Source organism: Lotus japonicus, chromosome 1, assembly GCF_012489685.1.
Source record: "Lotus japonicus ecotype B-129 chromosome 1, LjGifu_v1.2".
In the NCBI taxonomy this organism is placed as follows: Eukaryota; Viridiplantae; Streptophyta; class Magnoliopsida; order Fabales; family Fabaceae; genus Lotus; species Lotus japonicus.
In genome coordinates, this window is record NC_080041.1 from 96635502 (window position 1) to 96777160 (window position 141659).

At 36.4% G+C, this 141659-nt stretch overlaps 12 protein-coding genes, 2 long non-coding RNA genes, 1 other non-coding gene and 2 pseudogenes across 20 annotated transcripts; 11 read left to right on the top strand and 6 right to left on the bottom strand.

The window, feature by feature from the left end:
- Nucleotides 1-2882: 2882 nt before the first annotated feature.
- LOC130728131 (vestitone reductase-like) lies at nucleotides 2883-5493 on the top strand. The gene is made up of 4 exons (XM_057579488.1): nucleotides 2883-3092; nucleotides 3518-4048; nucleotides 4741-4933; nucleotides 5179-5493. The coding sequence occupies exons 1-4, from the start codon at nucleotides 2972-2974 to the stop codon at nucleotides 5318-5320; spliced, it is 987 nt and encodes a 328-aa protein (XP_057435471.1). The 5' UTR covers nucleotides 2883-2971; the 3' UTR covers nucleotides 5321-5493.
- A 3252-nt stretch (nucleotides 5494-8745) lies between these two features.
- LOC130728133 (vestitone reductase-like) lies at nucleotides 8746-11198 on the top strand. The gene is made up of 4 exons (XM_057579489.1): nucleotides 8746-9088; nucleotides 9516-10046; nucleotides 10505-10697; nucleotides 10800-11198. Exons 1-4 carry the CDS (start codon nucleotides 8968-8970, stop codon nucleotides 10939-10941), a joined length of 987 nt encoding a protein of 328 aa, XP_057435472.1. The 5' UTR covers nucleotides 8746-8967; the 3' UTR covers nucleotides 10942-11198.
- Nucleotides 11199-17279: 6081 nt separating this feature from the next.
- LOC130713554 (vestitone reductase-like) lies at nucleotides 17280-20199 on the top strand (annotated as a pseudogene).
- A 970-nt stretch (nucleotides 20200-21169) lies between these two features.
- LOC130728134 (uncharacterized) lies at nucleotides 21170-31569 on the top strand. Its single transcript, XM_057579490.1, has 10 exons — nucleotides 21170-21516; nucleotides 22461-22566; nucleotides 23583-23643; nucleotides 23723-24015; nucleotides 24473-24612; nucleotides 27612-27686; nucleotides 29528-29618; nucleotides 30023-30226; nucleotides 30332-30376; nucleotides 31022-31569. Exons 1-10 carry the CDS (start codon nucleotides 21328-21330, stop codon nucleotides 31105-31107), a joined length of 1290 nt encoding a protein of 429 aa, XP_057435473.1. The 5' UTR covers nucleotides 21170-21327; the 3' UTR covers nucleotides 31108-31569.
- A 576-nt stretch (nucleotides 31570-32145) lies between these two features.
- On the bottom strand, nucleotides 32146-32218 carry TRNAK-CUU (transfer RNA lysine (anticodon CUU)). Its single transcript has one exon. It is a non-coding gene; the product is annotated as a tRNA-Lys (tRNA).
- A 3061-nt stretch (nucleotides 32219-35279) lies between these two features.
- LOC130728135 (methylsterol monooxygenase 1-1-like) lies at nucleotides 35280-42785 on the bottom strand (annotated as a pseudogene).
- Nucleotides 42786-50050: 7265 nt separating this feature from the next.
- On the top strand, nucleotides 50051-53765 carry LOC130713563 (serine/threonine-protein phosphatase 7 long form homolog). Its single transcript, XM_057563338.1, has 4 exons — nucleotides 50051-51404; nucleotides 51487-52286; nucleotides 52338-52629; nucleotides 53572-53765. Exons 1-4 carry the CDS (start codon nucleotides 50366-50368, stop codon nucleotides 53763-53765), a joined length of 2325 nt encoding a protein of 774 aa, XP_057419321.1. The 5' UTR covers nucleotides 50051-50365.
- LOC130728136 (uncharacterized) lies at nucleotides 53695-54691 on the top strand. Its single transcript, XM_057579492.1, has 2 exons — nucleotides 53695-54298; nucleotides 54374-54691. Exons 1-2 carry the CDS (start codon nucleotides 53936-53938, stop codon nucleotides 54485-54487), a joined length of 477 nt encoding a protein of 158 aa, XP_057435475.1. The 5' UTR covers nucleotides 53695-53935; the 3' UTR covers nucleotides 54488-54691.
- A 49-nt stretch (nucleotides 54692-54740) lies between these two features.
- Nucleotides 54741-56565, top strand: LOC130728138 (uncharacterized). Its single transcript, XR_009015580.1, has 2 exons — nucleotides 54741-55529; nucleotides 56195-56565. It is a non-coding gene; the product is annotated as an uncharacterized LOC130728138 (long non-coding RNA).
- Nucleotides 56566-57773: 1208 nt separating this feature from the next.
- LOC130728137 (uncharacterized) lies at nucleotides 57774-58773 on the top strand. The gene is made up of 4 exons (XM_057579493.1): nucleotides 57774-57909; nucleotides 58030-58125; nucleotides 58284-58397; nucleotides 58493-58773. Exons 1-4 carry the CDS (start codon nucleotides 57889-57891, stop codon nucleotides 58580-58582), a joined length of 321 nt encoding a protein of 106 aa, XP_057435476.1. The 5' UTR covers nucleotides 57774-57888; the 3' UTR covers nucleotides 58583-58773.
- Nucleotides 58774-60522: 1749 nt separating this feature from the next.
- Nucleotides 60523-62143, bottom strand: LOC130732290 (uncharacterized). Its single transcript, XM_057584371.1, has 2 exons — nucleotides 61444-62143; nucleotides 60523-61281 (listed from the first exon to the last, which is right to left on the bottom strand). The coding sequence occupies exons 1-2, from the start codon at nucleotides 62012-62014 to the stop codon at nucleotides 60710-60712; spliced, it is 1143 nt and encodes a 380-aa protein (XP_057440354.1). The 5' UTR covers nucleotides 62015-62143; the 3' UTR covers nucleotides 60523-60709.
- A 5835-nt stretch (nucleotides 62144-67978) lies between these two features.
- LOC130728139 (protein cornichon homolog 4-like) lies at nucleotides 67979-71700 on the top strand. 2 transcript variants are annotated; one of them, XM_057579495.1, is made up of 5 exons: nucleotides 67979-68205; nucleotides 69367-69548; nucleotides 70650-70772; nucleotides 70866-70925; nucleotides 71325-71700. In XM_057579495.1, the coding sequence occupies exons 1-4, from the start codon at nucleotides 68134-68136 to the stop codon at nucleotides 70897-70899; spliced, it is 411 nt and encodes a 136-aa protein (XP_057435478.1). In that variant the 5' UTR covers nucleotides 67979-68133; the 3' UTR covers nucleotides 70900-70925; nucleotides 71325-71700. The 2 variants fall into 2 exon arrangements, with proteins under 2 accessions (XP_057435478.1, XP_057435477.1); XM_057579494.1 differs by having other exon boundaries at nucleotides 67982-68205; nucleotides 71316-71700.
- A 1034-nt stretch (nucleotides 71701-72734) lies between these two features.
- LOC130728140 (AT-hook motif nuclear-localized protein 7-like) lies at nucleotides 72735-77479 on the bottom strand. 3 transcript variants are annotated; one of them, XM_057579497.1, is made up of 7 exons: nucleotides 77322-77479; nucleotides 77108-77174; nucleotides 75645-76060; nucleotides 75055-75110; nucleotides 74732-74863; nucleotides 74253-74414; nucleotides 72735-73346 (listed from the first exon to the last, which is right to left on the bottom strand). In XM_057579497.1, exons 3-7 carry the CDS (start codon nucleotides 76009-76011, stop codon nucleotides 73038-73040), a joined length of 1026 nt encoding a protein of 341 aa, XP_057435480.1. In that variant the 5' UTR covers nucleotides 76012-76060; nucleotides 77108-77174; nucleotides 77322-77479; the 3' UTR covers nucleotides 72735-73037. The 3 variants fall into 3 exon arrangements, with proteins under 3 accessions (XP_057435480.1, XP_057435481.1, XP_057435479.1); XM_057579498.1 differs by having other exon boundaries at nucleotides 77108-77215; nucleotides 77322-77477; XM_057579496.1 differs by lacking the exon at nucleotides 77108-77174 and having other exon boundaries at nucleotides 77322-77472.
- A 12980-nt stretch (nucleotides 77480-90459) lies between these two features.
- On the top strand, nucleotides 90460-91347 carry LOC130713572 (uncharacterized). Its single transcript, XM_057563348.1, has one exon. The coding sequence runs from the start codon at nucleotides 90460-90462 to the stop codon at nucleotides 91345-91347; it is 888 nt and encodes a 295-aa protein (XP_057419331.1).
- A 2488-nt stretch (nucleotides 91348-93835) lies between these two features.
- Nucleotides 93836-99373, bottom strand: LOC130713582 (65-kDa microtubule-associated protein 4-like). The gene is made up of 14 exons (XM_057563359.1): nucleotides 99369-99373; nucleotides 98895-99148; nucleotides 98569-98654; nucleotides 98267-98464; nucleotides 97936-98181; nucleotides 97509-97718; nucleotides 97261-97416; nucleotides 97026-97185; nucleotides 96544-96695; nucleotides 96366-96453; nucleotides 95605-95678; nucleotides 95351-95425; nucleotides 94978-95245; nucleotides 93836-94705 (listed from the first exon to the last, which is right to left on the bottom strand). Exons 1-14 carry the CDS (start codon nucleotides 99371-99373, stop codon nucleotides 94251-94253), a joined length of 2427 nt encoding a protein of 808 aa, XP_057419342.1. The 3' UTR covers nucleotides 93836-94250.
- A 15463-nt stretch (nucleotides 99374-114836) lies between these two features.
- On the bottom strand, nucleotides 114837-117044 carry LOC130713591 (LOB domain-containing protein 31-like). Its single transcript, XM_057563367.1, has 2 exons — nucleotides 116751-117044; nucleotides 114837-115112 (listed from the first exon to the last, which is right to left on the bottom strand). The coding sequence occupies exons 1-2, from the start codon at nucleotides 117042-117044 to the stop codon at nucleotides 114837-114839; spliced, it is 570 nt and encodes a 189-aa protein (XP_057419350.1).
- A 3617-nt stretch (nucleotides 117045-120661) lies between these two features.
- Nucleotides 120662-122440, top strand: LOC130732291 (uncharacterized). Of its 3 annotated transcripts, XR_009016997.1 has the most exons (4): nucleotides 120662-120902; nucleotides 121015-121191; nucleotides 121417-121462; nucleotides 121840-122437. It is a non-coding gene; the product is annotated as an uncharacterized LOC130732291 (long non-coding RNA). The 3 variants fall into 3 exon arrangements; XR_009016999.1 differs by having other exon boundaries at nucleotides 120662-121191; nucleotides 121849-122440; XR_009016998.1 differs by having other exon boundaries at nucleotides 120662-121191; nucleotides 121840-122438.
- Nucleotides 122441-141659: the final 19219 nt, after the last annotated feature.

Genomic DNA, 141659 nt, shown 5'->3' on the forward strand with positions numbered 1-141659 from the left:
TTGCGTCGCTTGCCCCTCGAAGCATATCCGATACATCTGTGTTCATCACCATATCAGTTTCCTCCCGCTGGCGATGAGACTTAGATTGCCAAGGCCGACGTTGTTCATAATCATCGCGCCGTGGATAGAACTGTTCCTTGGTCGGTTTGAATACCGACTTCCCCTTACCTGGCCTCTGCTGTTTGCCATCCCCCTTATCTTCGCCGCTCCTATCTTTTTTCACGCGCTTGGGCGACGTGTCGCCCTTTTCCAACTTCGCGCGCTTTCTTTTGAAAGCGTCGTCCTCCTCGTCGAGAATATAAGTGCTGGCACGAGCACGCATCTCTCCCATCGAGCGCGCCGGCTTACGTGTCAATTTGTTGTTCAACCCTCCCGGCAGCAAACCGTTTTTAAATGCTAAAGCACAAGCTCGAGGCTCCTCGTCCTCTACCTTTACCGACGCCGCGCTATACCTTGCCATGTACTCTTTCAGTGACTCCCCTTCCTGCTGGCGAATATTGTATAGGTCATTGATCGTCACCGGCTGATTCTTATTTGCCGAGAATTGCACTAGAAACTTGGATGAGAAGTCTCTGAAATTTGAAATCGATCCACGCGGCAAAGTTGTGAACCACGCCATCGCCGTCGATTTGAACGTCGATGGAAACATCCTGCACTTCACCGCATCTGACGCCGCAATTATCACCATTTTCGTATTAAAATACAGTAGATGATCTTTCGGATCGGAATCTCCGCTGTAAGAATCCAGAACTAACGTTTTCATGTTATCCGGAATCGCCACACTCTCGACATCTTCCGAGAATGGACGGAACTCAGCCACGGAATCTGCTTCTCTGCTTCCATCATCTCGCTGCTCGCGACGGTAGAAATCTAACTGAGCCTGTAGATGCTCATTCCGCTGCTGGATGTTGCCAATGCTGCGCATCAAATGGCGCCATTGCTCCTGCGTCACCGCCGGTTGTTGTTCCGGAGCAGGTGAATTCCCTGGTGAGTGCTCCCGAGATCCCACCTGTGAAGGCGATGGAGGAGGTGGTGGTGATGGAGGAGGAGAGGGCGACTGTACTCCTGCCGTTCGCACCGGAGAATCCAGGTCCACACGATGAGGCCGCCGAGGCGGCGAAATCCGCTGTCGCATTGGTGAGTGATGTTGCCTCCTGCGTCGAGTCTCCATCCAAACCAGAAACGATGCAAACTCGATCGGAAAACCAACACTAGTCACAGAATCAAAATCGGAAAACTAGAGAGTTGCCTAATCACAATCAGAGGTAACTTCATGCACAATCAATCCACGTGAATGGGAGTAGAAAGTTTACAGTCCCCACAGACGGTAAATAGATTAATTTCTATGCACTGACAGTGTAAGCAATTAATCATAACTTTCTGTTTTATATTTTAAATATTATTAAATTTAAAATTGATTATGAGGTAGTAAAATTGAGAGATGTGAATTAATGATTGTGTAAAACTTATTTAATGTCAATGCATAAAAATTAATCTCATAAATAAAAGAACAAATAAAAAATAAAGCAAAATACCGAAAAGAATGGGAAATTATTTTTTTTCCAAAAAAAAAACAAAACAAAGCTATATTTTGGTGTTTGCTGAAGAGTCAAACATGACGGATTAAAATATGATAAACACAACATATTTTTATTTTATTACTATTCAAACATCTGTATGATGACACCGGAAAAGAAAACAAAGAGTAAGATGTCTTCGTAATATTTGACTCTAGAATTATCTTTTTTTTTTTTTTCTTTTGAAACATAGAATTATCAAATATTATAAAAATGGATTTGTGAAATTTGTCTATAAAAATATCGATATTTAAGCTAGTTTTTTACATTACCAAATTGAGAATCTTCTGTATATTTACAAACTACACTTCGTCACTTCCTTTTTAATATAATAATAAATAACAATCTAGATTTTTAAACACCTCAAGTCCTCAATAGCATATATCCACTTCATATATCTCAATTTTTTTCCTATTTTAATTTAGAGAATAGTCTTAGTGCCGGTTTGGCATCCCGTTAGAAACTGATATTTGAATTAACGTGATTTTGTTAAAATGATTTTAAGTAAAATTGTGTTTGAGCAAACGTGATTTATGTTTGAATGATTTGTAACAAACGTGATTTTAAAATAATGAATACCGTTTGGATGATATTAATTGAGGTGAGTATTTTCACCCATCAACGCTGAACGCTGAACGCTCAACGCCAACGCTCGAATTTTTAGATTCCAAAAAAGCGTGATTTTGATGCAAAACAGCGTTAACGCGTTAAGGAAAACGCAGATCCAAACGGCTTGGCGAAACTGCAAAACGGCGTTTATGGCAACGCAACGCACGTTTGGCCTCTCCAACGCCAATCCAAACAGGCCCTTACTACCCGACAAAAATTGCTTCTAACATATGAAACTTCTTACTTAGTAGTACTACCAACAATATGGCAAGAAAACAGAGTAGGTTGCAAAGCTTGAATTCTATTTTTCAACATTTGTGACACTTGGTCAAATTTGTCATTTTTGTTTTTTATTCAAAGTGAACTCAATAAATTTGAGAGGCCGCAGTCCAAAAAGTCATTTGTTGGGAGAAATCGTGTTATGTACAAGTTACGCCTGCAAGAAATAAAAAAATGAGCTCAATAGCTCAGTGAAGTTAGCATAATGTCTTGTTCTGATCAGTATTGGAAAAACACTTATCTTCTAGACACTTTTTTTGACAGTTCTTCTCACTCTCTCAATAAACATCTCTGAAGTTTATTCAATTCAACAACAATGTTTGACTCAAAGACTAGTCCAACATGGTGACTTCAGTGATAGCAAAAGCCACCAACCTACCGATATTATGGCCAAAGCCACCAACCAATATGTGTCTATATCAAGCAGAACAAATGAGCAAATGTAATACAAGTTGAAACCAGCACAAACAAAAAAGAAAACACTGCCAGAGGAAGAGTGTGTCCAAATGGCAGAGGGAAAAGGAAGAGTCTGTGTCACTGGAGGTACAGGGTTTCTTGCTTCATGGATTATCAAGAGACTCCTTGAAGATGGATATTCTGTCAATACCACTATTAGATCCAATTCAGGTAAATAACCCTTTTTATTTCAAAGTTTTTCTAATAACCCTTTTGATTAAATGTTTATGTTAATAAACACTTATAAGTAATCCTCTATTAATAAGCTTACTTGAGAAATTCATTGAAATAGACTTAAAAGAGTTTATGGCAATAAGCTTTTATCGCATAAGTGTTTATTCATAAGCTAATTAATAGGTTATGGATAAACATAACCTGTTATTTATAAGCTAATCTTGACAGTTTTTGAAAATAAACTTAAAACAGCTTATAAGTAGGTCATAAGTCATTTGCATAAACTCTTCCAATTTAAAGTTCATAGGTATCTCATTAGCTTAACTAAACGTCTATTCAAGTGCTTATACTGTAAAATAAACTCTTCTAAACCAATTCAATTTATACAATCTCATAGTTTTGCTCAATTTTGACATTAACAGGTGGTAAGAGAGATGTTAGCTTCCTCACAAATCTACCTGGTGCAACATCTGAGAAGCTACAAATCTTCAATGCTGATCTCTGCATCCCTGAAAGTTTTGGTCCTGCAGTTGAAGGGTGTGTTGGGATATTCCACACTGCTACCCCAGTTGATTTTGCAGTGAATGAACCTGAAGAGGTGGTGACCAAAAGAACCGTTGATGGAGCTCTAGGCATCTTGAAAGCGTGCGTGAATTCAAAGACCGTGAAGCGGGTTGTGTACACTTCGAGTGGCTCTGCAGCTTCCTTCAGCGGCAAAGATGGCGGAGATGCGTTGGATGAGAGTTACTGGAGTGATGTTGACTTGCTTAGGAAGGTGAAACCTTTTGGCTGGTCCTATGCAGTTTCTAAGACATTGGCAGAGAAGGCTGTGCTTGAATTTGGGGAAAAACATGGGTTGGAAGTTGTGACTCTGATTCCTACTTTTGTTGTTGGACCTTGGGTTTGTCCTAAGCTTCCTGACTCAGTTGAGAGAGCACTGGTTTTGGTTTTAGGTATGAATCCAACAACTTATTCAACTCTTGTTTCTTAACTTTATGTTCATAAATTGAGTTCTATTTGAACTATTTGGAGATCAACTAGGCCACTGGTAATATTACATAAGGAGATTACCCATATCAGTATCATAGTTGAAGTGGATTATGAGCCAAGTCAGAAGTTCAAATCCTGGAGTCATCACTTTGGGTTCTGATAGTAAAATCTAACAAGTGTTTGATAATTCATCTGATTTCTAGTTAAAGACCTACAAATTATAGTTTGTTCATCATATTTATAATAATATGTTTGGATCAACTTTCTTTTTACTCAGAATTAATTCCAGCACTCAAATGCTACTCACAAAAGCTTCTCTCCAAAATTAATTTTGTCTTTAGAAGTTGTAGAAGGATTTCCAAACATGCACTTTTTGAGTTTAAACACTTTTGCAGTAAACTAGTATCTAATAAGTGTTGATAATTCACCCCTGTTACAGGGTTTTGTGGGTACTTTAGCAAACTCCTACATGGTAATTGTGATATCATGTGATTTTGCCACTCATATATACCCATATTTTGAAGATAAAAAAACCTTAATGTAACTATTGAATTGAGACAATTTGTTTAATTGATCAATGATTGATCACTATAGCTGTTTTATCAAGACCTCAACTTCCTTGTATGTTCTAAGCAAAATGAAATTGATGCTGCAGGGAAAAAGGAACAAATCGGTGTCATTCGTTTCCATATGGTTCATGTGGATGATGTGGCTAGAGCACATATATTCCTTCTTGAGCATCCTAATCCCAAAGGAAGATACAACTGCTCCCCATTCATTGTCCCAATTGAAGAGATGTCTAAACTTCTTTCAGCCAAATACCCTGAATATCAAATACCATCAGTAGAGTGAGTATATTGTCCTTTGCCATGTAGAATGTTTTATGATATCAAAAATGTATCATATGAGAAAAGTCTTTTCCTGTGAGAATTGGTGGAATAAATCATGCCCGTTCGATCTTGATAATTCATGATCAGATCTAACGCATGATTTATTCCTTACATTCTTCCATAACAAGACATTTCTCATGCGATCTCTCTTTGATCTCATAACTTATTGTACAATTGATATTTATCGATTTTTCTTCTTGTAGGGAGCTGAAGGGAATCGAAGGTTTCAAGCAGCCAGATTTAATCTCAAACAAAATCAGGGATGCTGGATTCGAGTTCAAGTATAGCCTTGAGGACTTGTTTGATGATGCAATTCAATGCTGCAAGGAAAAGGGTTATCTGTAATCCATTTTAGTCCTGAAGTTGAGGAAACAATAAATTCCGAAAGAGGATCGATTGTTTTTACTTTTTCATACCGCTGGAAATGATGGCTCTCAAGACATGTACACCACTTTATGTATGATGTTGTGTTATGTTATTGCAATAAATCAATTAATGAAATGAAATAATGCTTTTTATTTTTCTGCCCCTAACTGCACCTTGCAACCTATATAAATTGATGAACTTGTACTTGTAATTTACCTTTGCTTTTTCTTTAACCAATTCAAACCATTGAATGGAGGCGGTAGGGAGTGCGGTAGGAGAGAATTTGATGAGCTCACTAAACCATGAAATATTAAGGTTTCTTGCAAAAATTAAAATAAAGTTAATTTTAAAATGCTATTGTTGTCTATTGGACAACGGAATGTGATTGTGAGTGCGCGGAATATGGTAGAAAAGAGTGAATCACCATTTTGGTCCCTAAGAAAGTAGGCGCCGGTCATAGTAGTCCCTAAAAATCATTAATGGTGAAAAAAATCCCTGAAAGTGTTGACGTCGGTCATAGTAGTCCCTATCTATGTTTGGCCGTTAGTCCATGGGACGGAAAAGTGACCTGGTCACTTAAATTGGCACATGGCTGATCCACGTGGCAGCCATGTAATAATAATAATAATAATAATAATAATAATAATAATAATAATAATAATAATAATAAATATTAAAAAAAAACTCTAACCCTAAATTACTCTTCATCATCTCACCGTCTTCATCATCTCATCAACACCACACCAGAACCAACATGAATCAGCACCACCATCTCCCTTCGCCGTCAAGCCCGATCATTCCACCATCGCTTCCCCTCCATCCAGATCACACCACCACCGTATCTCCCCTCCTCCTGGATCACGCCGCGCAGCCACTACCTTTCCCTGGCCTAACAACGAGTCATCCTCCTCCCTCCACCACGTCTACCTCGCCAAGTTACTCCACCTCTACAGCTTTTCCTCCGGCGACAATGCAATGGCGGAGACCCATCGGCGTTGAACCCACGAATCTGGCTGCTGAACCGGGTCGGGAAGTGGGGTTGGGCGAAGGTGTTGCTGGGTTTGGTGAATTTGCATGGAGGAGGAGGAGGATAATGAAGTGGGGTTGGGTTCCAGATCTGGGAGTGGGGGTCGATTTGAGGTTGTGGGTTGCGGTGGGGAGAGGGTGAGGTTCGGTGGGGGGTGGCTCATTTGTGTATTGCATCAATCATCCCTTTACTCACAACCTTTTCTAACAAAAATAATTTCTGGGCAGAACGATGTCTCCTCTGTGCTAGGTTTCATGGGCAGAGGTGAACATCGTCGGTGAATGCTCCTCTCCCTTTTATCTTCTCGGTTGACTGTGATGGTCCTTCCGTTTGTCTTTCCCATTGAAAAGTCTGCAAGATGGGCGTGGGTGAGTGGTGGTGGTGCTGTGGTGGAAGGGTTGTGGCTTGGGCGGTGGGGTGGTGGCAGTGGTGGTTGGGTGGGGGGCAGTGCTGAGATTGTGAAAGGTTGAAGATGTTGAAGGTCTGCTCCTCCTTTCTTTGGATCTAGTTGAAGGTTCATGTTGCTGGGAAGAAAGAAAGAAAGAGGATATATTCAGGTTAATTGCTTGATATTTTTTTATAGTTTTTTTTTAGATTTTTTTAATATTTTTTAATTGATTTTTTTCAACTTAGGGACTAAATTGATAATGTCGGGGACCAAATTGAAACCCACGTGGCACATAACTTGACACATGGACATTTTCCGTCCCAGGGACTAACAACCAAACATAGATAGGGACTACTATGACCGACGTCAACACTTTCAGAGATTTTTTTCACCATTAATGATTTCTAGGGACTACTATGACCGGCACATCTTTCTTAGGGACCAAAATGGTGATTCACTCGGTAGAAAATGTGGGTGGTAATGGTACATACAGAAAACACTTTAATATACAAGTTAATAATTGGAGAAGTGGAGTAATAAGAAGAAGTGAAGTAAGGATACGAATGAGAGTTGTATAAGAAAATTAAAATGATAAAATCTAGTGGATTTTTTTTTGCTACACGGCTTCATTATTTTGATATAATATTTCTACTAATTGGTAGGTTAATGTTTCTAAATTGTAAAAGCATAATAAATCTGAAATAGAGAGGAACGTTCCCTTTCATTTTGAACCACCACTCTTTTGTTGTCTAATTTCTCTTATGTTTTCTTTTCTAAGCTATAGCGACTGAAAGTATCAACATCTAGAGTAGGTTTGAGTTTCTCAAAAAAGGACTGCATGACTTAGGAGAAGATGAGCACTTACTTGCTTGCTTGACAAATTTTGAGACCTGACCATGATCAAGGTTAAATAACCAATTCTAGGCTATCAATTTCTTCTGTTGGGCTTAGCATATCTTCTTTTGCCGTGCAAATCAAGAGAGTAGTTAGCTTGTCAATATATTTCTTGAATTCCAAGAAATAATCAATTAACATGCGTTTATTTTGTTTCGAGCAAAAAATCTGCTGCAACATAACATATATGCGATTCAAATTATCATCTTTTCCAAAAATAAATTGTAAAACTCCCACAACACCATAATGTTTTTATTATTCGTCGACTATTTCGTTGCTCCCACATCCCACGATGGCTAACTTGCACTAAATACTTCCTCTCCACATAGTTCTCACCATCAAACTTGATGTCGGTGAGTTTGGATGAAGTAGTCATAAACCCAGCGACTGGGTCTTCCCTTCACCCTTAGTCCTAAAGTTGCCTTCACCCATAAAATAACGCGTAATCACCAACCAAATATAAAATAAGTCTCAATAAAAGTTCATGCGAACAATATGAACATTGGTTACCAGGAAAAAATGCGCGTACCCACTTTTAGAGCACTACCAAAGCACTTCAAAACGTCGTGAAGTTGATACAGACGGTTGTGAAAACTACTAGGCTTTTCTTAAACATCAAACACACATCTGTGGCTCGAGGTGTCTGCACAGCAATAAATGTGTTAGATAATATGATGTGGCGGGAAAAAGAGATAGAGAGAAAAAAATGTGTCTCGAGGTGTTTGCACTATTTAGTGGTTTATGAATCAAAGTTGAGTTGCTAAAACCAATAAAAATGTTGTGTTAATTATTTTTAAAAACTTCAAAATGATAAAAAATATATTTAACAAATTTCAACAAATTGTTGGTAGTCCCCGAAGGATAACTCAAGTGGTAAGAGATAGGAACATAAGTGTTGGGTGGGATGAAGGGTGAAGGGTCTCGGGTTCGAACCCGGAGAAGAGATTAATTTACTAACATTTCTAACAACTAACATTTGCCAATAAAAAAACAAAATGTTGGATATGGACTAACGAGGTCCACTAATGTTAGGAGCTCAAAACTGTGGAAAAATGCTCACCTTCTACATGCTGCTTTTTCTTGGATTCTCTCACTCCCTCTCAGTCAAATTTTGAATGAAGAAGAAACCAAATCTACAATGATGAGGTTTATTCAACACTTGTGTCTGACCGAAAGAAGAGTCCAATAATCTGTCCCCAGTGAACAGATATGATACATTGTATTGTGTGTATAACTGTGTATATCAAGAAAAGTAACGTGGTAGAATTTAAAAGTTGAGGTCAGCACAAAGAGAAGAAAACATTACCACAGAACCAAATGGCAGAGAGGAAAGGGAAGGTTTGTGTCACTGGAGGAACAGGGTTTCTTGGTTCATGGATCATCAAGAGACTCCTTGAGGATGGATATGCTGTTAACACCACTATTAGATCTAATCCAGGTAAATTAATAAGCCTTTTTTGTAAGTTTTACAGAAACTCTTATGTCTTTGAGCATGTTAGTGCATGTTTGGAAACCTTTCTAATAATCAATTATGTAGAGAAGTTTGGAAGAGTAATTTCTAGGCTTCAGAATTAAGGTGCATGTGGGAAAATAATTTAATTAAGTGTTCAAGGTCATAAGCCCTCATTGCATAAGTGTTTAATAAGCTATTTTAAAAAATTTATTGACGTTGAGTTGAAAACAGGTGATAAATAGGCATAAACTCTTTTTTATAAGCTATTTTGAACAACTTATGAAAATAAGCTTAAAATAAGTTATAGGTCGGTCATGAGTTATTTAAATAAGTTCTCTCAAATACTTCCATAAACGCCTATGGTATAAACCTTAAACAAGCTTGTCCTTATGCTCTATTTTGACATTAACAGGGGCTAAGAGAGATGTTAGCTTCCTCACAAATCTACCTGGTGCATCTCAGAAGCTAAAAATCTTCAAAGCTGATCTCAACATCCCCGAAAGTTTTGGTCCAGCAATTGAAGGTTGTGTTGGTGTATTCCACACTGCTACACCAATTGATTTTGCATTAGATGAACCAGAGGAAATAGTGACCAAAAGAACCATTGAAGGAGCATTAGGAATTCTCAAAGCATGCCTAAATTCAAAGACTGTGAAGAGGGTTGTTTACACTTCTAGTGGCTCTGCTGTTAATTCCTTTAGCGGCAAAGAGGATGAAGAAGGATTGGATGAGAGTTATTGGAGTGATGTAGAGTTGCTTAGAAGTGTGAAACCTTTTGGTTGGTCATATATAGTTTCTAAGACATTGGCAGAGAAGGCAGTGCTTGAATTTGGGGAACAACATGGGTTGAATGTTGTGACTCTCACACCTACTTTTATTGTTGGAAGATGGATTTGTCCTCAGCTTCCTGGCTCAATTGAGAAAGCACTTGTTTTGATATTAGGTATGAATGCTATGCTACAACTTATTCAATTCATGTTTCTTCCATTTTTATCTTTCTGGATTTCAAATTGAGTTTGATTTGAATCATTTAAAGGTGATAAGCTCGGCGACCATGAATTTTTGAAAAAGAGATTTCCGGTGCTCTAATTTGTACCTAGGTTGATTTGTTTCTTGAACACTTATCATTGTTTGTTAATTGAATATAAAGAATTTAAAAACATTCATAGTAAATTAGCTTCTTATAAGCGTTTGATAATTCACTAAAGTACAAAATTTTATTGTACCTAGTGCTCTGTTATTAAATAACCAAACCTTAATAAAAGTGATAATGCGCATCAGAGTTGGGTACATTCTAACACTCAACTCATTAAGGTGTGAATAATTACATGTCAAGTACTATATATCAATAATTCTTCAAGTTCCTTGTATTTTCTAAGTAAAAGAAACTTTGATTGGCAGGTAAAAAGGATCAAATTGGTGTCACTCTTTTCCATATGGTACATGTGGATGATGTAGCTAGAGCACATATATTCCTTCTTGAACATCTTAATCCAAAAGGGAGATATAATTGCTCACCATTCACTTTACCTATTGAAGAGATGTCTGAGCTTCTTTCAGCTAAATACCCAGAATTTCAAATACCGACAGTAGAGTGAGTTTTCTTGCTCTTCTTCCTGTATAATGCTTTTTGTTAAATGTATATGATCTCTTTTGATAGCAATGTATAACTAATATTTACTTTGATTTCTTCTAGCGAGTTGAAGGAAATTAAAGGTGCCAAGTTGCCAAGTTTAATCTCGAAGAAACTTGTGGATGCGGGTTTTGAGTTTAAGCATAGCCTTGAGGAAATGTTCGAAGATGCAATTCAATGCTGCAAGGAAAGGGGTCATCTTTAATCTCATATAGTCCTGAAGTTGAAGAAACAAGAAATAGTTTGGTGACGGAACGGAGCAGGACAGAACAGAACGGAACGGGACAGAACATGATGGAACAGGACAATAATGTTATGTGTGTTGTGTTTGGTAACTCCAAGTCAATAGAACAGAACCATGATTTTAATTACATATATAACTCTGCATGTTTAATATTTGATTGATGAAAATAAATTGAACTCAAATGAACATTTTACATAGAAATTGTTTGTTATTGCTTACTTCATGAAATAATCACTTATTTCTTTAAAATAATCAATTATATATTGTTTAAGTTGTTTCAGTATGCTATTGTAAAAAGCAGAAACCTAATTATTTATTTAAACTATTTTAAGTGCGTTTGTTTAGATTAAAAAAATATTTATTTTTAACTATACTTTTTTTTTGTTATTTTTAGAGATTTTGAGAAAAGCATAAGTTAATTCCTGTTTGACAACTCTAATTAAAATCACTTTTTTTTATCACTCATCTATCATCATAGATTTTCATTATAAGTTAAAATAACTGTTTCAAATAATCTGTTTTCAGCTTCACCCGAAACAAACACAAAAAGTGATTTTTTGATTTCAGAAGTGATTTTTCCATTAAAAAGTGATTTTTCCAAAATAAGTTGAATCAAACGCACTCCAATTGGCTCGTTTATCATTGCTTACAAAAAATGATTTTACTTTTGAAAAAATAATTGATTTTATTTTAATTAAGTTGATTCGTGTTTGACTGCTCTAATTAAAATACCTTTTTTATCTCATCTCATCTATCATCATAGATTTTCATGATAAGTTAAAGTAACTGTTTCAAATAATCTGCTTTCAGCTTCAGCCGAAACAAACACAAAAAGTGATATTTTAATTAAAAAAAGTGATTTTTTTATTTTAAAAGTGATTTTTTGATTAAAAAGTGGTTCTTTTCCAAAAATAAGTTGAATCAAACACACTTTAATTGACTCATTTATCATTGCTGACAAAAGGTGATTTTACTTTTGAAAAAATAATTGATTTTATTTTAAGTGATTTTTTTGAAAAAGTAGATTTTCATTTAACTTTGTCTACAAATATAATAAGTGCTTTCAATTTTAGAAGTGATTTTAAACTGTTTATATACAGAAAATTTCAAATATAAATTAGGGGTATTTTTGAACTTGCAAAAGTTTTAAGAGTGTGTTCCGTTCCGTTCCACCATTTTCCAGGGAACCAAAGTGTCCCGTTCCTGGAGCCTTTTGTCCCGTTCCGTTCCATCTTAAAAACATAACAAACACATAACGGAACCCATGTGTCCTGTTCTGTTCCCTTCCAACCTGCCTACCAAACGGTACCTAAGTGTTCTTTTTACCTAAACTCAAAACTTTTGCATTTGGTGTTGACCCACCTAATTCGAACCCAAACTTGTTATACTATTCTAATAAGGGTTTTTTTTGACTTTTTTCACTAGGTCTCCCCACCAAATTTGCCCAAAATTTAAGTTGACTTGTTTATGACATGAAGTCATCTCGTTTACGAGCCGAAAACACTATGACTATGTTTGGCACGCTTAGCTGATAAGCTAGCTGAAAGCTGAAAGCTGAAAAGCTACGAAATTGAAACAAAAATGTTTGGTAAAACTAACTGTTAAACAAGCTGAAATTGTAAAATGACATACTTGTATAATTCTTTTTATATTTAACATTACTTTATTTTCACATTAATACCTATATATTTTTTCTGAAAAGTTAATACCTATATTTTGGTACATGGGAAAGACATTAATAACTATATGATATTAATATTAAAATTATTATAAATATTTAATTTCAGTCAAGTTATTTATCATCTTAAAAATATAATACAATTTCTACTTATTTAATTTTCTATATTTTTATTAAATTAAATAGCCAATTAAATATAATAAAACAAATAATTGTAATTTGTAATATAATTTTTTTTTATTCCAAAGTAGTAATTATTTATTTGCGGGAACGATGTGCATATGAGACAAGTGTGATAACTGATAAATAAATATATTTAGTAAAAGAGTTTAATTTCTATGCACCGACGGTGTAAAGTGTTTTTACACCGTCAACCAATCAGATTTCAAGGATTGAGAAAATATCTCTTTTTATTCAATTTCATTAATTGACGTGGCACACCTTTGAAATATGATTGGTTGACGATGTAAAAAAACTTTACACTGTTGGTGCATCATCATTTTTCTCTTAGTAAAAAACAAATAAGGCTAAAGGTAGAATTTTAATAAAATAATAAGGATAAAAATGAGAATATATTTAATAAGCTTTAAGCTTTAAGCTACCTGAGATAACTTATACCTTAAAGCTTTAAGCTACTGAAATAAACTCATTCACCAAACACTTTTATAGAGCTTTTAAGCTAGTCAAATAAGCTATAAGCTAGTTGAAATGACATGCCAAACATAACCTATCTGTCAAAGTGTCTGACTGTATAACAACATTATAGTCAAAGTTCATCAAATCACGCATACATGATTGTAATGATAAAGAAAATAGGCTTAATCCTCAAATTAGTCCTTGTCTTTGTCTCGCCGTCTGATTTAAGTCCCTCACCGGAAACATTTGTGGAAAACGTCCTCACCTTTGCAAAATGTCTGGAGCAGGTCCTCGCCGGAGCCCCGAGCTCCGGCGAGTGATGATTTGGATGGCTGACTGTGTTAATGATGCTTATGTGGATTTTAAAAATAAATAAAAAATTATAAATAAATTACACATCAGATATTTTAATTTAATTAAAAAATATAATAAAATAAAATTAATTGAAATCCCAAAAGATTTCTTCTCTTTCCACAATCATCTTCATCTTCTGTATCCCAGCCCAGAAACAAAGAACTAATACTTTGTAACATCCAAACTTATGAGTACATGATTTGAAAAATTCAACACTGCAACCGTGGGATGGAAAAAGACTAGGCAAATAGCTTCCAACATAATAGGACCAACATCCATCTTCAATAAACCCAGCAACCCCAACCTCACCCTCCCACCATCTTCTTCTTTATCTTTCTAAACAAAAAAACCACCGAGGAACCCAAGCAAAAGAACGAAAATATAGAGAAAGAAATAGAGATTTGAGAGAAAGATAATCATAACCCAGATCTTACACAAGAACCCAGATCGCTGGAGAACCCAAATCGCGAAAAGAACCCATATCCTTTGCAAACGGCGGTGCCTTTCTTGCGATCGGTGGCAGGTGGTGGTGGGGTTGGGGTTCTGTGGTGCGAAAACGGTGTTCGCAGATCCAATCACAGATCCACTCTCTCACCCTTTTTTCCTTCTCCTTCTCTCATAAACTGAGATTTAGGGGTTTGTGGTTAAGGGTGGCGGTGGGGAGTGGGTGGGTATGGTGGGAGAGGAAGGAAGATGAGAAGACGGAAAAAAATTGTTTCTCAGAAAAGAATCTATGAAGATGGTAGAAGATAATGATAATGAAGAGGGTAGAAAAGTGATGATGATGATGGTGGGGTTGAGGTTGAGGGCTCCATGGGTTCTGTTGATGATGATTTAGATTTTTGGCCAACAATGGTGGTATGTGACACCATGAAAGAAATTGAAGATGGGTTGCAGAGGAAAGGAATTGATTGTGGTTAATTGCAGTGACTGATGATGAATGGGTTTAGTTGATTTTTTGGTAACAATGGGTTTAGTTGATTTGTGGTAGTTTATGTTGCCATGTCCTTTGATTTTAATTTGTAAATAGGTCGAGATTCTCTGGACAAATGGCAATGTATAGATCCCATCATATATGAAAAAAGATTAAGTAATACTGGTTTTTTAATTTGAGTATTGAGAAAAGAGGATGAAGATGATTGGATGGAGAAGATGAAGATGTTTGTGAGATGATAAAGATGATGAAGAAGGAGATGAAGATGTTTTGATTTTCTGGAAATAGAAAAAAATTTATGATGTGCAATTTAATTTAATGTAGTTTGGATTTTTAATTGAATTTAATTTTCTTAATTTAATTTAATTATCTTATGTGTAATTTTTGTTTTTATTTTTAAATTCCACGTAGGCTTCATTAACATAGTCAGCATGCCAAATCATCACTCGTCGGAGCTCCGGGCTCCGGCGAGGACCTGCTCCAGACGTTTTGCAAAGGTGAGGACGTTTTCCACAAATTTTTCCGGTGAGGGACTTAGATCAGACGGCGAGACAAAGACAAGGACTAATTTGAGGATTAAGCCAAGAAAATATTTAATTTTCATATGAACAATAATTCGATGCATAACTAACGTTTTAGACGATACCGCATTGTTTTAGAAACATAACCGAATTTTTCGACGACGCCAAGAATGAAACGTGCGGGAAAATAACTTTGATCTTAATAATAAAAATATTTGCATTAGATTAAATTCATTATACATAGTCACACATAAGATCATGTCAAATAAGCATTAAAGCACAAAATTGAAAAATTAATCAAGTTTATTTTCCTTAATTAATCACGGGCCTTGCCTTACAGAAGTAGTTATTGCATGCTTAAGAATAATCTAATACAATGAAGGTCGGCTTAAAGCAAGCTTTTAGACGGCTTAGGAGAAGCGAATCGCCGATACCCCACGACTTGTAAATGCTTCTAAACACCAAAAAACTTGGGTAGTGGCAAGTGCTTATTAACTGTCGTAGGTTAACCGACTTTGCCTCTATAAATAGAGGAATGATCATTTGTACAAAGACACAACTCATCAATCAAAGAAAGTACAAATTTTCCACATTTACTTGTTGCCTTTACTTTTATGCCTTCAATAATAAAAGTTTTATTAAAAAAAAAAAAACTCTTTTTTTGGTGCCAAACAAGACAAACCAATCTAAACTCATGTGATGCATACAAAACCCAAGTTAAGTTAATGAAAATTAAATTGGAAGTTTTAGCAAACAAACAGGGTCTAAATGGTGGTGGTTTTTAGGGAATAAATGGTGGTGGTTTATACTTTTTACTTCCTATTATTCATCTTTCTCTCTACAACCCATTTTTCTTAATATAAACCCGTGACACCTTTAGCCTTTATAACTTTTTTTTTGAAAAGGAAAAGACAAGATTCCCCTGCTGTGAACATTTATGCCGATCTAATATGACTTTTAGTCTTTTATGAAGAAACGCATGATGCAACAAAGTTATTCCTTGTACCTTACCGGTCCCCTTAAATACACCCTTGCATGGCTATAAAAGTTCACAGGGTTGGCCCATGTTATTTGGGTTTCTTTCAAGCTTAAATCATGTGCCACACCATGTCTCTCTCAAATCTCTCATCATCATCATCAGCATCCCAAGTGATTCCCTTATTCTCTTTTCCCAATTGATGAGACTTTTAGTATTGAATAGCTGAGGATCAAAGGAAGAGACATACAATACAAGAAGAAAAATGGAAAATTATTTGAGTTGGGCAAAAGCTTTGGCAACCGCATGGGGATTCATGTTGTTGGTGGCTTTTTTTTGCTGTTGCCTTAGCACCAAACCTCGACAAGACGGTGACATAATCTCCGGCAACGGTGGCTGCACTTGTGATGGTGGTGGTCATGCTTGTGTCTAATGTTTTCTCATTGAATAATTGTGTTCCTTTGTTACAAAAGAGATCCCTTTGATCCATCTTTTTTGGGTGTTAATTAGTTTGGTATTCAATGGGTTGAGCCATTTTTTTTTTGTCTATGAGTGTAAACTAATTTAGTAAAATTTGATTGTAACATATACGACTTTTCGGAAGGTGAACTTGTTCTCACCCTTAATGGGAGGAACCTTGCTTGCCTATCGGTCTAGACCATCACCTTATTGTTAGGTTGGGATATTTGATGTACATATTATATGTAAAATTTTGTAGATTTTATTATTATTTTCATCTTGTATAAATAATATACACTTGCAGATAATTTCGTGAGCTTCTAATTCTATCATTTTCCTGATTTTCTTTTATTGGTTCTCCTTTCGTTCTAGAGCTTTTAATTAAAGTTCAGAGTTTTCCTTCACAATTGTGGTATATCATTGCAACAAAGAAGCTAGAAAGTGTTAATTGATACTCAATTCAGGAATCGATCTTTGCTTGACACTTTTTTATCAGACAACGGCAGAGGATTGGAGAATATTACAGCTACACCATACTTTTTAAACAATAAGAATGATGTGTAGGTGTTGGCATCAAAATTGAAATTCCAAGTAGGTGTGAAAGATCTGTATTGTGCAATTTGTGTTTTGTAATGTGAAAGAGCTAGTAGGGTTCTTGTTCTCGTTAGATTTTAACAGATTTGAGGTTTATGGTGTAATTGTTTTTGTTTCTTATTATAGTAAAAAAAATTATCTATCAAGATGAGGACCAAATGTAGCTTCTTACCGAACTGTGGAGTAATATGGGGACGAGATGGAGTAAAAGAGCCTGAGGAAATAGTGACCAAAAGAACCATTGATGGAGCTCTAGGAATTCTCAAAGCATGCTTAAATTCAAGCACTGTGAAGACTGAAGAGGGTTGTTTACAATTACACTTCTAGTAGCTCTGCTGTTAATTACTTCAGTGGCAAAGATGATGAAGAAGGATTGGATGAGAGTTATTGGAGTGTAACAGAAACAAAACAGAAAAGAGAGAAGAGAGAGAAAGGAGAGAAGAGAGAGAAAGCTTTCTAACTGAATTTTGTTATTATCATAATTGGTAATTGACACAGTACACAATTGATCTATTTATAACTAAGACTAGCAGCTTACACAATAAGCTACTTCTGCTTAATCCTAATAGTACAATACATCATATATTCCTAACAGAGTGCTATACACTCCATTACTCCCCCCTCAAGCTGCACTGGGTGTGTGTGCAGCATCACACACAGTCAGCTTGTTCCTTAAGGTAAGAAATCTAGTTGTAGGCAGAGGTTTAGTCATGGTATCTGCTATCTGCAGATCTGCTGGCAAATGTTGGACCTGAATTTGCTTTTGGAGCACTTTCTCTCGGACAAAAAACAAATCAAGCTCAATGTGCTTTGTTCTGGCATGTAGAACTGGATTGTGAGCAAGAGCAACTGTGGACTGATTGTCACAGTAAAGCTGAGGTGTGGAGGCTGAGACTTTGAGTTCCTGCAGTAAAGATTGAACCCAAAGAATTTCTGCTGTAAGGTGTGCAAGGCTCCTGTATTCGGCCTCTGTGCTACTGCGGGCAACCACTTGTTGCTTCTTGGACCACCAAGAAATTAAGTTGGGACCAAGATAAAGAGCTGCTCCTGAAGCTGACCTTCTGTCATCAGCATCAGTAGCCCAGTCTGCATCTGTGAATCCCCTTAATTGTAAAGGATAGTTAAGGGCTGGCTTCATATGAAGACCATAAGAAATTGTACCATGAAGATACCTCAGAATTCTCTTTACTGCTCCCCAATGAGTATCCAGGGGTGATGCCATAAACTGACAAACTTTGTTGACTGGAAAGCTTATGTCAGGTCTAGTAATTGTAAGGTACTGCAAGGCTCCTACTATGCTTCTATAATGTGTTGGATCCTGAAATGGTATACCTTGATCCTTGGAAAGTCTAGAGGTGCTGACCATAGGAGTAGGAAGTGGATTACAACCCTGCATCTTTGCTTTGTCAAGCAAATCCCTGATGTATTTCTGTTGTGTCATGAATAATCCTCCTGTGGCAGTTCTTTTGACTTCAATTCCCAGAAAATAATTCAAAGGACCCAATCTTTTCAGAGCAAAGGTAGTGTCAAGATGAGTGATAATCTCATTAATCAAGGAAGGAGAGCTACCAGTAAAAATTATATCATCTACATAGATGAGTGCATACACGACAGCATTAGACTTGTGCATAATGAAGAGAGAAGGATCACACTTACTGCCTTCAAAGCCCATCTGCAGTAGAACTGTGTGTAAAGAAACAAAACAGAAAAGAGAGAAGAGAGAGAAAGGAGAGAAGAGAGAGAAAGCTTTCTAACTGAATTTTGTTATTATGATAATTGGTAATTGACACAGTACACAATTGATCTATTTATAACTAAGACTAGCAGCTTACACAATAAGCTACTTCTGCCTAATCCTAATAGTACAATACATCATATATTCCTAACAGAGTGCTATACACTCCATTAGAGTGACTTAGAGTTGGTTAGAAAGTTGAAACCTTTTGGTTGCTCATATATAGTTTCCAAGACATTGGCAGAGAAAGCAGTGCTTGAATATGAGGAAAAACATGGGTTGGATGTTGTGATTCTCACACCTACTTTATTTGTTGGAGGATGGATTTGTCCTCAGCTTCCTAGCTCAGTTCAGGTAGCTCTGGTTTTAATGTTAGGTATGAATGCTACAGCTTATTCAATTTCATCTCAAGTTTCTTCCATTTTTTGTTTTGATTACAGGCTCAAAAATTGAGTTTGATTTGAATCATTTAAAGGTAAACTCTACCACCATGAATGTTTCATAAGGATATTACTGGTACTAGTGGAATGGAATCATCAGTACCCATTTAGTGTATCATTCCCTATTAGAATTCGGGTTAAGTATCTTAGAACTTGGGTATGTCCTAACTGTACCTCAAAAAATAGTTTATCGGTAGAGATTTCTCTACCGTTTATAAACACTTATTTGACAATATCTCTAGTTAATGTGAGACTTTTCAACCTTCCCAATCTTATTGATTAAATTGTGTCATCCTCATTAAATAGGTTATTGGTCTGTATAACTATTTTGACTTAAAATTCAGCTTAAATGGAGAAAGTAAACTATTTCCTCATAACTCTGTGGACACTAATTTACTACATGTCATGTACTTTATCAATACTTCAAATTCCTTAGATTTTCTAAGTAAAAGAAACTGTGAGACAGGGAAGAAGGAACAAATTGAGATCACTCTTTTTCATATGGTACATGTGGATGATGTGGCTAGAGCACATATTTTCCTGCTTGAGCATCATCCAAAGGGGAGATATAATTGCTCACAATTCACTTTAACTATTGAAGAGATGTTTGAACTTCTTTCAGCCAAATATCCAGAATATCATACCACAGAGTAGAGTGAGTCCTATTGTCCTTCTCCTTGTAAAATGCTTTATTAAATATATATGATCTCTTCTGATGTCAATGTATAACAAATATTTGGACTATTTTCTTCTTCTAGTTAGCTGAAAGAAATTAAAGTTGGCAAGTTTAGTCTCAAAGAAACTTCTGGATGCAGGTTTCGAGTTCAAGCATGGCCTTGAGGAAATGTTCGAGGATGCAATTCAATGCTGCAAGGAAAGGGGATATCTTTAATCTCTGTAGTAAAGGAAACAATGAAGTAAAGGAAAATTGTTCCTAACTATGTTTTGATTGTAATCATGATTTGATTAATTGATATTTGCATTTCCATTGTGATTAAATCCGATTCTTGTTTGAAATTCTTGTTTGGTAACACTCCAAATTGACAAAATGGAAAAACTAACCATACATAAAACATGTGTTAATTAATTTTTTTTATAAGTAACTTGCATGAATCAAACGAAAGAAGCATGCCTAGAGACTAATACATCTTGATAGATAAGAGGATCATGTTCTTCTGAAGGTACCTCCTCAATCCAAATCAAGTTCTGAAAAGAAAAAAAATTATTAGCCAAGAAATCTGCAGCGCTATTGTCGTTTCTACCGGCAAAAGAAAGTTCTATTAAATCAAACGACAATCCTGAACTAAAAAAGACATATGATGACTTTGTTGTGACGTTCCTCTAAATCTCAAACAGCTGTATGCAGCCAATCTCAAAATAAACAGAACGAAATCCTAAATCCACAACCATAGAAAAAGCCCAACATAACCAAATGATATTCACTATCAAAGGGGAAAGCACCTCTAACATGTGCCAATATTTTTTTTGTTACAAAAGGAAGACTACAAAACACGCAAACTAACTAAGGATATCATAACATAGATATTCTATATTCACCGACGACTGCAACCGCCAAACATGTCGCGAAGATCCTTCACGCACAACTTACTTTATCAAATAATCGGATGCATTATTTTGCTCCCGAGACATAGTAGCATTCCAATGTTATAAATGAAAGAAGCAAGTAATTGCTATTGGAGTAAATGTAGATTTTTACCCTAATTTGATCATAATTTTTCATCTTACAAGGATACACCATTGATCACTTTCCATGTTTTAAAAGTAAAACTAACAATTTTATCTTTTGAAAACTAGAATAACTCATGTTCTATCTTCTTTCTTTCTAGGAATCATGAAGACTTAATGGACAGTGCTATAAGAATCCACGTGTACTGTACAACACTCAAACCCAGCACTTCCATCGCCATGTATAAAACCCCGCCATTTCCATTTCCATCAACGAAAACCTCAACCTCAACCTCACTCACTTCCATTTTGCTACCGAAATCGAATCGCAGGAATGGACGCAGTGTTACCCGTTGTGGCGGTGTCGCTTCTTCTAGGCGCCATCATCGCTCTCGCTTTCTTCAACTCCTACTTCCGCCACCGCCAATCGGAGGTCCGATCCATCGCGAATCCGGATCCCAAACCCGTTTCCAAACCCCTTCCTCCGAAGAAGTCTCACCCTAAACCCCATTCTTCTGACAAGGTTTCAATTTGGGTTTTCTTTCATTCCCAATTCTTCGCTTTGCAATTGCATTCATTGGTTGTGTTTTGTGAAAATCAAACTGGGAATTAATCAATTTTAGAATTTAATTGCTTTTTCTCTCATGGGTGTGCCTCTGAATGAGGTTTTCCTTACTGGGTTTTGTAGTATCTGAGAATTTGAGATCGTGATTAGTACTAACTTTGACCATTTGGTTTTTAAATTAATGGGTAAGGTTAAAGATTAGTTTTTTCTTGTGAAGATTAGGTTTTCTCACACCTCACATTGTCAATTGGTAGACCCTAGGCTGGCATAAATCACGGTTTTACGAAGAATGAGTAGTTTACCGGTTGAGGAGAGTTGGGGTTTGGATTATGATAGTGAGTTGGGTAGTATTTAAGGGAAAGGAGCTTACTTTTTTCATTTAAGGGTGTGATTGGAAATTTGAGCTGGTTACTTGGATTTTTAAAAATCTCTATATTGTTGATTTGCTGTAATGGCGCGCAAATTGCGTGATTCTGGTTCAGAAGCTTCCTTTTCCTTTTAGGGTTTTGGTGTGGGTTGTTAGATTTAAGTTGAAGAAAGTTACTCACTTGCTGTAGTTTCATGTTTGCATTGGTGTTGGACTTTTGATTAAGTGCTTGTTCAAGTGTTAATAAGTAAGGTTTTGGGGAAATTTTAGGTTAGTTTCTGAATTGATGGATGAGAAATTATCAAATTTGTCATTGAAATGGGTGGTTGTTAAGCTTAATAATGTTGAGTTGTTGCTGTAGGTCTTCACTCTTAAGCTATGGTGTTCTGTTTTTAAAGTATGAATAGTAGTTGAAGTTGTAATCTGAATAGCCTTACAGATGAATCACAACATTCTTGGAGAACCGTTAAATCTTCTGTAAAGTATTTTATGGTTGTTTTATGCTTGGCCTAACCTTTTGTTTTCGGAACATCAGGATCAAATCAAGCGGCATCATCCGTTGGATCTGAATACCTTGAAAGGCCATGGTGATGCAGTTACAGGGATATGCTTCTCCCCTGATGGACAGAATTTGGCAACAGGTTGTCAAATCAAGCGGCATCATCCGTTGAATCTAAATATGCTTTTTTTTATTTTAGTAATACATTTTTACATGTTAATTATTCTGAGTAAGTGTGTCATATTTCTCTTTTTTTTCTTTTTCTTTTTTTATGCCCTCTCTGTTGTTTGCTTTGGTTTTTCCCTTTCCAACCCATCACAGGTGACTTTCCAAAACTAATTTCATTAGTTAAACCTTAAACTTCTTCCCTTCTCATCCCAGTGGCTAGATAGAGCCTTGTAATCCCTCCCTATTTTTCCCTTGTTATCTGTATTGCAGAACTGCATCTCTCCTGCTCCCCCTTTACCACCGTCCTCCCCCTTTCTCCTCTTTATTCGTATTACAGAGAGGAGTCCCTCACCTTACATCTTTCTCTCCAATTATTTTCACTGCAGAGTATATTGGCTCAGTTTTGAATTTAGAAGAATAGACTCCCCCCTCCCCCTTTTCCTTCATTTAATGGCCTGGAAGTGTGTCCCAATATGCGCCTCACTAAAAATTGAAATGCAGACGCACTAAAAACCAGAATGCGTGTCCCAAACGCAGTTCGAAGGGGGGTCTGGCGAATTTGGGAACACTGTTTAAAAGCACAAACACAGTTAATGAATGTCTCTGCATATGAGAAACTCCTTAAAACACCATGAGCTCAGCAGCCAAGCCATAAACATAATTTTATATAATAAGGTCATAACATGTTTAAGAGACTACTATATACTCTTAAGTTGTGCACAAACCACTCCAGGCTCCACCCAAATGACACCAGCTGCAAAACTGGTATATTGCTCAAAATTTATTTACATGCCTATTTGTCACTAATTAATTACATTTGTTGACATGTACTTTTCATTTATGATTGTCGTTTCATAATTTCCTTCCTATATTTCTATGACCTTATATCCCTAGCTGGTTTAATGGGGTATTTTTTTTTTTGTTTATTGTCACTTCTATGACCAATTGAGCATAATTAATGAATATTTTTTCTTACATTGTTACAAACAGCTTGTGCTGATGGAATAGTGAGAGTGTTTAAGTTGGATGATGCTTCAAGTAAAAGTTTCAGGTATGTGCTTTTCAAGAGCCTCTTGATACATATACATATCAACTCTATGTCAATCATATTCCATGTGCATGAATTGCAGGTTCCTGAGAATTAATTTACCTCCTGGTGGTCATCCATCAGGAGTTTCATTTTCTGATGATGCGTCCTCCGTTGTTGTGGCATCTCATACTCTCTCTGGTTGTTCACTTTACATGTATGGAGAAGAGAAACCTAAAACTTCTGATAGTAAGACACAACCAAAGCTTCCTCTCCCGGAAATTAAGTGGGAACGTCACAAAGTTCATGACAAAAAAGCAATATTGACTTTGTTTGGAACCTCTGCTACTTATGGCAGTGCTGATGGAAGTACAATAATTGCCTCGTGTTCAGAAGGTATCGTTGCATTGGAAACCAAAAATAAAATATTCTGTCATAACCTTTATATTTGGGGTCTTATCACCTAACAGTATGCAGCAACTTTGAAGGGAATTTAAATTTTAACTAGAAGTACCTTGAGGAACAAGAGTAGCTTGTGTGGGTAAAGGTCCTTAAATTTTAAAATGATTTGCATTGAGTATACTTTTAGGTGCATGTTGCCTTTGCTTTTCTTGACCAATATATTCGACCAATAAAATACTGTAAAGTTTTCTGGTATCAATACTATATTATATCACCAAATGGAGCACTTTTGGTTATGGTATCAGGTTTCTGAGGGTCTGGATATCAAATGCACTGTGTTTAATACTTTTATTTTAAATACTGAAATTATTTTCACTATTATTACACTTAGATATAATGCTTGTCGGTGACTTTCTACGAGCTCTGCCCTAAAATTTGATTTCTAATTCAGGGACTGACATCATTCTTTGGCATGGAAAAACTGGGAAGAGTGTAGGGCATGTGGATACAAATCAATTGAAAAATAACATGGCTGCTATATCTCCCAATGGGCGTTTTATTGCAGCCGCAGCATTTACTGCTGACGTGAAGGTAAATTTTAATGCACAGTTCTCCATAATTCATTTGGAGATACTAATATATTTGATGTATATGTACACAGCCACACACACAACTAGTAGTATGCAATAGGAGGTAGCCTTTAAGCTTTAAGCTTCGTCTTCTATGCTTTACTAGCTGGTGTCAAATTCCAGAATTAGTCCTTATCCTCACCTCAGCTACAGGTCTATGCCCAGTAGGTTTTAATCTATTTGATGCTGGTAAATGTTCTCTTGCTTTTATTACAGTTCAATTAAATAAGCATCATGTGAAAGATGTTAACTGACTCAGTTATTCTTTTCCTGCTTTTGTGTATCCAATCACCTTCCTTGTCCACTGTTCTCTCTCTAAGTCTCTATTTGAGTCTCTCTCTCTCTGTATATAATTGGCTAATCTGCAACTTTTGGCCCAAGAAATTTTCAATATAGTGAGTGGGCAGTGAGTACAAATTTATTTGAGGAAGAAACTTCAATTGAGAAACTTGGAAAGTCCGTTGTCATTGATTTACTTAGAGAAGGTGTAAGCTGGGAATATGAAGAATGTCTCCTAGAAATAAAAATGACAAAAAAGGGGGAATGGCTTGCTGACACGTCGAAAGTCTGTTGGTGGATGACTGAAGATCATGATGTAGAAGGAAAAAAATGGATTCTTGAAGCCGGGTCCAATCCTTGTGGCAGAATATAAGAAACCTAGTATTTTATTAGAAAGGCCAGGGAAAGTTTCCCTTGATTTCAGCACTGAAGATCTTCGAGGGTCTGCACCTCCTTGCCCCAAGGCCCAATTTCCACACAAAAACATCAATAATCTTCCTCTTATATTCTACTATTTATACCATACCATCTTTTCCTCATTCTCCTATTGATTTCAGCACTGAAGATCTTCGTGGGTCTGCACCTCCTTGCCCCAAGGCCCCAATTTCCACACAAATACATGAATGATTTTCCTCTTATATTCTATTATTTATAGTATACTATACCATCTTTTGCTCATTCTCCTATGTGGTCCTATTCCTATAGTTCTAATCCCATTATAGAACAATTCATTTCTCATTGTTTTATTTAACAATATCTACTTAATGATTCTCTTCCAATATATTTATAATTTAATCATATATACTTCTAATAATTCTGTGCCAGAAACTTTAATAATGTTGATTATTTTCTCCGAATTACTATATTTTAAAAACTCTTTTAACTGTTGAGTCATCCTTATTTCTTATTTTTTTATTTGATTCCCTCATAAATATCTAAGTCTCTAGCTAGCAGACACCTAACAATACTCCGTCACTGAAAAGCTTCTGATAGTTTGAACCAAAATCCCACCAGGTCCCACTGTTTGAAACATGTTAAACATGATACAAATGGGATACAATGATGTTAACCGGTGTCCCATTGATTCTTCAAAGCCCCTAACAGTACTGGACTCAATAGTTTAAGCAGTGGCATGGAAAGTTTTCTTTTCTAGTTTCCATAGTGTCTGACAAACTTTGTCAGTTGGGTGGATTACCTGATCATACAATTTCAACTTCAAGTTCTTCTCATTATCCCTCTTGTTCAGGATAGGACATATATTTTTGCCTTAGCTCTTGCCCTCAATCTGACAATTCCTGTGTTACGGGGGCTCTTTGTCCGGCTTCCTGCCAACTAATTTAATGCATTGGGTTTGGGCCCATTAGCACAAAAACTTGACCAGCTTCCGCTGATTTTGGTCTCAATGAACTGCCATCTTATGCGCTATGCCTCTACCTTGGTGTCGCTAAACGTCCATCCTTTCCATCCACTTCTCTGTCACTGGCGTAGATTCTGCCACCGCACAAGCAACCCTGTTTTGGAGATTCCGGTGAGGAAAACTTATCCGAGATGTTTGAGTTCTCAAATCACATTGTCATTGATAACCCATCGACCTCCAAGCATGGCCAGAGAACAATGTAGATGGAATGATGTGCTTCGTAAAACCCATAATTTTTTAACAGCCGAGCCCCCTTCCTCCCCCACTTCCCGCTGAAAATGGTCTGACACCGTCAATGAGGCTCCTCCACTGAGACTGGGGCTAGGGCTGGTAAGTCAAGTGGTGGTGCTGGGACTGAGGCTGGTACTGAGGCTGTTTTAGTATGACATTCCTATGAATTATGAGTTATGTTTTATGACCTATTAGTTATGAGTTATGAACTAATGAGTACAACTTTATTAAAGTGTTCCTAGTGATTTAAAGTGTTTTTCTTCTTAAACCTATTTTATATGCATATATATGAATTTATATGCACACATACGCGCGCGCACACACACACACACACACACACACACACACACATATATATATATATAGAATTTTGCTAAATCTTACAATTATGCGATTTACTGTTAACACCCCCCTTCCCGATCAAAGCATAATACTGATTTTGACTACCTTGCTCAGGACAAATATTTTGAGGTTCAGTTTAGAAGTTAGAATTATTTCAGACAATATTCTATTTAAGTGATGTGAAAGGTTACTTAACTTTTCAAGGAATGCTGTAAGTGCAAAGGGATCAACAAATTAGATAATAATACTCGCTTTTTGTTTTTAGTCTTTTAACAAATTTCCCGTTCCAAAACCAAGATAGCGGAAAGCATATATCCATTTGAACTGTAGTGGACAATTTTTAAAGCCAAAATCAGTTAAATATACTTGGATGCTTCCTTTTGTATGGTTTTGTGTGACTGAAATTGATGGAGGGTAAATATTGCTAGCTTTGTTTAAGACTAAAGTAAGGTTAACGCGTACAAGTTAGAACTTTTAGTTCATGTTCGATGGGAATAGGTATTAATACAAGTGTCTAACACTTAGTAAGATGACCTCGGGGAGTCACTTCATGTATCATTGGCATCATAAGTGCATACTCTTTTATTATATTTTCTGATTGAAAAATGGTATCAAAATTTTACAACTTGTTTTATTTGAATTTTGGACGCTTAATATATTCTTCTATTTTGCTTGTTTACAATGTTCTGCAGGTCTGGGAGATTGTATATGCAAAAGATGGATCTGTCAAGGAAGTTTCAAGTGCTATGCAACTTAAGGGGCATAAGGTTTTAATAAGAATGCTATTTTTTTGTGATCTTGAATTCAAATTAAGCTCCTATTTTGATATACATAAATTTTGCAAGCCAAAAAACTTGAAGGATATATTTTCCATTAAATGCATTATATTGTTCATTTATATTTGGAAGTATATAATATGTTGATTTTCATATATTTCAATTTTACATTAGCTAACATTTGTTTTAGAAAACAATTGGAAATCTTATCATGAGCAAAAGTGGGGGTGAGTTGCTCTCAGATCGATTTCTTTTTAATGAGGAAATCAGATAGAAAAGTTTGCATGGATTTGCAAGGTCTTGGTTATAGATGCACATGTCAACAACAAAAAGATCCTTATCCGACGAAGTGAGCCTTATCCCATGGTCTTGGTTGTGTTAGGCCTTGGGCAGCCAACGTAAATGTAGCCGGTATCTTTAATATGGATCATAGATATATATATCGAGAGGAGAGTAAATAAAATTTGGCAAGATAGGATTTCAAGGATCTAACAGTGGCACTTGAAGGGTGTAAAATAAAGGAGTTTCTAGAGAAGGATTTTGGAGGGAGTGTTACCGGAGGCACTATGAAAGATAATGATGTGTGAAATTAGACAGCTAAAACAATTAGGAAGGTTTCAAAAGAGACACTTGTTGAATTAAGAAACTTTATACTAGAGGGTAAAAGTTCTAGATGTTGGGACTTGGGATGCAAGTGGCAGCCAGAAGGTTAAGGTTAAAGAGGAGTACTATAAGTGCGGCCCTTGTGTAAGAATGCTGAAAATTGGAAAAAAAAAACTAAAGGTGGCTAAGAAAGATTACCAGAAGGCAGTAATCAGTAAGTGAAATGGGTTAAAGTATTTGGTGGGTTATCCCAGTTCTTAGAAAATAATGTTGGGGAAAAGAGTATTAGAGGCTTATTAAAGGCATAGAAAGAAAGGCAAGAGATATCAACCAAGTGAAATGCATTAAGAATGAAGAGGGTGAAATCCTAAACTCCTAGTAACAAAACAAGATATCACTTAAAGATGGAAGAGTTACTTTCACAACCTAGTAAATAAATGATACGGGATTATATATATCACCATGGTGAGCTAAACATGAGAGAGGAAGACTAAAATTTATGTTTTCATAGAATTTGAGAGTTTGTGATGAAAGAAACTTTAAAAAAAATGGATAATGGGAAAATAGTTGGACATACAATATACTGATGGAGCCATGGAGGTATCGAAAGATGGATGAGAGAAAGACATAAGATAGCTTTTTTTTGGGTACAAAAGACCTAAGATAGCTTACAAAGTAGTTTGACATGATTGAGGTATAAGATAATGCTGAATGATTGGAGATGTGGTTTAGTCTCTATGTATAAGAACTGGGATTAAGTTCACAAACCATTCTATGAAACTATGAGAAAGGTTAATTAGCAGAGATTAAGATGTATTCAAATTATAGAAAGTTAATTGGTTTTAGCCGGCAAGCTTGGCTGTGTAATACTTGCTACAAAATTCATGGATTGGAGAAATCAGAAGAATTTTGTTTAACTAAATGCTTCTATCTCCATAGACTATAAACATAAATTTGGTTTCCTTTTATCTTATTCCAAATTTGTGATGTTTTCAAGTGTTAAATGACTAAATTAAATGTGTTCAAGAATATTGAGAACTGTTATTTTTGAATCAAATGGGGCAGAAAGTAGAAATAGCACTCTGTAGCATTTTCAACTTGTTCTAGGGCAATTGAAAAAGAAAAAAATGACTGTTTACTAATACCCTGCTTTCCTCATGAGGTTTTCATCATTATTTTGTTGACTGATTTAATAAGCTCAATGATTTTATTAATTCTCTTTATGTCAGAGTGCCGTGACTTGGTTATGCTTTACCCCCAACTCTGAGCAAGTAATCACAGCATCAAAGGATGGTTCATTAAGAGTTTGGAATATCAATGGTAAGCAATATAATCACAAAATACGAAAGACAATTATTTTTCACTTGTTAAATTGGTTTTATTTTTCTACCAAAATCTCATGTGCTCACAGTAAGCTGCAGTGGAAAATAGTTTAAACTTGAAACGGTGAGAAAAGATACATGGTAATGTTACTAATGATTCATAGTAGTACTTGATGAAATTTTAAAGCTGAAAATGGATCTTTTTCCCCCTCGTTACTTATTTTCATTGGCCGTAGTTAAAGAAAAGTGTGCTCATTATTTTGATCATTTGATGATGTTGTGGATTTAGGCAAGGAGTAGGAATCTTATGGAAATGTTCATATTGCCGTCAGAAGGGCTAGGTGGGCTAGGTTATTAATTATATAGACTCCTCTCACCTTTATATTTCCTTGTATCTTGAAGTTCGCTATCATCTTGATGAGGATCCGAAGACACTGAAGGTGTTCCCAATTCCCCTTCATGATTCTAATGGCACTACGTTGCACTATGATCGCCTCAGTATTTCCCCTGATGGAAAAATTATGGCTGCAACCCATGGTTCCACATTGCAGTGGTTATGTCTTGAGACTGGAAAGGTTTTGGATACAGCTGAAAAAGCCCATGATGGTATGCCAAAGCATCAAACTTCTGATATTCCCTATGACTGCAATTAAAAAAAAAACATTTTCTACCTGTGATCTTCAAGTCATTGATTATCTTCTTCTCTGGCAGGTGACATTACATGCATTTCATGGGCCCCCAAAACTATTCCAATGGGTAAAGCTGCTAATCTGGCTCTAATTTCTACTTCTTTTTTGTTCTTTATGTAATTTATTGTTCCCAACATATTTCTGTTTTGGCACATTTACCGACTCTTAGAATTTGGTTTAGGCCTAACTCTACTCCAAAAACTAGCTTAGGGGTGAGGGTTGCTTTACCTTTTGTAAGGATTATTTTGGTCATACCCTAGTCAATGAGTCAATGTGAGACTTCTCAAGACTCCCCCCCTCATGCCCAGTGTTGGACATCTGGAGCATGAAATTCGTAGGAAGCATAAATGGATATAGGATAACCTCTGATACCTTAGAATTTGGATTAGTCCTAAATCTAAAAGCTAGCTTAGGGTGAGAGTTGCTTTACCCATTATAAGGACTATTTTGGCAATATCTCTTGTCAATGTGAGAATTCTCAACACTGTCAACTATTTTATGCAGTTTGTCTTTGCTAAGCAGAGTTACAAGATAATGGAAAATTTTGTAAATAACTTCACATTGAATGTGATTTGAAATATGAGGAATACCAAGATATGTTTGGATGTCGCGCATATGTATTTATGTTTCCATAAATTTGATGCCCGGACTGCAACTCATACAAACCAGCATGTAATTTTTTGTCATCTCAAAACTATCGTGTCTTTTGCAGGAGATAAACCAATCTTGGTTTTAGCCACAGCTAGTGCTGACAAGAAAGTGAAGTTATGGGCAGCTCCATCACATCTTTCATCCTGAATTACACTATGACAGTGCACCAAGTGCCATTTTTAGCATGCCTGAGCACTTGCTGAGTGATGACGACAAATTTATGCTAAAGTGTGTATCTTCAAAAAGTACTCAGCCTTGGTTCAGTCATTTAACAACTTTGATTAAAGCTGCATAGTATCATGGAGAGTTGAATGAGAAACTAGGATGAGCTGAAATCGGCACTGAGCTCTTATATTGCTGCTTAGACCGGATTTTTGTGACTAATAATATGTACAGACATAGATAATGTTGGTTTTGGTTTTGCGAATGAGCCCAACATGAATGGTGAGCTAATGCGAGAATAGTGTATCAGTAAATTTGGAAGAGAACACATAGGACATGTTTCTAGTTGCTCAAGTGCATGGCATTTAAAGAACAATTTTCATATTTTGGTGAGGGCATTGTTCGTTTCAACTTGCATATCATGGAAATGGTTATATTGGGAAATAACTGGAGATCTTGGTTTGAATTACCAAATACTTAGTGTTAACTAAAATTGCAATGATACGAATAGGATGGGTACTGTGCAAATTCAAGAGTACTCACTTGATTAATATGGGCAACCATACGGCATTTACATTAATCAAACAAATAAGGGAAGAGAAACCCATAATCACAAAGGAGCAATACTACAATGCTCATTTTGAGAGATGGAAACATGACTTTGGGTTATAAGCACCTAACGTAAATAACCCTTCTTATGGTAATTTACTTTACACATCCAATTTTAGTGATTGAAACGTGATTTTAGAAGGTGCTTTAGATGAATTAACCGATGACAAGAACATAACACAACCCTTGTTCAACTTTCTTTGAGTTTTTTAGAAAAAAGAACAAAAATGATAGCCAAATAAATCATTTTTTTTTGGGCAAAGATGAACGAAATAAATCCTTGTTGAGGACCCATTTATGTTTGGGCTTGAAGCCCGCATCTAAACAAATTTAAAGAAGACACCTTGAATTGGAAAATCCATTTATTATTATTTTTTGACCAAAAAAAAAAATTGGAAAACAAATAAAAAGAAACGCCCACCGTGGGGCTCGAACCCACGACCACAAGGTTAAGAGCCTTGCGCTCTACCAACTGAGCTAGACGGGCATGTTGAAAGTAATGAGTCTTTTAAAAATATAACTTATGTTTGTTGATTACTTTTAAACTAAACCGCAGCATTACTTGAAAAATTGAGTTCAGTACATTTTCATATTGTTGTCTTCCATTTTTTGTCATCTAATTTTTTTTAAAATTTTCATCACTTGAATTTCTTAAATTACCAAATTTGGTCATCAATATTATTAGTGTGTCACTGTTAAGCGATAAGTTAACCAACAAATATCCAAGTTACCACATGTAATTCAAACTTTAGTTCTTATTAACATGTTTTTATCATATAACTAGCGAAGTAACCCGTGCAATGCACGGGTGACGTTTGTGATATAAAATTTAAATTTTATGTAATAATATATTTTTGAAACTTTTTCTAATTTTAATTACAAAAATGTATAAATGGTTGTTAGAAATATATATTTTAAGTTTTTTTTCATATTATATATTTATTATAAAAAAAATCTATTTTCTTTAATAAAACATGTTAATGTTAATTGAGAAAATTTCTTTAGATGATAATTTTACATAAGATATTTTAATTTAAATCGGATCAAATTGAAACTCAGAAACACCCGACGTCGTTGGTTAGTTTCTACTCCCTTTGGGACGACCCCTCCTCGAGCCACCCATCGACACACTCCCTCCATGCTTCTTTGGAGGCCTCCCTCTCCTTTTATTAATAGGAGATGTCATTGTTTCCTTAATATCATGCATATTGTTCCCTCCCTTGCGTGGTTGTCCTACTGATATGTCGGACCTCCGCCACTGAAAAGACCCTGGAGGACCTCGTTGGTAACCATACTCCGGCTGCCACCAACCATCATAACCGTACCCACTAAAATTGTAGCCCCATCCCCACCATTACCATGCACGAAGCCCATCATAGTTCACTATATACCTCGCCTCCATGAATGCTGGCCTCATCCTAAGTAGCATTTTGATAGTCCTTATACTATCATGCTTTATACTATACAACATACCAAACAGATATAAAAATGTATGATAATACTCACATTCTATAACCTTCATTTTTTTATAGAAAAATGTTAGTTGTTAATTGTTAGTAAGTTAGTCCATTTACCAGGATTTGAACTCTGACCCTTCATCCTTTAATACCCTTCATTTGGTGAGCTACCCATCCCACCCATTATTTTATCCTTCATGTTGCATTCAAGTTTGAAAATGTGTATATAGTGAAGAAAATATTATACGTTTGTTATATTTTAAATATTTTGTATAAATTTCTTTTAGAGTATGGTATTCTTTGAAAATAGAAGTACTTTTTTTCTAACTTACCATTAACATGAATTCTAAATTATTTAAACAAAAATATAAGAATTTTAATTTATAAATATAAAACAAACTAATTAATTGCAAAAAAAAATTAACAAATTTTATTTATTATTCTTTTGATTCAATTAAATAGTTAATAAAATTTATCATTTTCTGGAAATTAATTTGGAGGGATTGAAAATCAATATGTTTTTGAATTAATCCTTACATTTTTTGGTACATTGCGTGAAAAGAAAAGAAGACTAAGGTCTCACAGAGGGTACACTCATAGCATCAGCCAACAACGACAAACTCATCTCTTCCAGAGAGTGATCCAGGGCCACAAACTCATTATTGAAAAATAAGAAGAAAATTAGATCATAACCTTTTGGATTTGCATATGTTATATTCTTAAAAATAATTAATTTTACGTGTATAAAAAATAAAAAAGAGAGGAAATATAAATATACATGATTAATTGCAGAGAGAGAAAAGTGTTTTTTTTTTCTTTTGTATTGGAAAATAAATGTGTTGGTTTTATCATACATGATCATATAAATTAATATACATGATTAATTGGAAAAATATACAATAGAATAATTATAAAAAATTTACAGTGTAGTTATTTAATAGAGTTTTAAAATTTCCTAATTATGCATATCTTATTCACGCTGATTGTATTTGAATTTGGAAATGACTATGTGGTTATTATTGGTTTGAAGTTAAAATATCAGATATCTTCTTCTGTGAAATGATCCATCTCCTTTCATTTTTTTTTTTTGATTTGAAATGCTCCATTTGGTTATTTAATTAAAATTTAAAGTTTCCTAATTAAACATGGTTTAATCATAGTTATTGGTTTGAATTGATTTAAAGAGTTATGCACCATTATTATACTTGACATTTTCCTAATTTTTTGAAATGATTTCGGTATGACTTGTTTGACTCATTAATTTTTTTTATTGTCATAATTATTATTTTTTAACTTCAAAATTCGTTTTCTTAAAAATAGTAATGATGAGTGCGAAAATAGGAAATATTTATTTGTTTTATAAAAAAATTTCAAAATTTCAAAATTAAAAAAATAGTAATGCTGAAAATTGAAAAAAAATATTTATTTGATATACTCATATTTCCTCATTATACTCATTTCAAAACAAATATAATATTATTTAATATTTAGAAAATAAATAAAAAGAAATCAAATGTATTCTTGAAAAATCAAAATTTAAAAAATTAATGCTCTAAAATAAAAAATATAATATTCATTTTTAATCTAAATAATTTTTATTATTAATTATTAGTATTTAATATATTAATAATTAAAACTCATGATAATTTTCGAAATTTTAAAAATAATATTTTGAAATAGACAATTAAGAGAATTAAATAGGATATGAGATAATCATGTTGAAACAAAAAGTGTTGGATTTTTTTTTGTTTTGGAGGGAAAATGAATTACTTATGAGGGGACATGTGGCATAGATCTTCTAGAAGAAAACCTTATTTTCATATATATATAGATATAGATATATAGATATAGATATATAGATATTAGCATTTTCTATTTTTGGTCCCTATACTTTTTTTACTCCTTTCATCCCTCCAATATCTTAAATTACCACATTTTGCCATCTAACATTAGTGCATACGTCTTAAATTGATCAGATGGCTAATGGACATCTTGGTAAGCATCCTACATCATAAATCTAAATTAGCATACATTGTTGAGGGATGTAATCTGGCTAACATCCTTAGTATGGCTAAGACTCAAATTAACACATTGTACAATCAATCTAAACCCCAAATGAATGCACGAAAGATGAAGAGGCCCTCTCTAGATTTGGATTTGAGTTTGGGTCTGAGAGAAGGAGGGCTTCACATTGTATTGACGTCTTCACACAATTTATACGTAATTAGTTAGTTTAGGTAGTAGCTTCTTTTGTAAGTTAGTAGGGCTGTCTATCAGACAGTTTTGGGTCAAGATTGTCGATTTTTTCGGTTGAAAAATACCAAATCACTAGGTCCGCCACCATCCATTTATCGGCTACAGGTGATTCATATTCGCCTTTGTCAGATGGTGGTTTTGTTGGGTCGGTTAGCATCTAACCGGGACAGAAAACATCATAAAAAAATGAACAATTCCATATTGCAATACAAAAGATGAACAATAAAGTTAGACCAGAACCAAATCAAGGAGGAACCTCAACAAAAATAACCTATCAATAGAAATAACCCAATGATGAGATCTCGTCCCCTCCACCGTGATGAGATTGCTTTCACCATGACGAGATCTCCTCTGTCATGACGAGATTGCTTCCGCCATGACGAGATCTCCTCCTCTTTTGAAGGAGATCAAGCTTCCACACTCATATCTGCGACAATGAGATAGAAAGGGTGAGGACACAGTTGATGGCGGACAACGTTGATGATGAAGACAATGAAAGAGAAGGGAATCAAGGGATCTTCATGTGGAGAGGTCCAGAGGCATGGTTCACAGCACAACTGAGCCAAGGTTTTGATGCATTTAATTTGAATGAGAAAGAAGTGGATACCATGCTAGGGTTAATGGATGTCACCTTATGACGGAAAATATAAAATCATTCTGAGATAGACTCACTCTTTTTTTCTTATCATCTCTAGCTTTCTCAGACTTTTATAGCTACTTCGGATTTTTATAGCTACTTCGGTCGATTCCGTGGAGCGAAAGCCTAATTTGAATCTGATCAAACCATACCACCTTGCTGTCTCAATCCGCTTTGAACCGCAATCGGTTAGACCCGACCCAAAGACAAAAAAAAGGTCAGTTTCTTCATGTTTGGTTTGGGTTGGGTCTTGTTGAAAAAACCTATAAGCTTGAAAGCATAACTCTTAGATCAATAAGCTGCTATACTAGCTTCTTAACACCATTCAATTGAATCATATTAGTTTGGATTCTGTTTTATTGTTTATGTTTTATGACAACTAACTAACCATACTATAGAAAATAAAGAGAATGAAAACATGAATTCCCTCAAAAACCGTAAACCTAGTCCACCTTGTAACTTTGGGCAATGAAAGTCTGAGATGTTTTCTTGCGCATATGCTTTTTGTATTGGTACCCCTGCAAAGATCATATAAGTAACTTTGTGATAAGCTATTATTTACCAAAATATCAAAAGTTATATTTAAACTCACGCATATCTCAATCATGACAATATGAAATATAATTTTTTCATCTATTTTTGCAATTAGTTCATTACAACATACTACTTTTTCTAGAAATTTGATAAGGGGGGTGTAAGAGTGAGATAACAATTTGATTTACCATCATATAATTATTAATTATTCTTTCCATTTTGTTTTTCAATTTGTATCAATTTCTAATAAAGATGAAGAATACCTTATTGGTCCCATAAATGTAATCACAATAGGTAAACACTGAGGCAAAATTGCTTTTACTTCTTTCCCCAACATAGTGGTGGTAGTCATGGTATGCTGGACCTCCATAAAATGGTATATATCTTGTGGGACTCCACGGGAACTCATACCTAATTTACAACATAATTAAAATAAAATATCATACCATCTTAAAATCATCTATAATTCACTAAAAATAACTAAATTTCACCTGGAAAAACTAGCTTGGAATCACAATCTTCTACTTTATTACAACAAATACTATATTTTTAATACAATTAAAAATTTCAATAATATTAAAATAATTTAATAAAAAAACTATTAAATTATTTAAGAAGTCTATCATTTACCCGCTATGCGTCTCAATGGCTTCTAGCTGTCTCAAAATGAACCACAACCAATAGGTAGTAATGTGCCCTGGAACCAGTGCTGGGCCAAGAAATGCTGGGAAGCCCAGTATCAAAATCTCAGCCCAATGGGCATAAGGAGCTGAAAGCCCAATGGGTGATGTGTATTCATGATGAACCTTGTGGATATTGTCATATGCCCATTTGCAATGGAGCATCCTATGAATTCAGTAGTTTGAAAAATCTTCTATGATAAAGTAAGCTAGTAATTGCCAAAATAGTTCCCAGCCTGATGGCAATGACAAACTAGTTCTGATCCCAAGCCACTAGACAAAATTGAAGGAGAAAAAAAAAATCAAAAGTCACTACTAATAATTGAATAACATGCATATGAGAGAACCTATGCATTTATAAGGAAAATAAATAAAATTATAAAAACTATTAAAAAAATGCATGCAACAAACAAGTTGGTTCACGATAGTCATGTTAGAAATTTAATATAAAATCATTTATGTAATCATTAACTCACAACTTAAATTTTTGAGATAATTAGTATTGCTTAATAAATTTTTCATGAGGAATGCGTTCTTTCAGATGGTTAACCACCTAGTGAAGGCTAAATTAATATTTTTCCAAAGTCATGTTTCCATCTCTAAAAATGAGCAGTATTGCTCCTTGAGATATATGCGAGGTTTCTCTTCGGGAGTTAGAATTGATACCCTACTCTTAGAATTGCTACCCCCTTTAAAGTGGGAAATCTCCAAAATATCCCTGTTAAAAATAATTCCCGAGGTTCACCCCGAGCTTTAAGTCTCGGGATATCTTATAATTTTCCTGATGAATTTCTCGAGTTTTGGTACCTCGGGAACACCCCGAGCTTTAAGTTTTGGGATATATTATAATTTTTCTGATGAATTTCCCGAGCTTTGGTACCTCGGGAACACCCCGAGGGTCTAATTCTCGGAATCCTTCAGAGGGCTATGCCCCGGTAATTTATAAACGTGCATTTCCCTAGGTTTGTCAAGCTCAGAATGTGAAAAATGTGTTCCCCCCAAACCTCGGAAACCTTCCTTGAAGAAATTGGAACAATTCCCGAGCCTTAGACCTCGTTAAGGAAAACGTAAGAAAACAACTTCCAGTCCCGAGCCCTAGAGCTCGGGAGAAAGTGATGAGGAGCATGATGCACTGCAGAGAACGTGAAGGCTCGGGAATGGGAGAAAAGGGGGTGTTAAAACATGGATGTAATTTTGGGTTTTTAAGAAAATAAGGGGGTAACAATTCTAAGAGTAGAGATACCAATTCTCATTCCCTTTATGTTCCCTTATTTGTTTGATTAATGTAAATGTCATATCACATGGCTGCCCATATTAATCAAATAAGAACCACAAAGGGTGACACAAGTGGTGAATGTGCATTTTCTTAAGGGATTTCACCTAGGCTTCTGGCCCGAGTTCGATCCCCTCTGAGGTCAAAAATAAAAACCTTTGTGGTCAGGGACATCACTACCGTATCCCGAGCCAGATTAGTCATGTGGGGCCCCTTTCCCCCGTGGAGACTGGTGGCCAAAGGAGCAAAAATATTAATCAAATGAGTACTCTTCAATTTTTTTTTTTGAAATTGTACAGTACCCATCCTATTCGTATGTTGCAATTTCTGTTAACACTAAGAGCCCGTTTGGTACGTTGTATTGTATAAGGCCTGATAGTATAAGGTCTGATTGTATTAGGCCTGATAGGATAAGGCCTGATAAAATTTTAATACTATTCAGCGTTTGATTATACACTGTATAATTTGGTGGCAACTAAGGGTGGAAATAGGCCGGGCCGAGCTAGACTTTGCGTGGCCTAAGCCTGGCCTGCATTCTCTTTTCGTGGCCCAAGCTTGGCCTGTGGCCTATCAATAGGCCAAATTTTAAGGCTTGACCTGACCTACAAGCCTACTTAAAAGCCTATTTAACAGAAAATTTCACAAAAAAAAAGGTCATTAGGCCAGCGGGTCTATAGGCTAGCGGGCTAATAAGTATTTTTATATATCATTGCATTTTCTTTTCAAATAAATAGTTCCCAGCCAGATGGCAATGACAAACTAGTTCTGATCCCAAGCCACTAGACAAAATTGAAGGAGAAAAAAATATCAAAAGTCACTACTAATAATTGCATAACATGCATATGAGAGAACCTAGGCATTTATAAGGAAAAGAAATAAAATTATAAAAACTATTAAAAAATGCATGCAACAAACAAGTTGGTTCACGATAGTCATGTTAGAAATTTAATATAAAATCATTTATGTAATCATTAACTAACAACTTAAATTTTTGAGATAATTAGTATTGCTTAATACATTTTTCATGAGGTTAATCCTTGCGTTCTTTCGGATGGTTAACCACCTAGTGAAGAATAAATTAATATTCTTCCAAAATCATGTTTCCATCTCTCAAAATGAGCAGTATTGCTCCTTGTAATATATGTGGGGTTTCTCTTCGGGAGTTAGAACTGATACCCCCACTCTTAGAATTGTTACCTCCTTTAAAGTGGGAAATCTCCAAAATATCACTGTTAAAAATAATTCCCGAGCTTTGGGACCTCGGGAACACCCCGAGCTTTAAGTCTCGGGTTATCTTATAATTTTTCTGATGAATTTTCCGAGCTTTGGTACCTCGGGAACATCCCGAGAGTCTAATTCCCGGAATCCTTCCGAGGGCTATGCCTCAGTAATTTATAAACGCGGATTTCCCTAGGTTTGCCAAGCTCGGAATGTGAAAAATGTGTTCCCGAGATTGCAAAACCTCGCCGAGGTTGCAAAACCTCGGAAACCTTCATTGAAGAAATTGGAAGTATTCCCGAGCCTTAGACCTCAGTAAGGAAAACGTAAGGAAACAACTTACAGTCCTGAGCCCTACAGCTCGGGAAATAACTTCCAGTCTCGAGCTCTAAAGCTCGGGAGAAAGTGATGAGGAGCGTGATGCACTGCAGAGAACGTGAAGGCTCGAGAAGGGGAGAAAAGGGAGTGTTAAAACATGGGGCAATTTTAGGTTTTTTAGAAAATAAAAGAGGTAACAATTCTAAGAGTGAGATACCAATTCTTATTCCCTTTCTCCTCCCTTATTTGTTTGATTAATGTAAATGTCATATGGCTGCCCATATTAATCAAATGAGTACTCTTCAATTTATTTTTTTGAAATTGTACATGCAGTACCCATCCTATTCGTATGTTGCAATTTCTGTTTACACTAAATCACTAATTATTTGGTTAACCACCTAGTGATGGGTTGCTTAACATTAATTAATATTTTTCCATATAATGTTCTTATGAGAAGAATAACTGAGAAAAGATAAAAATATATTTTTAAAGATACAATAGAAATATAAATAATATTCATTTTCATTTTCCCTCTTGGTGTATAACAGATGCACATGGAGTACTCTTTTCTAAGGTTAACTGTTTAAGTACAAATGACCAGAACTCTGTCCTTTGATTTATGTGATGTATTAAATGGCTTTCAATATAATGAACCTCCATCATTTCCATCTTCCATGACAACTGACCTACCTACCACTTGTCCAATGTCCCCGATTGACATTCATTTTGACTCATTTAGAACAGGACTGTTCTTTTGGTAGAGGCATTTATAACATGTAAAGATGACGGTTAAACACGAAGAGAAAGAGTATAATTAGCTAAAAATTCAAAATTATTAAAAAGAAATTTTTGGAATATTAATACATATATATATATATATATTTTATAACTTGTACTTTCATCCATTCACTATAACATGTCATGTGATTTGATGAATCTGGTTAAATCACTCCAAACAATGTTGATTGAGGAGGTTCGACGTATTTCAGGCAGAGAGACTGAGGAGGTGATGGTGTCACAGTAGCTCCGTTTTCTGATGAACCAGCCCGGATGAGACCTTGTAAAGTCACTCTGATACCTAAGTTAGGAGTGGGTGAGTTGAGAGGGATCCAGAGAGAATGATAAGAATGGTTGTACCTTGTGATATGAATATTTGAAATCCATGAAAAAAAATTAATTATTACTTTTTGGTGGTGATCCAGTGACATTTGCCACTAACTCTGGCAATTAGTGAATCTATATATGTGGATATTACGCTAGGATCGGTGAAGCCATGGGGCAAATGTCACTGGACCACCACCTTCGACAGAGACTAAAATGTTAGGTAGTTTCTCAAACAGTAGAGACTGAGTGTAAACTTTGCTCTGGAGAAGGATCGTTTTCAAACTTATTATATAGGGACCAAAACCTTATTTAACCCTTCTTTAATTAATAACAATAAAAATTTATAATACAAGTATAAAATATTGTTGGTTTGAGTTTTAATGGTAAGTAAGTTAGACCTCGATAAAGATGAGACCATAAATTTGAATTTTAGAAAAGATATTTATAGGGAGTGAGTGACATACAATTGTTTTTTTTTTTTTGATAGTGACATACAATTGTTTTCTAATCAAGTGGTGAATAAAAAGGAATATTGTTTGGGGTTTTGAATTATATTATTAGTAGCATTTTATAAAGACTGAAACTTAAAAAATTGAAAATATTTGAAATTGAGGAAATAGTTTTATGTTGCCGATTGTGTGAAATTTAGCATCAATCAATTGAAGAAAATTCACTACTGTGAGCCTTATATTTTGTATGCATCATAATTTAGAGTGGAACTGCCTTATCTTAACTACATTTATCTTTCTTGAGGTAATCCGGTTCGATTTGCGTGTAAGAAAGGTTAAATGTCTTCTTAAAAGTTAATCTCCTTTAATTTTAGACTCTTAACTTCAAATGTTCAAACAACTACTTTTAACAACACGATCGACATCCAATGGGACTAAAGTAACACATAACCGAATGATTGAAATGGTAAATATATATATCACCATTGTATTATGAGTAAAATTAGCCACGTGAGGCTCATTTCTCCGTGGAGACTGGTGGCCAAATGAAAAAAAAAAGTAATATATATTAACTGAATGATTGAAATGGCAAAAATTAAGTTTTGTTATAGAAGTTATTCATTACTGTAAAATTACATTGTTTATCCAGAATCAATGTATCCTCAACCATTCAACCATGATATATAATTATATATAGTGTGGTGGATTCAATCTCCAATATAGTCTAAGCTAAAGTATAGTAGGGGTATACGTACCTTTATGGTGGGGTAAGAAATTATCTGTAGAGGACCAACAGCAATGACAAACGTTTGCATGACATCCTTGTAGCACTTGAACATTTCCCAGAATGATCTCTTCACCCAGGGCTGAATCTTGTATTTGTTAAACTTCTTGTGGCCACTAAGCTCAATCAATACGAATGGAATAGGAGCTATAGAGTAAAACAAACACAAAAATAGTGTGTTGTGGCAATGAAGAACAAAATCAGGTTTCTTGGCTGAATATTTGAACCATAATGTCTCAGCAAGAGTTAACCCTCTGCCAAGGGCGTCTTGTGCTTCTTCAAGGGTCTGGTAGGGAAGCATGGTGGAGGAGAAAAGAAGGTGGAGGGTGCAGAGGAGTAAGAGAAATTAATAGTAGTTGAGAAGTGAAATTCTATGGATTTAAACCCCTATTTAATTATGGCGGTGTACCTTTCATAAAGCCTAAAATTTGGGAGTTATGATATCCACACAATTACAATCTAGTTGCAATATTTGTATTTCTCATTCACATCATATTTTTCTCTCCCTCTTTCTTATTATTTGAAATATTAAATAAGTGAATGAAATATATTAACTACTCCTTGGTTTATGTGATTTTATCAAAGAGTTTCTTATAAAAATGACCGAAAAGAGTATTTGAGAATAAATCAATTCATATGGAATGTCATGTGTGTGAGAGTATGCGCAAAAGTGTGTGTTAGTGGTATTCCTCTATATAAAATGCATAAACTGATGGATTTAGATATTTTAAATTGTGAGGACAATACATTTACATATCTATTGTACCCAAGATATAATTTGGTCTCTAAGATTGTAAAGAGAATTAAATTGGGTCTTTGAAAATTTTTCTTTGAAATGTAATCCCCGAAATATTTTTGTAATCAAATTAAGTCTTTTTACTCAATTTTGACCGGTCAATGGTCCAGTGGCGAGCCTAGTTAGCAAATAGTGTCCACGTAAATTTTTCACATCGATTTTAGTCCCTGTAAAATTTTTAAATCATATTTAGCCCCTCTTCTTCCACCACCATCTTCCTCCTCTTCCACCTTCATCTTGTTTCTTCTTCAATTCTCATTCAAATGATGCAATTCTTGTTCCTTTAAGCTTATGGGCATTTGCATGCTTCATCTTCTTCCTCTTTCATATTCATCTTCTTCTTCTCTAATATTTTTTTTATTATAACCAGCAAATTTTAACTTGCGGATGAGAATCAATTGCTGTAATACTTTTTTCTTAATTTTTTGGATATGGACTGAGGAGGAAGAGGAACAGGAAGGGAATGAAGGAAGTAGATGAGTGCAGGAAAAAAATTCAAAGTTAAAGGTTGTGGTTTGGAAAAAAATTGGATAGAGGATGAAGGAGGGTGGTGAAGAAGGAAAAGAAGTGTGGTGGTGAAAAGAAGAGACTGAAAATAAGATTTAATTTTTTTTCAGGGACTCAAATTGATACGAAAAATCTATGTGAATACCATATGCTGACTAGGCTCGCCACTAAACCGTTGAGCGGTCAAAATTGAAAAAAAGACTTAATTTAATTAAACAATATGTCAGGAATTACATTTCAAAGATTTTTTTTTTCAGGAATTTAATTTGATAATATTTACAATTTTAGGATAAGGACAAAAAAAAACATATTAAACCTATAATATATTACCGGTGTCAGCTATGGTACATTAGGTAATAGGTCAACTAACATTGGCCTATAAAAAAAAAATTTGTGCGTACTTGATATTAATTTCAATATCACTATTGAAAATAGTAAAATATAAATTGAATGATTAAGATTAAATGAATATAATGATTAAGATGTCCTCACTAACCGTCATTCTCTATCTTTCTCCCCTATTATATCATCGTAATATTTTTTTCTTTCGATCTAACGAGTGAATCTCACAGTTTCAGAACTAGCCTATACCATAATACCAACTTGTTCTTAATTTGTCATAGTTTCCTACGGTTATCTCTCTCTTTTTCACTTATGACAATTGTACTACCTCTTACTATTTTTGACAACACATCATCACCTAACAATCATGGAACAACAACTCTATCACCTTTTCTTCATTCCATGACACCTTATTATCGAAAGCACAAAGCCACTCTTCACATGCAAAGTAAATATAAAATATGTTCTACTTTTGTGAGCATCTAATATACACAAAAATTATTTTGTATAACTCTATATAAGGAAGGATTATTTTTTATTTTTTAAAATAAAAATATTCTTTTCATTTTCTGAAAAATTAAAACAGTATTTTTCACAACCTCTCTCTTCCTCCACCTTCGATCTCTCCACCACATCTCCTCTCTTCAACCACCTTGTCCTCCGCCATAATACCACCACCATTAGATATCCTCCCCCACCGACCACCATCCCTCCACTTAATTAAAAATGTGACAAATATTTGGGTTTCGATTTTGGGGTTTTCACCACCTATCCTCTTCGGCTTCTACTGTGTTGTTGTTTTTCTCTACAATATTGGCACTGTGAGAGAAAGAGAGATTCAAGAAAAAGAAAGGGATGAGACCGGGAAAACTAGATGAAGGAAGTAAGGAACGAGATCGCGTGGTGACTGATGTAGTCGAAACCTTGAGATCTACATCTCGAAAGACTCGGTGATGGAAAAGAAAGAAAAAATCGATGAGAAAGAAGATGGAGATTCGCCACGGTCATCGTTGCACGTTGTAGGATCCTCCATTTTTAATGTTTTTAATTATTATTTATTAATATTATTATTTCTTGAAAAATGATAATTAGGCGAACGTTGATTTTGTGTTTCGTTGACTTGTTTGGTTGACTTTGACTTGTGATTGACTTGGGTGTTATTTTAATTTTGAAATAATAATGCATGCGCATAGTATTATTAGATGAATATATTTTGATAAATGAAAATAATTGTAATTAGTGTTATTTTCGTGATTATGGAGAGAAAAATATTTATTTTAATTATTTTGGGTTTTAGTGATTAAAAGAAGGGTTTTCTTATTTTATAGAGAAAGAAAATAGGATGAACTCTTTCTTTTTTTATCTCCTATAAATAGAGACTTCTATGATGAGTATTTCATTCAGAAAATTCATCTCCTTCTTCCTCTTTTTTGTTGGATTTCTCCTTCTTTTTCACTTGTGAATCCTTCAATTTTTTCTTCTTTGTTCAAGAGCATCAAGGGTAGGACGTGACTGCATATTGCGTGAGCTGTTTCTCCTAGCACAGACATTTGATTGACAACGTTCGTTCTTCAATGTAGAAGACGAAGATAAGATATATGGTTGAGGGGGAGGAGTGGTGGTTGAGGGGAAATGGGTCCAAGACCCATTGGGTACCCACAAAAAATACCACAATGGGTAGGATAAAAACTCGCTAGACGGGTATATGGTTCGACACGGGTAAGTACCTGCAAAAAAGTAGTAGGCACATACTCGCCTCGTACCCGCACACACATATTATACTGACACACATAATTGGTGGTATTTATATTAATATACTTAAAATATAAATTCTAACTGTTAAGTTCAAACATTTAACCATATCGTTTATCATGTTGTGAACAATAACAATTTTGAGGGCATTAGTGGAATACTAAAAATTTCATATTTCAGGAACACTATGATTTGTCGTATATGCCCACTTTGTTCGATCCAAGCCAAAGCATATACGTAGACGACAGTTCAATTGCTGACATGAAACTACAATTGAGTGGTCAAAACTTATCGTCTAACTCAAAATGATCAATGGAACAAAAAGCAAGAAGACCATCTGAATAAAGAAGATCGTTTAAGAAGACTTTCAAACTAAGAAAGTTGCAGTGTCTGAAGAATGAGTGCTACATTCAATTTAGAAAAGATCTCAGACAAGCTTGGAGAAGAAGTCTTGATAGAAGATCACGTGATCTGACAAAATACAATGGTCAAAGCTGAAGTACAACGTTGTCACAATCAAGTTTCCATACTTGCTCACCAACGGATAGAAGCAAAGACCTTTGCTACCTGCTAGCTGACAGACTACACCTTTTTGGCAAAAGATTTTCATCAAACAATGCCATGCATTTAATGCACCTGACACAAGTACACAAAAACACTGTTTGATCAAACGGCTAGAATCTTTGTGAGGTTCAAGCTCCAACGACTATTATCTCTCTCACAGAAGATATTAAAGTATAAAAGCAAGACTTGAAGATTTCTGCAATTAACGATTAGCTCTCCATTGAAACTTATTTCAACGATCAAAGTCAAAAAGCAAGAAATCTATAAAAGCCTTAGAGTCAAATATTTGACATCGTCTGTTTCGAAGAAGAGAAAACCTTACCCAAGAGTCAAATCCTATCATCCCACTCTCTCTAGAATTAGAACATAAAGTATAGTCTTAGACTCAAATATAATATCAAATGCTTTCTTGTTCATGTGCTTGAAATCCTCTACTTTACTCTTGTATGAAGAGATATCCGTAGAAGAAAACGATCTTGAAAAAAGATTGTAGGAGAAGTCTTGTATAATACTTGTAAGGAGAAGTCATGGATAATACTTGCAAGGAGAAGTCCTTGATAATACTTGGTTAGGAAAAGTCCTGAAGAATACTTGTTAGGAGAAGTCCTTGATAATACTTGGTTTTAGAAGAAGTCCTGAATAATACTTGGAGAAGTCCTTGATACTTGCATAGTGAAATTTTGGTATGCCCATGGACTGGACGTAACCCCATCATTTATGGATGAACCAGGATAAAAAGGCTGTGTGTCTATCGTTTACTATTTTGCTCTTTTATCAGATGCACTAAACGATTGCGAAAAAAAATTTAAAACTAATAATCTCTTGAAAAACCAAAGTTTCAGAACAATACAATTCAAACCCCTCTTTCTTGGGTTATTTCATTACATATCACTAACTTCTACTAAAAAAAAGTAAGTGAAATTTTATTATGGTATCTAACTTAATCTCACTTATTTTTAAAGTAAGTTAGTAACCTACAATTTTATTAGAAGTTTATTAACAAATCTAAAATTATAAATTTAGAGCTTAACTTTCTTGCTTATTTTTTTAAAAAAAATATTTGAATGATTTTACTTGATAAATATATGGATGGTCATCATTATTTTTAATTAATGCATATAATAGCTATTATATTTTAGTTTTCTATTATAAAATTGTAAAAGTTATGTTTTTCGTTAGCTAAATTGCGAATAAAGGGTATGAGCATATGAGTACCTAGAGGGTACGGGGACAGACATTCATGTTGCTACCCACGTAGGCATGGGACGGTTACAGGTACTTTTTGAAAACGCGGGTATGAGGATGAGTATTGTAGTACTCCACCTATTGCCATCCCTAGGGGAGACAGACTAAAATTGGATTAGCGAAATCTGACTAATTAAAAAATTAAATTTTTTGATTAAAATATTATGAGAAAATTTCACGTCAACTTTCCATTAGCTTTGGAGGGAAGATAGGCGAAAAACCATTCCTGCAAATAGAGGCTTTCTTAGGGACATGAAATGTAATCGTTCACCCTCAGACTTGACAACGACTAAGCTTTTTGCCTTGCGACTAGCCTTTCTCACTCAAGAGAAGGTCAGGTGATCCCTTTCTGTCTCCTTCTTAGTTTTCAAGTCATACTATCTACCCAAATGGATTTTAAACTGACATTCTATCCTATATATCTCTGATATAAGGGTTGCACTTCTGCTTATCGTAATTGAACTTGGTAACTAAAGTATTTCCTGGCAAGAATCATGTAAAGCAATGACAAGCCCAGAATTTGCTTGGACTATTCCAGTGAGTCCTCCTATGGTGAACAAAAAGATGAACCCTACAACACCTTTTGGGGGGCCAAATACCCGAGATCTCTACCGTAGGTGCCAAAGAAGAATGAGAAGAAGTCCGAAAAAATGCAAAAAGGAACATAACGTCCGATTCGATGAACGGAGTAGGACTATATCGAGGTCCTAATTGTACGACTTTGGTATGATGTCCTTCGAGATTATTCGGACCATATTTCCTAGTATCATCCCGATGTTCATTGCTATACTATCATTTGCTCTGTCTAGTCCTTATCCGGTTTAAGGAAGATGTTATTATAGATGTCTTGCTAAAGGAACCGGAAGCACAACTCTCTCCATACACTTCAAAGAAGATTTTTGTTAGAGATGAGAATCGTAAAAAATTATAGAAGTGGGGACCATATGTTAAATTAAACCTTAAATGTATTAGGCTAACTCACTAAGGTAGCCTCCATTCGACTTAATTCTCATACCATAGCAAGCACCACTCATAAGTACTTTTTTTTTGTCAATCTCATGAGTACTTTAAAAAACCTTAAAAAACATGTGAGTACCGTCATTCATAATTTGATATACCGTCAACTCTAGTTTTCGAACAAAACGCATCCTTAAAGAGCTCTTTAATGGAAATGAATCTTGCCACAACACGCTTTGGAATTGCTTTTCAGCTTCCATTTCAACCATGCCACTCTCCGCCCCCTTTTGCACCTTCAACATCAAACACAACAACGTTAATATTGCTTCATCTCCTTTCCCTCGGTTTCAAGTACTCTTCCAGAAGCAGCACGAGCACAATGACAACAACAATCTCACTCAGCAAATCGAACGAAGGTTCTCACTTCTCAATCTCTCTTTAATTTGCCACATCATGAGTATATCCCGTGTGGATATATATTTTTTTTCATGCATACATGCCCATGTTCTCATATCATATATATTTCTCACACTGCAAAGTTGTTTCTATCTTTAAAAATTTAATTGTATAATGTGTTTTTTTAATATTGGTAATGAGTGGGAAAATTAATTTTGTAGTTGTTTTATATTTGGTGCAGTGGTGAAAAGCCTGACTATCTTGGAGTACAGAAAAATCCACCAGCACTAGCACTGTGTCCAGCCAGTGGCGGACCCACATAGGAGTGAGGGGGTTCAGTTGAACCCCCTGAAAAAAAAAATCATACTTACCCCCTTGTATTATTATTTTTTTGAACCCCCTAAAAAAATTAATTTGCACCCATGACCCCACATACACCTCTCTCTCTCTCTCTCTCTCTCTCACATTTCACGCCCTCACCACTCTTTCTCAGGAATTAGATTTCCCACCCCTGGGTTTAGAATTGCCACCCCATTTAAAAGTGGGGAAAAACCAATATTGCCCCTCCGTGTTTTAGTCCGAATGTATAACATTCGGACTCCTCCGAATTTTCAAATGTCGGACTCAGTTAATAATAGAACAAAACTATCAATTCAGATTCACATTTGTAACGGGACAGAACATCAACTCTCGGACTGGTTCAGGAGAAGCGACCCAGAGGCACCCAAATCGACCCACACATCACGACCAAAAGCAACCAAGAATCATCTGTGATTCAAAACCGACCACACTGAGGTAATTTGTTGGAATCCACGACCAAGAATCATTTGTATTTTGAATCATGTGTATTTTGATGAGTTAGTGTTGTGATTTCAAATTTAGGGTTTCAAATTTAGGTATTTCAGATTAGGTTAGGTTTCGAATCCCTTTTTATGAGTTGATTTGGTGAAATTTCATTCCTATTGTGATTTCTGGGGTATATGGGGTTCTGAGGTGCGAATTTGGGGATATTCGTACTCCGAATCTTGAAGATTCGGACTGGGTCAGGACTTCAAGATTCGGACTGGTTCAGGACTTCAAGATTCGGACTTGAGAGATTCAGTACTGTCTCTCCTATTGCTTCTGTTATTGTTTTTCATGATAAGATGAATGGGGTGAAGATAATTTCCATGCTTTTGGCTATCTTAGGGTAGTGGTTAAGGACATAACCAACTTGAGATTTCACATTTGAATTTCATAACATTATTTGAATTGTATTGAAATTTCATAACATTAGTTTACTGTGTATACTTGTGGATTGCTTCAACTAGTTAGTTACTCATTACATAGCTATTAATCTGTTTTCCTTATTTTTTCTGATAGATTATGGCGAGGACAAAGCAAACTAAGAGGGTATCGTCTGAAGAGTTGGCCGATCGTCGTGCCTATCTCCACGCTTCTCATAGGCGAGGTGATCATGATACAGATGTGTCGACTTCTCGGAAGCAGGCTAGGAAGGGTGCTAGGAAGGGGGCTCCGAAGGCAACCACTGAGGTTCCTGCCCCTGCTACTGAGGTTCCTGCTACTCAGGTTCCTGATACTGAGGTTCCTGCCCCTGCTACTGAGGTTCCTGCTACTCAGGTTCCTGCTACTGAGGTTCCTGCTCTCTCGACGCCTGAGGTTACTGCTACTGAGGTTTCTCCTCAGTCGACGCCTGAGGTTACCGCCCACGATACTGTTGAGCCTTCCACCTCTTCACTTGATATTGATGCAGTTGAGGAGCCGGAGTCGGAGTCGGGGTCGGAGTCGGGGTCTGAGTCTGAGATTGAGGGTGAGGATGTAGAGGTAGAGGATCCGAATATGCCGCTGCTCCAGAGAGATCCACCGTTTCCTGGTGGGCCGGTTGAGTTGTCACTTCTGCAGCATTACCCGGATCACATAGCGCCGTGGACGTGGCATACCCTACTAGGCACCACTGACCCTCGTTATTCTGAGCGAGGTGATTTGAGGCTTGCCAGTGCTGGTACGAAGCTCGGGCTGATGACGTGTGAGGGGGACAATTACAGGGAGGTCCGGTTGATTGTGGAGAGGAGCGGACTGTATCCACTGGTCAGGTGCAGCTATGTAGAGACGGATCCAGGGCTTATATCGGCCCTTGTGGAGAGGTGGCACGAGGAGACTAGTAGTTTCCACATGCCATTTGGGGAGATGACTGTCACCCTTGACGACGACTCCGCTCTTCTTCACATCCCGGTTGGTGGGAGATTCTACACTCCAGGAGTGGCCTCGAGATATGATGTGGCAGAGACCTGCGCTTTGCTGTTAGGGGGGGATGCAGATTTGTACATGGTTGAGTTTGATAAGCTTAGGGGTCCGACTATGAGGTTCAGCTTCTTGCGAGACCTTTACCCGAAAGCTGTTGCAGGTTTGTTTCATTCATTATCTGAACTTTTTCCAACTATTATTTATATTTACTTAATCATAATTGGTATTACATTGTAATGTAGAGGGGCGGTACGAGCATGCAGCCAGGATGTACCTGATGCATCTTGTTGGCGCGACATTGTTCGCCGACAAGAGTGGGGGGCACTCATTCTCCGCCCGTTGGATAGGCATGCTACAGGATCTTGAGCGGGTGTCGGAGTTCGCGTGGGGCGCCATGGCCCTTGCCACGTTGTACGACCAGCTTGGACAGTCTTCTCGCAGCGGGGTCAAACAGATGGGCGGTTACACTTCCCTGTTGATGGCCTGGGTCTTTGAGCACTTTCCAGACAGGCTCGTTCGCCGGTATGCGAACCCGGCTTACACAGAGGACCAGCCCAGAGCTCGTAGGTGGACAGAGTCACGGTCGGGGCATGCTAGGCTTGACGAGAGGCGAGTACTACTTGATGAGTTGACGGCCGACGACGTCACTTGGACTCCATATGAGGCCCACAGGGAATGGCGACAGCGGGATGAGAGGGCTTTGTTCTCAGGCTACATTCGGTGTCCCTATCCCCCTGCTGTGCGACCTCATCTTCCGGAGCGGGTCATGCGACAGTTTGGGTATATACAGACGATCCCGCGCCACCCTAGTGAGATGGATAGATCTCCCGCAGCTGAAGCTGTTGATGAGGCATTCGCAGGTTATGTGCAGTACTTGTTCCCTGAGGGCGACCCTGCTATAGAGGAGGGACAGGCTGTGGGCGGTTACATGGATTGGTATGCTAGAGTGTCTCATTGTTTCATCATACCGGATGAGAGGAGGATTGATCTCAGTGTCGTGGTAAATTTTAAATTTTATTTCTATTTTCTTTATGCACTTGTGGTTTTGTGTATGTGATTTACTAACAGCGTTTTTTTTATTATTTACTTTCAGGCTGCTTTGCGTAGGGCTTTAGAAGTCCTTGAGTTGTCACTTGAGGTGGATGATGCTTTGCTGCCAGGCACACAGGCCCGCGCTTTAACGGAGAGAGCACTTCGCATCCTCCAGGACTTGGCTGGGACACAGGGCATTGCTTACGCTGCTGGGAGAGGAGGTCTGGGAGCAGATGACCGAGTAGGTGGCCGAGCCGGCGGCCGAGCAGGTGGCCGAGCAGGTGGCCGGAAGGGCGGCAGGGCAGCAGGTGGCCGGGAGGGCGGCAGGGCAGGAGCCAGGGGAGGTCGTAGGGGTAGGGGAGGTCGTCGGGGTAGGGGACAGTAGGGGACATTAGTTGTATGAGCATTTTGTTGACATTACTATTATGATATTAGGGGACTATGTATTTTGCACTACTATTTCGGATTAGTATGAGTTTTATCTTCACTTTAACGTATATTTTTTTTTTTATTTTTCACTTTTACCCTAAACCCTAATAATTTGTGAGCTTTATCTTCACTTTAACATTTTTTTTTTCTTTTTCACTTTTATAATCAACCCTAATAATTTTAAAAATCAATAACTTTTATAACCAACCCTAATAATCAACCCTTGTAATGGAAACCAAAACCTGGCACTCAACAACACAAACCCTTGTAATGAAGTTTAATCTTCAAGATATAATCCGAAACTTCAACCTTCGGATCAGTATGAAACTTCATCCTTCGGATTAGTATGAAACTTCAACTTCCGGACACCTCTGACAGATTCTACCACCTTTTTCAGCACCATTACTCCATAGCTTCACCTACCTCACCACCATTATGGCCTGCATAAACTCCTCAACCACCAAACCACCCCCCATTACATTTCACTTCTGATCACCCTCACTCCCTCACTTCCTCTTTTCTTACTACCCCTCAACCCCCCACCACCATCATTGCACCACCAACAACAACCTTCATGCACCACCAACAACAACCTTCATCAACCAGCACCACCTTGGTATGTATCATTGCATCCATTATAATTTGCCAATAATATACGTTTGTTTATATTTTCTACCATTTAAATTTCTCTTCATTTTTTGCCACCACCATCACTTCAACTTTTCTGCCCCGACATAAATCCGAATGTTCAAGTCTCGGATTAGTACGAAAGTTATAGTCTCGGATTAGTACGAGAGTTATATTCTCGGATTAGTACGAATGTTCATTATACGGACTGTTAACCAGTGGCAGATTGGTTTATGCAGGCAGTATGACGAGCACATTTTTCTATGATGATGAAATGCTGCTTCTAAAACAAGATAATGATGTCAGTGAAGGAATGTTGCTTCAACAACAAGATAATGTTCAGCCTATAAGTGTGGATACCACTCATTTATGGTCGACCGATCAGGTATTCATTGCGTATACCATAATGACATTATTGTTTAGTGATGCTTGAATTGATTACTAATTTTAAAACTCCATTAATCTTCACCACCAACCCCATTACTCATTCCTCCTACACCATAAATCCCTTTACTTCCTATATTAGTCCCCTATGCACCAAAAGCATCCTACACCATTACATTACTTCCCTTCTTCCCTTGTTGCAGGAAATAACCAGAAGAAATGGAACAAGATCCACCATCAACCTTCATCCGCCCTTGCAAACGCCAAGACAACCTTGCCTCCAGCTCTCGTCCTCTCATTCCCGGCCCAGCTGGCGCCGTCCAGGCCGCCATGATTCACCGCAGATCCACCGACGACAAACCAAACATTTCAACCCAACAATTCGTTAGGCAAGTCCTCCAAGAAGGCCACGACACCGATCCCGATTTCCAATCCAATGCTTGGCTTTCAACCCTGCAATTAAACGGATCTGCCACTCCTCTGGGCGCAATCACTCACCATCATGAAAGAGTAGATCACGTCATCGGTGTTATCAAATCCTGCAATCCCAATGGGTTTGGAGATGCAACAGTTACACTCAAGGTATTTCCTTATTCCTCCTTATATTTCAGTGAAATGATTCATGTTTCTCTCATGACATCTGAGATTGAGATTCAGGACCCTACGGGCACTGTTGGCGCTAGTATCCATCACAAGGTCTTCACTGAAAGCGTATTTGCGAAAGACATAACTGTTGGATCTGTTCTGCTTCTCCAAAAGGCTAATCTATAGGCAACTTTAACATTTTAAGCTTCTTTGGACAACTTGGACATCACATCGTTTCTTCACTTTGCTTTCAGGTCGCTGTGTTCTCTCCTAGAAAGTCTAATTGTTATCTGAATATAACCTTGTCCAATGTAGTCAAGGTATGATAATCTTCTTCCACATCTAAAATAAAGCATTTGAATCTTTTCCACATCTACAACAAAGCATTTGAATCTGTCTTCATTATACAGGTATTTTCAAATGACAGTGCACCTCCACCTGGAAGCTTCACAAACATAACAGAAGATTAATATTAGTTCTTTACTAATTCTATATTAAGGACTATTTGTGTAACTTTTGAAATGCTGAACTTAGATTTCGTATTGTTATTTTGCTTTACTTTTCCAATGCTTAACTTGGATTATGTATTGTAATTTTGTTTAAATTGGATTATGTAACTTTTCAATTTTAAAGTCATGTTATATTTGCTGCAATTGGACTAAAGTCATGTTATTTTAACTGTAATTAAAGAATCCGAAGGTTTAACTCTCGGACTAGTCCAGAACATCAACCTCTGGACTGGTATGGAGGTTTAAGTCCCGGAGGATATTCCCGGCATTTTTTTAAAAAGACTAGGGTGGCAATTCTAAACCCAGGGGTGGGAAATCTAATTCCTCTCTTTCTCTCGCACTCTCAGAATTTCACGCCCCTCACATCTCATTAGGTCTAGCCGTCAAGCGTGTGCGAGCAGTCGAGCACCACCGGCCGGCGGCCACCAGCCCACTTTGCAGAGTTGATGTTTTAAAGAGAAATGTGTTTACACTTTGCAGATGTGTTTTTGTTCATAACATCAAAACTCTCTGATTTGATTTCGATTTTGGTTCCTGTGTATAGATCTGGAATTTTGATTATCTCTGTTTCTGGTTTCACGTTGTTTGTGTTGCAGGTAAGGTAAGGAATGGCGGGAAAAGGAGGCAAAGGGCTTCTGGCTGCGAAAACCACCAAGGACAAAGCTAAGGAAAGCGATAAGAAGAGGCCTGTGTCTCGCTCATCCCGTGCTGGGATTCAGGTAACCCTAATTTCCTTTAATTTTCCCTCTTTCATGTCAGATTTTGTTGTTTTTGGATATGGTGATTTTAGAAAAACTATGAATAGACCCAGATCTGACATGGATAGGAGTTATGCCCCCTATGAGATGCTAAGTTATAAAGCAAGAATCTTTTTTTGTTTCTGTTAGTAATTGTCACTGTATGAGAACATGAACTTGAATTTGTGTTTTGGGATACCTAATTTTAATGGTTTAGAAATTAGATTGATAGAAATAGAATTATAGAATGATAGTGTTCAGATTGATTGGGATTTAGAGGCATAAAATGAAGTGAGGGATTTAGAGGCTAAATTGATAGTGGCGAGCAACTTTTGGCAGTTTTGGGTAAGAAAGTGAGGGAGGGGAAGGGGTTCCAGAGAGATTTCTGGTGTTCGAATTGATATTATCACGGAGGAAACCAATGAAAAGTCTGATCATGGAACTCCTGGTTGGCATGGGGCTCAACTTTTGTCTTTGGTAGGCATTTTGAAACCTTTTACCTTGTTCCTTATTAAGTTATCTTCTTGACACTTATTTAGATACATGACTAGCTTAGTTTGATGTCATTTAATACCTGAGAAATCTTAGTTCATTTTGAAGTCTCCAAATTGGTTTATTTATTTCAATATTGGTTACTATCCTTCCAGGCATGAGTCACACTTGGCAGAGCACAGCTGAATTTCGGTGAGCCGGATAATGCAATTGAAAGCTTTGACAGAGCGTTAGCTCTATTCAGCATTGAGTTTAGTTACTTGGAATAGTTAGTGAAATAATTAGCCAAAGAAAGAGGGATAACATGCTATGAATAATGGCAAGAAATTTATAGTGATTGCTTTTGTAGAAATTGGGAAGGGGAGTCATGGTCTCTCAAATACCTGGGTGAGGGACAGAATTTTCTGTGCTGCTCGTGTTCTTATCTCTGTTTTGTATCAGATTGATAGTTTGCTTTTTGTACAGTACCTAGATTTTGTATGAATTTTCCTCTTGATTGCCGAAGTGTTTGACCCCTGTTAGCTAATTGCATATGATGTCATTTAATACTTTGTGCATAATTGCATATGATGACCCCTGTTAGCTAAAGTTGATGGTTCGTTATTGACGATTATAACATTTCTTAACATTGTTGAGTTCCCCGGTTTTTCAAATGTTTTTGGGTTATCGATATGCTCATTTGAAAAATTTGAACCCCCTGAACGCGGGTCCTGGATCCGCCACTGTGTCCAGCGACTAAGAATTGCATATCAACCTCTGAAAATGTCACTAATCTCACACATTATGCTCCTCCTTGGTAAAGTTTTTTCGTTATATGAGTTTGGATTTTTTTATCTGAACATTTGGAATGGTGTTTTTTCTTAGATTTTCTATACGTTGTTTTCCGGAACTTGATGTTCAGATCAAGTAATTAATGCTAATTAACGAGGAGTCATGGAAAAGTAATGCTAATTAACGAGGGTTTCACCATCGAAATGCTTAATGTTGCAAATCACAACTTCATGAAACTCAACGAACAATTATGGTTGGTTAAAAATTCATAATATTGGTGCAAAACTCCATGTTTTCCCCAAAAAAACAAGGCAGATTTTTTAAAAATAATAGTACTCCCTCCGTTCCTAAATAATTGACACTATTTCTAGTGAAATTTTGTTCTTAATTATCTGTCACTTTACAAAGTTCAAGAGAGCATTAATTATACTTTACCAATTGCACCCAATAAATGGTGGTATAAAAGTTGAAAAGTTAGAATTAATATGAGAAATATAGGGTATAGTAGGAAGTTAGATTGTAATTTTAATAATACAAGAACATTAATTGATATTTCTTAATTCTTGTGCAACAACCTAAAAGTGTCAGTTGGGAGTAATGATCTTTGTACGGTGTTTTGAGTCATTCAATCGGCATACAAAGTTTGTTACAGTTACAATATTTAAAACAAAGAAGAAAAATATGATATTGGTTAAAAATTATCTACAAGTTTTGTGATGGTTTTACACCATCAGTATCACATTTTTTTTTTTACTTATTAAAAAAAATCACGTGTTTTTATTTTCAACTTTGCAATTTGTGCCAAACAAAAACCACCACAAACTGCATATTGATTTTGTATGATCGGAAAAGGGTATGTCTATGTACTAAGTTATGAGCTCAAATTTCTATTAACCTAATCAAGTTTAATTTTGATGCATTACAACATTACATTAAACTCATTCTAATTGTTTTCCTCTTTGTAACCAAAAAAACTCATTCTAATCCTTAATAAAAAACACTAAATTAAAAAATTTGATTATTCTACAGGAACTACAACCCTGAAAGTAGGAAAGAACGAGTGAGCAGGGAAGAGGCCATGGAAGAACTGATAGATGTGGTAAATTTTAATTTGAACTATATTGATAATATTGTGTTGTATTTTAGCATTATTTGTTATTGGTTTGTAAATTGTAAGAGCATTGATGTTAAATAAAACCGGTTGTGGTTGATTATGCAGATAGAATCAACAATACCACCAGAAAATTCTACACCACGGATAGTTGAAAGGACCGAAGACTATCTTAGATTGGAGTACCAAAGTCCAATCATGGGGGTATGTGTGTAGCTCTCTTAATGCTCTAGTAGATTGAAAGAACTAATTTTATTATGTTTGGAAATTCTTCTACCACTAATTTTAAGCTGATGTTAGAATTGATTCTGTTACAAAATAAATTGATCAAAAACATGCTATTGATCATGGTATTGGAGCAGTTTGTGGATGATGTCGAGTTCTGGTTCCGACCAGACAGGGACTCAATTGTGGAGTATCGATCAGCATCCCGGTTTGGGACCTTTGACTTTGATGTGAACAGGAAAAGGATCAGGGTAATTAAATTTCCTCACTTGTTTTATGTATGTTAGGCACTTGCATATTATTGATGTTAACTATGGAAATTAATTAACATCTTGCTGGCTAATAGGCATTGCGACTAGAGTTGGAAAAGAGAGGATGGGCATCTCAAGATTCAATATACACTTTGCAAACTAAGGCGTATCTAGGGAGGAGTTAGTAAAGGCTACAATCATCATTTCAAATTTTTTTGAAAATCTCACTGGTTATACGTATTTTTATGTAGATTTTTTGTAATTCTCCCATTTTCGAAAGTTTTGTTCTTGTAAATTCATGAGTTTTGAGTTTGCATTTATGTTATATTTGGCGATAGTAATATTGAGAATCAATGACACTCTTTACCAGGTCTTACAGTGACGTTTTCAAAATATATTTAATGTTTTGAATCTTGTGTCAATAAGTAAATAATATCTTCTTCAAGAATTGCAAGACAATAGTTGGAAGCAAGTGAGAGTGTCATAATGTTATGTAAGGCTCATTAAGTTAAAGTTTCTAACATAAAAACTCATTAGTTTGTGACAATGGTCGCCATAAGAAATAAAATGGAGATATAGAATATCATCATAGAATAAACATATTTTATTCTACAATTAAATTGCAACTATCAAAATTAAACAGAAGATTTAATGTAGAGGCAATGAAATTTCGTATACTTACAATTCAACTTTAAATCACAAATAAAATTTTAATAATAAAATATGTAAGCTTGTTGAAAAATTTTATACAAGTAAAAACAAATTTTTTGTAACTAAAACTTATCATCCAGATGTTTCCTGAGACTTAATTTACAAAAAATGTCTAGTTTATTTGTACCAGATTGTAGTTGAAACTAGAAAAGCAGCAATATTTTCACTTGTTAATATTTGACACTTTCTTTTTCAACAACATCTATAGAACGATCTTTTTTTATAATGAAAGTTGTAAAGACGATGCTTCGCAGCAAGACTGAAAATTATCTTCTCAATAATCTATTAGTTGTATGTATTGAGAGAAATGAATTGTTATTCAAACCTCCTTCACATCTATTCCAACCCTCCACCCCCTTTAAAGAGAAAAAAAATTCTAAAATGCCCTCAATGAAATAAATTATTGAAATTTTCCACCTCCACATTCTCTCTCCTCTCTCCTCTCTTTCTTTCCTCACCACCACCACCACCACCACCATCACCGTCGCACCACCACCGCCACCACTGCCACCACCACCACCATAACCCCATCAACCAAGCCAACATCACCATACCGCTTAGTCTAAAAATGCATGAGCCTATTTCATTGTAGTGGAACATCCATATATAATCAAAAACTCACTCTAATCCACAACATGCTACTATAATTCTTGTAAGGTAAACTATAAGGCCAAGAACGACTAAGTGAGAAAACTTAGAGTATTATTCATGTGAAAAAAATTACTCCCTCCGTTCCAGAAAGTTTGTAGTATAAGGTTGTGGCACAAAGACTAAGAAAGTAATTATTGATAGTATAATTTGACTAGATTGCCCTTATTTAATTTTACTAGTATGATGTGCAACTATTAAATTATACATAGATAGAGAAGAATGTAATTAATAGAGAAGAGTTGTGGTTGGTTAATATGAAAGATGATAAGTGAGAGAAAATGTATTAAATGAGGGTATAAGTGGAAAAAATTAGCAAAAAATTCATTGGTTTTCTAAAACAACAAACATTTTGGGATATGGAAAGATGGTCCAAAACAACAAACTTTCTGGAACGGAAGGAGTAACATACATAAGTCTACGGAAGTCTCCTTTTTATAGTAGGTGCACCTCTTTATCTTAAGAGCAACTCCAACCCACAATTTTTTATCTGGTTTCTTAACACACTATTCAGCACTATTCCTGTGGGCCCGTACTGCCACATCAGACTTAAGAAACTCCTAAGAAACTGAAGCAGATTTTGCTCCAACCCATGGTTTCTTAAATTACTATTTGAAGGGTCCCACCCGTGTCCCACCATACAACATAAATTAATAATATTTATTTTCACTCAATTTAGATTTAACATTTAATACTAAATCAATACTTCAACTTAAAAATAATTTAATTAAAATTAATACGAATTTAATTTAAATTTAATTTTACTTAATATTTAAAACAATTAAATTTAAATATCGGCATGTTAACTTGAAACAAAAATAAAAAAGTACATTGTGTTTTTTCTAGCAAAAACAATTTTATTGAATGATAGAAATAAAGACGAAAGAAAATACATGACAATGAAAAATAAGCAACAATACATTTGAAATGAAATACATAATAACACTTGAAGGTTAATTTTCATTATTCTCGTTTTCGGGAAGCTGCCAAATATGCTCCACCAAGTCTGCTTGAAGCTGGTGATGAATTGACCTATCAATTTGATGTGCTCTTCTTTCCAAGATATTTCTAAAAGGGGGAATAGGACCACTTACTACTTCAGCATCCAATATGTCATTATTGACCTGATCATAAACAAAATTACCTCGGTACGTGTTGCGCTCATCTTCAACAATCATGTTGTGCAATATGATGCAAGCATACATTATTGACTTCATCTCATTCGGATGCCAAAAGCGTGATGAACCATGAACTATTGCAAACCGAGATTGGAGAATGCCGAATGCACGTTCAACGTCCTTTCTTGCTCCTTCTTGTCTTTTCGCAAATTTTTGCCTTTTTTCTCCTTGCGGCATTGGGATGGTCTTCACAAATGTAGCCCACGGGAGATAGATACCGTCTGCTAGATAGTATCCCATGTTATACATTGTTCCATTCACGCTAAAGTTCACCATGGGAGCATTTCCACTCAAAACCTCATTAAAAACCGGAGATTGATTTAGCACATTAATGTCATTGTTAGAACCTGCAATGCCAAAAAATGCATGTCAAATCCACAAGTCTTGTGATGCCACTGCTTCAAGCATGATTGTGGGCTTTCCATGATCACCTCGGGTGAATTGACCTTTCCACGCAACTGGACAATTCTTCCATTCCCAATGCATACAATCAATAGAACCCAACATACCTGGAAATCCACGAGACTCGCCCCATTGAAGTAAGCGGGTAATGTCTTCCTGGTTCGGGCGCCTCAAGTATGTTTCACCAAATACTGCACACACACCTTCCACAAAATTCTTTAAGCACTCAATTGCAGTACTTTCACCAATTCGAACGTACTCGTCAACACTGTCAGCAGGTGATCCGTACGCCAACATACGAATAGCGGCGGTGCACTTTTGTAATGGTGACAGGCCTTGTCTTCCAACTGCATCGACAGACATTAAAAAGTACGGGTCATGAGACCCAAGGGCCCCTACAATTCTGAGGAACACATGCTTTCGCATTCGAAACCTTTGTCGGAAAAGCTCTTCCGTGTACACAGGATTTTCGGAGAAGTAGTCATTCCACAACCGCTCGTTCCCAGCTTCACGATCTCTCTCTATCACCTTTCTTGTTCGCTTGGGCCTAACGGTGTTGGCACGTCGTTGATAAAACTCCATCTCCTCCTGCATCATATCTTCTATAGTCGTGTCATTGATAAGTTCGTTAATGACAACGTCGTAAATGTCCAAGTTGGCCATATTGTTTGGATCCATTCTATGACACAATGAGAAACTATCAGTGTAATTGGATAGGAGGAAGACAATATGAGAGGACAAAACAACTCTTGAATGTTGAGATGAATGAAATATGACATGTATAAATAAGAGAAACAACAACGGCTATATTCTCCAACGGCTATATTCCACAACGGCTATATTCCCCAACGGCTATATTCCCCAACGGCTATATTCCACAACGGCTATATTCCCCAACGGCTATATTCTCGAACGACTATATTCCCCAACGACTATATAGAACACATAAGTAGAAACGCAGTACACATTAAGAAAAATTCGAATACTGAAATTACAACATTAGTGCAGAATACATAAGTAGAAATGCTAAAATTACAACACTGATGCAATACACATAAGTAGAAATGCTAAAATTACAACACTAATGCAGAACCAATAAGTAGAAATGCTAAAATCACAACATTGGCACACGCTAAGAAAGACAACAACAAGAATTAAGACATTCCTAGTTCTTTCATGGCGAATTCAACTAGGCGCTGATGCGTTGCTAACTGCACCTCGTTCATTTCAGATGTGTCCTCCATAAGGATATCTTTGTATTCCTTCAATAACCGCGCCTTATGAAGTTTGTTTTTTTCCTTTCTCACCTCCAGTTCTTCAGTCTTGAGCTTCTCAAAACTCGCCAGGAATCCCAGTTTAGCTTTCCCGATGGCTATCATCTCGGAGTTAGGAACATAATCGAGATCACTTGAAGCTGTGTCTCCTACTTTGGCCTTCCTTTTCTGGTTCTTTTTTCCCAACGGGCGGGTTGCTGGTTGTGTGGCCTCATATTCGTCGCCCTCGATTGATGCACTCCGGTCAGACGATGTTGCATACACCCCATCTACTGACTTCTTCTGCCTCGTTGAACTGGTTGTCATAAATGTTCCCTTCCACTTTGGTTCATCCTTCACCAACCGCCATTCATTCTCATGTTTGAAATCTTTACCCGTATCTACATGATATAATTGATGCGTCGTAGCCATGATGTCCTTATCTGAGTGTCCACTTTTCCAATGATTGACGGCTTTAGTGTGGCAACCGACAAATTTTTGAAGATCAGCATTCAATTTATTAAAATGAGATTTCAGGGATAACCATGTCCTCGAAGGAGAGGCATCGTCGCGGTACTCCTCATATTGGGCTCGAATCTTATTCCATAACAAATATGACTTTTGCTCATTTCCCACGACCCGATCGGTAGAAACGTTGAGCCATGACTGAAGAAGAAGTATATTATCTTTACCACTCCATTTGGTGCGTTTCTTTCCGGATTCTTCAAGATCAATATCATCTAGACCCCGTTGAGTAGAAAATTCAGGCTCCTCGGGCATAGCCTCACATTGTGTACTTGAGACTTTTGAACTACTGCTGCTACCAGTAGGAGGTGGTTGGTATTGTGGTGGATACATGCAATATTGTGGATTGTTTGGATAAGACATTTGTGGTGGATTTGGTCCCATTTGACCCTGAGGTTGGTTTTGATGGTAGAACGATTGTGGAAACATTTGATACGAAGGATTTTGAACATTACCACCGGTGTGAGGAGGTTGGTTTTGAGGGTGACACATCTGCGGATGTTGGCTTTGTGGTTGATACATTTGCGGATGTGGGTTTTGTTGTTGGAACATCGGCATAGGTTGGCTTTGCGGGCGAATCATCTGCGAATGTTGGTTTTGTTGTTGGAACACCATCATAGGTTGGCTTTGCGGGTGAATCATCTGCGGAGGTTGGTTTTGTGGCGGAAACATAGGCGAAGGTTGCAAACCTTCACTTGTAGGAGGTGTTTCATTGTCGAGCAGTGGATAATATTGCTCATAAGGATTAGACATTTTGAGAAATTTGAGAATTTTTGGACAAGAGAGAAATTGTGGGAGTAAATGTTGGTGTTTCAAATGGTCTACTGCACTATATATAAGGTAAAGAAGCTGAGAATTGAAAAAACGGTCAGAAAACCGGTCAAACCGGTCAATTTAAAAAAATTCAAAAAAAAAAAGCCCAAACGGGCAGAAAACCGGCTCCAGCCGGTGGGATGACCGGCTTAGCCGGTCACCCACTATATAATCTATTTTTCCTCACTCACTCTCCATTCTAACCCTAGCCGCTCCTCTCTTCTTCCTCTCTTCTCTCACGCAGCTTCTTCTTCAACCTCTCTCACTCACCTTCTTCCTCAAGCTCTCACTCACCTTCCTCTTTTCCCCTTCCTCTTTCCCCTTCCTCTTTCCCTGACCTGCAGCGTCTCCTTTTCCCCTTCCTCTCACCCTAAACCCTGCAGATCCTTCCTCTCTGCCTCACTTCTCCTTTTCTCCTTCCTCTCGACGCCTCCTCTTCTCCTTCCTCTCTCTCCCTCACTTCTTCTCCCTCGATCTCTCTGGTCCACGCCTCCAAAGCCCCAACCGATCACCAAACATCAACCGCCGCCACCAAACAACCACATGCAGTCACCATCGGCCACCAAACAACCACCACCGCCACCATACAGCCTCAATCCGACCCCCACAACCCCTGTTTGCAAGCTTCAAAGCCTTGAAGCTTGCAAAAATCCTTCCTTTTCACACATGCAAGGGCCATTACTCTCAGATCAGAGCTTCCAGAACTCACCAGAGAAGATTTTTTTTTTTTAGGGTTTGTAAATATCAATTTATGTGTTTTAAGTTTCAATTTCTTCCTGTAAAGTTTCAATTCATTCAATAAAATTGCAATTTTCGTCCTCTGATTATGTCTCTGTTGAATTTACATTGTTCAATTTCATCCTTTCTGTTATGTTTGCCTCTGAAATCTGTTGGGGAAGTGAGAGAAAATAGATTATTTTAATTAAGAAACTGAAAAAGCATAGTTGCTTGCAGAAGCAACCATGCACTGTAGTTAAGAAACTGAACCTGCCAACTGAGCAAGCTCCAATGCTGAAAAAAATAAGATACGGTTTCTTAGCAACTCCAGCTGGGTTAAGAAACCAGCGTTGGAGTTGCTCTAAGTACAACGTCTATTATATAGCTGGTTGACTAAGAACACGCTTGGCTGACTAAGAAGACAAGGCAAATCAATCACGGGGGGGTCATAATTACTTTCGTAAGTTGCGTCTGTGACAATTAGTAATACTAGGGGCTGCTAACTGTGTATAAGTTATCGGTGCCCACTAGGGTGGACAACTTTAAAAGTGGTCCACCGGTGCACCCAGGGTTAGTTTTGACAATTCACAATATATTAAAAAATATGTCAACAACACCTTTCTTCTCCCACCTGCAATCAGGAACCCTAGCCGCCACCCCCTTTCCACATCAACCACCAGCCACCGTTTTTTCCCAGCCGTGAACCACCACGAAACCTGCAACCCCAAACTGCAGTTGTCTTCTTCCCCAAACGCTTCCTTCTTCTTCCTTCCTTTCACCGATCAAACCACCCCTTTTCATACCTAGAATCAAGACTAGGTCCTCCACCCACGACAAGACAACGCCCTATTAACGGTGAAGCGCGACCATGGCTAATAACGACGGTGCCTAGGTGATTATTGCAGCAAGGAATGGCGGCAGAGACTGCTTCGAGGTTGACGCGGAGGAGATCAGAAGGTGGGTGGTGGGGCTTACTTCATCCTCTCGCGGTGGTGGAGCTTCATCCACTCGCAATGGCATCAGACAAGAACTCTTCACCCACTAAGAGACACAGGTGAGGATTCTTCATGTTCTCTGATCTCTGTTCTCCCAAGGTTTGTTCAGATCTTCACTTCCATGCTCATGTTCTCTGTTCTTCAGATCTTCAAATATCACAAGGGTTTCTCCATGATTTCATGGGGGTTTTTGGTTGGTTGGTTTAACTTGTAGTGGGTTATGGGTATTTTCTGGGTATTTGGCATTGGAGATTTCGGGATTTTTTTTTGTGGCGATGTGGGAGGAGAAGGTTCTGAAACTGGAAATCGCCGGAGCTGTGAGGTCAAGGGTGGCAGCGCTGACCTGGCCGGCGCTGATCAATTCTGTGAAGTTGTCTTCAGTTTCATGGTGAAATTTTTTATCCTCATGGTTCGTGTGTATTGATCGGTGGAATCAGAATCAATTTCGTGGAATTGTCTTCAATATCACGGTGAAGTTTCTGATTTTCATCTTTGTTCTTTGATCAAAGCCTTTAATAATCTCAGAGTAGCCATGTTCATATCATTGTGGTTCGTTGAATCTGGTGTGTGGTCCGTTGAATCTGGTTTTGCTCTTGTTGTTCATTGAATCTGGTTTCGTTGAAGGTTGTGCTCTTGATTTGGTTACATATGGTGTGTAACTAGCTTCTCTCTAAGCTGATTCCTGCGTTCTTGATTTCGTTTAATCTATTGTGTAATTAGCTGAATAACATTGGATTGGGGAAGATGAAGAGGGAATTTAAATTTACGTTTTTATCCTTTTTATCATCATTTAATCCTAACCATCAAATAAAAGAATATTCCAATATTCTCAGATCCAACGACATATGATGATGGTCCACTGGTGGACCAGTTTGAAACTTGCCCACCTTAGTGGGCACCTAAGTTATCAATAACAAATGATAACTTTACTAAAGATATTGATTGTGTGTAACTGATACCGCCAGACCCAATAAACCTGAAATTATTTAGGGTGCCCACTAGGGTGGACCATTAATATTATGGTCCACCGGTGAACCATTGATAAGAACCGTTGGATGTAAGAATCTAAGAATATTCTCTAAATCAATGGTTAGGATTAAAAGAACAATAAGAGGGTATATACGTAACTGGACTTCTTCCAAGACTCAACCTCTCCATCAGTATCATGATTCTGGGAAAGAGGCAGGCTTTCTCACCAGATCTATCACTGAGCATTTTTGCTTGCTTTCTTCTTGACCAACCTCCATTGATGAGACTTGAGTTGAATTGAAAAGATAACAGAAGAAAAATCCACATCACATGGAAGATATAGCTAAATACGCGCACAGTCCTGCTCAAGTGACAGTTGCCAAGTGCGACCACGCCGCGCTCCGCCGCCTCGTCTCCACCATCCACGGGTCACCGTAGCTCAAGTCGGCGGTCTTAGGACGCACACCAACGCTCCTCCTCAGTTTCTCCTTCGCTTCTCTCTCTGTTTCAACCTCGCCACGCCGCGCATCCACTCCTCACCACTGTGCTCAGGGTCGCACCACGATCTTCAGCCAAGGCCACCGCGCCGCGCACCGGAACCACTGTTGATCTGTTTCTGCCGTTCTCTCTCTCTTCCCCTGTTTCTTCTTCATGGGAACCTGTTTGGCATGCATAGGATCCTTTTCTTTTTTTTTTCCTCTTCCCCAGCACTGTGTTTGTTTCTTTTTCCGAAAAAAAGGTTCAGATTTCTTTAATTGAGAAAAAAGTTTCGATTATTCTTGTTCTCCCCTTTACAGATCTAGGAACCCTGAGCTTTGACAGAGGGTCTATTGTTACCTTTTGCTGCGTTTTTGGTGGAAATAAAACCTAAGGTGGGATTTTGTGGTTGTCATTGTTTTTGCTGCAACATTTCTAGTTCGATCAAGAAAAATGGAGGTAGCTGATTTTGGGGCTGTCACGGTGAGAGGGGGGAAGGGGGGGGGGAAAGGAAATAAGGGTAAGGTGAGGGTGGGGGATAAGAGGGTCGTGGCGGTAGTCGGCGGCTGCGACGAAGAGGTCGGTGGTCGGTGAGAGAACCATTGTTGCAGAAGATAGAACATCAAATGGTGATTTTGGAGCAGGTAGGGAGGGGACAGGGGAAGGGAGAAGAGAAAGAGGGAAAAGTCAAAAATACCCTCTGGTGCACCGGTGGACCAAAATAATAACGGTCCACCCTAGTGGGCACCATTATTTAGTTACCCATATGAACTTAATTTAAAAATGGATTAATTTATAAATAGTGAAAATATGAGATTTACTCAATTAACATTGTTTATAATGTCCTTCCCCTATCAAACATTCAAACTCTTATCACGTTTTTGTTTTGTTTAAATCCATACCTTTACAAAAAAAAAAAAGGGACGGTGTGAAAAGATAAAAAAGCGTGTTCATTCAAATTTGATATCCCGAAAAGAAGGAAACCGTTTAAGAAAAGCAGAGTCGGACGAACGAAGAAGAGAGAAAGAGGCATGCGGTGGTGGCTGTTATGGCTGAAGTCTTATATTGGATCTCTACGTTTGTTCTCATCTTAACTCTTCTTTGTATGCTCGGTTACCAGGTCAATCACATCATCCATTCTCATGTTTTCTAGTTATCATTAATTAACTGCTTGTTTTGGATTTGATCATCATTGTTGTAAGCATTGCATACAATGATCATGCCCTTTGTTGATTTGTGTGAATCATCGTCAGGGTTTTAAATTGCGGTCGCAGTTGCGGTTACCGCCAGAATTGCGGACAAATGCCTGGTTATGCAGCCGCGATACCAATGCAGGCTGCGGCCGCAATTTGAAACCCTGATGACGATATAATCAACCAGAGCAATGGCATCACAATTTAGATTCTGGTTGAATTTTAATAATTCAAACATAAATTTGTAATTATAAAAATTGCTTATTCTGTTTTCAATTTCTTGCCTTTTTTTTATAGGAGGGCCTTTCAGAAATTTGGTGTTAATTAGTGCTTACCTTGCTTTTGTATGTGATTTTCTTTAAAGAAAAATTCAATGGTAAAAGCTAGTTTTATGATTAAGTGCATAGCTGGACTCAATCTCTCTATTGCATGCTTCATTGTTCATTTTTTGTGTAGTTTTTTGCATGGCTCTGAAAGAAAATGGCCATTATTTTTAGAAAGTTTCATTTTTTCTTCCTCTGTAAAAGATTAATGGCTTAGATCTTTTCACCTTAACTTGACTATCATTGTATTGTGTGTGACCATTCAGTTCTGCAATCTCATCGTTGATCATTTGTATTAATTATACTAGCCTTCTATATTTTGTTTTCTCCTCCAGAAATATAGGTAGTATACTTGTAATAAATCACACCTAGACTACCTTCAAATGCTGGATTTTTAAAACTATGGCTTTTTAAAGTACGCTGCTGTAGGCAGCAGCTTAAGAAGCCCCAGGGGGTTGGTCTAGTGGAGAATGATAGGGTTTCGTATCTGACAGTTTGCAGGTTTGATTCCCCACTCATCTCCTTGATGAGAGGTAAATGTAAGTCTTCTGTAAGTGCTCTTTGAGCCCGACTGTTTTCTTTGCCTTGCATTAGAGCGCCGTCCCCGTACCCTAAATTTTATGTGTCAAAAGATAAAAACAGCGGCATGAGTTGAAATAGTATGCTATACTTGTTTTTGAACCAATCATTGTCTGCAATCTATAAGTGCAAGTTCGCAAAGCTTCTGCTTACTATTTTATTCATCCCATGAATTTTTTATTGCAGCTTATTTTGTTGGTGGACCTGGAGTTTGATTATATCAACCCTTATGATTCAACATCTCGGATAAACCAGGTTGTCTTACCAGAGTTCATAATCCTGGGAATCTTCTGCTTTACCAATCTTATAGCAGGACATTGGTTTACATTCTTCCTATCTCTCCCTTGCATGTATTACAATGCGAGATTGTAAGTTTTTTCCGCTGACCTTCTCAAAAAGTTTTTGTTTTATTAATTCAGTCATGTTAAACAGTTCGAGCAGATTTTATTTCATATCTGCAAATTTTATAACTATAAACCTTGGTGAAAATACAATATAATCCTTCTTCAATTCTTGCACATGAAACTTAAATTGGAGCAATGAGGCATGTATAGGCAGAATTTAATTCATAACTGAATCATTTTCTTTTCAAAGAAAAGTTGACTTCAATTCCACATACCATAGGTAAGTTGATACTCTAGTGTGAACTGTGAAGTTAGTAATTTTAAACATTGTATTGGATGTTGTTTCTGCAGGCTTCTCAATCTTCATACTTTGAGCATTTGTGTTAATTTAGGGGGTTGAAAGTGTTGGTTATGTTGAAGTAAAACTCAATAAAAAATGGAATGATTTGTGACTGAGATTTGGGGATGCAACTTATTGTTTTTGAATTTGAGGGGCTGTTTGATGGCTGACAATGACTATGTTGGAGATTACAGATTTTGAATGAATCTAGACACCAGGGCTGCTACTTGTAAAATCAAATAATGAACTTCAAGTGGTTTTTCAAACAGTTTCCTACACTCTAATTTGAGGGATAACCTTGAAACCCTTGAAAACACAGTTAGGACTATGACCATTGTCATGGTGAAAATCCCTCAAATACTTTGGAGACATTTTATAGAAGACATGATTAGAAACTGAACTAATCAAGGACTATCAATATATAAGTTGCATGATTTTTAAAGTTTTGTTTCTGTTGAAAACGAACCGCAGTTTAGCATGTTAGTTTGAAACGCATGAGGTTCTGTTTCACATCTGTATATATGACATAGTCTGGACTGCCATTCCAAGAACTAAGCATGCAATTGACATTCAAATTATCTGAATAATCAGATTTCTTTAAACTTTCAAACATCTCAGTATTACAATGTATATTTGCAGAATAGTGTAATGCTGTATAAGATAATGAAATCTAGAAAGCAAAGTCAAGTTCAAATTTTATCTTCCTAAAACATTAGCTGTTATTACATATGCACATTATTTTCAGCATATTGCTACCCCTCATTTGACTTGGAAGCTAATACCAGGTACTTCAAAAGAGAACACTTGGCAGATGTTACAGAGATCTACAATAAGCTGAAATGGGAGAAAAACAAGCGCTTGTTCAAAGTGGCAAACCTTGTCATAATATTTGTCTTTTCTATATTGAGGTATTATGATTCGAAATGCATTATTTTGTGAATTGCCCTGCCTTATCTCAAAGGAAAATTTGGTGATTGTTTTCTCATCTGATTGTGTTTTAGCTTGGTATGGACCCTTACGGAGGATGTGCATTAAGTGGTGGCTTACCTTCCATGCCTCCTGTAAGTTTCCAGTTCCTTTTTGTTTGAACTCTTAGAATCTGATTTAGGTTTAACCCTACCACAAAAGCTAGCTCAGGGGCGAGGATCGTTCTACCTTTTTTATAAGGAATATCTAGCCATATTTCTATTCAATGTGAGAGACCTTGACACACACCTCTCATGCCCAGGGCTAAATATTCGGAAGGTGAAGTTTGCAGGACCAAATATCTGGCCCATTTATGGGTGGCCTAATAAATGGATCTACAATATGCTATGATACCACCATTGATATCTTTTGAGTTAGCTTTTAGGGTATAGTTAGACCTAGCCTGAGTTGTAAGATAAACTTTTTGAAGGTTGTTATTCTTTTTATAAATTTATCAGCTGATCAACTTCTTGGAAATGTCAAAGAATTTACAGGCTGAATTGCTGAGACATTCAAAACCTTTGTGGGAAAATCCATCTTCTGAGCTAAGTTCCATGGACAACAACCATGGTGAGAGCCATCTGCGACAGGCTGAGCTCCTTAGAGAGGGGACATGTGACAATCCACAGCGAAAACGGAGCTTGGGAAGGTGTGATACTCTTAGTGAAGTTTTAGATTCTTGATGTGAATTAGAGTATTTTAGGCAGAATAGAAGTTTAGAGCTTGTAATGATTTTGGTACAAACATAAACTGATGTAACAACCCAGTCTTACGGTAACAACATTTTCTGATAGGTTAAATTAACATTATTTATGAGATATGCATGCAACAAGGTTTAAATTCTCTTTTTTGCATGCACTTCTTCTTTTCTCTCTATCTCTCTCTTCTTCTTATGAACAAGATCTTGCTTCCTCTTGTTGTTCTTTCAAAATACAAATTAGTCTGCTTGTAGTTGCACTACAAATTCATCTTTATTTTTTTCCACGTTTCACATCATGAATGTAACATGAACATACTTTTATCTTAATCTAGAAAGAGTTCCGTTCATTTTTTTTATCTTGAAGTGAATGTCAATGGTTTACACCATGTTTATTGGTATCCAATCTTAGTCGGATTTGGTTGGACAATATGGTGTTGTATCGGCCTCAAAAGGGTTGAATTTTGAGAAAAAATGAGAAGGCCTAACTTTGGGCTTCTGGCCTCAGAATGAATAAAAAAGAAATGAGAAAGCCTAACTTCCATTCCATCTTAATGAAAGATCATTGTTCAAAAATAATGCATAACTTTTGTAATTTTTTGGCTAAGCAATTGAGCCGGTGTGGTGTGTATTCTTTTCGAGCATGGGGACAGGCACTCATTTAAATTTTCCCCATTGTGTGCCTTCTACAATATTTTTTCAAGAAAATTGTAATTTGAATCTTTGAAAGATCCAGGGTTGATCGTTTTAATGAAGTTAAAGTTAGCAAAATTGTCTTTGATTCTAACACACGTCGATTGCAACTATTTCCATTGTAATGGATTCCACATGGATGATGAAGTTACATATACGACACATTTTACTACCTACATTTGTGCATTCTTTTATGGCAAATCTAGAATATTTAAGTAGACATTGGGATACTAATAGACTAATACCGAAGATCGCTAAAAGATCTGAACAGCACATATTTTAATCTAAAGAAACTGGAATTATGGGTTAGATCTTTTATATTGTCTTAACTTCAGTTCGTTCATTCTTAACTAATGTGGAACCCCTAACTAACTTGAATTTCCAACACTACACTCATTCGAGTAGTGAAGATCTAAGATGAAAATTTGTAGTCTCAGCTCATAACATGAACACAAATGAATATCAAAAAAAGAACATCATCAAAAAACAAAAGGCCAGGGTGGGACATAAAAGCTCCAACCAATTCAGTCTTAGAATAGACAACCAAATCTCATTACATTCGAATTAGCATACTCATACCACTGCAGATTGCAGCATCTACCTAATCAGCCGACAAATCCGATGCTCTATCAGACAAAGAAATAGAAACCTAACTTCAAATTAATAACACTTGTCAACTACAACTTCACCCTATGGTCATTAGACACCATACAACAAGTTTGAAACAACCTACATGACACAGAACAACACTGGAAGAAATCATTAAATAAATAGCTCAGTCATGAATTAATGTTGTCACCAACACTAGAGGATTTTCTTAATTATCAGGTAAAGATATGTTAATATCAGTTGCGGACTTCATCGAATCCGGCATAGAGTGCATGTTAACCCAGTTTTCTCTTCGAAAGGCCGACGGAGGAGGAGGAGCGAGGTTTGGGTTGAAGGCTCCAGAATTTTGCAGTAGATGGGAGCTCATGACATCTTCCTTTTCACCATTAGCTGCGGATGGTGCAGAAGACACTGCGGTGGCTGGTGTAAAAGTAGCTGGGGGTGATGCATAATCAGACTTTGGCTTCTTTGGTTTCTGATCTTGCTGGTTGCTTGGCAGAAAACTTGCCACCACCACCTGATATGACAGAGAACAAAAGGTATCTAAGTGATTCTTTATTTGAGGAAGAAATGTTATGCCCAAATTGTTAAAAATTAAATTGCACCAGATGCTACACTATGAACCCGTTTGGATGCAAACCAAAGAACACTTATTGGAAATCTAGGGTTTTTTCTAGTAGATAAGCTTCAATAAACTCCAATAGGTCTTTATCCAAATGGGTTCCACAACGATTCCATGGTCCCCTTTATTAAGTACTGCATGCAAGCAAGCTACTGAGCTACTCGATCTATTTCCATTTATAAGTCACTTTCAACTGATTCACATGAATTGGAAAGAGTAGTTATTAGTATGAATCAGAACATGTTACTTTCCTGAATTACCTCGAAACTGGAAAAAATTACGGGTGAGTGTAGGTAATTAGATATAGAGCATTAAATATGAAGGATAAAATTGGGGAAAAATATTTTAAGATTCATTAGTATTCTAAAGTGACTAATATTAAGGGACATGAAAAAGCTTCTAGAATATGACTTATAAATAGGAACAAGGCGAGTTGCCTATTTTATGCATCTTTGGATACATGTAGAATTGAAAACCATGGTGAAGCCAAAATCACGGTGGACAAAAGCAACTTCCCTTAGCTTTTGCGACCATCCACCATGATTTTGGTCTCCCCATGGTTTTCTCAACCCACAAATTGTTTGTGTTGACTTGAGATACATTATTTGGCAAAGTTATCAACATGACAGAAAATAAGGGATATTGAGTACTGTTCTGAAGGCAACCTTAGTACCTTACTACCCAAACCATCCCCAACTGAAAATTCCAAGAAACAGATAGGTGCACACTGCACACATATAATTCACATGCACATATAGTTGAGATTGAGAATTACTATTAGGATTGCAGGGAATGTTTTACCTGCACAGGGCTGGCAGCGACAAGAAGACCAGCAACTCCTCCACCGACAACACGGCCATCTGGGCTCGACAAAGAAACACTCATCCCACCAGATCTGCTTCTTGTTCCTTGGCTTTCAGTAGGCATGAATGATCCAGACAATGAAAGTATCTCAAAACGGCCCTAGAGAAAAAATTCAAGTTTGTAAAAATAAGATATTTTTACCACCCAAGATAAACCTCATACAAGCATTCAAATGAAAACTACAATTTCCGAGTGAATGATGAACTTATACTAAGTTGCGAATTACCATTAAGTACCATCAAATGTTCAATTATACACACAAAATAAAACTGAATAAAAGTCCTATCTTGTAAGACAGACATTTTTTTTCAAATTAACTTAGGTAATACAAAAATTTAAAAAGAATTGAAGATGTGATTATGAAGAAAAGGTAAATTTGAAAATTATAAAATAAAACATGCAATAATGAGCAGAACCTCATAGGTCAACGTTCCTCCAGAAGAATCAGGCTGGCGAAGTGTAACATTTGAAATTACACCATTAGCAGACAAGATGCATATAGCTCGAGGCCCTTGTTGGGAAAAAGATATAACCTTCATCGTAATGTCCTGAAACAACAAAACAATTTATTCTTCAGCAGGAAGAATTAGCATTACAAGATACAAAAGCATGTTTAGGGATGTGATTGGATGTATGGTAAGTGTATACATAGCAAATAGTTTGAGAGAGAAATTTTATGCAAACTCATATACCAAATAAAGATAAAAACAGATGTTTTCCCCCTCCATAATAAGCATACCTCACCAGCATTGACGGTAATGATATGGGGCATGAAATTTGTACCAACAGAGTCACCTGCAGAAACATAAAAAATGCATATTAACAGAATTGAGTTGAAAATTAAAGTAAGCAATGGTGTTATATATATACTGCTTTGTATTCGTCTGAGGATACATTATGAATTATCTTAGCAGTGTGAGTAATTTTAAACAAAACCCAACTATCATTTTGACATTTTTCCTATGTTGAGCAGAGTTAGTAGAGAAGTCAAATCCAATATATTTTTCAAGAGTACAGATTTTTTACACGGTCAACAAATCAAATTTCAAAGATTTGCCACATTAGTCAATTAAACTTTATTCAAAAAATAAAGTTTTCATTCAAAAAATAAAGTTTTCCCCACATCCTATATTACTAATGCTACTCAAGAAGTAAGAAATGTTAAGGTCAACAACAATGACAAGAGAAATTCATGTTAAGCTTTATTCTACCCAAAAGCAAGCTCATGGTGAAGATTTATTTCCCCTATATATGGATTTATTTAGTCATATCTCTAGTCAATATGAGACTTTAACATATATTAGCATTAAAAACATCAAATCCAATTACCTAGATGATCCACCCCAGCTTTCTTGGATTGCTTGTATTCCATCCCCTGCGGTTTCCCCCGCTTCCCGGACGAAAAGTCATTAGAAAATGGAGCCGAAGATGAGATCGGCAACGGCGACAATGCCATAGTACCACCACCTGGAGCATCTGGCCCATATTTCCTTGGCCTGCCCCTTTTCTTCTTCACTACTCCTCCATCCAATCCCACACTCACTGGTGAGACCACAATAGCTGCTGAAGCTTCAGGAACAGGAACAGGACCCTGGTTTTGAATTGGAGCTTCAACCCTTGGTGCCATGTGATATGCTGATGGAGCTTCTGCTCCTATCACTGTAACACCAGAGCTCATACCTTCTCTCCCTTCCATGTAAATATCAAACTATCCCCCTCCTTAGTCTATACAATCAAACAAACATCTGCAAGATAACAAAACAATAATGTAATTGGTGCATGTTAGGATCAACGTTCCCACAAATAATTTTGTGATAAAAATGATTATAGTAAAAGTAATTTTTGTAGGGTAATATGAAATGCAGTAATAAATCTCACAACTGATTATGTTCAACGCACTCATGCTAGAACTACTCTTTTTAACTTCTAAAAAAATTGATTTTGAACTGAAATCAATTTTCTAAAATAACTCCCAAACATCTATATTGTCATCCAAAATTGATTTTACTCTATCAGAATTGATTATCAGATTCTCAAACTCGGAACTAAACACACACTTAGAAAGCAAATGGGTCATGAGAATAGGTGTCATTGGCTCATTGCTAAAATTTAGTCTTTTAGCAACACATAAGTGAATTGAACCGTCCTCTTATGAATTTTAGGAAGCAAGTGAAAACCCATCAAAGGATTATCAGACATGAGGAAGAAAACAAACAAAAGATACAAACTTTATGTATACAATGAGCTGTTTAGCTCAATTAAGAGAGATCTGTTTCATTAATTAAGTTGCAAAAAATCACAGCATTCTAGAGTCAGAGCAGAGAACACAACAAAGAAGTTATTTTCCAACAAAGATTTTCCCCCCTCTCTAAAAAAAATGGGTACTTCCCTCAGTTCTCAAATGTTCAAGTACAGAAACCAGAAACTCACCTCCTAAACAGAGGAAGAAAAAAGTATTAGCCATTAATAGAAAAATAATTAAAATTAGTAAAAAAAATTGCAATATTATAATTTAAAAACCCAAGTGGCTAAGAAAATTTTCAAGATTTGACTGAAAAAAACAAATTGGAACCAAGCACTCATAAAATACTTGGTTAAAAAACCATAACATGGCAAAAGCATCCAAAAACACCAAAGTCTTTCCTAAAACAGGAACAAATAAACAACACCCTTTTGCATAAATCTGCTTCTTAACCAGCATTTGCTTGAACTTTTACAAGACAGAAAACTGAACTCATAAAAAAAGAAAGACATAAAAGCAAACACAAAACTACACTTGTTTTATCACATACCAACATCAAACTCTGGATACTCTTCACAGTGCAAAAATCAGCAAGACTATGTAGCCTGTCCCTGCAACTATGTATTAAGATTTTCTTTCAGCTCCCTTCAGAACTTAACTAGCTCACAACCCAGAAAGTGAAAAAACAATTAAAAAAACGTAAAACAGAAGAAAAAAGAGCAGAAAAGTTAAGAAACTGTTTCCCAGAGTTCAAACAAACTTACAGATTTCAGGAGCTGAATAAAAACCTGTTGGCTGGTTGGTTTTTCCAAAGCTCAAAAAATTTTAATGGGAAAAAGGGTAAAGCTCAAAATAAATACAACAGCAACATTGTTCAAATAATAATAGTTATTATAATCTAGGAGGAAAAACCAAAGGCTAAAAAAAGGTGACAAAGTAGGTAAATATTGAAGATTGCATTTTGAATATAATTGCTAACCCCAATAAATACAATTTAGTTAAGAGCAATTTCAGGTCCGTGAGAACAATTAATTTTTTATATATCAGTGGCTAAAATGGTAATTTGCTTTTTAGAAGAGAGAAAATATATATAGTGCAGCTTTTTTTCTTTTTTACAAACTAAATTTATTTTCCATATAAGGTTGCAAGGTCAGTATTGGATGGCCAACCTTCCTGTAGCTGGTGACTTACTTACATGTATGTTTTGATAAACGGTGGAAATGATACTTAACCAAAATCACATCACAGGGAGGGAACATAAGCAATTTTTCATTAATTTTTGTGATTATTTATTATGATTTTGGTTTTATCTGGTTTTCATTATCTATTTAAACATGCACTATGACTATTTATCAGAGTTAATAATAAAGATAATTATAATAACTTTTTTCAATTTTCTAATGTAAGTCAAATTTTAATTAAGTCATTTTGACTTGTTTAATGTTTATCATTAATATATTAAATGATAAATAAATAAAAATAATTAAGAAATAATATAAATAAACAATTAAAATTGAAAATGATGGAAATGTTATCCAAATTGAAGTTACAAGTAATATTAAATGTCGTATAGCTCAAGCGTTAAGAGCTAGGGGATATAAAGGGTTGAGTGAGGTGAAGGGTCAATGATTCGAACCCTGAGGGAGAGTAATTTATCAACATTACAATTAACATTTGTTTACAAAAAAACACTCTATTTTTTAATACTTCTTTCAACACTATTATTAATTGGTTGAAAGTTACTCCCTCCGTTCCAATTTGTTTGTTGTTTTAGCATTTGCACACAGTTTAAGAGCTAATCATTAGATTAATATTTTCACCAAAATACCCCTATTTATTTTCATTCATGTCAATCATTCCTTCCTCATTTTCCACACTCACACTACTAATTTCACATCTTCTCCATTGAAAATATAAGAGAGAGAATGCGAATTCAAAATTTGAGTTACTACTACAAGAGAGAAACTTGACCAGAATAATGACTTACATTTTCGTAAATAGGGACAGTAATTAATAGAGATAGTGAGGATAGTTAATTTAGGTGGTAGGTTGGTTTATTGAGAAACTTTGAATTAATTATTCAACAAGGGTATAGAGGGAAGAAAATGGAAAAAAATGCATTGAATATATAAAACAACAACTAGGGATGGCAATGGGTCGGGTAGGGTGCGGGTTTTGCCAAACCCAAACCCGAAATCAAAAACCCACACCCGAACCCGAAATGGGTGGTGAACTTAAACCCACACCCGAACCCATTGGGTTTCGGGTTCACCCGACTCGTACCCACACCCGCACACAACCTCAAACAAACAGTTGAACCTGGAAACCCGACCTGAAAAAGACTGTGAAGAGAGCTATATTATGTAATGTAACATTGTAATTGCCATGTTACTGTTAAATTAATATGCAAGATGCTGCATATATTGTACTGCACAAGCAGAATACTTAGGTTTCACTTATACAGATCCGGGTTCGGGTGCGGGTTTGGCCAAACCCAAACCCGAACCCGAAAGTGATCGGGTAAAACCCGAACCCGAACCCATTTAACTCGGGTTTTCACCCAAGAAATCGGGTCGGGTCGGGTCGGGTGCCCATGGGTTCGGGCTTCTCTGCCATCCCTAACAACAACCATTTTGGAATTTCTAGCAAAAGCTAAAACAACAAACAAATTTGAACGGAGGGAGTATGTGAGTCTCATTAAATTGAAAGTGAGATCTAATATTTATAATTTTAACTAATGAATAAAAGAGCGTTGAAAAGAAAATATTTTTATATTAATATTTATTGTTTTCACTTTATGTAATTTCTTCTTTATTCTCTTTTTAGAAAATGCTAAAAATAATTTTTTTTTTCAATACTCTCTTTTCAACACTTTTTTATTGATTGGTTGAAATACGAGTATAATCAATTAAAAATATGGGTCACACTTTTAATTATCGAGACTCATGTGTGAATTCAACTCAATCAATTAAAGAATGTTAATTTTTCTTTTGTAACCAAAATATTAGAAAATGTTAAAGAACATGTTAAAAAGAAAATGTTACTTGTATTTTTATGTTAGGTTCTTCTTTGTTCCCTCACAGGAAGTTTTTTTTAAATAAAATTATTCTTGTGTGGCATTGAGGAATAATAAGTTGCAATTACATTTTTTTGCACATTTGATATTTGGTACTCTAAAATGTTTAAAGAAATTATTTATTTTTAAAAATTAAAAAAAATATAACAATTTTTAATAGAATTAAAAACTCTTTCTAAAAATTATATCTGAACAAAATATTCAAATCATGTGAACCTTTGTTGCTTTACGTTTTGAATATCTTCTCTTTAAGAAAAAAATAAAACAAATGTTGATAACATCACCTTCACCTCTAGCCTAGGTGAGGATAGGTCTTAGTGGTTATTTATGACCTAAGAAAAGCTGCGTGATCTAATAAAGAAAAGAAAACAGAGAAAGATGATATCTTTATTACTCCCTCCGGTCCTATTTATAAGCAACAAAAAAAAAATTAACATAGTTTAAGAAATGTAGTTAAACTAAATAAAATGCATTAAATTTGTCTTGAATTAAAATAAACTTCCAAAATTACCCTTTATTATTAGTATTGGAAAGTGGGAAAGAGAGAGAATAATTAATGAGACACATTTTACAAGTTAGAATTAATAAGGGCATCATTGGAAAAAAATAATTAATATAGCTCAAACTTTCATTTGGTTCTTATAAAAAGGACCAAGATTTTTCTTCTCTTTCATGCTTATAAATAGGACCGGAGGGAGTACTTAAAAACTGAATGGCTACACTGGCACGTGACAGTGGGAATTAGTCATTGTAGCAGGTACTCCTCTGTTGGGAAAGACTTACCCCCGTGAATGAAAGAAAATAAATAAATTTTATTTTTAGAAAATTGCAACAAAGAAAAAAAATCATCTTGCCCACAAATGTCACTTATCAAGAAATTTAATGTGACGCTTCATACTATTATTGCCGCTGTTGTTTCAAATTATAAATTATTTCACGGGACAAAAATATAAACTAATTCAATTTAAAATATCATGAAAAATATGTGGCTAATTATATGGTCCAATTTAACTTGGGACTTTAGTTAGGATGTAACTAAAAGATATTTCAGGCGATTCTTTACCGTTAATATGGTGACATTATCACAAGTTTGTTTGGTCGAATAAACCAGAGCTCCGGATACGATTGAGGAGCAGTTGAATTTTACTCTAGTTAATGACGCTTGAAATGATTTGTGGTTGGTGACTTTTATTTCTCATCTACCTAGGGACGGATCCAGAAATTTGATTTTGTAAGGGCAATATACACATATAAATTTTAAAAAAAATTATATATGTTATTGAATGTGAGGGCATTTTTTACCAAGAGGACATGAGTAGGGACATTTTTTACCGAAGAGTCCATTAAAAAAAACAAAATTTTACTAATCAAGTGAGGACATTTAGCGACGTGGAACACAAATGAGGGCATTTTTTACCAAATGGATTATCAAAAACCACACATTTTTACTACTCAAATTATTTTCTATTGATTTTTTTCAAAATCAAGTGAGGGCACATGCCCTCTTAAACTTCAACCTAGATCCGTCACTGCATTTACCCAAGTATCATTTTGATCATAACCCATTTTTTTAGGTGTGGTTCTCGTAGGTTGAGGAAAAAAGGAGGGATAGATTGCTCTAACTTGAAGAATTATGGCTCTAAGAGGGAGAAAAGTGTGCAGAGGTGGTGGCTGAAGCTTGGTGTTAAGTTTGAGCTGATTTTCCTTCTAAAATAGCAGAGTTTGGAGGGGTGCTAAGTTGGTGGGGCGAGGAGAAGTTTGGTGATTTGTCAAAGAAAACTCCATATCAAAAGTCACTTCTCCAAGAATTACTAAGGAAAGAACATACCCAACAGGCTACTATGGCGAGAACATACCCAACATGCTATTATGGCGATTCAAGAGGCGAAGATGGAGCAGGATCCTCTCCTAGAGAAAGAAGAGATTATCAGCAAGTACTTTCCCAACGAGTGTTCTTTCCGCCACCTAGAAACCCTCTTGAGGGTTGGGGTCCAGCAGGACTGTAGCTCCCTCCGTGTCTTCACTGAACATAGAGGCTTTCGACTCCATTAGCAAGTCTAGTTGCACGAAGTGGTGAGGGCAGTGAGGTTCAAAGAGGCATTTCGATGCCTTCATGGAGGTAGTAAACTGAAGTAAAAGAGAACTAAATGGAACTTAACTCCTTACAAAGAAGAGAGGGCTAAATCCTAGCAGAGCCTAAAGCAAATCTTTAAAATTTGGTATAACCATGCAATTTAAGTTTGGGGTTGGGGTCCAGCAGAGGTTGGATGTTAGCTTTTTGGCAAGATACCGAAAATTGGGTTGAGACCAACTAAGAAATAGACTAGAGTGTCCCATGTTAGCTTTTTGGCAAGAGACCAAAAACTGGGCTGAACGGAAAATCCCAATTAAACCCTTTCTTCAGGTGATAAAAGGAAGCTCTACCATCTTCACATTCATCCCTCGATAGATAGGTTTTGCTGAGCAGCAACCAAACCATGAAGCACATCAACAACGAAACCCTCACCATGACACCTAAACAGAAGCTTGTTCTTAACCAATTCATTGCCCATTCCTTGGATCAAAGTGGGTTCTCCAAGTCCCTCAAAAAATTCTGTTATGAAGCCAAAGTAGAGGTGAACTTCTCTACATTCATGCAAAAATTGGTGATTCTGGAACCTGAGGTTGATGAAGTTCACAACTTTTAGTTATAATGTAGCATTTTGCGATGGGTTTTCACTGTATTAAAAGATATTGAACAATATTAATGTAACATTACATTAGGCAATAGGTCTTCAGTCTTCACGATTTTTATGCTCTCAAACTTTTAATTTCCTACATTTTTACTTGCACGATTATGGTCTGGTTCATATTATGTACATACCTAGCATAATACCAACTTGTAGTGAGTTTACTAACCTACTTGTTGTTTGAAGTGAGTTTTTTCAAGAGATTGAAAAGGAATTGCGGGTAAAAAGTCACTATGAAGTTGTTTTCAGACACTTGCAATGCTAGAGCCTTTTATCATTTTTTGAAGGTGCGGAGGAACGCTTACAAGGGGGAGAGGAAGAATGAGGAAGGAGGGCTGATTGTATTCACAACGGCCAATTAACAGAATGCCGACGTTGAAGGATATTTTTGGTATGTGGTTCTAGCTCCAATCCTAAAGAAAGAAAAGAAGATAAAAACTAACTAGGAGGTTTATGAAAGGCTAAGGAATCGCATGAGGCTTGATGGTGGATTTGATAATCCATGTACCACATATCGCAGAGGAATTTTGAACTGTTCTAACAATTTGATTGACACTGAACTGAATGTAGTATTTAACTATGCATATTTTGAACTTATGCATTTAGGTTATATTTGATTGACACTGAAATTTCTATTTCCTTACATGTGTTCTAGTTTGAACAATAGAGAATAGAAACATTACCCAGTTTTATAGGAATTATAGATGTGAATTCTCACTAAGGAAGAAGATTGATGTTGCTAGGATTTATGCTCTCAAACTTTTAATTTCCTGCATTTTTATTTGCACAAGTATAGTTTGAATCATATTATGTACATACCTAGTAATAGAGTTCCCCAATGCCCTGGATTTATGTTTTCCTTTCCACTTGTTAAGTAACATATATGACTGGATTTTTCTCTTGATTGTGATGCAGAAGTACAATTCGGAGGATTCATCGTTGAATCTGAAAGAAGCATTCCTCGAACATTCAGAAATATGGTAAGTTCAAATTAATTCATAATTCTTATGCCAAAATGAATCAGTTAATAGGTCATTCCATTTGATTGCACTAAGCCCTTGTGTGTCTAAAAACAATACAAAGCCTAATGACACTTGTGATAATTAATCCATGATGATTATTGTATAGTTAAAGCTAGGAAAACATCCTGCAACTTGACCTAATTTGAGTAGTTTAAAATTTTATCCATGGTGATTGTTTGGGGAGAAGAAGAAGGACAAGAAAAGAAAAAGGCAAGATGAAGAAATCGAACCTAGAGAAGAGAAGAAGGAGAAGAAAACAAAGAGACATGATGTAGAAAAAGGTATATACCACAACTAAGATCATTTTTAGGTTAGAAGGACTTGTAGATATCTCATTTCTTTGTTTCTTTAGGTGGGAGCAAATAAGGCTTTGTTGATAGGGCTCAACTATCAACACCTACCTAAAGAAAACGAAAGGCTGAAGTTTAGCTATCCTATGATGTTAGATATAGAGGACACACTTAGCAATCATCTTGGTTACAACGAGAAGCTGATCAAGATAGTGTGCGATAAGGGACCACACATGAACCCAAACAGAAATAATATTGAACAAGAGAGACTTAGTGAAAATGTTAAGAGCAATGACAAGCCCTTTGTGTATATCAACCCACACTGCGTGAAGAGACCATTAGGACTTGAAGTCATGCCCCGTGGAGGAATTCTCACTGAGGAAGAAGTTTGATGTGGTTAGGGTTTAGTTAGTCAGTTTTTTTTTGTGGTCAACTTGTGTGATGTTATAAGTGATGCTTGATATAAGGGTATAGATATTTAGTTTGTTTGCAAATTTAAGAAAAAGTATTTAAAAAGACCAACTTCCAGTGAGTTTACTAACCTACTTGTTGATTGAAGTGAATTTTTTTCAAGAGATTGAAAATGAATTGTGGGCAAAAAAGTCACTATGTTGTTGTTTTTAGACACTTGCAATGCTAGAGCCTTTTGTCATTTTTTGAAGGTGCGGAGGAACACTTACAAGGGGATAGGAAGAAGGAGGAAGGAGGGTTGATTGTATTCACAATGACCAATTATTAGAATGCCGACGTTGAAGGGTATTTTTGGTATGTGGTTCTAGCTCCAATCCTAAAGAAAGAAGAGAATAACTAACTAGGAGGTTTATGAAAGGCTGAGAGATCGCATGAGGCTTGATGATGGATTTGATAATCTATGTCATGAACTATTTAGTTCAAAAGATGCACAGATCGCAGAGGAATTTTGAACTGTTCTAACAATTTGATTGAAACTGAACTGAATGTTGTATTTAACTATGCATATTTTGAAATTATGTATTTAGGTTATATTTGATTGACACTAAAATTTCTGTTTCCTTACGTAGTGGACCTCTCAGTAGGATTCGAACCTAGATGAAGTTCTGACCATCTGTCAGAGAAAAAAAAACGATTGGCTCTGTATCAATAGAATCTCATCATCCATACATAACAAATTGGGGTGTTCTAGTTTGAACAATAGAGAATAGAAACGTTACCTGATTTCATATGGATTATAGATGGGAATTCACACTGAGGAATTGGGTTGGGAATTCTCAGTCAGTTTTTTGTGTGGTCGTCACGTGTCACGTAATAGAAGGAAAAAGTATAAACGGAAATACTATTGATGGATTAATATAAAATTTCACGTGTCACTCCATTAGATAGCTTCTCTTTTGTTGTGGGTCTTTTATTTTATTTTTGATTTATTTTTAGAGTATTAATTAATTTTTATGGTATTTTTATTGAATTTTCAAATTTTTATTTAATTTAAAATTTTATGTGTTTTTATTGTGATTTGCTAGATTTTAATAGTTTTTATCTATCTTTTTTTAATGGAAAGTTCAACTTCATTAAATAATAAGAGAAAATACATCTGCAAGAATCGCAGAATTAATGTGTTGGGAAATTATCCCACCAACACATGTTTGGATAAACAGAAGCAAGAGAAGCTAACAAATGAGCTGGTTTATTCCTAGTTCTATTAACATAAACTAAGGTAAAGGAATTGAAATGAGATGCCAGGACCCTGCAATCTTGAAGAACTGGTTCTAGATTATCGTCATCCCTCTGCTGCAGAAAACAAGTAAATTGAACAAAAAATTATGTGAGGATAAGTGTGTTTACTTAAATTTTCAAGCTCATGTAAGGATGTAACAGAAGGAGAAATTAATCAGGGACTACTAAGTTAGTTAAATGTTATTATAATAGTTATTTAACTAGGACGAAATGAACTATAAATAAAGGGAAATCAAATTAGAGGGAAGCAGTGAAGCATGTGGATGTCTATGAGGAAGCCATACACAGGTCCAATGGGATTAAGGAAGCCACACACAATTCACATCCACATGGAAACTTCAAGATCATAGTCTCCTTCCTTCAAGGATAAACATCCTAATTAAAAATCACAAGAATAGGTGAGTAACAATAATTTAAGAGTAAGAGAGTGCAAAGTTTGATATATATAATAAATTTTGTAGATACCCTGCAATATTTGCTCAAACTTGGATGACTTGGTATAAACGCAATGATGTCATACTTTATGATTTATCTTTAACAATCCTGATTTGTGCTACTATCAAATATATTTTTTTCATGATTAATATGTGTTTATCGTATGCTTTATTGGTGCTTTCTTATATCTATGCTTTGTACTATTGTCTTCATGTTCATGAAGAATGTGAAACGATTTTCTGTTAATATGGATCAAGCATAGTTTATTTTATTGTGTGAAAACGAACTCACATAATCACGTTCATAAAGAATATTTTCTATTTTTTTTCAGTGTAGATTAAATCAGCTATTGTTTATTAGCAATCTTTTGCAGAATTTGAGATTTGGTTAAGCAATCTTTTTATTAGTTATTCAATTGTACGAATTTCAATTTATGCAACAAAGGTTTCAATTTATGACTTTTTGTCCACTTTGCTCATCATTTTCGACTTTTCTATTTCATTTTTTGTTTATTATATTTTTAATAAACAAAGTATTAATTGATTATCAAATACAATACACATATTCCCCGTGCAACGGACAGGTAAAAAATACTAGTAAATAATTAAAATATGAAATTTCTAATATACTTATCTTAAATATTAATGGTCTTCTCTTTATATACAATTTAACTGAACTTTTCAAATTGATGTCGAGTATTGACCAGTCCTATAGTGGCTATGCATCCCAAGACTCAGTCGATCAAAGATGAAACGAGTGTACTATCATCTATATGTTGTGAGCCCTCTCTACAATGACCTGTTAATCAACATGGAAGCAAATTCTCTTCATGGAATTGAAGTGGTCTTAATTACTTAAAGCGGAAGCATGCAATCACAAATGAGATTTTAAAATTTTGATTTTCATTACCGGATTAGACATGATGAAGGCAAATTTATAATTAAAAAGTAACGTGATTATAGATCAAGGACACAAGATTGATTTAATTTAGTATTTGTTTATATGTAAGCATGTGTGATTTCAATTGTCTCCAAGAAAATCAGGTATTATTTTGATGAAAACTAGAGTTTTAAATATATAGTAGTTATGCCCTTTTTATTTTGTGTTTTTTCTCTTCTCTTTAATTATATTATCTATTACTAGTTTTTTTTCGTGCGTAGCACGGAAAATATGTCTATTATATTTGATACATCAATCAATCCCTTGATTATTAAAAATATATTAAACAACAGATGAAATATAAGAGTCTGAAATACTAAGCAAAGTGAACAAAAATACTTCTCTTCTAAGCCTGATCGAGATTATTAGGAACTCGTTTGGAATTCTTCATGAACATGAAGACAATAGCACAAATCATAGATATAAGAAATCACCAATAAAACCTTTCATTTTCTTAAATATTTGGAAACCAATCAAATCAAATATTGTAATCTTCCCTGTATCCATCAAATAATAACTGCTTTAATTCCCCAAAATAATTAAACATATTTATAACCTATTTAAATCAAGATTGATTCAATTATCACGTTCGAAAACATTCTCAAGTGATTAGAGAAGGATGCAGGTTTGACGAGTATATATAGGGGAGGAGATGGCTGATGCAGTATCTTAGATAATTATGGAAAATCTTTTAAAATTTTAATGTTCTATAATCTGAGCACTACAATTTTTTTTATTGTAGATAATGAGTTGAAGAGATAATGAAAGTGGTTTCAAAATTTGTTTTGGAAATAAATTTAGTAAAGAGTAATCTAGATAAATCTTAGATAATCAGGGTAAATCTTTTAAAATTCGGTTTCAAGATTTTTGTTGGAATCAGGAACACGTGAGACCCATAACAGAAGATAAGTTATCTAATGGAATGACACATGAATTTTTTTTTAGAATGACACATGAATTTTTTTTTAATGAGAATTAACTTGAGAATGACACGTGATTTTTTTTTATGAGAATTAACCTGGTGCTACCACGTTACTAAATGAGCCTAATAGAAGTTTTTTTTTTGATACATAGGAAAATGAAGTTATTCTTTTCTAATATATAAGAAACTTTGACTCATTTACGAAAAATGCTTGACTCCTTGTTTGTCGCAGTATGCAATGTTTATCTGATTGCATGCAAGCTGTGAATGTTCTTCAAGCACCGACGGTGGCGGAATCCGTTTGGGAGATAGAAGCAATTTTGGAAGTTAAATCTTGGCTTCAGAGGGACTGGAGAGTGCTACTTAATCATCTGTCCAGAGAACGCAACAACACAGCGGATTATCTTGAGAAGAGAGCTGCTAGGGAAGGATCAGCACACCAGACATGGGGAGAGCCACCATCTGTTGTTTATGAGTTGTTATATGTAGACGCTTTGGCGTAGTTTGCTTGTCTGTTTAATTTTCCTCTGTAACAAAAAAAAACAATGAGTTTCCTCGACTCCTCCTTTATCGAGGAAATAATTTAAGAAACTTTGACTCATAGGTTTTTAGCGGGCTTAAAACTTCTTTTAAAATGTTTAAAATAATGAAGCTTATTTCATCAGATTTAAATTTCTTTAATAATTAAGCAACTTAAGGTAGTTTTTAGAGCATCTCCAATGGTAGTATCTAATGTTAAATACATACTCATATGAGTGTCTATTACCATTGGAGTACATATTCAATTCCAACATGACAAAAATGAGTATGTGGGAATATATACTCTACACTAGACTTGAAAATTGAGTTTGTATTTATTACAAGCACTTACAATTAATTAAAATGAAGATAAATAATAAAATATACAAATGTGATGTTGATGGTGGGATACACTGTAGAAACTTTTAAGAGTTGTTGAGTTGGAGAAAAAAGTTAGTAAAGTGGTATAGATGATGTGGCATTGTGGAGAATTGTGAAAAATGAAGTGTAGATATTTTAGTGAGCATGATGGATGTAGATACTCTTACTTTAAAAACAAGTCTCGAGAATTAGATTGAAGTACTAAATTTCATAATAAATTCGAATTGAAGAACAGTTCGGAATTCATCTTTATTTATGAATATTAGGGTGAAAATCAAGCCTTAAGATTCGTTCGATCAGACTTCAATGTTATAAAGTCAATCCAAGAGCAAAACATTGATGACCTGTACTTGAGGAAATCCAATGCCTTCAAAGCTAGGAACAAAAGACTAATTTGAGATCAAGCGAGACAGCCAAACACAAGTTTTATTTGGAAAGGCTCGAAGAATCCAAAGGAGAAAAGACAATAATTACTCATGTTTAGAGGGAGTTAGTGGTTACCTCTTATGTTCTTCATCAATATGCAAATAAATTGTGAAGTTGTGTTCTACTTTTAATATAGTTCGTACGTAGGATATAGTTAGCCCTATTTCCATTCAAGCAATGTAACCGGCCGGAATATTGTAATATGAAAATTAACGATGGATTCTAAATACTGAAAGCTCTAAAAACAACTCACATCTACGATCACAACAAATGACTTTCAAGAATGTCAGGTTAACAGACCAATTCAAAGTCAGAATATAATGATTCATTTGCCTATGATTTGCGTTACACCACTACACATCACATATAATGAGAGTGGAAATGTCATATCATTGTTTGTTTTAGGGAAAGAAAAGTAATATTTTGAGTGATAAAAAAATTTAAATGAAAATATAACACATTTTTGTTATTGCTCTTTTTGGATGAAGAAGTGAAAATGAAAGGAAAAAATATAAGAGTAAATAATATAAAAAGGAAAATGATCTGCTTGGATTAAGAAAAAAAGAATAGAGAATGAAAGTATGAGTGAGAATAATAAAAATATGTATAATATATGTAAATACTATTTAACCTTTTTTTATAGCCATTTATAAATAATTTATACCTTATTTTTCTCATCTACCAAATTATTATTTTTATATTTTGTTGAGCATATTTTATTTTTAATATTTATTATAAATAACTTGAATCATAAAATGTATCCTACAACTAAGGGTACTATTGTAATTTCATAATTTCTTCCCTCACACTTAATTATTCATGAAAGGTTGAGAGAAAACTCTCATTTGTGGGAACCACTCATATCCTTCATTCTCCCCTCATTTTCATGTCCAACCCACAAAGAAAATTAAGATTCCTTATTTCACCTGGTTGTTTAAATAAAATTTAGGTCTCAAGATTGTTATTTGAATTGACTAAGAAACTAATTTATAAAATAAACGGATACTCGAGGAAGAGACTTTGTTTATTAATGCAAATTCTTAGCACACTTGCAAAACCTCTTAATGGTTGTTAGACGAGGTAGTTGAATGTAGTAATGTAATGGGACAAAACAATAAATAACTGAAACGACTAAATTATAAAGCATAAAAATTAAAATAAAGGCTAAAATGACTAAATGAAGAGAGAAAATAAGTAAAGAACTAAGGAAAATAAGTTAATGCAAAATCACCCTTTAGATGTTGCATGGGCGGACCCACTAAGGGGCCAGGTGTGGCATTGGCCACACCGGTTTTTATTGTTTTTTTTTAAAAAAAATTTATATGGTTAAAAAAAAAGAAAAATTATTTGTTTTCTATCACCAGTTCTCAAACACGCACGCTTCTTCTCTGTTCTCAGTCTCACATTGCTAGAAGTGCTTCAATCCTTTGATTTTATTTTCATGTTATACATGATGGTTGAGATTTTAGGATTTACAAATGATTTAAGTGAAGCACTACAAAAGCGTGATCAAGATCTTTTGAATGCTTTATCACTTGTCCAAGCCACCAAAGAAGAATTGCAAGAAATGAGGAATGATGGATGGGAAGAACTTATATCTAAGGTTATGAAAATTTGCAATAAGCATGATATTGATGTGCCTGATTTGGATGCACCGTTTGTGCAAGGGAAGAAACCTAGACGACATGCTATCACTTCTAGTGTTTCTAATTTGCATCATTATAAGCATGATTGTTTATTTAGTGTTTTAGATTTGCAGTTGCATGAGCTCAATGCTAGGTTTGATGAAGAGAATACTGAACTTTTACAATGTGTTTCATGCTTGAATCCCTCATCATCTTTTGAAGCTTTTGATGTGAAAAAATTATTGAGGATGGTTGAACTTTATCCAAATGATTTTGTTGATGTGCCGGAAGTGGTAGTGCGACATCAGCTTCAGAATTATGTTAGAAATGTTCGAAGTGATCCAAAATTTGCAAAGTTAAAAGGACTTTCAGATCTTTGTGCAAAACTTGTGGAAACAAAAAGGTGCAACACATTTGATATAGTTTATAAGCTTCTGAAGTTGGCTTTAGTCTTGCCGGTAGCTACTGCAAGTGTGGAACGTGTGTTTTCAGCCATGAAGTTTGTGAAGAGTCAGTTATTTAACAAAATGGGTGATCAATGGTTAAATGATCGTCTTGTAACTTTTATAGAAAGAGATGTTCTTGGAACAATTGACAATGATGTTATTTTAGCACATTTTCAAATAATGGTAGACGATTTTCATTGTAAACTCTTGGACTATAATGTAAACTATTCTATTTCCATGAGAAACTTTCTCTCATGGTTTTATCTATAATATTTTTCTTTTAGTCTATGATTGCTTTTATGTTTAGCCTCACTGATATTCAAGGTCTGGATCCGCCCCTGAGATGTTGCCAAAGCAAGAAGAGAACGGACCGTAGTAAGCTTGGCAACTAAAAATAAGGTTTTAAAATAATTGTCTCATTTGGTTTGTGTTGTGTGAAGCCCTTTTCAACTAAACGCGCCTTATGACGTTTAAAAGAACCATCAACCTTATATTTGATTTTGTAAACACATTTACATCCAATTGGAAGTTTTCCTGGAGGGAGCTCAACGAAGGACCAAGTTTCGTTGAGAGTAAGAGCTTCTAATTTGAATATAGACAAACAAATTTAAGTGGATTTGTAGCAATTGAAGTAGAAGCACAAACATAATTTGTTAGATTAATATGGAACTCTAGCTCTTTTATTTTGTACAACGTCTGACGGCTAATCTAGTCTCGTTATTTTTTTTTTATCTTTTCATGAACACTTTCCAACTCTCCTTACAAACCCCCTCTCTCTTGTCTTAACAAGAGTTTTGATTCTTTTTTACATCGGAAAAGATAAGAGTTTTATGACATGTCATTTCAGCTAGCTTATAGCTTATTTGACTAGCTTAAAAATTCTTCAAAAGTGTTTGGTGAATGAGTTTATTTCAGTAGCTTAAAGTTTTAAGCTATAAGCTATCTCAGCTATCTCAGGTAGCTTATAGCTTAAAGCTTATAGCTTATTAAATTTATTCTCATTTTTATCCTTATTATTTTATTAAAATTCCACCATTACCCTTATATATTTATAAAAACACTAAACATATTTTCCCCTCACATTTACGTATGCAGTTCCCGCCACACCGCTGGGCACCATAAGTATTAAAAATATTATATTAATAAAAATAAGTAAAAATTAATATTATATTTTTAAGATGATAAATAACTTGAGTTAATAAAAATATTTAAAGTGATAATAATTTTAATATTAATATCATATTATATAGATATTAATGTGAAAATAAAGTAATGTTAAATATAAAAATAATTATACAAGTATGTCTTTTTATGTCCTTTTACAATTTCAGCTTGTTTAACAGCTAGTTTTACCAAACACTTTTGTTTCAATCACGTAGTTTTTCAGCTTTCAGCTAGCTTATCAACTTTCAGCTATCAGCTAGCTTATAAGCTTTCAGCTAGCTTTTCAGCTTTCAGCTAGCTTATAAGCTAAACATATCAAACATAGCCTCCAATTGATTTTAAAATTTTAGTTTTAATGATACCTTCTAAATAATTGGAAAAGTCAAAACTCATTATAAATCAAAACATACTTGCTAATTTTTAACAAGAATATATACTAATAATATATTCATATATTTATAATCTGGAGTTATTTTGGGTTAGAAAATATTCCGTAGAAGGTTTATTAACATAGCTGTATTTCATTTTTCTATATCCAACAATTTACCTCCGTTATTAAAAATAATGAGTAAGCTTAATATAATAATATCTTAAGAGTTTCAAAAAAAAAAATCTTAAGAAACAGCCTTTTTCAATGTTTATCTTTATAATTGAGTATGCAACCTTTTTGCTTCAAAATCCATTTCAAACATAATCATTCAAGATAAGATTTATCAGTAGAAATTGAACCTTTTGCTATTGTTTAAATAGAAATGAGTTCAAATTCAACAAAGTATGTTTGTGCAGTGGACCTTCAACTAAGCTCCAAGACAAAACTCCATGTCGTGGTCCTTGTGACACGTGTAGGACACCCACGAGACCGTGTAGGACTTTTGATTCAGCAACAAGTAGTTACATTTGTCCTAGGTTGCTTTGGCATTTAGCCAAACACCCTCAGATCTGGTTCCTTTATCTCTCCTCTCACTCTCAAGTCATTGCAATTTGCAGCACATGCTCTGTTAAGTCAAAAGCCAACATGATTATAATGGCTCCACACACAATCTCACAAACAAATTAAACTTTAAAGTTTAATCCCCACCATCTATTCATTTATTTATTTCTCTCCCTGCTATTTATTTCTGTTCGAGAACTTTTTTTCTTTCAAGTTGTGTATCATTGATTATTCGACCAAAAAAATATATCATTGATTACATTATTTTTGGGACATAATGATATGCCATTTTTAAACACAGTCAGCCGACAATCCTGAAGATGAGAAACCACTTTACACGACAGAAAATCCAAAGTTATGATCATGTTAACAAAACAATGAGATTGGGTCACCTGAGTCACTCACCAATCCATATTAAAATATTTTTGATCTGTCTTCTGTGCTGTTCGTATATGTGAGAAAAATAATAATATGCCATAGGTACAAGGGAGAAAACAAACCCATACTATGGTGGTGGTCAAACATGGTAGGTCTTAGTTTGGTAGAATTTAATTGAGGACTGACTTAGTTTGCTAGTATACTACTGAAATCAACCAACACTGTCCCAATCCAAATCAAATTATATAATAAACTTTGAAACAAGAACAGTGGTAGAAGTAGAAAAGAGATAGGATAGGAAAAACTGAAAGAATAAAAATAAAATAAGAATAGCTCAACTAAGAACTTGTTTGTTTTCCAATCATCATAATAGAAATTGTTTTTTTTTTTTCGGTTTAGAAAAAAGGAGAAAAACAAACAAGCTCTCAATCCATCATCCAAAAGGTCAAAAAAATAATCCATGGCCCAAAGAAAACAACCCTATTAATTTGGATTTATAAAAAAAAAACATGTTAATATGCATCATAGTAACATGTATGATTTAACGCTAAACAAAGTTTCAACCAAAACTAACATGTGCTTAGTGAAGCACCAAACCAGTATTCCACAAAAGAAAAAGCAATTTTGTTATTGCAGAATAGAGAATATGTCAGCCAACAAGCTATCTTGTATTGCTTGAACTTTCACTCCAAACTGTGAATCATTGAGCACAGGTCTGAGGTAAGATAAAGCCAGCTCTCACCTCCTCAAAAGAATACTCAAATAGTTGAGCACTTTTTGCAGCAGACAGAGAACCAGAGTATACACTAACAGTGTCTGGTGTTGTGGCAGTGAACATAGAGACAGTTGGAGGGGTGGTTGGAACTGGAAGTCCCATATTCTTTGGGGTCTTGTTTTCTTCATCGCCAGCAATAAATGGCTTTGAAGGTGGAGTTCCTATTTGCACTTGACCTGTTTGCTTTATTGCTTGTGTTGCTACATTCTGTATTTTTCTATGGTCTTCTTGAGAATTGGATATGTTGGCTTTAGACAAGACAATGGGAGAAACAGGAGAGAGTGGCTTCCTAGTCAATGGTGACTGAAATTCAAGTTCCTTCTCTACATTGCGTGTAGTCTTGTGCATTGAATGACCAAAAACTTTAGATGTGCCCTTTCCTGCATCAGTTGCCATTGAAAATGAGCATTTGAACTTCTCAAAAAAGAGTGCTATGAGCTATCACAAATCATTTTGAAGAACTCTTACTAACACTCTTTTATTAGTTTAAATTATGTCGGATCCTCTAAATATATGGATACCACTAAAATACATAAATTTTAACCAATAAAACACAGTGTTAGAATGAGGGTGTTAAAATTAGTGTTTGTCGCATTTCTCTCCCAAAAATATCAACGGACACACAGGATTCTTAGAGGAAAAATTTAAATACCTGAGGATTGAGTTGAATGGTAAACATTCTTGTTGTGAAAGATAGAGCCTTTCTGACTGGACATGTTACCCTTTTTATTAGACTGCTGAAAAAGAGAACCTTGTCTTGAATCCTGAAGCAATGCTCCACCAACAGAAAACTTTCTGCTACTTGGAACTCCTATTGTTGAACATCTAGAAGCCTTTTTCACACTTTTAGTTGGGCTGGGTTTTGAGCCGTAAAGTGTTTCATGCTCTGCCATAAGTTGTCCCTTAATTTTCTTTTGATCCTATGTAACACAAAAAATTTGAGTTATAGATCATAACTAATGAGTAGAAACAAAGGAAGAAAATTCAGTGCCATCAACTACATATTTTATTACAATACTACATACCCTCTGTCTTTGTTTCTCATTTTCTTTCTCCTGCCTTAAGGTGCTGTAATCTTCAAGCATGGAAAGGAGCCGAGTCTGAAAACATCCACGAAAACAAAATTGTAAGAAAAGGTATGAAGTGTATCCACTGAAAGATAATTAATTTACATGCTAAATGCTATACATATATACAATTTTCCAAAAGAAGTCTACCACAGCAAATTTTTGCTAATTCATAAAAAGATGCATAAATGATTTTGGTAAAATATACTTACTCCTTCATACAAAAACTCAAGTCCTCTTTCTTTCTCCCATGCTTTAACTTTTACAATTATGGCCTCAACCATCCCTGTCACATTAACATACAAATTGAAACAAAAGGGGAAATGAAATGAGGATAAAGCCCAAAGTTCCTACACTTCATAACCCTGTAATTTTACACATGCTTGATTTTGGTCCCTATAGTTGCCATTGCTCCAATCAAGTACCTTACTTTCAAATTTGAATAAATATGGTCCTGGCATTAAACTACCATCCAATAAGTAACATAAAAAGCTAAGGTGGATGACAATTTTTCATGTGGATGGCAAGCAAAGACTCTGTCACCTACCATGTCAAAAATTGTGATCTATGTAAACATTTTCTATTAGTTATTGGATGACAAATTGAGGATCACATTTGTTCAATTTTGAAAGCAGAGTGAATTAATTTGAGATTTTGAAATTACATAACCCAAAATCACACCTCCTTAAACTAAAGGGACCAAAAACAATTTAGCCTAAAGTAAACTCATCCTGATGCATCAAACTCCTCTGCTAAATCACTAAACCAATACTCAGAAGAATAATGCAATTAAAATTATATAATCTACCCGAGTACAATTAATAAGCTTGCATCAACACGACTTTCATGTATCTACATTTAATCCAAATTCTATTTATTTGTGAAAAAGTAGAACCTAATTGCAGAAGCCACTGCAATATGATAGGAACTTATTCGAAGAAGAACTCCTTATCATGTGCAGAGGGTTACTCACCTGGAATTTTGCTTAATAAAACCCGGGCCTTCTCAGCACGTTTCAAAGCAAGATGTGCACCTCTTCCAGCATTGTAACGATTATCATCCTATAAAAACCACAGTAACTGAAAAAAATGAAGCAAGAGAAAATAAAAGAAAGGAAATATCGATTATTGTCAATCACAATAGTGCCCCACCCTGTTGTACTCCTCCAGCCAGCTTTCTTCTTGACTAGCAGCCAACCACTTCTCAACCTTTTCAAGGATTTCTTTCCTGCTAAGAGCTTCTTCTTTTGTCTTTGCAATTTGGTGCTCAATTTTCTCTAACAGATTTTCATGGTTGACAGATTCTGCATGGTGGTTTGAAATATGGATGATAGGGTAAGAGGACAAATAATGAGGACTGTGGCACATTTTGATAACAATAACAAACGGGTAAATACTTACAAAACAAAAGATTTGCAGCAATACTATACTAGCAGATGAGAAAAGGGAAGAAACTTAATTAATAGCCATATATTTGTTCTTCTGTTCATGACTATTCATCACCAGACTAATTTTGTGGATACTTAACATATATCCTTAAGGGTTTATAAGTATGATTGCACGAACTAAGAAATCATAGTACAATAAATGAAGAATGATGTAAGTAACTTTAATATTCAAATAAAAAACCTTACCAGATTCTAAAAGTTCAATTGAATGTTCGTGTGGAAAAACTGTTTGTGTAGTGAGATGTGTACTTCTGCAGATTTCCTCTAATTCCAACTTCCTTCTCAGTAAAAGTTCTTTGATTTTGGTTGATTTAAGTTGTTCAAGCCTTCCCACTTCAGTCTCAACCTGCAAGGAAAAAACCCATTTCCTTAATTACATAATAGATAGTGCAATCTACATAAACTAGGTGATAAAACTCACGTAGATGACGTTATCAATTGAGAGCATGTTAGGCTCAGTAAATTCAGACTCCAAAGCAGCAATTTTACTGGTCACGTTGTGAAATTTCTGCTGTTCCTCAAGTGGTGTATCCATCAAATTCCACATCTCTAACAGTGCAGTTGCAAGGGTTTGAAGCTGATACAGCATGAGAAGTGAGGAAGGCTACCTCAAATAGAACTGTTTTTTCACAAGATGAAGTATAAGAGCAGTGATATACTGATACTAACCTTCTGCATTCTCTGTATTTTAACCTCTCTCAAAGTTTGAACTTTAGAAGTCAATTTCTTTATGGTATGATCACTAACATCTTGTGTACCAGTGGAATTAGCCATAGTGGGACAAATCTCAAAAAATAATTCTTTCACATCCATGCCAAGGACTGAGCACAATGAACTAAGAGTGTCCAAAAGGTCAGATATCTGCTTCAGTCGACTGGTCTGCAGCAATTTAAAAGAAATCTGAGATTAACATTTATAAATATTCTTGGAGTAAGAAAATGTTTGGAAGGGAAAAAAAGGCTCTTTCTCAACTTAAATCAAGCATTAGCAATAGGTAACACTAAATTGCAGCATTTCTGAATACTATCTGTTTGTCTATGAAAACTTCTAGGAACAAATATAACACATATTATACAGGAGTAAAGACAGCAATCACCTTTTCATTTTGAAGTTGAAGTAACTGCCTGTGTAATTCTTGTAGTTTTTTCAAAGACAAGTTGTTCTCATCTATATATGCATTAACCCCCACACTGCCATAGAGCTCACTAGAAATCTTCTGCAACTGATTTAAAACTTCAAAAAATTGTTTCATCCTTTCGGTTTTCAACTTGCGCATCTCCTCAAGTTGTGAAATAACAGCTTCGCGTCTTTTCTTCAAGCTTTCACAAGACTTAGTCTCAAACTGAGGACGCACCAACATAAACTTGTCAATTGTAAAATCTCACTGTGACCAAGAAAATGGCTAAACCCTAAAATCAATTACTTACATGAAGTGGCTGTTCACCCATTGCAGCGCAGATGCCGGCAATTTCTACTTCATAATCAGCAATTTCTTTCTGAAGTTTCGCTCTATACTGTTTCGCTTCATCCACAATTTTTCCATACAAGTCCAGGCACTTGTGTTCTATTTCGAGCAACATAGCATCCCTCTGAGAATCAGTCTCCCCAAGTTCATCCCATATTACCTTACATTCAACAAAAAGCGATCAATAAAAACGAAGAAAATAACCAACGTTAGTCCTTCAATTGGTCCTATAAAAGAAGATAAGCAAAAAGAGATTCTTCAAACCTGAAGTTCGTTGAGTAACAAATTACACTTTGTTTCTTGATCACCAAACTGACTGCTACGATTGCGGAACATAGCAAACAAGTAGGCTGAAAATAGAAAACAAAAAGGCAACATCATGATAAGAAAATGGGAAACATAAAACCACTTAAATACAATCAAACACTGAAAACATCAATACTTTTCAATCAATTTGAAAATGCTCAAATCCAACTTGATTTCTAGGGTTCAAAACATTTCAAACGAAATTGGGTCATTTTTTTTGTTTTCTTAGTACATTATATCAACCGAACAGAGTAGAATCGAGAAAAATGATAGAGAAAACACACCTGATTCAGCTTTTACGCGAAGAAAAACGAAATGCGAGTGATTTTTGAAGAAGAAGAAGAAGAAGAAGGGTTTTTGAGAGCAAAGGGAGTGAGTGTGAGAATCGAAATCGGTTTTGGGAGGGAATAAACGGAACGGGAGGAGCCGTTTTCTCGGGTTTCGGGATCGAATCAGGTATTGACACGTAAGCACCAATTCATGAGGATTGATGACGTGGCCAATTAGCGAGCGTGATATTTGCGGACAGTGATGAAGTCTGGTATTTATTTGTGGTCAAACATTTCAATTTCAATTTCAAATAAAGAAAATGCATTGATTTTCTTATTTTACGTTAGTTTTTTTTTATTTATGGTTCGATACTTCGATGATTTCAATTAATGGTGAAGTTCATAAAAATCATTTTATGTTCCATTTCTAAAATTAAAGTTAATATAATGATTTGTCTAAATGACTCATGTGGGTTACTAACCCACAACCTCATTGACCAATAAGATTTTTTATTAATAAAATATAGAAATTATAATCTACTTATCTTCAATGTGATTAGATGATGAGTTATTTAATTGAGACTTTCTCATTGATCATTTAGACAACCCTTTTATATATTTTATCAATTAAATTAAATTGAATTAAAATGTTAATATAATCTAGGCTTAATACATCAGAAGACCCCTGAAATTGTAAAGGGAATCAATTCCAGGGCCTGAAAAATTTTCGCATCAAATTGGATCCCTAAGAAATTTTTTTTAATTCAATTAAGGTCAAATGCTGTCAGACCTCAATTTTGTCCTAGTCATCAATTACACGTGGCTTTTATAATTTTTTTTTAATAAAAAAATTAAAAATAATAATTTTTTATTAATGATATGAGTTTTATAAATTTAATTCAGTAAAATTATTTTTATAAATTAATGTATGATAGTGTATATGCATTAAATTTATTTAAATTTTCACTAATTAGTAATTATTTTTTATTAGTGACGAATTTGTTTTCGTCACTAAATTTTGCCTTTATAAAAAATGGGGTGGAGTGTAGATTTTAAAAAAAAAATGGGGTGGAGTGTCATTCTTGCAAACCTTGAGAGGGGTGAGTGTATTTTACTCTTATTTAATCAGAAAAAAAAATTAAAAACCTAATTAATTATTATTCCTTTTTATTTTCTTTTCCAAACTCATATCATTAATTGTACCCCAAAAAACTCATATCATTAACAAAAAATCCAACCCAAAATATATGCATCTTCAACTAAACTTGAACCCAGGAAATAAATCATCTTCCTCAGCCCCATCATAACCAAGAACATAAATTACCGAGAAACACTGACAAGAACATAACAACCCAGCAACATCACCCAATTTGCGCACAACATCAACCCAAACATTAAAATCAAATAACCCTACAATTTACAGAGGAAGGATCGGGCTCCAATCAAATAAACTATTAAACAATCACTAAATTAAACAAGGCTTAATTGCAACTTTAGTCCCCGACGTTTACCAATGCCACGATTTTGGTCCCCCACCTAATTTAATTATATGAATGGTCCCTGACGTTGTAGGTCGTGTGCAACGTTAGACCTATGTTATAAAGTAAATCGTGTTACCTTCTTCGTTCTAGGGAGGTCAGGGGTTTGAGTATAATGGGTTCAGATAAGGGTCACGTGATACTCACGTGCTTCCCTCTCTCCTCATACCTCCTTTCTCTCTCCAATTGGACGTCCACGTAAGCCTCCTCCATTAAGAAATAAACGGTAGGACTAACGTTGCACACGGCCTACAACGTCGGGGACCATCCATGTAATTAAATTAGGTGGGGGACCAAAATCGTGGTATTGGTAAACGTCGGGGACCAAAGTTGCAATTAAGCCATTAAACAATCACATATACCCTCTACAATCTAAACGGATTGAAGAGAAAAAATTGAAACATGATCAGCATATGACCTCTGCAAGCTGGAATGTAAACGAGTCCAGCAAGAAATCACCACCACCACCACCGTGCTTGCAATAAATTACCACCAGCAACAGCAATGTAAACATGTTAAGATGAAGAAAGCATATGGAACAAGACCCAGTCGTACCCGAACCCAGATCAAGCCAGATCGAGCAAGATCGAGACCAAGCGAACACGAAACGAACCAAATGAACCCAGATCAAGCCAGATCGAAACCAAACGAACTCAGATCGAGATATCCTCACCACTTGCGAACCCAGATCGAGACGAGGACGAAGGGATCGAGAGGGAGAGAGCAAGAACCAGGCACGATGGGGATTAAGAGTGTGACGGCGATGACGACGAGCCAAGATCCCTCCTTCCATAGCAACAGCAGCGCTGGGCTAGATCGAGAAGTAGGATGAAGGAGTGGTGGTGGTACGACGCTATTCTTGTTGTCTCCGGCGGTGTCCCTAGCACGATGGTGTTCCTCAATGTAAGACCTGGATTTTCAGAACAAGCTAATTTCCGACTCACGCGTAGAATCAGTGTAAGCGTGACAGGAGTTTGATATTTGAGAAAGATTAATGAAGAAGAAAGTTCAGGAATTGCTTGAGGAATGTTGCGTAGTCATTTTAGGAATTAGAGCGAGTCGTCTGCACACCCGCCTTATGGCAAGCGTGTCCAGAATAGGCTAATTTCGCTTTAGAGCAACGTTTTAAGTGAGATTTCGAATCCTTGGAAAATTTAAAGTTTTTCTTTATTTTTCCTTCGACCAGCGTTTCATTTCGGAACTCTGGACTGTACGCACGATAGTATTCACTTTTCGGAAGTCCGACGACGCTAATTTCCTTGCTTCGAAACCCTAGATTCGAGCGATGGATGAAGACTTTTTCTATTCGGGACTTCTAACGAAGTTTCCGTCCGCGTTGCCAGATTTGTTTTGACATTTCCAATCTTTCTTCAGTTGGAAGTTTTGTCGTTTGAGCATCACAGCAAAAAGTAGTTTTTCGGGGCAGATTAACCGACACCGCTTTTGAGTTTTTCGATATCGTTTTTCCCAAATCCTAGATATTTGTTTTGAGTTCTGGAATTCTGACGCCAGAATCTCTCTTAGAATTTCTTGGTGATCGTGCTGCAAAAATCGGAATCGCGAAATTTTCTTTTTTCCGCGATTTCGCCCGCCTATAAATAGGCGAAAAAGCAAAATCTTGCCATTTTCTTTCCTCCAAGGCCGCGAGTTCTAGGGAGCAAGGGAGAAGAGGAGATTTCCGCGAAAACTTGACCAATCTTCGTGCAGTTCGTCCCTACTTCTAGGTATCGAGGTAACTATCATGAATCCTGCCTCTGATTTCTGTTTCTGCTGAGTTTCTGAAGTCGTTTCTGTGCTCTAAGTTTTGAGCTTCTTCTAAAATTGTCCGATTTCTCTGATTTCTCGCTTGGGTTATGTTCCTTATGTTCCCCTGAGTCTAAAACCTCTGTCAGTAAACTCTGATTGCGATTCAGTTGTCCAGGATCTGAAAAATTGACTCAAAACTCTTTTTGTCTCACATTTCGAAACTTTATTGTCGAAAAGACTTAATCTGACTTCGTGCCTTTAGGATTTGTTGTCACGGATATCATGAGGATCGTTGCTGTCAAATTTGTTTTCCGAACTGATAACTTTGAAGTTTTGAGCCTTTATTTTGGACCAAAATGCCCCTGGATAGTCGTATTTCGACCCGATTGTCCGAAAATTGTTCCGACAATTTCTTTGCCTTAGTTTTACCCTAAAACTACCTTGTGAATTGATTTAGATCGAAGAAAAAGTTCGAAAACCCTATTTTCCATAGTGGCCGAAACCTAATTGCTTGGGTACCGTGTCCAAAAATAATTTTTGGGTCTCTATGACTTGAGCCATTGCGTAGCTCTTTCAATTGTCGAAATTTTGGCGCCGGTTTCGTGTCATTCTGAGTTCTGTAGCTCGAGTTATGCTCGTTTTAGCGAACGAAGTCTCCGTTGTCAATTTGTGCCTAAATAGGAACTCTGAAGCTTTAGAGGCTTTCTTTACGATTTCGATTAGTATTAGTAGATCGTGTTGCTCCTAGTGAAGCTTGTGTTGATGATTGTGTTTTCTTTGTTCTAGGTTCGCAATTTCCATGCCCAACTTCTACTCACGAAGGTAAGGGTAACTCGGTTTTAGAGCGTCTTTGAGTCTTGCATGCTTTTATCGCACTGCCTGTGTTTGAGATGAAGATGTTTATATTGATTGGCAGATGATTATGATTATTATGCTGAATTTGGAAAATGTTTTCTGAGAGGCTTCGGCCGTTTACTGGTTTCTGTCGTTACTGCTTCCTAGTGGATGGAACATGTGGTTACTTTGGATTGGTCCTTGGGTGGGCTTTGTTATTGTCTGACTTGGCATATAGGGCTTGAGTCAAGTGGCGATGAGGAGGTGTGTCCTATCATTGTCCCATCTTGCGAGATGCTAAGTGGCGATCAGGAGGTGTGTCCTATGATTGTCCCGTCTTGTGTGACGTTAAGTGGCGATGAGGAGGTGTGTCCTATCATTGTCCCATCTTGCGAGGTGCTAAGTGGCGATCAGGAGGTGTGTCCTATGATTGTCCCGTCTTGTGTGACGTTAAGTGGCGATTAGGAGGTGTGTCCTATGATTGTCCCGTCATGTATGACGTTATAAGTGGCGATGAGGAGGTGTGTCCTATCATTGTCCCGTCTTGAGAGACGATATTGATCGATCCATTTTGTTAGCAGCATATAGTTGCATTATAGGGAACTAACACCTGACCCTATGTTGTTGGATTTTCGTATTGGTTTATTGATATCTGATTTGATGTTACATTGTTGAGGTTATTATTATCTGAGTCCGATTTATGTTTAAGTTGTTGATATATGAGTTGAGTTATGTTGCTAGTTATTTACCATGCCAGGTAATTAAATTCGAACAGCATGATTTTTCTCTTTTATACATGGTAATTGCATGGAGTTAACCCTTTCTATTTGCTACTTGTTGTTTGGGCGCTTAACGCTATTAGGCGATGGAGATCCTTCCGCCGAGGCATAGCTACTCGAGTTGGAGATCGAGTTGTAAGTGGTGGAGTAGAGGTATGAGAAGCAGCTTTGCTTCTCTTCTTGTGGATTATGTTGGAGTCTCTTTCACTTTATGAGAACTCTGTTATTAAAGTCTTGCTTCCGCCACTGTTAAAGTGCGCATGTTTATTCTGAACCTTACTTATGGTATTGTAAACTATTATTACTGTATATCGGGAAACAAGTTATCTAAATACAGTTATGGTATGTTTCCAACCTTTTAGCCGAAGTGTTTAGTTGTTTTACAGAAAAAAAATTCCCTTGGTTTTTAGGGATTGCAGATTGGTCCTTAGACTTTGTTAGGTTACTAATGTGACTCCTCAGTTGAGAAATTGGGGTGTTGCAATTGTGGTATCAGAGCTTTGGTCTAGAAAACCAGAGCTTTTGGGTAGAGTGCCTGCTTAAGATGTTTGAACTCTGAGACCGATTGATGGGGTGTCAATCGGAGGAAGAGTGTGCTTGATTACTGTTTATATAGATTATTTTTGAAGGTTATTCGTAAGTGAATAACCTTATGCTAGTTATTATTAATTATACATTTGATATAAGTATATACATAGTTAGTTATTATAGAACTTTGTGTTGTTCTGGCCTGAGTATCTGTTGTGGTCTTTGACTGTTCATGAAAACAGGAACAGGAGGTTTCCACAACCGATCGAGACTCAAGGTTCAGACAGCATGAATCCGATGGAGCAAGCTATTGCTAATCTGACTGCCCTTATGGCACAACAAGTTACTAACACTGCTGCAAGGGAGGAAGCTGAAGCTCAACGTGCTGCTACTGCTGCTTTGGTGGCTGCACAAAACCAAGCTGAAGAGAATGCTCGCCGTGTTCAGCGGGAGGAACGTGAATTAGCTGCTGCTCAGACCAGGGGTCTGAATGATTTCAAGCGTCAGGATCCGCCGAAGTTCTCTGGGGGCTTCGATCCGGAAGAAGCTGACTTATGGCTCCAAGAGTTGGAGAAGATCTTTACCTTCTTGCGTACAACTGCAGAGATGAAAGTTGATTATGCAACCTACCTGCTAACGGGTGAAGCTGAGTATTGGTGGCGTGGGGCTAGGGCTATGATGGAGGCTGACCATCAAGCCATCACTTGGGAGTGTTTCCGTGGAGCTTTCTTGGACAAGTACTTTCCTAGAAGTGCTAGAGCCGCTAAGGAAGCACAATTTCTGAGACTCCGTCAAGGAGGCATGACCGTTGCTGAGTATGCTGCAAAGTTGGAGTCGTTGGCTAAACACTTCCGTTACTTTAGAGGACAGATTGATGAAGGCTACATGTGTGAGCGATTCATTGAGGGGCTGTGTTATGAGCTGCAGAGGGCGGTGCAACCGCTAGGACTGAATCGCTACCAAGTGCTGGTGGAGAAGACCAAGGGGATTGAGGCCATTGATAATGCAAGGGGCAAATTCCAAGGTCTGAACAAGCCTTACCAAGGAAGTGGAGGTCCGGCTAGGACTAACCAAGGAAGAGGTGACAAGGGTAGGCATTTCCAGAAGAAGCCGTATGTTCGTCCTCAGGGTAGGGGGACAACTTCTGGGTCCTTTTATCCTACTGGTGGAAATGCAATTGCACTAAGAACCCCATCTGGGAATCGGGAGGATGTGACTTGCTTCAGGTGCAACAAAAAGGGGCACTATGCCAACCACTGTTCTGAGAGTCTTGCGGCGTGTTGGAACTGCAACAAGCCAGGCCACACTGCTGCAGAGTGCAGGATTCCTAAAGTTGAGGCTGCTGCAAATGTTGCTGGGGCTAGGAGGCCTACTGCTGGTGGAAGGGTCTACTCGATCAGTGGAAATGAAGCTGAGGAAGACGATGGTCTGATCCGCAGTACCTGCGAGATTGCGGGTAATTCCCTTATCGCGCTATTTGATTCTGGTGCTACGCATTCATTTATAGATATAGCTTGTGCGGCAAGGTTAAAGCTAGAAGTGTCAAAGCTACCGTTTGACTTGACAGTGTCTATCCCTGCATCTAAGAGTCTAGTAACTAACACTGCATGTCTGGAATGTCCTTGGATGTACCTAGATAAGAAGTTTGTAGCAAACTTAATCTGTTTACCTCTCAAGGGATTGGATGTGATCATAGGCATGGATTGGTTGTCCCACCATCATGTTCTTCTTGATTGCGCCAATAAGGTAGTTATCTTTCCCGATGCTGGACTCGCTGAGTTCCTGAACTCGTACTTTTCAAAGCTTTCTTTGAGGAAAGGAGCTTTGAGTTCTCTCATGTCTACAACCGTGGTGGAAGCTAAGGAGAATGGAGTACAAGGAATTGCTGTTGTGCAAGATTTCGAGGATGTGTTCCCCGAAGACGTACCTGGAATACCTCCGGTCAGAGATATGGAGTTCACAATTGATATAGTCCCAGGCACTGGACCTATATCAATCGCACCGTATCGTATGGCACCGGCAGAACTGACTGAGCTGAAGAGTCAACTCGAAGATTTAACCAAGAAGGGGTTTATCCGACCTAGCGTTTCTCCATGGGGAGCGCCAGTGCTGCTTGTGAAGAAGAAAGACGGAAGATCGCGACTTTGTGTGGATTATCGACAGTTGAACAAAGTCACGATAAAGAACCGTTATCCGTTGCCAAGGATTGACGATTTGATGGATCAGTTGAAGGGTGCTGCTATTTTCTCGAAGATTGACCTGAGATCGGGATATCACCAGATTAGAGTCAAGGATGAGGATATTCAAAAGACGGCGTTTAGGACACGCTATGGGCACTATGAGTACTTGGTGATGCCGTTTGGAGTTACGAATGCACCAGCTGTATTCATGGACTACATGAATAGGATCTTTCATCCATTCTTGGATCGCTTCGTTGTGGTGTTCATCGACGACATCTTGATCTACTCGAGGAATCGTGAAGAACACGAGGAACATCTACGTCAAGTATTACAAGTTCTTCGGGATAAGGTATTGTATGCTAACGCGACAAAGTGTGAATTTTGGCTCGAAGAAGTAAAGTTTTTAGGGCATGTCATCTCAAAGGAGGGCATTGCTGTGGATCCCAGTAAAGTGGAAGCGGTACTTGCATGGGAGCGTCCTAAGACTGTGACAGATATAAGGAGTTTCATCGGTTTAGCTGGATATTACCGACGATTCATCGAAGGTTTTGCTAAGATTGCAGGACCATTGACGAAACTCACCCGGAAGAACCAACCTTTTGCTTGGACAGAGGATTGTGAACAGAGTTTCCAAGATATGAAGAAGCGTTTGACGACCGCGCCAGTTCTGACATTACCACAAGAGAAGGAACCCTACGAGGTTTACTGCGATGCTTCGTACCAAGGTTTGGGTTGTGTGTTGATGCAACACCGAAAGGTTGTGGCTTATTCTTCAAGGCAATTGAAGATACATGAACGGAACTATCCTACGCACGATTTGGAGTTAGCGGCTGTGGTATTTGCGCTCAAGATTTGGAGGCACTATCTTTATGGGAGCACTTTCACTGTTTTTAGTGATCATAAGAGCTTGAAGTACCTGTTCGATCAGAAGGATCTGAATATGAGACAAAGGCGTTGGGTGGAATTCATCAAGGACTATGATTTCACTTTGTTGTACCACCCAGGAAAAGCAAATGTTGTAGCAGACGCACTGAGTCGCCAGACAATTCATGTTTCATCGTTGATGATTAAGGAATTGGAACTTATCGAGACTTTTCGCGACCTCAGTTTGGGTATGCAAGTGACACCTGGAAAATTGAGCTTTGGGATGGTGACGATCACTAGTGATTTTCTGAACGAGATCAAGGTGAAACAACTGTTAGATGAGGAGCTGATCGAGAAACGGAACTTGATCATTTTGGGAAAAGCGCCGGATTTTGAGGTAGGAACCGACAACATTCTGCGTTGCAAAGGACGTGTCTGCGTACCATTGGACATGGAGTTGAGAAGGATGATTCTTGACGAAGGTCACAAGAGCAGATTGAGTATTCATCCGGGATCGACAAAGATGTATCAAGATCTAAAGTTGAATTTTTGGTGGCCAGGAATGAAGAAGAATGTAGCAGAGTTTGTGGCGGCATGTCTGACATGTCAGAAGGCGAAGATAGAACATCAAAAGCCTGCGGGTATGTTACAGTCACTTGATGTGCCGGAGTGGAAGTGGGACAGTATCTCTATGGATTTCGTGGTAGCTTTGCCAGCTACGAGGAAGAGATTTGATTCCATTTGGGTCATTGTGGACCGTCTGACGAAGTCAGCACATTTCATACCGGTGAAGACCACGTTCAATGTGGAGGCACTTGCAAAAGTGTATGTCGCTGAGATTGTACGACTTCATGGAGTACCATCGAGTATTGTTTCTGACAGAGATCCGAAGTTTACTTCGCATTTCTGGAAGGCGTTGCACGAGGCGCTTGGGACGAAGTTGAGGTTGAGCTCTGCCTATCACCCTCAGACGGATGGACAGACAGAGAGGACAATACAGTCATTGGAAGACTTGCTGCGAGCCTGTGTTCTGGATAGTCAAGAAAGCTGGGATGAGCTGTTGCCGTTGATCGAGTTTACTTATAACAACAGTTTTCATGCTAGTATTGGAATGGCACCTTATGAGGCTTTGTATGGGAGGAGATGTAGAACTCCTTTATGTTGGTTTCAAGATGGCGAACATCTTCTCGTTGGACCTGAATTAGTACAACAAACTACTGAGAAAGTGAAGCAAATACAAGAGAAGATGAGGACGTCACAGAGTCGACAGAAGAGTTATGCTGACACACGACGGAGAGAGTTAGAGTTTGAGGCGGGAGACCATGTGTTTCTTCGCGTGACACCAACTACCGGAGTGGGAAGAGCGATAAAGTCGAGGAAGCTGACACCGAAGTTCATTGGACCGTATCAGATTATCGAGCGAGTCGGTAAAGTAGCTTATCGGATTGCGTTGCCACCTTTTCTTTCCAAGATTCATGATGTGCTACACGTGTCACAATTGAGGAAGTATATTCCTGATCCCTCTCACATCATCAAGGAAGATGATATTCAGCTTAGAGACAACTTGTCTTTTGAAGTGGCACCAATGAGGATTGAGGAACGTAGGATCAAGCAGTTGAGGAACAAGCAGGTTCCTCTGGTAAAAGTGATTTGGAACCAAGTCACGGGCGATGCTACTTCGGAACTAGAAGAGAGGATGAAGGAACAGTATCCGGAACTCTTCACTGAGCCTTAAGTTTCGAGGACGAAACTTTCTTTTTGGGGGGTAGTATTGTAAGACCTGGATTTTCAGAACAAGCTAATTTCCGACTCACGCGTAGAATCAGTGTAAGCGTGACAGGAGTTTGATATTTGAGAAAGATTAATGAAGAAGAAAGTTCAGGAATTGCTTGAGGAATGTTGCGTAGTCATTTTAGGAATTAGAGCGAGTCGTCTGCACACCCGCCTTATGGCAAGCGTGTCCAGAATAGGCTAATTTCGCTTTAGAGCAACGTTTTAAGTGAGATTTCGAATCCTTGGAAAATTTAAAGTTTTTCTTTATTTTTCCTTCGACCAGCGTTTCATTTCGGAACTCTGGACTGTACGCACGATAGTATTCACTTTTCGGAAGTCCGACGACGCTAATTTCCTTGCTTCGAAACCCTAGATTCGAGCGATGGATGAAGACTTTTTCTATTCGGGACTTCTAACGAAGTTTCCGTCCGCGTTGCCAGATTTGTTTTGACATTTCCAATCTTTCTTCAGTTGGAAGTTTTGTCGTTTGAGCATCACAGCAAAAAGTAGTTTTTCGGGGCAGATTAACCGACACCGCTTTTGAGTTTTTCGATATCGTTTTTCCCAAATCCTAGATATTTGTTTTGAGTTCTGGAATTCTGACGCCAGAATCTCTCTTAGAATTTCTTGGTGATCGTGCTGCAAAAATCGGAATCGCGAAATTTTCTTTTTTCCGCGATTTCGCCCGCCTATAAATAGGCGAAAAAGCAAAATCTTGCCATTTTCTTTCCTCCAAGGCCGCGAGTTCTAGGGAGCAAGGGAGAAGAGGAGATTTCCGCGAAAACTTGACCAATCTTCGTGCAGTTCGTCCCTACTTCTAGGTATCGAGGTAACTATCATGAATCCTGCCTCTGATTTCTGTTTCTGCTGAGTTTCTGAAGTCGTTTCTGTGCTCTAAGTTTTGAGCTTCTTCTAAAATTGTCCGATTTCTCTGATTTCTCGCTTGGGTTATGTTCCTTATGTTCCCCTGAGTCTAAAACCTCTGTCAGTAAACTCTGATTGCGATTCAGTTGTCCAGGATCTGAAAAATTGACTCAAAACTCTTTTTGTCTCACATTTCGAAACTTTATTGTCGAAAAGACTTAATCTGACTTCGTGCCTTTAGGATTTGTTGTCACGGATATCATGAGGATCGTTGCTGTCAAATTTGTTTTCCGAACTGATAACTTTGAAGTTTTGAGCCTTTATTTTGGACCAAAATGCCCCTGGATAGTCGTATTTCGACCCGATTGTCCGAAAATTGTTCCGACAATTTCTTTGCCTTAGTTTTACCCTAAAACTACCTTGTGAATTGATTTAGATCGAAGAAAAAGTTCGAAAACCCTATTTTCCATAGTGGCCGAAACCTAATTGCTTGGGTACCGTGTCCAAAAATAATTTTTGGGTCTCTATGACTTGAGCCATTGCGTAGCTCTTTCAATTGTCGAAATTTTGGCGCCGGTTTCGTGTCATTCTGAGTTCTGTAGCTCGAGTTATGCTCGTTTTAGCGAACGAAGTCTCCGTTGTCAATTTGTGCCTAAATAGGAACTCTGAAGCTTTAGAGGCTTTCTTTACGATTTCGATTAGTATTAGTAGATCGTGTTGCTCCTAGTGAAGCTTGTGTTGATGATTGTGTTTTCTTTGTTCTAGGTTCGCAATTTCCATGCCCAACTTCTACTCACGAAGGTAAGGGTAACTCGGTTTTAGAGCGTCTTTGAGTCTTGCATGCTTTTATCGCACTGCCTGTGTTTGAGATGAAGATGTTTATATTGATTGGCAGATGATTATGATTATTATGCTGAATTTGGAAAATGTTTTCTGAGAGGCTTCGGCCGTTTACTGGTTTCTGTCGTTACTGCTTCCTAGTGGATGGAACATGTGGTTACTTTGGATTGGTCCTTGGGTGGGCTTTGTTATTGTCTGACTTGGCATATAGGGCTTGAGTCAAGTGGCGATGAGGAGGTGTGTCCTATCATTGTCCCATCTTGCGAGATGCTAAGTGGCGATCAGGAGGTGTGTCCTATGATTGTCCCGTCTTGTGTGACGTTAAGTGGCGATGAGGAGGTGTGTCCTATCATTGTCCCATCTTGCGAGGTGCTAAGTGGCGATCAGGAGGTGTGTCCTATGATTGTCCCGTCTTGTGTGACGTTAAGTGGCGATTAGGAGGTGTGTCCTATGATTGTCCCGTCATGTATGACGTTATAAGTGGCGATGAGGAGGTGTGTCCTATCATTGTCCCGTCTTGAGAGACGATATTGATCGATCCATTTTGTTAGCAGCATATAGTTGCATTATAGGGAACTAACACCTGACCCTATGTTGTTGGATTTTCGTATTGGTTTATTGATATCTGATTTGATGTTACATTGTTGAGGTTATTATTATCTGAGTCCGATTTATGTTTAAGTTGTTGATATATGAGTTGAGTTATGTTGCTAGTTATTTACCATGCCAGGTAATTAAATTCGAACAGCATGATTTTTCTCTTTTATACATGGTAATTGCATGGAGTTAACCCTTTCTATTTGCTACTTGTTGTTTGGGCGCTTAACGCTATTAGGCGATGGAGATCCTTCCGCCGAGGCATAGCTACTCGAGTTGGAGATCGAGTTGTAAGTGGTGGAGTAGAGGTATGAGAAGCAGCTTTGCTTCTCTTCTTGTGGATTATGTTGGAGTCTCTTTCACTTTATGAGAACTCTGTTATTAAAGTCTTGCTTCCGCCACTGTTAAAGTGCGCATGTTTATTCTGAACCTTACTTATGGTATTGTAAACTATTATTACTGTATATCGGGAAACAAGTTATCTAAATACAGTTATGGTATGTTTCCAACCTTTTAGCCGAAGTGTTTAGTTGTTTTACAGAAAAAAAATTCCCTTGGTTTTTAGGGATTGCAGATTGGTCCTTAGACTTTGTTAGGTTACTAATGTGACTCCTCAGTTGAGAAATTGGGGTGTTGCACTCAACAAGCAGAACCAGATCGATGATGAGGAGCTTCTGCAACTCGTTGAAGACGGCGTGTTGGGGAGAAAGATTAGATTAGGGATTAGTAGTAACCAGGAATGTTTTTATTAAGATTAGGGATTAGTAATTATTAGATTAGGGATTATTAGTGATTATTAGATTATGTTTTTATTTAGATTAGGGATTATATTAAGTTTTTATTTTTAATTTATGCTTTAATATATGAGTTGGAATAAAAAATTTAAGTTTTAGAATTTTTCAATTAAAAAAATTTAAAAAAGCCACGTGGCAAAGTTGAGTAGGCTAAAATTGAAGCCACATCACTGTCTGGGAGCTTTTGTCCTTAATTGAATTAAAAAAAAAAAAATTTAGGGACCCAATTTGATGCGAAAATTTTTCAGGCCCTGGAATTGATTGATTCCCTTTACAATTTCAGGGGCCTTCTGATGTATTAAGTCCTAAAGGTCGATGCCGCAAACAGGGCAATTCCCATCTTCAGGTAAAAAATTGCATCCATACATGTAGCTTAGAGAGTCAAAAGCTAATAAGAGCGAAATAGGAAAATACTTTCTTGAGAAAAAAACGATAGGCAAGCTAGATCCCGTAAAGATAAGGATACAAGTTCAAATCTCGAAAAAGTCTTATGTTAGAAGGAATTACCACAATTTCTCAAATGGATTGATTTACACCCCTCAAAGGCAAAAAAAAAAAAAAAAAAAAACTTTATGCAGCTGATTCATAGTATTGAGTTTTATTTTTTTCAAATGATCATTAGATAAATGCCACCGGGGAGACCAAACGCCAATCACATTAAACAAAGAGTATGATATAAACCCCAAGTGAGATGAGCAATACTACAATGCTTCATAATAAAGAGATACAAACCATAGCATGCTTGCTCATATAGCCACATAAAAACAACAAAAGGAACGAGAAAAAAATCCCCCGAAAACATATTTGACATCAATTAGTCCTCTAATAAATCTTCTTCTTATATCTCATCCTTCACTTTTTCTTTGTTGCCCTTATTTCCGAGTTGTGGCTCAGCCGCACCACTAGAATTAACAAAGATAGTTTGAAGTCAATATACATGAAGTGATGTGGGAAAAAGAGTGGATTGGGAAGGATTTGTGTGGAGAGGGGAAGAATGAAGATAAAAACAAAGAGAAATAATACCTAACATATAAAGATATAACTTGGAGAAGTGATCAGCTTGAGTCAATTTATAACTTGTTTAGTTTGAATCTACTTTTTTCTATAGATACAGTTATATCTTGGAAAAGCTATTTAAAGGAATACGCACTATTAGCTTGAAGAGTCAAAGTTAATACCGGTAACTTTGCGAAGTTAGTTAAAATTACCTGAGGAGTAAAGGGACTGGAAGTAGCCTCGGGTTTGGATGAACCAATATATATCATGTGTTTAACTTCTTACCTTTAATTTATTTTATTCTTATTATACTAACTTAAAAGGGAAGTTGAACCTGACTTAAAACTCGTTTTTAACTAAAACTCGTTTTTAACTTGAACCCTTTAATTCGGTGCTAAATCTAAAGGTTTTGGTGCTCAACCTGATTAGCCTATGCTTTCTTTTCATAATCTATCTGCTTTCTGCATATTCACTTTTAAGCACTTACTAAAGCTTGTTATTTGAGAAAACTAATAAGTTTGAGAATTTTTTAAGAAAACGCAATTCAACCCTTTTCTCATGTTATCTTTGTTTATTTCAGATAAAGAGATGGAGAAAACCCTGCTAAAATGGTAGAAAGACCCATGTATAAGTGGAGAAATCCCCCGAAGGGAGTAAGAGGTTGTGACTGCTTTTCACTTCTTCTCGGGTTTGGCTTCTCCGTTCATTGAGTAAATGAATGAATATATGAGTTTTTTTTGAGCCAAACAATGAATATGAGTTTGAAAAAAACAATTTCAATTTTATAATTTTGTCAAAAGTCCAAATCAACTTAAAATTGGGTATGAAAAAGGCCCATTTCAGCTGGAAGTCAATAATTATATGAATTTTTTTTGTCAAATAATTATATGAATAAATCAATTTTTTTTTTGGTCGATTGAATTTATAATAAATCTATGCCGTAATGGTGACTGCTGAGCCTTCTAGTGGGCCGCGTTTGCTTTTACACTGTTGCTCTGTGGGACACAAGAAAAAAAACGATCCACATTAGAATAAATATGATGGCTTAAAAACTTTTTAATCGCTATAAGTTACGAAACATGGGATGGGAAATGCTCAATGTCCCGAAGAGTAACTAGACGAAACCCAAGGGATAAATATGATGGCTTAAAAACTTTTTAATCTCTATAAGTTACGAAATGAAACTCAAGAAGTTGTATAAATATTGCAATGTGCCAATACACCTTGCTGCAAACCAAAAAAATATATGCAAATTTGCCCGGATTATATGCAAATTTGTTATTTCTAAGTTCTAACTTCTAACCATAGCATATGCATATTTCAGTAACCTAAATATAACAATAAAGAAAATTAATTTCTCATGGAGTCCTGATAAAAGGATAGTAGAGAACCACATATTTTGTAGTTGCATACTCTTCACATTAAATACTACTTTTTTTCCAACAATTAACTAGTTCAGCTCTACGGCGCGCTCTACCTATAAAATAATACTAGCATGAGGCATAGCAAAATTAATTAAGCTAAATTTTCACTTTTGGTTAAATGAAACAACAAAAAGCATACGCTGCATTTGACACATAACGGCCAGAAGAATTCCAGTGAGGATTCGATGGTGGCTGGAACCTTAAGAACCTTTCCCAAGCTTGAAGTTGGTGATGGGCTGATGGTCATCGAGTTGTTGAGAGGACGATGGACAGAAAAAGCTGGTTGACTCTAACGATGTTGGAAGATTTTGAAGAGGATGATCAAGATTCATGAAAGCATAGCCACTTTGCAAGTCGTTGTTTGATGCCAAATGATGATCTGATGAGGAGGAATTGAGACTTGGGGGTGAGCAGGTTTGATGCATTGTGGAAAGATGAGCACGAACATATGCTAATTCTGCCTGCAGGTTCACCACCTGAAACACAAATTCATATCTAGATCTAATAATAATGTTCAACAAGGTTATGGCTTTTATATATATATATATGAAATAACGCTTGACATGCCTCCTTTATTCATTTTAAATGAATTTACTCAATTTTAAATGATTTGTAGTTTGATGATAAAAAATTAGAACTTCAGAAAAGTCATATCGGGGGTAATTAATAAATAATTTCCTAAACCGGGTTTACACTTGAAAAAAAACCAAAAATAATTCACCAAAGGCTTTTGATTACTTGAGCTATCCTATGAGACACATTAAGAGCATTGCTTGATTGTTGTTTTAGTTTCTAAATATTTTTTGGAAATAATTTTTAACAACTATTTTTCAAAAGAAATAAAAAAAATGTTTTCAGGTTTTAATTTTAAAATCTGAAAATAAGAATGAATTTTAAAAACATATTATCTCAAACCATTTTTTTAATTTTTATTTTTAAACAGAAAATAATTTTCAAATAATTGTCATACATTTTTTTCGTATTTAATTTCTTTATATATTTTTTTCTCAACACATCATGAATTGCATGTATACACATTTTTGGAGTGTGAGCATAACTTTTTTTAGTACTCTATATCAATATCAATATCAATTAGTTGGCCAGTACAATATTTGATTTTGCATGTTCCTGAACCGTAGACCTTCAAAGTTACAACAAGACAAAACCAACGGTGATAATACTGATAAGATTATGGCTTCTAGTTCTATATAAAACCTAACCAAAGCTGACAACCATGTCAAAGCAAACAGAACATACTAGTATAACACCTCAATACAAATGTAAAGGTACCTATGACCAGTACTACTGCAAATAAAAACAGTGATATCTGTCAAACGACCACACTCTAATATACAAAGTACAAATTCTACAGTGTTTGACTTGCTCCCTTAAATTTGGTAATTAATCCAAAGTCTTTCTTATATTGACTTTAATTTATACCATTTTAACTTAAGAAAATTTCAGTTTTAAAAAAAAACTAAAGACAAATATAGTCCGTTTTTATTAGAATTAGTGTTGTTCATATGACATCCATGATCCAACTTTTAATTTCATTTAACACATTTTTGTTATCTAAAAATATACAAACCTATGTAATGGTGTTTTGAATAGGATGCATCCCTCAAACTTTCTGTAAACATCTTCCTGAAAAAAAGTTGTATATAGAAACTTATGTAACATAGTTTTAAAAATCTAATTGGATGCACATCAAAACTAAAATTATTGTGGATAAAAACAATTTTTTTAAGCTTTTGTGATTGTATGTCCTTCAGGTTTCTCAGTATATATTGATCAAGCATAACAAAACCCAAATCTTCAACAAAAAATAAATAAATAAATAAGTGTGTTTAAATACACTTTTAACTCACATTAGCACACATTTTAATAATAAAAAAATACATTTGGTTAAAGGAACATAAGAGTCAAATTGGTTGAAATGACTTTTACAATCGGTTAAACTCTAATACAAACGTACCCTAAATCATGATGATTAATTACCCCTTTTCAAAACCCCAACTTTAGTTAGCCACACACAAAGAGAAAAGGGAAAGCAACAAAAAACTATGTAAGGAATGAAATGAAAAATACTCTAACAAAGTTGTAGGAAGAAGAACCTGTTGTTGAAGCGCTAAAATGTGGCCAACACAGCCATGAACAGGGTCTCTAACCCTAGCAAAAGCCTCATAGCAGAGAGCAAAAACAGCATCAAGACGCTTGTGAGGTGGAACACACATGAGTACCTTAGAGGCATTGCTAGCACCAAAAACTTTGTGCACCGCAGCGAAATGAGAAGCGCCTTGAACCGATGAGTCAAAGTATGGTGCAAATATGCATTCCTTCACGCACTTTTTCCTCATGAACTTGCAGGCACCACAAGGCCCACGTCGAGTAACACCACTGAAATCCATTTCTCTCTCGAATGCTGTCTACACTCTGCAGATATATGGAATGTTGATGGTTGACCCAATCGCTTTCTTTTGTTGCTCCTGGTTCAACCAAATTTTGTGGGTCACAACTCACAACTAATAAAGAGTGAGAAGGGTACAAAATTGATCAGAAGAATGTGAGAGATATATCGACACGAGTGTTAAAGAAATTTACAAATAGGTTGAGTTTTAAAATTGATTCTGCTGTTTGAGAGAGTAAGCATTTTTGTTTTTGAAGTGACTCACTTGAAGAGTTGACATGCATTGATTTTAGTTTTGGGGAAATGTTAGAAACATATTTGAACATTTTCTAATATATATATCTATATATACTTTAAGTCACATCTCATACTAGCTAGCTAGTTCATCTTAAAAAAAAAAGAATTTTCAGATATTAGTTAATAATATTCATTTATTTATAACAATTTTCATGACGGGTTGTCTAAATAACTCATGATAAAGTTTGGGTTAAATAACTCATCATCCAATCACATTGAAGACAAGTGAGTTGAAATTTCTATATTTTATTTATTAATTTATTTCCAACTCATTTATCTCCAATGTTATTGGATGTTGGGTTATTTAACCCAAACTTTATCATGGGTCATTTAGACAACTCATTTTCATGACTGGTTGAGGCTCGAGTTCTTTAAAATTAAAATTTAAAAGAAATTATTAAATTCAATTCATGTGTTCTTTGATCCAATTTTTTACGCGTTAAAAGTTACCTTTAAGTTAAAATTTACAATAAGAGTTTTAAGAAAGAAGGAAAAGTTGTTTGTCAGTTTTATGTTTTTATAGCTTCAAAGCAACTTTTAATTCAAAAGAGTTTTGACGCTTTTTAAATTCACGACAGTACCGGGTGATTGTGATGACACGATGGTAGAGGATCGGGTAATAATGGTGGTGGAGGTCGGCGGTACCTAGTGGTGGCGGGAGCGGTGAAGGTGGTTGTTACCTGGATGTGGGGGTGGTGTTGGAGAAGGAGGTGGTGGAGGGCCGAGGTGGTGGTGGTGGTAAGGGAAGTGTAGGAGGTGGTGGCGGAGACGGTGGTGATGGTGCTGGTGGTGTTGACGTAGGTCGGTGTTACCTGGTGGCGAAAGTTGTCAAGTCAGTGGTAGCAGCAATGGTGGTGGAGGATGGTTGTGGTGGTGATGGTAGAAGTGGTGGGGGTGGTGGCAGTAATGGTGGGGATGGAGGCGGAGGTGGAGAAAATGACAACGGTGAGGGTGGTGTTGGATGGTACTGCTGGTGGTGACAATAGTGGTGATGGTGGTTGTGGTTGTTGCGGTAGTGGTAATATTCGAGGTGGGGGCGGTAGAGGTGTTGGCAGTGGTGGAGGGTGATGATGGAAGCGACGATGGTCATGGTGGTGGCAGCGATGGTGATTGTGGTGATGGAGGGCGGTGATGATAGAGGTGGTGGTAAAGATAATGACAATGGTGGATGTTGGTGGTGGCGGTTGTGGTGGTGCAAGAGGTGGCAGTAGTGGTGCTGGTCGTGGAGATGGTGGTAGAGGGTGCTGGTGGTGGTAGTGACAGTGGTCGCGACAGTGGTAGCGACAATGGTGATGATGGAGGGTGGTGGTGCTGGAAGGTGGTGGCGGTGGTGGTTTAGGTGGTGGCAGCAATGGACGATGCTAGAGAGCCATCGTAAATAAGAGTACGACACAATGGTCTTAGGGAAATCTTCACACGCTCTCTACAACTTATTTTTTAAAAGCTTCCTCATTTATATAACTTTTTACTTAAAAGCTTTTTTTTCATTTCCTTTGTAAAAAATAAGTAGCTTATTTTTTAAGAGCTTGTTACAAATTGTGTTTGGCCCGACTTTAGCTTAAACAAAATTTAAAAGCCTAAAAATGTTTGGGTCAAACACTACCCTAATGTGGGAAAAAGAGATTTGTTCCTGCATATTCCGCGCTCTAAATGTCCAGTCTTGAGTATGAGAGACTGTGTGTTGAGATGTCTCACGTTAACACTAGACATAAAGTCCAAATAACTCTTATATAGGTAGACAATCTTCACCTCTTGAGCTAACTCTTAGAGTAAAATTACATCTCTCAAATTTTAATAATAGTGGTTTTGCTTTATCAATTTGTTATTCAGAACATGACATCGACATGTATGTTCTTTATGTGGAAGCCTCTTCCATTTTCTATACGCTTGTTGTGATTCTATATGTTAGTGTGTATCACACATTTTCGTCTTAACTAGAAGATTTATTGAATAATTAAAACGACAAGATACAAGTCCTTTGATAAAGGACACAACCACAAAAGCAACCAAAAGAAATAAAACCAACGTACATCGCAAAAAATAAAACCTCCTAAAAGCAACCAAACGACGGATGCAAGTGTAATGTTGTGGGGGCAAGTGCCCTCACTTAATTTTGGAAAAAAACATTTTGAGTAGTAAAAGTACGTGATATTTTATGATTCCTTTAATAAAAAATGTCCTCACTTATATATCCTACATTGCTAAATGTCATCACTTAATAATAAAAATATGTGGTTTTTTTATGGTTTTATATGGTAAAAAATACTCTCACTTGTGTCTCATTCGGTAAAAAATGCCTTCACTTTTAATAATATACGTTTAATTTTTTTTGTTACAAATTTATATGTAAATATTACACCCATTACATTAAATTTATGGATTGGTTACTAGGTGTTAGAGTCACTTAATTGGGTGTATAAACTATAAAGTTTCATCTGACAACAAATTAAAACAAGATCAGTGTTACTGTGATGCAAGAACGGATATGAAGACAGAAATTAAAGAAGAGGCTAGCGTGAAGCATACACACAGCAATAATTAACATGCCAAGGCTTTACAATTTACAATGCAACATGGTAGAACAGCTATCTAACCCTACTATGCATCTAAGACATATACTCACCTGTCATACTGTTTTAAACTTCCGTGTTCCTCATCAAAGTGATGGAATTAGGAGAGTGGGTGACAGAAAAAATCAAAGGCAATGATGATATTTCATGAAATTCATACTAACAGAACAGAGTACTATACAAACAATTCTGTGCTTGTTTGCTTATTTAGTAGTACCTGAATTCTTAAATTTTTAGTTCTATAATAAAAGGTAACATCTCAATATCTCAATATCTCAATATAAATCTCAATATAAATAAAAAGAGAACCCATTAGAAGGAAAGTTTGCCACATCATACTATTGGAACCACACCCCAATCTTGCGCCACGTATGCAGAAATATTAAAAAAAATTCTAAAAGAAATTCTTATTACTATTTTTAGCAAAGATTGGAGTTGAACACGTGGTTACTCTTGAGCATGTGTTGCAATATTTCCATGCTGTATTTAAAAATAAAATAAAATAATAAACAGCTTTTTAAATCTAGGTTTAGGCTATCATTCTCTACTTTACCTCTAACCGTCCATGGGAGCCAATCAACATGTTTATATTGCTTTTTAAAATTTTGAATTTATAAGAATTGGTAATTGCATTAAATGCTGTGAATTGTTTTTTAAAATATATTTTTATCGGTTTACCCAAACCGCCCACAACAACCAATCAACTAAGAGAGAGAAAATTCTGGGCTGCTAAATATCACGGTTGCTTTGTGCGTTTCGTAATTCGTACTGCAACCATTAACCTTACGTGCTTTGCTTTAGAAGACTAACAACTGCTTCTTTCTACCATCTGCACCCCTACCTAATACACATGATGCCTCTATGAACCCTATAGTTTGCTCAATATGATATCTATTTGAAATTTGAAATTTGAAATTGTTCAATTCAAGATGGAGCCTGAATCAGATAGATTGGGGGGTTTCATCTAACATTAAAGATTTGTTTGAAAAGAAGTAAGCTATTCAATTGCAACTCTCAACCCAGTTTAATTTGTCTTTTTCCTCTACCTTCTCTTAACCATTTGTTTTCATCTCATTTTTCGTTGATTAAATCTTATTTTTGGAGGGATGGCTGGCCGGATTTCGTGAAGGATATGGAGATTGGAGATGGAGCCTGCATAAGAGAGATTGGTGGTTTCATCTAACGGGTGAGGCAGCAGGGTTTGTAGGCAAGAGTACTAAAGTTATTATATAATGAATCTGAATCTATGACCGTGTTAGAGGAGGCTACACTACCTGAAAGGTTGTATTCATTCGGAAAGTATTTGTTCCTCCTTATCCTCATATGATTCCTGCTTCTTTTGAATTGAAATAGAAGGATATAGCTAGATAATGGTATTGATGAGTTGATGGCTGGTGATATGAAAAGTGGTTCTCTGTTATTTTATCCATTTTTTATACTATATTTTTGTTCACATGTTCTCCTTTCCTTTTGTCTACAACTCATTTAAGTTTGAACTTATTTCAGGTGATGTAGAGATTGGCCAAAGAGGAGTAGATGATACATGCTTTGGGTAAGTGACAAGTTTTATTAAATAAAATTACCATATAGTTAGTTTAAGATTATGATATCTGAGTCATGGTGCAAGGTTCTTCTACATTGTCTTTGAATTGAAAAAAAAAACGTAATGAAGCACCTAACTAAAGGGACTTTCTTTTGAAATTTGGCAAGATGGGATAGTGCATAATAATTGGTGGAAGTTATGTAGAGAAGCAAGAGGATTGAATGATTATGGTTCTTGATTCAGTAACAAGAACTTTGCTAAGTTTAGTATATACATATATACTTTGTTTGTTCTGCACTCTGAGTATTAATTTTGCTCAAGATTTCTTCCAGGCAACTTGCTTGCTTTCAAACTTGCTAACAAGAACTTTTTACTTCATTTCTTAGCCTTTCCAGATTATTTTCTTTTATGGAAGAGCCACTTGAAATACTCACAAGGGAAGATGTGACAGAAATGTGTACAAGTTAGCCTTCTAGAGAATATGGTTGCCATGATCTTGGAAATGATGGAGGCAGCCCAGTGCTGCTTTATGTTTATCATTATGCATTGAAGTTGTAAAAGCTGCAGATGCTGCATAGGTTAATGATATTAGGAGTCTGGGCTCATCCCATCAAAGATGATGTTTAGATTAGCTATGAATTTGTATGAAGAGCTGCAGGGAGCAGTCCTAAGTTGTTGAAGACTATCATGAAAGAAAATTTGGCCTTCGATTTTCTATAGTGAGCTTAGCTTTTTTATTAAATTAACTTTTGTAATTTAAGCAATGTATTGCTCAATTTTCAGACATGGATAAGGGTATATCAGTATGTAGCTTCCAGACATAGATATCTCTTCCTCATGGTAGAGGGTAGTCAACAATCTATCATTGCTGCCCAATAAGCTATCTGCTGCTCGAATCTCTCTTCAATGAATATTGAATAGACTTTGAGTGCTTGGTAGTTTAATTCTGTATTTTTGGTTTGGGCTTTATTTTATCTCAAGATTGTCACTTAAATTTTGACTTTTGAACAATATAACTTCATGCTATTCATTAATTCATTAAAGAATTTTAAGATTTGGTAGGCAACTTAAACTACTGTGGTACAGGATATCAAAACTGGGATTTTGCAAGCATATCTTGCATATTACTATGATGACTGCGCACAATATGATTTCTAAGTTTTAACCCAACAAAAATTGTACTCTACATGTATCAAGTCACTTTTTTTTAATTTAAGAATGTTCCTTTAAAACATTTTCGTTGTTATTTTCAAAGAGAGGAAGTTAAGTGAAACATACCTTGAAAAAATTGCATTTCTTTGGAGTATTTAACATGCTCCTACTAAGAAGTTGGATTTCAATTTTATTGTCACATTCAAATACCAGTTGGATTTCCAGAATTTGCTTTATATTTGTAACAGTTCAGTAAAGAAAATAGGTATGATGATATATGGAGGATTCAGGACAACAACACATTTAGCTTTAAAATATGCTTCCCCACAAGAAAACTAACACTCAATAAACCACACATTATTTAAAGTAAAAAAGAATATAACAATTACAGAAATCGGGGTAACTAATTATAACAATCGTTTAACTTCAATTTGGAAACTAATTGAATGTGTGTCTAACTTCATTCAAATTTGTACCTAATTGTATTTCTAATGCATTTCAAAAAAAATTATATTTCTAATGCCTATATAAATGTATCTTATAGAAATGTGATTTTATGAGAAATGCGATTTTATGCGAGAAAGTAAGAATTAATCATGACCGATATATCCAATCATGAATGGTTCAGATTAAATTAAATTAGTAATCATGTTATCACTTAAAAGTTATGTGTGAATTTTTTAAAAAGTCTCATGACTTCATGTTTTAATATGGATCATCCATGAATGATCTAACAGTCGTGATTTATTCTCATTTTGTTACATACAATATTTTACCTAAAAAAAGCTACAATGGATGATATTTTACTTGAAAATGTTTTCATATTAAAACTAATATTTTAAAGAAAACCATCATTTTGATGATGATGCTGTGGAAAACTAATATTTTAAAGAAAACCATCATTTTGATGATGGTGCTGTGGAGGGTGACGTCGTCAAACCAAGTAGAAATAGATGTATTGGAGGGTATAATAAATTTGGAGATGAAAGTAGAAAGAGATGTATGGGGGAGGGTGTAATAAATTTGGAGATGACTCCTCTTTCAATTTTGGGGACTAGCAGATTGAAACATGGTCCTCCAAAAGGGAGACATAACAAGAACGAAAAGCCGCTCCGGGATTTTCTTGAGTTAATTCCAAGAGATGATGGGGTTACAACTAGGGCGAAGAGTGTTTGGTTGGTGGGCAAGGAATTAAGACTGCATCCTAGGAGCTCAGGGAAACTGATGCTTAGGGGTTTGAAGGCTCAAATTAGACAGAATCATTCTCATTTGACTTTGAAGTTGTTCTTCTTTAGGTGTCATTCTCTTATGGATACGGTAGACATGGTAGAAGTTGGGTTTTATAAAAATAGTTTATAATATAATTTTAGAAAATTTTAAAAATGTTTAAACAATTTTAGGAGTAGATATATTAAAAGTATGATAGTTTGATAGTGAAATTACGTTGTACGGCGATTAGAAAACATTAAATATATAATCACATGTAACTTAACTGGTATGGAGTTATCTAAATGATCCATGTGGGTGACTAACCACAACTTAATATACCAATATAATTTTTATAAATAAATTAATAAATAAAATATAGAGATGTTAACTCACTTATCTTTAATGTGATTGGAATATGAGTTATTTAACTCAAACTTTCTCATGGTCAATTAGACAACCCTAACGGATATAAAAACTATAAAAATAAAATAGAATCCACGAGAATGAATAATTTACATTTGAGGAACATTTCAGAATGAAAATAAAAAACTAACAGGATGAACATTTTACATGTCTTTTTTTACATGTCAAAACTACTAAATGTTTAATATAATTAAAGCATTTATCCATAGTTGTTTAAATACCTTTTAGAGTAAATATATAAAAAATTAATCATCAAAATAGTTCATACGAGGAATATAAACATTGATACATATATATATAGTCTACTTGCATTTTTGTTCAAATGTCAAGGTATTTACATGAAACTATTTTCATATTTAATCTAGGCTGAAATATGGTTTTGGTCCCTCTAGAATTAAGATTTTTTGGTTTAGACTCTTCTAAAAAAATTTCTTTCGAAAACACCCCTAAATGAAAAATAATACTGAAGTTTCATCTCTTGCCTTCACTTTCCATCCATTATCTACTGAATCACCTAACGGATGCTGACGTGGTATGACGCAGGCGTAATATATATTAAAATCTCTCACGAGAAGAACAATTACATGAAATTTTTTTAAATTTAAAACTCATGTTTTTTAATACAATTTCAGTATTCTTTAGATAAATTTAAGAGTGAATATCTAAAATGGTAAAAAAATTGATAATGAAAATATGTTATAGAATGATTAGAAAAATATTAATATTGATATAGTATATTTTATGTTTTGTTAAATGGTATGGTAAAAGTCTCCGTAGGATAGCTCAAGTGGTAGGAGTTAGGGGACATATGAGTTGGGTAGGGGAGGTTCAATGATCGATTCCTGGTGGGTTCAATTTATCTTTCCAATGTACCAAGAAAAATGATATGGTAAAAAACTCACATATGGGGAGCGATATTTTACATAAAAATAATTTTATATTCAAAAAAAAGCAAAAAAAAAAAATATAATACTACATGAATACTTTTTGTAATTTTTTCAATAATTTTTGAAATGAATATATATAAAATTATGATAATCAGTAAAAAGTTGGGGAGAGATTTTTACATGAAAATAATTCATATTTAAACAAAAAAAAATATTAATGTATGATAATATAAAGGTCATGAAAGGATTAGAAATATAATTTTTTTTAAAGAAGAAATGTGATTAAAAGAGTATTACCGTTAGTGTAAAGTTTGTTTACAAAAACATTCAATCGAATTCCGCAAAATCAGAAAATATATTTTTATTTTAATTAAAATAAAAAACAAATGTAACAGATTCTCCTATATGTCATACTGTGATTGGTTGTCAGTGTAAAACTACTTTATACTCACTATGCATATCCAAGGGGTGTCTTTACCTAAAAATGTTTTTCAATTTAAAATTCATAATAAAGGAATTATAATATAATTTCATTAATTTTTTCAAAAATTTTAAATAATTTTAAGAGTAAATATATATAAATTTAAAATAACTTGATAGTAAATATAAGACGTGGAAGATTCTAAACATTAATGGTATGTCCCCAAATGATAGTTCAAGTGGTAAGAGTTGGGGACATATTGGTTGCGATGGAAGGTCCAGAGATCGATCCCTGGAGGGTGCAATTTATCTTTCCGATGTACAAAATAAACCATTAATGATATAACCATATGTAACTTGACTGATATAGGTTGCTTCCCTGTTGAGTATGTTCCTCACCCCCGTGAGCTACCCAGGAAAGTAAACACCATGGTTGTTGGGGTGGATTTGACTTGCCCTCTGATTCAGTTTCAAGTAAGGGTGTTTTGGGTTCCTCGGATAATCAGTTGGTGTTGTTTGACTCGCAAAGGCCCAAGAGTCCGCCTGGCGTTATGACGAGGGCGAGATCGACTTTGGCCATGGGGAAACGTCTAGGGATGTGTTATGATTGCTCTGATGAAGTTTCTCTTCAAGGCACAACAAATAACATCAAATCTCTCGAGCTTAGATGATGTAGAGTGGCTGGTCTCTCTTGGGTTAATTGTAGGTCTTTTGTTCATAGGGGTTTCTTTGGTTGTTTTGGTGCCTTTGCTGGAATATTTTGGGTTTTCATTCATAGGGATTGCTCTTAGTTTTTTCATGATTAGCTTTTAGCTGTACTAATCATCTTCTCCCCTTTGCTCTTTTATGAGCTTTGTTATCATTCCTTTTAGATATATATAATTATATTGCTTTTACTTTCGAAAAAAACTTGACTGATATAAAAACATTAAAAAAATACACGATAATTAATATTTGAGATTTGATTATCTTTTGGAAAAATACACTTCGATATATCTTTAGTCATTTTATAATGTTAAAGTGAAAATTTCTTTAAATTAACAATACTTTATATATTTTTGAATTTTTTTATATTAAATTTCAATAATTCCTTAACATTAATTATGTGATTTTATTTCATAACTAACTTTTAAATTTTTGTGAAAAAATTTCCCGTGCATGGCACGGGTCAGTATACTAGTTAGATGTTAAAGTGTAGTATCGGTCTTGACACTGATGCTAATTCTTGTTGGTTTGGCCCACTGAGTCAAAAGTATTTAAAAAAAATATTTGTAAATGATATAGTAAATTGTGCCAAAACACCATGATTAATATCACAAGAACTTTGAGGGAGCATTTTGATTTCATTGTGGATTGGGTTGCTAGGAAATTAGCTTTTTGGAAAGGGAAGATTTTGAATAAGGCCGGGAAAGTGACTCTGATTAAATCTGTGGTTAGTGCGGTGCCGGTGTATCCGATGCAAATGTTTTGGCTACCTTAGAGTGTGTGTGATAGGGTGGACTCCATGACTAGGGATTTTCTTTGGTCGAGGGGGGTTCGGAAGGGGATGCCAATGGTGGCTTGGAGGACTATCACGCAGCCTCATATCAATGGAGGCTTGGGAGTCCGCCGCACTAGACTAGCAAACACGGCATTGCTGGGTAAGTTGGTGTGGGATATTATGCATGGTGGTACAAAATTGTGGGTCCAGTTGGTGATTGGTCGCTACCATGGGGATGATCTTGCCACTGCTTGCTCCGGACGTGGTTGTATGGAATGCTATTTCTAAGGCTTGGAAGGTTTTGAAGGATGGTTTTTCTTGGCGGATTGGTGAGGGTGATGTACTGATGTTTAGTTTTGGTTTGCGGATTGGAGTGGTAAAGGTTGCCTAGGAGCGCAAGTCCCTTATGTTCGATCACATTTCGACACTCAGCTCTTGGTGAATGATTTATTTGCTCGTGGTGTTTGTGACTTGAACCTGCTGTCTACCCCATTAACCCCCATGTTGCAGGATATGGTTAAGTCTAAGACTGAGTTCGTGGTTTTGGATCCGGACGTGGCATATGTGCAGGTGTGGAGTGGGAGCCTTCATGGGAGCTATTCAGCTAGAGACGGTTACTAGTGGCTGCTGTCGCAGGATATGGCGATGCAGATTCAGACGGTTACTTGAGCACCAACGTTTTCATGTTTATAACGTCCATCATCTCCTTGATTCGGAAGTGTATTCAGCAGGCGTGGACGGTGACGTTGGGCCATACATTGTGGGAAGGGAATCGTGTGGCAAATTTCTTAGCCAAGGAGGGTGCTCACGGGGTTACCCGGTTGGTGGTTTATGACTTCCCTTTGCCTGGTCTTGGTCCTCTGCTCTTTGATGACTACAGAGGTTTTGTGTTCTTGAGAAGCTAGCTTCCTTGCTTATGTTTTTTGTTTTTCTTTAAGCTTTCAATTACCAAAAAAAAATATATCACAAGAACTGTGTAACTAATTAATTCAACTCAAGAGTGAGATATAAAAAACAAAAATATAACAATAATGTAAGATTTTGGGTGGTTTGGTCGGTTGTAGTTAGCAAAACAAAACACTAAAGGGTTGGGTGAGATGAAGTGTGAAGGGTCCCGGTTCAAATTTGGAGAAAAGATTAAAATACTAACATTTCTAACAACTAACATTTATCTATAAAAAAAAAACACAAAACAAAACAACAAAAAAAAAAGATTAAAATCAATTAAAGAAGTGGTTTTTTTCTTCTTCTGTAGAGGTCAATAAGAGAAATTACTAATCTTTGAGAATCAATCATCATGAATTGCAATACACCATCATAGATCACAATTTATATTTAACTCAACTTATAATTCAAGCCACGTTCAAAAAACACTTATAATTCAAATAGTCTTCAGGTCAAGTCACAACCAAACTATAGAATTAGAACTTTTGATTCTCGCCCCTAGAATTTAATTTGTTCATAAGTAAGAAGTAACAAGTGAGTTTAGAATCTCAAGAATAGTTTGAGTCACATAATTGAATTCTTAAAATTAATTGTCATTGAAGATTTAATCATTTATCATGAATTCAATTAAACGTCTACTTCATTAAATTAATTTGAGATAGAACTTCATATTATCATTGAACGATCATTTTCACAATAAAATCGGCTAATCACAACCTTTACTCAATGAATAGGAAATATGACCCCACACAACCCGAAGCAATGACTACTACAAGAATATAATATTCTAAAACATTCGCTTATGAATCTCAAAGAATTCTAACTAATTGTGCCACTTGAATGAATATTAAGATCAAAGCGCTAGCATCCCTTGCTCTCTATCAATTACTCCCCTTTACAAATATGGCGGTCTGGTCGATTTGGTGCCGGGTCTGGTCGATTTGGTGCGGTTCGACATTCTAACAATTTTTACTTTTTTTTGTCAATTAACAAAAAAAAAAGTGAACAAAAAGTAAATCATACAATTACTATAACGTTAAGAGAAAGAAAAAAGTAAAAGAAAGAATAGGAGAGGCCGAGACATGGAGTGTCGTAAGGGGATGATGCTCAGATTTTGGGCCTTGCAATTTTTTAGTCCAAATCATACAACTATCTTTTCTTTCCCTTTTTTATTGTCACTTGCCCTACAAGAAGTGTGTTACTCACCGTGAAGAGCAAAAAAAGAAAAAAAAACATGCTACTTTTTGTGATGAGTTTTTGGTCATAAAATTTTTTTTTTCTTTTTAATTAAGAGAGCCATGTTATATTTTACATTTAACATCAAATATTTGAGTAACAACGGATTGTTGGTTCAAGTAGTACATGTTTTTGAGTTCTTTAAGGGCCTTCTTGCCGAAACTGTGGAGGTAGAGACTTCGTGCTTGGCAACCCCAAATCTTCCTGTCATTCCGCAGGCTTACATCCCTGATCTTGTGTGTGAGGTAACAAAGGAGGAAGTCCTGTCAGCTTTGCAGCAGATGGGATCTTTTAAAGCCCCGGGACCAGATGGGTTTCATGCAGCTTTCTACAAGAAGTATTGGGATGTGGTTGGGGAAGATGTGTTCCTGTATGTCAAGACTGTGTTTGAGACTCAGCAGGTGGATCGTGCTCTTGGGGAAACCATGGTGGTTCTGATTCCGAAAATTGAGTGCCCGGTTTCTTATAAAGATTTTCGACCTATCAGTTTGTGTAACGTCTTGTACAAGCTGATTACCAAAATTCTTGTTAATCGAATCCGACCTATTTTGAATGATATTGTTAGCCCTATGCAGAGTAGCTTTATCCCAGGCAGATGCACAAGTGATAATGCTATTGCTCTTCAGGAAATTGTCCATCACCAGCGGAGAGTTCGAAAGAAGGGAGGCAACTTAGTCTTCAAGTTAGACCTTGAGAAGGCGTATGATCGGGTGGATTGGCGGTTCTTGAGAGAGACTTTGGTAGCTTTTGGGTTTCCGTCGACGGTAGTGACTTTGATTATGAGTTGTGTGTCGGCATCCCAATTGTCGATTCTGTGGAATGGAGAGCGGCTTCCCTCCTTTGCTGCTAAGAGGGGTCTCCGTCAAGGGGATCCCCTCTCTCCTTACCTGTTCGTTCTGTGCATGGAGAGGTTGAGCTCGGCTATCTCCACGGCAGTGCTTGAGGGTCGGTGGGATCCCATTTGTACAGTTCGGAATGGACCAGGTTTGTCTCACTTGTTCTTTGCCGATGATGTTCTTCTTTTTGTGAAAGAAAAAAATAATCAGGTGAGATTGTTGAAGGAGCTTCTGGATTCTTTCTGTAAGGCGTCTGGTTTAAAGGTGAGTGAGGTTAAGTCCAAGATTCTGGGGTACAATGGTCTTAGGAATCAGAAAAAAGCCAGATTGTCTCAGATTGCAGGTTTCCAATTTACTTCCGATATTGGGAGATACCTCGGTTTCCCTATTTTTCAGCGGCGAGTGACATCGGGGGATTTTGAGTATATCTTTGATAGAATCAACTCAAGGTTGGCCGATTGGAAATGTAAGTTGCTTAATAGAGCGGGTCGTATCACTCTTGCCCAATCGGTTATCTCAGCTATGCCCGCTTATTGTATGAGTCAGGTGTGGGTTCCTCAGGGAGTTTGTGATAGATTGGATTCAGTTATCAAGCAGTTTATTTGGAAGGACAGGGCTGGTCGTGGCTTGCATTTGGTGAATTGGGACCGTGTGGCTCGCCCGAAGAGATTGGGAGGTCTGGGTTTGAGAAAGGCTAGGGATCATAATGTGGCTCTCTTGGGCAAGCAAGTCTGGCAGCTGATTTCTCCTAGTGAAAAGCCGTGGGTTAGAATGTTGAAAGCTAATTATTTCCCCCGTGTCCCCTTTCTAGCAGCGAATGATCAGCTAGGGTCTCCAGTTTGGAGAGCTTTCTCGAAAGCTCGTCAAGTCCTTCTCCCTGGATTTGAGTTTAAAGTTGGAAATGGGTTAACCTCGTTCTGGAATGTACCCTGGTGTACGTCATACCCTATTTGTCAAGCTGTTCCGTTTGTGGATATCCATGATGTTGAGTTGCGTATTGGTGATGTGTGGGAAAATGGAGAGTGGAGGCTAGAGCGTTTGTGGACAGTAATTCCGGAAGCTATAACTGATTGTATAAAGGGTACGCCTGTGAGGATCAATCCAAATGTTGTCGATGGTGTCAGATGGAAGGGTCACATTACAGGTATCTACTCCACTGCGTCTGGGTATGAGTGGATTTTGCAGCAGCGCATTGCAGAGGAGCCGGGTCCTGCTACTGTCGTCACGTCGTGGACTTGGCTTTGGAGGTTACGAGTCCCTTCTAAGTGCACTGTGTTATTTTGGTTGGCCTATCAAGAAGCTCTTCCTACAAATGAGTGTCGGTATAGGAGAGGTATGCATACTAGTGGTGAGTGTGTGGTTTGTCATGGGCATGTGGAAACCGTGTTGCATTGTCTTCGGGATTGCATGCAGGCTAGAAGAATTTGGCAGAGAATGGGTTTTAATGTTGCTGGTGCACCCTTCATGGTGTTTGATCTCCGAGAGTGGTTGAGAGAGTTGCTGCAGGATTCGAATCCGTTGGCAGTGGCGACGATTTGGTGGTTGTGGCGGGCTCGAAACCTCTGGTGTATCGAGGGGAGGGCCATGACTGATCAGATGTTGAACTGGAATATTGCAGCTATGGCTGATGATATCTCCCGCTTCTTTGCGACTGCAGTGGACATGACTCCTGCTCCTCCGAGGGTGGTGAAATGGACGGTGGAGTTGGCCGATTGTGTGGTCCTGAATGTAGATGGCAGTGTTCGGGGTGATCCGTTGCGAGGAGGTTTCGGGGGTTGCTTTCGAACATCACATGGCCAGTGGATGAGTGGTTTTTATGGTTTTTTAAATGATACTTGCATTTTGCACTTGGAATTGCTTGGTATCTTCCACGGGCTTTCCACTGCATGGGAGCGTGGGCATAGACTGGTGGAGTGTCAGTCGGATTCTTTGGATGCAGTGTCGTTGGTTACTTCTTCGGTGTCTCTGTATCATCTCTATGCGGCGTTGATATGGGACATTAAAGATCTTCTGAGCAGGGACTGGGTTGTGAAGATTCGGCATATCTTGAGAGAAGGTAACGCGTGCGCGGACCTATTGGCAAAGCATGGGGCGGGTCAGAGTGCGGCCCTTGTGTTTCTAGAACAACCGTTGGAGGGGTTGGGTGTTCTGTTGATGGCTGACGCTTGGGGTGTCTCGTTTTTTAGACCTTAATCTTTTTTCTTCTTTATGCAATGTACCAAAAAAAAAGTAGTACATGTTTTATTTCCCTTAAAGTAAGGTTTTGGGTTCAAGTCTTCTGGATGGAAAAAACTCCGCACAAAGGGTTATCTCAACCATGATGTGGATGTTTTCGTCTCGAACATGATCGTCCCTAAAATAAGATACCTTTAAGAAAAAAAAAACAAATATTTGACTAAAAGTATATAGTTCATCTTTAAAATATTAAATATTAATTTAATTCTATCGTATTTAAAATAACATTCAATTTAATTTCTTAATACTTCAATTTAGACTGAAATAGTGATGGTGTTTTTTGTTAAAAACATATAACAAATATTCATAAAAATTAAAACTAAATTCCTAATTAAAATATATCAAATGTCTAATATAAACTTATTTAAAAATTATAATCTAATTACTACCAATTCAAACACAATTAAAAAATTCTTAAACCAGTGAGTTTATCGATTTAGCTACGTACCGATCTGATTATGAAAGCATTGTCTCAGGTATAACAATATATCTATCTTTTGCTTTTTTCTTTAAAGTGAATTCTTGACTTAATTCATCACATACCTAAGTCAAATTATTGTCACAGTACATATTGGTACCAAAAGTGGTCCTAGATTCAAAACTATGTATACTTCAATACTTTAAAGAATCTTCCCCCGTTTGAAAAAAGTCATTTTAATTCTATTCATGACTTGTTTTTGGCCAAGTCGGTTTCGCCACTTCTTTATCTTATAGAAGCATCTCTTTCAGGAGGAAAGGTAATAATTAACATATGCACTTTAGTATATTTCATACAACGGAAGCATATCTACTTGAGATCTCAAGTCTCAACTTTAAGGGAAATTAAATAACATTAGATTCAAAATAAGAAGCTGCGGCTACATTTTTAGATACTTTGACTAAATTGAATTGAGAAGCGACATATAAGAGATTGTTTAATGCCATGATTTATCTGGTCTAAAATCATCCATTTCTGGATACGTAGAGCCAAGTGAGATTAGAACATACGAATTTGTTACGGTCCTGAACCACAATAAATTGTGGAGTTATACAAAAAAAAAGGTAAAAATACATTTCTAAAGGTTTTAGACTGAAAAAAATGTGTCCCACTTAATCGATGTCAACAATCGTATAGTTGTACGGGACCAGGGACTTTTTTTATTTCTAAAAAACATTTATGAAAACCATTCTCCTCTGAATTCTTTTTAATACACGTATCTTTGATATAAAATAATTGTGCTTTGAAAAAATCAACATCTTAATAGAATTATCTTAGAATTTTTTTCACACGCAAATCTTAAACTCCATGCATTGCTTAACTGGAATTTGGATGTCACTTACCTCCTCTTTAATTTCAATTCTTAAATGTTCAAACATAATCTACTTTTGTACCACATAAATAATTGCACTTGGCAGCTAATTTGCCGCATGTTTAGGTGACATCCTGTAGTTCAAAACACAATTATTCAAACTGAAATTCCGGCAAGTAATCACATTTATTCAAAGATTATTTTTAATCGTTTCACCACACGGGTGGGGGGAACTCATGGGGTCCTCCTAAAGAATAATAGATCATCACCCTGTTTGCAGTACATTTTTGCAGTTATAACAAGTTATATATATAGGCATGCAGGTCTAGTCACAGGACACTAGTGAGACAAGTTTTAAAGCAATTCAAAGAGGGACAAAATGGATCTTCTATATCATGTGCTGCAAACACACAAAAGCTTTTCATCACTCAAGTCCTTTGTTTGCTTGAACAACTTACAAGATAACGACCCCTATATAATTAATACTAATTACTTACATTATTTGGTTTGCAAGTTGTATTGGATGCATGCTTTAGATGAAATGTTTTGGCTTTATTGACCTGTATGGTTAATTGGGAGCAAATGAATTGTTACTGGTCGATGATTGAAGGCCGGGTGTCACTTATTCTTCTCAAATCGATATATTTGTCTACTAGAATATTTGAAATAACATATGATTGAATGGTGTTACTGTTTCAAACACGTTTGAGAGCAAGCGCGTACTCTATCACAAAAACCCACATTTTGAGTGTCAATAATCAATTATTGATTGAGAAGCATTGAAAATGAATAGTTATAAAAATAGAAGATGAGGAGATCCAAGATATATTGCTACCACGAACGTAAGCAAAACGGTGACAACCAAAAGTCACAAAGCAAAGTTAAGTCAACCCACGTTTGGACACAGTAGTGAGATTGAAGTGTCTGTCATCACACCACTGACTCACTGGGCTTCGATTCCACACAAACCGGACGGCGCGGTGACGCGTCGTTACCAACTCACACTACTACAGAACTGTTCGTATAGCCATTTTCCATTTTTTCTTATCAAAAGGATAAAAATATCATCGTGAAAATGATCTTCTGAAACAGTGATTTATCATTGACCATCTTATCTTTATATATCACAACATTTTTATACTAAGTTTTTCAATTAATCATAATATATTTCTTTTACAAAAGAAAGACAAGCTTAATGCATCAAGATAAAGTGAAGCAATGTCGTTGGATGCGGAAGCTTCCAAACGCGATAAGGATGAGGAGAGCTCTCACATAAAATTTGCCTAGCCAAAAAATCTGCTACAACATTCTTGTCGCTAGGGACCAACTCCATTGTAACAATTAAACCCCAAGCAAGCATTGCTTTGATCCTGATGATAATATCACGCGCCAATAAGTGAGACACATCTACAAAAGGTTGGATTGGAGAGCCTTGACGATGTTGTGACAATCGGAGAAGCAAATAACATGTTTGTAACCAAGGTCCCAAACTTGTTTCAAACCCATTTCCACAACTAGCAGTTCTGCCATGAAAGCATTTCCCTATCCAAAGCTTGATGACACCCGACAAAGCCACATTCCCAACCTTGACTCGCACTACAACTGCACAACCACACATCCCAAGGACGTGTTCGAGCTCCTGTCGAAGTACACCATAATATTCGTTGCGGCCACAACTCTAGGGATCGCACCCTCTACTGGTGAAGCAAGCCCTTGACAAAAGACCACGCTGCCCAACTCGTCACATGAAAGAGGATTTGACGAAGAACAAAACTCATATGCTAGTAGGGTTGATCACCAAAAACATGATTGTTTCTCCATCTCCAAGCCCACCAAAGAACTGCAACAGGAAGTAAACTCTGCTGTTGTTGAACCAACCCCTTGTTGGCTCGAAAATAGTTGCCGAGTCAAGACAGAAATCGAAGCGTAATGACAGTAAGTCGAGGGTGAGCTCTGACCAACTAGTAAACTCCGGCCCAATGACAAGTGAGGTAACCAAGATGAAGCTTCGGCCAAAGGATGAAGTTCGACCAAGATGAAGCTTCGACAACAGGAAAAACTTCGACCAGATAAGGGGCTTTGAAGCGTGTGACCAGTGAAAGTTGACGAGTATCGACTAACATGCAGAAGACAGTTACAACTTACAACTACAAAGTCGTCCAACACTTACAAAGCAGTTGGAAGTCATGAGAACGTGGCCTAGCGTCGTGGGAAGCTTAAGGACATTTGTAGGACGGTTAGAAGCACGTTTAGAGCCAAAGATCAACAACCAGTAGCAGGCGGTAAGTTCTTAGGCTTATAAATAACTTAGTGGTAGTTAAAATCGGGGTTCGCATGTTTTGACTCAAATTTCTATGACAATGCTCAAAGTCCAAGCAACTGTGACTAGTAGCATTCTTAGAGCTTTTGAGTATGTCATGTGTAACTACCTTTTCATCAATGCAAATTACTCTTGACTAGCTTTTCAATCGTGTGTTAGTTTAGTTTTCTTTACCAGTTTGATTTTTTCTTTCAAATTTGTTAACATTTTAGCCGATCAAACCAACCTTTTGGAGACACTAATTTTGGTTAAAGGACCCAAAGAGTATCTAAATCCAACCTCTTCATCAAGATTTAGATTTCTTATTTTTCACCAAATTTCTGGGTAAACACCCCTTAAACCAAATCTTGAAAGGAATCTCCTCGCGCAACGGCGGTAATCTCAGTGCGAAGTGTAGCAAAAGTTGCTGCAAGTCTGAGGTGGGAACAATCAGAACAAGTGGTTAACATCCTCCAAGTTTGCATCACAACGGGTACAAACACCACTCGTACTAAAATGTTTACGAAAGTGTTTGGTGTTCGTTGGAATGGCTTCATTGTCAACTAACCAAAGGAAGAACCTAATTTTCTCAGGAATTCTGTATCTCCATATTTTTTTCCAACACCCTAGTGAGCTCTCTAAGAGTCCAGCCACGAAATTGTAAGAGGATATGGTTGTGTATAGTCCCACCTTATTATGTCATTGTCTATGAGATTAATCAGAACCTGAATGGTGGCAATCTCCTGTGTAATTGTTTGTGGCAGCAAGATGTGTAAACTGGCTAAACTCCACACACCATGCTTTCATACATAAGATATAGTAAGCTTCGTATCCAAGATATAAACATAATATTGTAAGACCCAAGTTTTTAAGCTTAGAATAAATTAGAAAAAATTTCCGATTCACGAATAAGTTCGACGTAACGTGAAGTAAGAAAACTGGATAAACGTTTATTAAAGGGAATAAACGTATGGAGAAGATATTTCACGAGAATGTTAAGGACAAGATTCGAATCGACGGAACTTATGACGCAAGCAGTATTCGCTTAAACCTAGGACAAGAACCTTAAGAAAAGATTAATTCCAACAATCTTCCACCCTTGGAACACTGTAGGAATTTAGTCCAAAAATCTTCAGAGAAATGTTAGAACTTCTCTTTTTCCATATATCACAATCGTTTTGAGGCGAAACTCTAGGATCTACGAACGTCCGATTCCAATCATCGGAAGTTTGCCGAAACTGAAACCCTGGTATTTCAAAACCCTAGAATCACCCGACAATGAAGACTTTTTCTATTCGGAGCTTCAAACGAAGATTCCACACGCGTTGGCCCACTCTAATCGACGTTCCAAATCTTTCTTCAGAAGGAAGTTTCTGCATCCGAGGTCAAAATCAAAAAGTGCATAAAGTGCATTTTAAGCCAGTAAACATTAAAAACAAGCCTCGAAAACCAAAAATCATACTGATATTTCTTTGAAGAATTAGAAGATTCAGCGGGAAGAATATCGTGTCTAAAATACGTTGGAATTCGTAGGAAAAATCGGAATCGCGAAATAATCATTTTCTCACGTTTTCAATTTCCTATAAATAGGACTTCAAAAACTCAAAAAAAATCACATCTTCCTTTTCTTTCTTCTCCTTCTGCAGACCACGTTCTGTCTTTCTTTTCTTTTTCTTTTCATTTTCTTTGTTGGCCGTGGGTGAGCTTCTTGGAGGAAAAGGAGGAGATTTGATTTTTTCCAATTCTTGACCGATCGTCGTTCTGTTCGTTGCTACGCGTAGGCCTCGAGGTACTGATGTTATTTCTTTCTTCTGATCTTAAACTCCGTCGCTTTTTGTTATGTCTTTCTGTGCTCCAAGTTTTGAGCTTTTTGTAAAACTGTCCAAATAGGTTGATTTTAGTGTCTAAATATATTCTCTTCGTACCCAAGAGTACTTCTAGCGGATTACATTTTGCCGAATGTCGCCGGAATGCTGCTGGAATTCATTTCTGTAGGAAATACCCATTTTTGGCTAAAGTTCCGTCCTTTGGGCTTAAAACTCTCGACTAAGCTTAGCGTCAGTAGGATTAGTCGTCATAATCGTCGTTGGTATCAACCCCATCTAATTTGTTTTTCGAAATTCTGATTTTGAGTTTCCGAGCTAAAAATATTGACCAAAATACCCCTGCGACAGTTTTCGATTCGATAATTTTTCTGAGAGTTTCCCTGGCCTAGATATCGCCTAAGAATACCTAGGAATCGATTTAGATCGAAGAAAAAGTTCGGAAACCCTATTTTACATAGTGGCCGAAACCTATTGCTTAGGGTACCGTGTCCAAAAATAATTTTTGGGTCTCTATGACCTGAACCTTTGCGTAGCTCTTTCGATTGTCGAAATTTTGGCGCTGGTTTCGTGTCATTCCGAGTTCTGTAGCTCGAGTTATGCTCGTTTTAGCGAACGAAGTTCTGTTGTCAATTCGTGCCTTAAGAGGAACTCTGAAGCTTTAAAAGCTTTCTTTCCGGTTTCGATTAGCGTTATTAGATAGTGTTACTTCTAGTAGGGCTTGTGTTGATGATTGTGTTTCCTTGTTCTAGGTTCACAACTTCCATGCCCAACTTCTACTCACGAAGGTAAGGGTAACTCAGTTTTAGCGTGTCTTTGAGTCCTGCCTGCTTTTATCGCACTGCATGCGTTTGAGATGAAGATGTTTATATTGATTGGCAGATGATTATGATTATTATGCTTGCAATGTGGTATGCTTGCTTATGTTGACTGTTTCTGAGGCTTGTGCCAAATGTTTTCTGAAGGCTTCGGCCGAGTAAACTTATTGAGACGTGTGTCTCCGTTTTCTGAGAGGCTTCGGCCGTTTACTGGTTTCTGTCATTGAACTGTGTTGGTATGCAATTGAATTGAGTTGTGTTCGTTGATAATAGGAATAACATGTGGTTACTCTGAATTAATCATTGGTTTGGGCATTGTTGTTGACTGACTTGGCATATAGGCTTTGGTTATTAAGTGGCGATGAGGTGGGTGTGGTCCCACGTGATTGTCCCGTCTTTCGAGGCGTTATAAAGTGGCAATGAGGTGGGTGTGGTCCCGCGGGATTGTCCCATCTTTCGAGATGTTCTAAAGTGGCGATGAGGTGGGTGTGGTCCCACGCGATTGTCCCGTCCGGAGTGGCGTTAAGTGGCAATGAGGTGGGTGTGGTCCCGCGTGATTGTCGCGTCTTGAGAGACGTTGCTGATCGATCCATTTTGGTAGAAGCATATAGTTGCATTATAGGGAACTAACACCTAACCCTATGTTGTTATTAGTTTATTGATATCTGATTTGATGTTATATGTTAGGTTGTCGATATTTGAATTGATGTTATATGTTAGGTTGTCGATATCTGAATTGATGTTATATGTTAGGTCGTTGATATATGAGTTTAGTTATGTTGTTGGTTTATTTACCATGATAGGTAGTTAAATTTGAATAGCATGATTTTCTCTTTCATACATGGTAATTGTATGGAGTTAACTCTTTCTATTTGCTATTTGTTGTTTGGGCGCTTAACGCTATTAGGCGATGGTGAGCCTTCCGCTGATGCTTAGCTGTTCGAGTTGGAGATCGTGACCGTGGGCGGTCGAGTAAAGGTGGATGAAGCAGTTGCTTCTTCCTTTTGGTGGACTATGTCTGAGTTTCTTTCCCCACCTGAAAACTCTGTTGTTTAAACCTTATCTTCGCCACTGTTCCAGTGAGCGTACTTATTTTCGAAACCTGCTTACGATATTGTATGACACTATTATTATATGTCGGGAACGGGTTGTTGAATAAAGTCTATGTTACGTATTCATTTATGTTCAGTTGTTTCGAAAAGGAAAAAAAAATATATTGTGTTTTCTTAGGATTGCACAATAGTCCTTAGACTTTGTTAGGTTACTAATGTGATTCCTCAGTTGAGAAATTGGGGCGTTACAATATAAACATAAGGCACACGATGTACAAGCTTCCTGGTTCCTAGCCAATTATCATACCAAAAGCAAGACGGACCATCACCAAGTTGGACACCAAAGTCGTCAATAGTATAATATTTCGCATGAATTATGCTTTTTCACATGTATGAGTCCCCACTTTTGTAGATACCTACAATCGATAGATAAAAACTTTTGTGAGAGAGCCTTCACCCATAAATTATTCTTGTTTTGGAGAATGGAAGGTTATCCACAAGCTTTCCAAGCAGAGAAATGTTATTGTGTCTGGCGCTTCTCAAGCCAAACCCCCCCCACTATTGCAAGCGATCTCCTTCCAATAAACAAGGTTCCAGCTTCTGTTATGGCCTCTCTTAGCCCATACACAGCTTCTGAGCTTATTGTCCACAGACTCACATATTGATTCAAGGAGGCAAAGTACCTTCATAGAATAAATTGGTATCAGCACATATTTGGCTAGATATAAACATCATCCTACCTTATTCAGAAGTTTGTTCTTCCAAGAATCCCTTTAGAAAGGATAATCCAAGATATTTGCCAAGGTTGCACGCTCTTGTATCACCCAAAATGTTAGAGAGGTCTTGTTGGACACTTTGAGAAATATTGATAAAGCAGAACATTCTGGACTTTTCTAAATTCACTTTCATTCCAAATAGCAGTGCAAAAATCATGTAGGGTCTCTAGCCTCATTTGATCCTTGTTTTCCAGAAAAAAACAATAACACATCATCCACAAATAAAAGATAAGATATCTCAATGCCTTAATTCACAATATGGATTGGGTGCATGAGCTTCTGAATCTAGATACAAGTCTTTCCATGCAAAGAAGAAAAGATAAGGCGAGAGAGGGTCACCTTGGTGAAGGCCCTTTGCGAGATAAACGAAGGAAGCCTCGACCCATTACAAAGAATTGATATACTAGTTGAATGTACTCCCCCAGAATCAAGTCCACAACAGATAGAGGAAAGCCAAAGTGAAAGAGAGTGACTCGCAGAAAATCCCAGCTCACTCTATCATAGTTCTCTCCAAGTCAATCTTTAAATCCACAAGACCTCTACCTTTTTTATGGGAATGGATGGTATGCATCACCTCCTAAGCCATAATGATGATTCTCTTTGTATCCCGACTTGGAATGAAACTCCCTTGAAGAGGTCCCACATGATCTGCTAATAGAAGTCTGACTCTATTCACCAGAACTTTTGCCATCACCTTATAAGCCATGTTGCAAAGGCTAATTGGACATAGGTCCTTGAAGCGGTCTTAACGACTTCTCCAGCCGCAGGATGGATTCGATTTCCCTCCATTCTAATTCTTGTTGAATGCCTTACAAACGATGTTCCCCCATGTTCTTTCTTCTCCGAATACTTCCAAACGTCTCCTTGTTAAACACTATTGAAGCATCCTTAATGTTTGCGAGTTTCCCCACCAAAGAGTTAGGTGCTTTCCACCACGATTCACGCACCAGGGGCTTAAACGCGGGATGGTTAGCCCAAGAAACATGAATACAGAATTGTCGTGTACCATCATTACCTATGGCAACATCATAGTGAAGCAATGGTGGCCAAGGATTATATTGTCTCTTTCCCTTTATTTTCTTTTGTTTTTTTATTTATCTTTTTAAGTCTTATTTAGTGGCTCTAGTATTAGTTGAGTTTGTTTATATTTCAGCATCATCATTTACATTTTAGTCCTTCTTAGAGTCTTTATTGCACTTTTAGTCCTTAGGATTGAGTATTTTTGCAGTTTGGTCCTTGGTCTAGCATGTGGGAGCAATTGAGGGAAGAATAGGAAAGAATGATTTTGGTCTTTTTGAGTTTTATTTATTATTTTTGTTAGAATTA

What these genes read in the sequence shown, in the direction of transcription:
- LOC130728131 (XM_057579488.1), top strand. Translation starts at nt 2,972, where the DNA reads ATGGCAGAGGGAAAAGGAAGAGTCTGTGTCACTGGAGGTACAGGGTTT. An exon ending in AGCACTGGTTTTGGTTTTAG is followed by an intron (nt 4,049 to 4,740) that starts GTATGAATCCAA and finishes TTGATGCTGCAG; the next exon opens with GGAAAAAGGAACAAATCGGT. An exon ending in TATCAAATACCATCAGTAGA is followed by an intron (nt 4,934 to 5,178) that starts GTGAGTATATTG and finishes TTCTTCTTGTAG; the next exon opens with GGAGCTGAAGGGAATCGAAG.
- LOC130728133 (XM_057579489.1), top strand. Translation starts at nt 8,968, where the DNA reads ATGGCAGAGAGGAAAGGGAAGGTTTGTGTCACTGGAGGAACAGGGTTT. An exon ending in CACTATTAGATCTAATCCAG is followed by an intron (nt 9,089 to 9,515) that starts GTAAATTAATAA and finishes TGACATTAACAG; the next exon opens with GGGCTAAGAGAGATGTTAGC. An exon ending in AGCACTTGTTTTGATATTAG is followed by an intron (nt 10,047 to 10,504) that starts GTATGAATGCTA and finishes TTTGATTGGCAG; the next exon opens with GTAAAAAGGATCAAATTGGT.
- LOC130728134 (XM_057579490.1), top strand. Translation starts at nt 21,328, where the DNA reads ATGGACGCAGTGTTACCCGTTGTGGCGGTGTCGCTTCTTCTAGGCGCC. An exon ending in TGCAACTTAAGGGGCATAAG is followed by an intron (nt 27,687 to 29,527) that starts GTTTTAATAAGA and finishes TCTTTATGTCAG; the next exon opens with AGTGCCGTGACTTGGTTATG. An exon ending in AGCTGAAAAAGCCCATGATG is followed by an intron (nt 30,227 to 30,331) that starts GTATGCCAAAGC and finishes CTTCTCTGGCAG; the next exon opens with GTGACATTACATGCATTTCA.
- LOC130713563 (XM_057563338.1), top strand. Translation starts at nt 50,366, where the DNA reads ATGGCGAGGACAAAGCAAACTAAGAGGGTATCGTCTGAAGAGTTGGCC. An exon ending in TTACCCGAAAGCTGTTGCAG is followed by an intron (nt 51,405 to 51,486) that starts GTTTGTTTCATT and finishes ATTGTAATGTAG; the next exon opens with AGGGGCGGTACGAGCATGCA. An exon ending in AGCCAGGGGAGGTCGTAGGG is followed by an intron (nt 52,630 to 53,571) that starts GTAGGGGAGGTC and finishes TGGTTTATGCAG; the next exon opens with GCAGTATGACGAGCACATTT.
- LOC130728136 (XM_057579492.1), top strand. Translation starts at nt 53,936, where the DNA reads ATGGAACAAGATCCACCATCAACCTTCATCCGCCCTTGCAAACGCCAA. An exon ending in ATGCAACAGTTACACTCAAG is followed by an intron (nt 54,299 to 54,373) that starts GTATTTCCTTAT and finishes ATTGAGATTCAG; the next exon opens with GACCCTACGGGCACTGTTGG.
- LOC130728137 (XM_057579493.1), top strand. Translation starts at nt 57,889, where the DNA reads ATGGAAGAACTGATAGATGTG. An exon ending in TGGAAGAACTGATAGATGTG is followed by an intron (nt 57,910 to 58,029) that starts GTAAATTTTAAT and finishes TTGATTATGCAG; the next exon opens with ATAGAATCAACAATACCACC. An exon ending in ACCAAAGTCCAATCATGGGG is followed by an intron (nt 58,126 to 58,283) that starts GTATGTGTGTAG and finishes GTATTGGAGCAG; the next exon opens with TTTGTGGATGATGTCGAGTT.
- LOC130732290 (XM_057584371.1), bottom strand. Translation starts at nt 62,014, where the DNA reads ATGGATCCAAACAATATGGCCAACTTGGACATTTACGACGTTGTCATT. An exon ending in CGAGTCTCGTGGATTTCCAG is followed by an intron (nt 61,282 to 61,443) that starts GTATGTTGGGTT and finishes TTGGCATTGCAG; the next exon opens with GTTCTAACAATGACATTAAT.
- LOC130728139 (XM_057579495.1), top strand. Translation starts at nt 68,134, where the DNA reads ATGGCTGAAGTCTTATATTGGATCTCTACGTTTGTTCTCATCTTAACT. An exon ending in TTTGTATGCTCGGTTACCAG is followed by an intron (nt 68,206 to 69,366) that starts GTCAATCACATC and finishes TTTTTATTGCAG; the next exon opens with CTTATTTTGTTGGTGGACCT. An exon ending in ATGTATTACAATGCGAGATT is followed by an intron (nt 69,549 to 70,649) that starts GTAAGTTTTTTC and finishes AGCTAATACCAG; the next exon opens with GTACTTCAAAAGAGAACACT.
- LOC130728140 (XM_057579497.1), bottom strand. Translation starts at nt 76,011, where the DNA reads ATGGAAGGGAGAGAAGGTATGAGCTCTGGTGTTACAGTGATAGGAGCA. An exon ending in TTACCGTCAATGCTGGTGAG is followed by an intron (nt 74,864 to 75,054) that starts GTATGCTTATTA and finishes TTGTTGTTTCAG; the next exon opens with GACATTACGATGAAGGTTAT. An exon ending in TCGCTGCCAGCCCTGTGCAG is followed by an intron (nt 73,347 to 74,252) that starts GTAAAACATTCC and finishes CTGTCATATCAG; the next exon opens with GTGGTGGTGGCAAGTTTTCT.
- LOC130713572 (XM_057563348.1), top strand. Translation starts at nt 90,460, where the DNA reads ATGGTTGAGATTTTAGGATTTACAAATGATTTAAGTGAAGCACTACAA.
- LOC130713582 (XM_057563359.1), bottom strand. An exon ending in TTCAACTTCAAAATGAAAAG is followed by an intron (nt 97,719 to 97,935) that starts GTGATTGCTGTC and finishes AAATTGCTGCAG; the next exon opens with ACCAGTCGACTGAAGCAGAT. An exon ending in CCATTCAACTCAATCCTCAG is followed by an intron (nt 94,706 to 94,977) that starts GTATTTAAATTT and finishes CAACTGATGCAG; the next exon opens with GAAAGGGCACATCTAAAGTT.
- LOC130713591 (XM_057563367.1), bottom strand. Translation starts at nt 117,044, where the DNA reads ATGGATTTCAGTGGTGTTACTCGACGTGGGCCTTGTGGTGCCTGCAAG. An exon ending in TTTTAGCGCTTCAACAACAG is followed by an intron (nt 115,113 to 116,750) that starts GTTCTTCTTCCT and finishes TTTGTGTTTCAG; the next exon opens with GTGGTGAACCTGCAGGCAGA.